This window comes from Coturnix japonica, chromosome 3 (assembly GCF_001577835.2).
Source record: "Coturnix japonica isolate 7356 chromosome 3, Coturnix japonica 2.1, whole genome shotgun sequence".
Taxonomy (NCBI): Eukaryota; Metazoa; Chordata; class Aves; order Galliformes; family Phasianidae; genus Coturnix; species Coturnix japonica.
Genome location: NC_029518.1, coordinates 98,020,957 through 98,126,309, shown reverse-complemented (window position 1 = coordinate 98,126,309; position 105,353 = coordinate 98,020,957). Strand labels below are relative to the sequence as shown.

General features: G+C 48.0%; 9 protein-coding genes and 1 long non-coding RNA gene across 15 annotated transcripts; 5 read left to right on the top strand and 5 right to left on the bottom strand.

Moving 5' to 3' along the window:
- The first annotated feature begins 11,327 nt into the window (after window positions 1-11,327).
- On the top strand, window positions 11,328-13,319 carry LOC107312341 (interleukin-17A-like). Its single transcript, XM_015859651.2, has 3 exons — window positions 11,328-11,545; window positions 12,100-12,344; window positions 12,766-13,319. Exons 1-3 carry the CDS (start codon window positions 11,453-11,455, stop codon window positions 12,995-12,997), a joined length of 570 nt encoding a protein of 189 aa, XP_015715137.2. The 5' UTR covers window positions 11,328-11,452; the 3' UTR covers window positions 12,998-13,319.
- A 5,793-nt stretch (window positions 13,320-19,112) lies between these two features.
- On the bottom strand, window positions 19,113-23,259 carry LOC107312330 (interleukin-17F-like). The gene is made up of 3 exons (XM_015859641.2): window positions 21,176-23,259; window positions 20,452-20,696; window positions 19,113-19,690 (listed from the first exon to the last, which is right to left on the bottom strand). Exons 1-3 carry the CDS (start codon window positions 21,200-21,202, stop codon window positions 19,453-19,455), a joined length of 510 nt encoding a protein of 169 aa, XP_015715127.1. The 5' UTR covers window positions 21,203-23,259; the 3' UTR covers window positions 19,113-19,452.
- A 2,093-nt stretch (window positions 23,260-25,352) lies between these two features.
- On the bottom strand, window positions 25,353-34,272 carry MCM3 (minichromosome maintenance complex component 3). 2 transcript variants are annotated; one of them, XM_015859861.2, is made up of 17 exons: window positions 34,009-34,272; window positions 33,712-33,824; window positions 32,908-33,116; window positions 32,514-32,644; window positions 31,782-32,020; window positions 31,388-31,496; window positions 30,634-30,787; window positions 30,233-30,364; window positions 29,395-29,603; window positions 28,775-28,949; window positions 28,193-28,319; window positions 27,694-27,844; window positions 27,313-27,453; window positions 27,091-27,194; window positions 26,763-26,845; window positions 26,571-26,646; window positions 25,353-26,335 (listed from the first exon to the last, which is right to left on the bottom strand). In XM_015859861.2, exons 1-17 carry the CDS (start codon window positions 34,087-34,089, stop codon window positions 26,137-26,139), a joined length of 2,433 nt encoding a protein of 810 aa, XP_015715347.1. In that variant the 5' UTR covers window positions 34,090-34,272; the 3' UTR covers window positions 25,353-26,136. The 2 variants fall into 2 exon arrangements, with proteins under 2 accessions (XP_015715347.1, XP_032299630.1); XM_032443739.1 differs by lacking the exon at window positions 33,712-33,824 and having other exon boundaries at window positions 34,009-34,061.
- Window positions 34,273-35,809: 1,537 nt separating this feature from the next.
- PAQR8 (progestin and adipoQ receptor family member 8) lies at window positions 35,810-46,681 on the top strand. Its single transcript, XM_015859845.2, has 2 exons — window positions 35,810-35,941; window positions 41,722-46,681. Exon 2 carries the CDS (start codon window positions 41,744-41,746, stop codon window positions 42,803-42,805), a length of 1,062 nt encoding a protein of 353 aa, XP_015715331.1. The 5' UTR covers window positions 35,810-35,941; window positions 41,722-41,743; the 3' UTR covers window positions 42,806-46,681.
- A 3,524-nt stretch (window positions 46,682-50,205) lies between these two features.
- On the top strand, window positions 50,206-66,909 carry EFHC1 (EF-hand domain containing 1). Of its 2 annotated transcripts, none has more exons than XM_015859797.1 (11): window positions 50,206-50,268; window positions 54,721-54,942; window positions 56,416-56,703; window positions 58,526-58,675; window positions 59,910-60,102; window positions 60,393-60,613; window positions 61,856-61,996; window positions 63,169-63,382; window positions 63,604-63,751; window positions 64,565-64,781; window positions 66,284-66,909. In XM_015859797.1, the coding sequence occupies exons 1-11, from the start codon at window positions 50,206-50,208 to the stop codon at window positions 66,353-66,355; spliced, it is 1,929 nt and encodes a 642-aa protein (XP_015715283.1). In that variant the 3' UTR covers window positions 66,356-66,909. The 2 variants fall into 2 exon arrangements, with proteins under 2 accessions (XP_015715283.1, XP_015715284.1); XM_015859798.2 differs by lacking the exon at window positions 50,206-50,268 and adding an exon at window positions 51,370-51,644 and having other exon boundaries at window positions 66,284-66,433.
- Window positions 66,910-68,028: 1,119 nt separating this feature from the next.
- On the bottom strand, window positions 68,029-80,684 carry TRAM2 (translocation associated membrane protein 2). The gene is made up of 11 exons (XM_015859799.2): window positions 80,394-80,684; window positions 76,520-76,583; window positions 75,669-75,778; window positions 75,326-75,442; window positions 74,675-74,733; window positions 74,149-74,233; window positions 73,979-74,049; window positions 73,526-73,630; window positions 73,019-73,177; window positions 72,316-72,479; window positions 68,029-72,089 (listed from the first exon to the last, which is right to left on the bottom strand). The coding sequence occupies exons 1-11, from the start codon at window positions 80,511-80,513 to the stop codon at window positions 72,016-72,018; spliced, it is 1,128 nt and encodes a 375-aa protein (XP_015715285.1). The 5' UTR covers window positions 80,514-80,684; the 3' UTR covers window positions 68,029-72,015.
- Window positions 80,685-81,399: 715 nt separating this feature from the next.
- Window positions 81,400-86,274, bottom strand: XKR5 (XK related 5). 3 transcript variants are annotated; one of them, XM_015859639.2, is made up of 7 exons: window positions 86,019-86,274; window positions 85,421-85,604; window positions 84,659-84,840; window positions 83,992-84,201; window positions 83,722-83,891; window positions 83,368-83,479; window positions 81,400-82,869 (listed from the first exon to the last, which is right to left on the bottom strand). In XM_015859639.2, exons 1-7 carry the CDS (start codon window positions 86,074-86,076, stop codon window positions 81,869-81,871), a joined length of 1,917 nt encoding a protein of 638 aa, XP_015715125.1. In that variant the 5' UTR covers window positions 86,077-86,274; the 3' UTR covers window positions 81,400-81,868. The 3 variants fall into 3 exon arrangements, with proteins under 3 accessions (XP_015715125.1, XP_032299725.1, XP_032299724.1); XM_032443834.1 differs by lacking the exon at window positions 86,019-86,274 and having other exon boundaries at window positions 84,659-84,701; window positions 84,794-84,840; window positions 85,421-85,455; XM_032443833.1 differs by lacking the exons at window positions 84,659-84,840; window positions 86,019-86,274 and having other exon boundaries at window positions 85,421-85,598.
- Window positions 86,275-87,049: 775 nt separating this feature from the next.
- DEFB1 (defensin beta 1) lies at window positions 87,050-88,675 on the top strand. The gene is made up of 2 exons (XM_032443218.1): window positions 87,050-87,894; window positions 88,225-88,675. Exons 1-2 carry the CDS (start codon window positions 87,819-87,821, stop codon window positions 88,362-88,364), a joined length of 216 nt encoding a protein of 71 aa, XP_032299109.1. The 5' UTR covers window positions 87,050-87,818; the 3' UTR covers window positions 88,365-88,675.
- Window positions 88,676-93,887: 5,212 nt separating this feature from the next.
- LOC107312440 lies at window positions 93,888-95,372 on the top strand. Its single transcript, XR_001554496.2, has 3 exons — window positions 93,888-94,229; window positions 94,689-94,815; window positions 95,177-95,372. It is a non-coding gene; the product is annotated as an uncharacterized LOC107312440 (long non-coding RNA).
- A 5,211-nt stretch (window positions 95,373-100,583) lies between these two features.
- LOC107312329 (antimicrobial peptide THP2) lies at window positions 100,584-104,918 on the bottom strand. Of its 2 annotated transcripts, XM_032443924.1 has the most exons (4): window positions 102,248-104,918; window positions 101,417-101,495; window positions 101,081-101,201; window positions 100,584-100,795 (listed from the first exon to the last, which is right to left on the bottom strand). In XM_032443924.1, the coding sequence occupies exons 2-4, from the start codon at window positions 101,472-101,474 to the stop codon at window positions 100,780-100,782; spliced, it is 195 nt and encodes a 64-aa protein (XP_032299815.1). In that variant the 5' UTR covers window positions 101,475-101,495; window positions 102,248-104,918; the 3' UTR covers window positions 100,584-100,779. The 2 variants fall into 2 exon arrangements, with proteins under 2 accessions (XP_032299815.1, XP_015715126.1); XM_015859640.2 differs by lacking the exon at window positions 102,248-104,918 and having other exon boundaries at window positions 101,417-102,155.
- Between the last annotated feature and the right edge of the window lie 435 nt (window positions 104,919-105,353).

Genomic DNA, 105,353 nt, shown 5'->3' with positions numbered 1-105,353 from the left:
TGTTCCTCAGACACCAAGATGCTTTGCAAAATTTCGGTCTGAATCAAAATGAAGGCTTCTGCATCTGACCTAAGCCTTGTGGTCTCCTAGATGTACTTCAGGAAGGACAAACATCATCAGTTATTTCATCGTGCCTTTTTTTCTGCAGGTTTAACTCTTAAGTTATGGAGAATTTTTGAGCAGAGAAACATGATAGCAGACCCTATTTTTTTAGTGTGGGGGTATGATCAGCCTATTGCTCGCATCTCAAACATGATGATTCACTTTGCACCTGAAGGCCTCCTGATCTCTTAAGACTTTGGAGTCTTTAATCTCATGTAGCCATAGGAGCAACCATGCATGGTGAGAAATCAGGAATAAACTATTGTTAGGCACGTTTTGTACAACCCTCAATGCTTATTTCCTCCCTTATGTTAGAAGCTGCGGGGAGAAAATGACCATTAGAGGTGATGCCTACAGTAGATCTCAGTCAAGCTCTTATATGTCCTTCAGATTACTCCTTTCCACTCTAACTTCTGACTCTTATTGTTGTTAAATGGAAGATGAGGCAATGGAGAGGCCCCTCCTCACCTGTCCCATAAAGATGATTCATTTCATGCTCTGGGAAATACAGAACAGAAGGGTTGAGCTTCTCTTGGGAGGTGAGTACAGCCATCCATCTTTGAACCACTTTGATCACCCAAAAGATAAAGACCAGAGCCAAGACTTGATACTCTACTCCACATTACTCTACTCTACCCTACTCTACTCTACTCTATTCTGTTCTATTCTATTCTATTCTATTCTATTCTATTCTATTCTATTCTATTCTATTCTACTCAGAAAACAAGACTTTTTGGGGGAACAAAGCAACACTTAGCAGTAAATTCATACAAAATAGAGCTTTAGAACATTTCAGGGTTCTCCTGATCATCAAACAAAAGAGGCAAAACTTCCCTGTGATCCTGAGTAGGCTGTGGTTGTCTCCCATGTGCAAAAGCAGGACTCAACTTCAGAACCAAAAAGTCCAGCATCTACAGATACAGCTGCACATTTGTTTTGCATTCTGTGGAGATCGGAACTTTGTCTGAAAAGATGTTTCTGATCTCTTTGGAGATATGCTAAGAATATACGACTGCTTTGTCGCTGTTAAACAAGTATCCTATGCCACCCCTTCACATCATGTGTGGGTGTCTCAGGCAGCCCATGGCCCCTCAGATGATGCCAGATGCTTATGAGTTGGCAAATGAAGCAGCCCTCCTGGTTTGTCCATAGTCTGTGTAAATTTGGGTTTTAAGTGTGAGGTTGAGTCCCACCCCTCATTTACTCTCTGCAGCTGTCCCCAGCTTGCGGATCCTGCAAGCAGCACTAACTGGCTGCACAGCGTTAGCCAGGATTAAGTTGCAGGCACACACTTGCAAGGACACATGAGAAGAAATAACTCAGGCTCGTTGTGCAGATATGGGGTTCAGGAAAGATTCCAGCCTGGCTGGGGGTCAAAGCCATGTTTTAACTCTGGTTTAAAAAAAAAAGTCCAACCATAGAATGTTTGCACTCACTCCCTGATTGAATAAAAGCTTTTCAAGGACTGCTCTAATTCTTCCTCCAAGATTGCAGTAGTCTAATGCTGATGAGAGAGAGCATGAAGTGAATTCTGCAGCTGAGTGTTTGCTTGAGATGTCCTTTTGGCAGCAAGGTGGATGTCTCCATAGGAAATATAGAGCTTATGTTGCTGAAGCTGATGAAGCAAAGGGTAAGCCTGAAGAAAAGATAAACCCTGAAGAAGACAGGAAATTCCTAAGGTTACACAGGTTAATATTCCTCCCAGTGCTGAGCACTGAGGGAGGAAGCAGAGTTAAAAAACAAAGAAAGAGAAAAAATCCCCTCCAAATTAAGATATTTTTCAGAGAAGAAAACTGTACCAAGTCCCCTAAGACTCTACATGTAGATGCAAAGGGGGCTGTGCACAGTGTTGACAAAATGCTGCTTTTGTCCTATTTGGAAGCTGCCTTGCACCCCGCTGCTCATGCTCTCCTGCAGCTGTCTCCTTGCCCCAGCTCCCAGGTACAGCTGGGGGGCTCTGAAAAGTGATGCCTGAGTGACAACTGGCAGGTGACTTCTATTCAATAGACAAAGGAGGGAGCCTACCTTACAGCTGCCAGTTTTCTCTTTTGTTTTGTTTCAAAGGGAAAAGAGGAAAAACAGGGAGAAAGAGAGTGGCAGGAAGAAATCAGCGGTGTGGAGAATTCTTTACTATGAGAGTGGTGAGGTGCTGGAACAGCTGCCCAGAGAGGCTGTGGATGCCCCGTCCATCCCTGGAGGTGTTCAAGGCCAGGTTGGATGGGGCCCTGGGCAGCCTGGAATGGTATTCAATGTGGAGGTTGGTGGCCCTGCCTGTGGTGGGGGGTTGGAGCTTCATCATCCTTGAGGTCCCTTCCAACTCAACCATTCTATGACATCAGTGATGAAAAAGAGAAATATCTTGCTGCTTCTCTGGATCTGGAGCAGATACTAGTTAGAATCATAGAACCATAGAGTCACCAAGGTTGGAAAGGACCTCCAAGATCATCCAGTCCAACCAACAGGGTGATGGTGCTGTAGGGATGCTGTCCCCTCAAGTGTCTCACTCAGAAACAAGCCTGGTGTGACAGCTCTATCCACTCAACTCAGCCATATAGTTCTGCCACTCTGGATCTACTCCTTCCCCACCTTGAAGCTGTGGATGGCAACAGTGCTCCTCTCTAACCTCTCTTCTTCCTCCTGCAGGTAAGGCGCAGCGAAGCCAAGCAAGTTACATGCTCAGGAGCTATGCTCTGCTCTGGCTGGTCAAACGGAACCAAGCCCGTCTTCCTCGGAGGTTTGGTCCCCTTCAACCAGCTATAGCAGTGTTGAAAACAGCAGGAAAATGTGCATCCATCTATCTCAGCTCAACCCGGACAGCCTCCCCTCCTGCATGGATTTGCTGGCCCTGAGGAAATGAATCACCACAAAAGATCTGGGGAAGGGTTTTGACTTTACTAAGCTTCTCTGCAAGAGTTTACACAACCCTACCTCCTCAGCATTACCACAGACCCAAAATATCAGGTAGAGGGCTTGCAGAACTCTGCAGCATTCAGCTGGTTTCCAACTCTGGGGAAAAAAAGTAACCAGGATCAAAAGGATCAAAAAATCCAGTTTCATTTCTTGCTAAATTATTTTATGGAAGGAAATAAAGCCATCTTGTTCTGTTTTGAATTTGAGAGTTGTTTCAGTTCCCCTGGATAGCTTTTAGAAATCAAGAAATACAAGGGCTGCTCTGAAAGTAATGCCTCCTATTTGATGATGCTGACCCACAATGCCAGAGGCGGATGTAGGTGGGATGGCAGTAGAGACTGAACCTCCCCACCAGTATTCCATTACAGCATTATTGTGCTCTTCGTATCTATGGTATTTGCCATGGGAATAAACAGGAGGCATTACTTTCAGAGCAACCTATGTAACATTGAACAGTGTGGTTCAGCTTCTTCATCACGCTGTAAACACGGCAGGATGATATCTCACTCTCTGCTGTCCATAACACAAGAGCACCCTACACTCCCTGTGCTCCACAGCATTTGCACATGTATGTCATAGGCATGATATGACTGTCAGCACGTCTCATTTTGCTTCATCCCCATTACTGTGATTTTTTTCCACTGACTTAAGTGAAAACAGATATTCTTCCACTGCATTTTCTTTTTTTCAGCCAAACAATTATCAGATAACTGGGAGCAATAATTCTTAGAAATAAACGGGTTCCTTTCTGTTCAGAAAGTGCAAACGTGACCCACTTCTGTTTACTGCAGACTCTTAGAAGTCCAAATTGTTTTAGAAACAGCCTTCAGCAATTCTGCATGAAGCAAACTTCCTGTTCACAGCACATGAAAACACGCTGCAAATCCGCCTTGAAAACATTTGGCAAAATGTTTACGGATGTAATATAAAACAAAACGTTATCGGGCATTCGTTTTCACAGCCAAACACTATCAGGAGGCACTGAATTCATCCCAAGAGCCCATTTCTAAAGGATGCATATACACATCTATATGCTCACACTGAAAATTTCAGCACATAGGACTTCTGTAAGCCTGTTGTAATCCAGTTCATCACATCATAAAGAATCATAGAATGATGGCTTGGGTTGGATGGATCCTCAAAGACCATCCAGTTCCAACCCCCTGCCATGAGCCAACCCATAGCAGCAGGTCACCCAAAAGCTTCCAAGCACCATTGTCAAGAAGGATGTGACAGTGGGACCCCTCTCAGTGCTTGCTTTCCAGAGAACATCACCATCTTCCCTTTCTGCTCATGGGGAGAAAGACCACAATCCAGCTCTTATCCAACCACCATTGACCTTTTCTTGCCTCAACCATGTTCTGCCAGGATGTGAGGCCACACAATGCAGGTTTAAAATGTCCATTGCTCTTCCTTAAGGGAAGAAAGACAGAACATTTGAAAGAAAAACAAGCCATCACTCTACCATCTAATAAACAATCTGCTTTGCATGGTGCATCTTTGTCATCTTTGTACGGTAATGCCCTGCTTCAGTCCTTTGACTCAAAGGATTGGGATGATGAGACATCTGAGTACTTTGCCTTCTGGTCTCTTTCCGCTTGTCTAGCATCAGCTGCTTATCAGCTATCAGCCTCTGCACGCTGCAGAAGCCTGGTTGCATCTGGCATCTTCTGCACTGCTGCTCTGAGAGCTGGGTTGCATCTCCTAAGCACCAAGAGAGGCAACAAAGAGGTATGCAGTGGGGCTGTTTCTCTGCAGGGATGTGCCATGGGTTCTACTTGTCTTTTGCTAAGAAATGATCTGATGAAACAATTATTTTTTGAGCCCCTTGCACACACATGGTTTGCATCCTAACTTCTGCTCGTGCTGATATGATAAAGACACCAGCTGCCTGAAGCCCATTGCTCCCTTACTGCTTGAGGAAGAATTTGGCCACAGAAAAATTTAAAAAGCCAAAGACCAGACTAAGTTTTTTATTCTTTAGATTACGTGCATTCTGGTGGTCACATCTACGTTGGGCTCGAGTGTATCTGAAGAAAGCCAAGACTCAGGCTCTTGTAGACTGCCAAGTGTTGATACTGGCCCTTCCCATCCCTACACCCTTTTTGATGCCAATTTGTGAACTCATTGCCCGCTCTTTACACAGTAAAATTAAGAGATGAAGGCCTGCAAACCAGCAATGAGAATGGATTACAGCCTCCAGCATCAGAGGAGAAGCTGTTCTAGAAGGAAGAGCATTGCATCTTGCTCAGAATACAGGCTAAGAAAGTCCTGTGGCATATTTGCAAATCACATCAAAACCACTCTGAGTCACTTCTCTAATACTTCTTGAATTAGGACACCTTCTTACACACTAAATGTCATGGGCAGGAGTCATTTCTCTGCAAGAAAACATAAGGAGCCCAAGTTCTTATAATGAGATGATGAATGAGTTTGTTTGGATTTTACCCAGGTGTGTGAGTGCATGAGTGATAAAAGTAGAGGAAAGGTACCACTTTTGGGGGGTTACTATGGTCTGTCTAGTCTTCATCTACAGCACAGTAGGTTAGAGAAGTATCTGTATCTGGAAATAAAAAGCTGACGTATCTGCACCTGGCAATGGGTTCAGAGATAAGGATGAATACAACAATTTCAGTATTCATCCCTCTTCAGATAGATTGAATTACAGTCATCTCAAGAAGGAAAAAGAAAGATTATCCAAAGGGAAGGATGCAGACTACCTGGAAATGGGGACTGCCGAGTAACCTGGAAGCAGTGTTGTGGTCCTCAGTGTCTTGGTTGTGAAGTGGTGTTGTGTACCTCCTCATCGGGACACTAAAGCCCTGCATGGAAAACATGTTGTGGCTTAGAGAACCACACTGACAGAGAGGTGTGGGTCAAGTGGAGATCTTCCCACACAAAGCAGAAAGAAAGATGATCAAAGCTCATGGAAACCTGGCCTGAGAGGAAGTGAAAAAGGCACAACTAGTGCCTGTATGCCCTGGGGATAGGAAATAAACATCAGCACATGCAACATGTGAAATCTGAGGTCGATGTAAAGAGGAGGACAATGAGGACAACAGCACAGGAGCTCTGAGGGGCAGCAGCAGAGACCCCAGTTCCCTTTTCCCCCTGCTTGCTGTGATTTGTTAGGGTCGAGGTGTGGGCGAGACACAGGATGCGAGCAGATAACACAGCAAACTGAGAATTTCACAATGAGTTAATTGCTTGTATAAAGCATTCTGTCAGCTTGAATGTGAGCCAATTTATGGTTCAAGTGCTTCTTTTTCTTTTTCTTTTTTTTTTTTCCACCTATATTTTATAATTGGATGTGAATCACGTTGCCACAGGATGTCTTAGAGACAATGACAATAAAGCTGACAGAGAGGTTACGAATCTATTTATTGCTATCATCACTGATCATCATTGAAACAAATAAATGGAGGACACGATAAAGCATGTGCTCAAGAGAGATCTTCACCTCCTCTGGGGATCTAACATCAGCCTCAATTCGCTCTCATCACAGTCACTGCATTTCTCAGAATTTCTTTTAATGTCTTTTTTTTGTGTCAGTTAAGATTGGAAATGGCTCCCAGATGGACTCCTCAAACTGCCTGACAAAGTCTTTTTCCTTTCTAAATCTATTTTCCCACTTAGCCATAGTTGTACTGTCACTGTACCCTCCCATGGGTCACTCGAGTTGGATATTAGGAAAAATTTCTACTCTAAAAGAGTGGTCATGGACTGGAAGGGGCTGCCCAGGGAGGTGGAGGAGTCACCATCCCCAGAGGTGTTGAGAAACATTGAGATGTAGTACTAGGAGATGTGGTTTAGTGGTAGTAGGTGGATGGTTGGACTGGATGAGGTCTTTTCCAACCTTGGTGATTCTGTGATACTGTCATTAAACATCTGTGCTGGTTTTGCACTTCAAGGTTTGCTCCTCCACAGCACAGTCCTTATATTTTCAGTCCACCCTCTTTGAACTTTTGATCGTTAAGTCCCCACCATTTTTGAAGACTCATTCACAAACATCCCCAAAGGTATTTCCATTGTGTTCTCCTTCAGATCCGCTCTCCAAAATGTAATTCTCAGCTTAGTTTGCCTTTCAGCACATATCCTAATGTTTCTTCTTCTCCCAAAGCCGAGCCTCCTAGGTAAAGAACCACACCTTTCTTCTTTCTCTTTGCTGTAGATCACATACTTCCTTGCCTTCTTCTGCCCAGTCTCATAATGCTTCTTTCAGTCCTATCTTGGCATCTCCTGTGGGAACTTATTATCACTGCTGTTATTTCTCTTTCTTTTCTGTCCTACTAAATAGTCTTATCTCAGCAGACAAGTTCTACTTTTTCTTTTTTCTCATTCTCTCCCCCATCCCACAGTAGGCTGAGTGAGCAAAAGGCTGAGCGCTGTTTATCTGCTTGCTGGGTTAAACCACAACATCTGCTGGCTTTGCTCACTAAGTGACATGCAAGCACGTACCTCATGTTGGCCAAAAGATACCATCCTTTCCATTGGGCGTTAGGTGCTAATTTGGCTCAGCTCTGCAGTGAATCCCAGGACAATAATACTAATAGCAATGCTGCTGCTGATCAGATTGAGACTGCAGGGAGTGATCATAGCTTTTTCCACTTAACCAAACCACATCACAGTCCTGCTTTAATCACCTGTTAATTACTACATTGTAGGCTTAAAAATCCTACATCTCATCAAGTCCAGCTCACAGACCTAGAAGCCCTCTCTTTCCTATCCTCCAAAACAGATCCAAAACCAAAGAGAGCAGCCTACTTTCTTCAAGTGGACTCCTTGATTACTTAGATATTAGATACTAGTCAGGCCACAGATGTGCCAACCACTGACAGCAACCACAACTGATGAATAACTGTGATATCGATTGAGCTGTGTTTGAAGAATTCAGGCATGCCATAGGAAATGATAATCCCTACTGCAGCTGCTGTAGATGTAACCGTTAAACAGAGATAGAAGGTTATTTTATCTTTTATGACAGCTCCCTCTCCAAAGAGATGGAGAAAAGAGCAGGAATTCAATCCCTTTGGAATGGACTGATGGATGTTCCCCAGCAAAATGTCCATTCAGAGCAGGAATTATATTATATTAAACTGAAATATAGCTTCAGTGTTGAATCAAAGTGATCATAGCTTCTCTTTGGGTTCAGAATTTCTCTCAGATACCTCCAGGCCTCAGAAGTACTGCAACCATGGATTTCCCAGAACTCATCTCCATGTTGTGCAGTAGATCATGCAGTGCTTGCACTTAAGTGGAAGTGTTGCCTTAACTTACAGGTATCTGTGAGAATATACACTCAAAAGATGAACCTCTAAATGCATTCTCCAACAAGAAATAAACAAACAGATGTCTGCCTACAGGCAAATAGAAAAAAAAACTCCTCATTCTGCAAAAGAAACACAGTTTAAAGTATTTCAAAGAATCATAGAATACCCCGAGCTGGAAGAGACCCACAGGGATCACTGAGTCCAACCCCTGATCCCACTCAGCACCCCCCAAACCCAAGCCCTATGGCTGAGAGCAGTTCTCCAGCTCTCCCTGAGCTCTGGCAGCTCGGAGCTGTGCTCACTGCCCTGGGGAGCTGTCCCAAATATTCCCCCTACAAAGGCAAACAACATCCCTGTACCTTTCCCATCTCATCTGACTTTGCTTCCAGGAGCTACCCCCTATTTTTCCACCTAAGCTCTAATAGATCCCTGTTGAACCTAACCAGCCAGTTTAAAGATCTATCATCTCTGTTTTAATTTACAGCACATCGGAGCTCTGCCTCTGACTCACACTTTGACTCTGAGTGGAGAAAGTGTTTTACACGGATATAACCAGATTTGAGTGATCTCAACTGGGTAAAGTGCTTCAGTAACAACTTAATCACGAGAAAACTTCCACCAGAGCCCAGCAAAGGGCTAGCTCTGATTCTGAAAGGTTTTAGGTAGCCTTACAGTAAGCTTTTTGAGCATCCTGGTTCTCAGCTCTCCAAGTAGCTATTCAGCATCTACTGAACATGGCACCAATCGTTTCCTGCGCTATTTAGTTCTAACAGGAAGTCTCTGTAACACCACAGCGCCCTCTGTGTCTCCTACCTACGATAATATACACGTGGGTTATAGAAACCATCACTGCATACATCTGTGTGTATGATTGTAAAAGCAGCCGATCAAATTACAAATAGGTACCTATACATACGGCCCTTTTGCGTGTAGAAATGAAACAGGTAGTTAAAAGAGAGCTGAGCATCAGAATTAAGCATGTCCCTTGATGTTCTAATATCACAGGGGGAAAAAGAAACGGGTTCAGTTTTTCTCTTCCAAGCAGAGCAGGAAGAAACATAAAGTTATTTAAGCTTGTAAAAGTTTTTGGGTCAGAAATGTGGGAGTTTCGTTTGTATAATTCGGACTGATGGAAGCACTTCAAGATGCACATTTTTTCCTGAGACCCTCCTATCTTGCCTACGAAAATTGTAGGTGAGTGTGGTGATGGCTCAAGCAAACCATGGAAAGTTTTGGGTTTTTTTTTCACCCTCTCAGTGTTGCTTTACATTAGCAGTGTTTGAATGCCTGACTGTTCACCTTTCACGTGGTGAGGTAACCCAAACCACTGACACATTTAGAGTAGAAGAGCCTGGATTTAGGGTCAGGCTGGTTTAACCTGACCTTCCGCTTCCTTACAGGCTTTTGAAGTTGTTCTTGGTTCTAAAATTGAAAATTTAACTGACCCACTTTGAATGGATATTTCTGTAAATTGCATTAGAGAAAATCCCTCTGAGGGAACCTTTTCCGCTAACCTGTCGGTCTCTAAGTGTAAGAGGGAAACTGAATTGTACATGTAACTTTTCAAGTGTCAGCATCTCCTAAACAAGCTGATGTAGGTCAGGGCTATTGCAGAAACTGCAAGCTAAGTTCTGCCTTTGTTGACATCCTCCTTTGGATGGCAGAAGGTGAGGAAAAATTTGGACTTGGGAGTAAAGATTAGGCACTTCTTTTATGTAACATTTTCATCTGCAGACATCACCAGAACTAGACTTGAGAAGAGGAAAGGGGGCAGACCAACACGTCTTCTACACCAGGCATTGCTTTAGTGTACATATCCATGTAATGACTCCAAAGCTCGCACCAGAGTACCAGGACTTCCCTTTGTGAGTTTCCAAGGCATTCGAAGTGAAAGGAGGGACAGCCTTATAGCATCTCTGAATCTCCAGGCCTGCAACTGCTTTACATTATCCTACTGAAAGATACTAATTCCTCAACAGGAGAAAAGGATCCTGATCATCACCACGTCGAACAGAGCCTGACTCAAACACAAGGATTTAAGCATGTTTAATTACTTTCATGGTAGGGTACGACACAGCTGCAGGATGCTGGTCTTAACAAGGATGGAGGGAAAGCAGCATGTGCTGACAGACCACTTGGGGTCACAGATCACTGTCACCCCAAATTCAGAGCTGGCATACAGACAGCCCTGGGGCTACACAATGAGAAGCAGTTCTGCTCCCAACATTTTAAGTGTTGAATGGTATCACCTATCTTCCATAGTGTCTCATGGAGCAGATGCCTGTAGCTCCTTCCAGTTCTCCTGCCTACAAGAGGAGCCATTTTTCACTGCACTGCCTTCAAGGGGCATTTTTCTTGGATCTCTCTGTCTTCTCCCTTACTTAGAAACTGAAGGTTTAACTACATTCACCACAGCTCCTGGAGTCCTGTCTCATAGTGCAAGATCTGGAAGTGAAATAAAAAAGTTGGCAATCTCAGAATCAAATAAAAGCAGCCTTTGGGGTTTTATTTCCTATATGAAGAGTGACCAAGTTTGGAAACACGCTGTCTGAAAACATTCTAGTCAAAACTGAAATGTAACAGGTGAGGTATACACATATAGTATTAGATATGGATGTTGGCGGCCCTGCCAGTGTCAGAGCCTGATGATCCTTGAGGTCCCTTCCAAGCCAAGCCATTCTATGTTTCCATGATGTGATTCTGTGTATAAAAAAAAATAACCTGCTGTCCAGCAATTTAGAACGAAGAACCATCAGGGTGACCAACAAGTGGGTCCAAGCCATCAGTGATGGCGATGTTGGTGTCTGTGACACCTGCAGCATCTCAAGTTGAGACCACGAGGCACGTTTATTTACATTTGACTAACAGACGACTGCAGCCCCAATTCAAAACCTCATACTTTGCATGTGTTCGCTGAGGTGTGCATGTCAATTTTTCAGTGGTTTTCTAACACCAGCGTGGAGTTTTGTCACTACACAGATAAAGCAATGACATCACCTACGAGTCTAAGAAAGGGAGGGACCTATATCCTGTTTTCCACCTGCGTTAATGGAATATACACATACACTTTTCAATGTAAGACAAGAAACCACTGGTAAGGGTGGGAAAAAAACACCTACTCCCCATTAACTAGGACAGCAGGAAAGCCCTTATAAAAGGACCAGCAGCAAATGCACACAGACACCTTCAGCTCGACAGAGCCCAGCACAAGCATCAGCTGCAGCAAGAAAAGGAAGATGCCTCAGATCCCTTGTTCTCCTCTGGTAAGAACCTGCTTTGTGTTTTATTTTCCCCTAATTGGACAAGGATGTACTTCAGTTCTAATAGACGAGCATCAGGAACGGGGCACCCGTTTTTAAGAAAGCCATTTAAACCTTGAGTTATTGAGAAGAGCTGAAACAGGACTCTGCTGAATAGCACCAGAATGGGACATGTTGTATGGGTTTGTTAGCATACCATATACTGCAACAAGCCAAAACAAGCAATAAATTGAAAACTTATCCCTAGAGTAATTGGTGTTTTTTGTTGTTGCTATACTCTTTTAACACCTCAAATATGATATTATTTAGTATAACCAAGATTTGTACATCACCAAGTGGCAACTGAGTATACATTGGTATCAGTAAGAGTTAACCCATGCAAAGATGAACATGATATACAACAGATTTTGCCATAATTACCCCAACCTACAGTATGAGATTTTACTACCAGCTAGGATGACTGTGAATGAATTTCCCAGGCTCACAGAAGTATTATTAGTTGTGTGATCTTACAGCAGCTGTACTTTCACTGTCCTAAATGTACCATTTCTCTCCAGTTCAGACCATTGCTGTTAGTGTTGCTGGCCATGTTGTCAGCCAGCATTTCTGCCCATGGGAAGGTGATATGGCCGGGACTTGAACCAGAGAGCCTATTCAAGAAAGCAGATGCTGGATGCCCAACCCAAAAAGATGGAAAATTCCCTCAGACTGTGAGAGTCAACATAAGCATCAGCAACATGAACCAGGATACCAAAGTGGCTCCTGATATCAGCAAACGTTCACTGGCTCCATGGGATTACAGGTACTGTGTCTGTCCCTGTGGTCTATAAATGCACTGGGTTAAGAGTAATGCAGAGTCTATGTCTGTGTCGTACTTCAACATCGAGAGATTTTGTCAATATAAGGATAGCCACTGTCCATATAATCCTTTTTGTAAGCTAATTGATGAATAAAGGGGGATAGAGCAGAAGTATGGTATAGGCCAATATACATGGGAAAAAAAAGCAAATTAGCCTTGTAATATCATTAATGTATATACTGGGGCAAGATTTATCTTCAAGTGCATTTGTCACAGAGAGAGTCTTCTGCCCCCTTAAGGCAATCTTCCAGGGTTTATAGGTACCCATCCAGGGAGCTCATAAAGCTCCAGACTAACACAGCCCCAGCGATGCAGCAGCAATTCCACTGCTAATGCTTCCCTATCCTTTCATGTCAATTTACAGGATCGATGAGGACCAAAACCGCTTCCCCCGTCTGGTTGCTGATGCCCAGTGCCGCCAGTGTGTGAACTCAGCAGGGCAGCTGGACCACAGCGTCAACACCGTGGCCATTAAACAGGAGATCCTCGTCCTCCGCCGCGAGCCCAGGGGCTGCAACCACTCATACCGCCTGGAGAAGAAAATGATCACTGTGGGCTGCACGTGTGTCACCCCACTGATCCAGCACCAGGCCTAAGGGGAGCCCACAGCATGAGAATGGGGAGCTGCAGGAGAACAGCCTTGCCTGACAGCAATGAGAATCCACAGAGCTGAACCAGGCCACGATCATAGCGATAATCTCAGTTTTGTGCTTGTTTTGTCTTTAAATCCTTTTCCCCTTTAAAACTCTGGATTCAGAATACAGCCCCCTTCCACGTGCTCCGTGAGAAGTCAAACGTCTTGACTCGACACTTTGAAGAGCCTATTTATTTAATTCTATTTATGCCGATGAACAAGTTTGTAATTATCTATGTTTATTTATCTCTATGCAATAATAATAATAAAAATCAAACAGCAAATCAACTCTCTGGTGTTCTCTCTTTCTGAAGAACCCTTTCCCATACAGCAAGAAATCACTCCATTTCATACCATACAAATATGAAAAACCCAAGTTCTCTTGACAAAACCTAGCTCTGTTGCAGTAGAACACAAAGAGCACAGAACAATTATCACCTGTATCATTAGCATTGTTTTACCCATAGAGAAAGAAAGGCACCTGGGAGGAAATCATTTACTGAACGACACTTCAGCAGAAAATAAAGCCATGGGTGAATGCGCAGTTCACTTCATTATCTGATTGAGAGGGAGCTGTCAAGGAAAGGGTCAACACAACGCTCTAAATGCTTCTTTGGCAGAAAAGAAACTTACTCCCCCAGAATGGAGAATATATTTATACTATGAAGCTTAACTTTGGTTAGTCCTCCATAGGTAGGGAACAGAGCACGAGTGACTCAGATGGATCACTGAAGCAATCAAATGCTGCTCAGTGGAAATGCTCATTGCTAACCGCAGTTAATTTCCTCCACGCTCATGTCCTCCCAATGCATTTGCCACCAGTAGTCCACACTCCAGATATAGAACACACCATAGAGCCACCAACCTCCACATTGATACCAGCCCAGGCTGCCCAGGGCCCCATCCAACCTGGCCTTGAACACCTCCAGGGATGGACGGGGCATCCACAGCCTCTCTGGGCAGCTGTTCCAGCACCTCTTCACTCTCATAGGAAAGAACTTCCCCCTGACATACAACCTAAACCTCCCCTCCTTCAACTTAAAGCCACTTTCCCTTGTTCTGCTATCATCTACCCTTTCAAAGTCAACACATTGTGAGCAGCAGAAACAGTGAAGTTTTGTTCACAGCTTTAATTACCATCAAACACAACCTGATATAACATTGCCCATACAACGGTATTTAGTAGCAAGGTTCTAACTTGCTTCTTTCCTACCTTATCTCCATCAGTTCTTCCTTACGGTCTGCTGCAGGTCTTGAAGTTCACCCAGTTGACTGTACCAAGAATATCAAGCACAGGAGCAGACTACCAAATAAAAACCAAACAGCCAGGAGCATGACGGTGTTCTGTCTTTCAAAGGCAGGCTTCTCTGCCAAGACCCTGACATTTTTATGCTGCTCTCAGGGAGGTATTTATCAAGTTCAATTTCTACCCAGGAAGACTGAAATAAAGCTGGGTGCCCTGTCCATTAAATAACCCCTCAATATCCTACCACTTGCTATAGGGAGGAGCTTTGGCTAATGGTCTACAACAGCCAAAACGAAGGACCTTTTATCATCTGGTAGAGACAAGAAGATTAGCGAGGGCTGGCGCATGAGTATTGCAGATTTATTAGCAATTCTGAGAGAGCATCAATGTGGAAAAAGTCAGAACCAGGTCAGACAGCTGAAATACCAAAATGAGTACAACCTTCTGCCGCAGAGATGCTCCAGTCCCTCTTCCAGCCAGGTCATTATCCCTCGGACCATCTATCAAACCAATGAAATCCATTCCTTAAGGCACAACCATTTTAGTTTACTTGACCTAGTGCCAAATTCATGTTCTCCTCTGTAATGTGCATGGATGTGGTACATGGTTCTACAGAATACAATCATAGAACCATAAGGTTGGAAAAGACCTCTAAGATTGTCTGGTCCAGCTGTCCACCTATCACTAATATTGTTCAATTGGAAGCAGGTAATACTATGGCTAGAATCATAGAATCCTTAGAGTTGTAAGAGACCTCTGAAGGCCATTTAGTCCAGCTCCCTTGGAATGCACAGGGACATCACAGCTAGGTCAGGTTACCCAGCGTCTGGTCCACCTTTGCCTTGAAAGTCTCCAGGAATGGGGCATCAACCACATCTCTGGGCAGCCTTTTTCTGCGCTTCACCACCCTCACTGTAAAGGATCTTTTATTTGTATCTAACCTAAATCTGCCCTCTTTGAGCTTGAAACTTTAACCTATCATCACAGGCCCTACTAAGGAGTCTGTCCCCTTCTTTCATGTAGCTCCCCTCTAGATACTGAAAGGCCGCACTATCAGGTGCCCTCAGAGCCTTCTTTTCTTCTGGCTGCACAGCCCCAGCTCTCTCAGTTTGTCCTTGTAAGGACACCCTTCCACCCCTTGGGGTCATTACCTGGATTCATTTGGGTGGAAGACTATTTACAATGCTGTTGAGTTTCCTTAAGCATCGTGACCTAATACATCTTTCTCCATATTACTAAATCCAATGGATAGGGTGAATTCCAAACCAGAACACCTTGTCATGAGGTCATCTAATCAGTCCCTTTGTTTCTCTATGCGTGTCAGGAGGAATTTTTTCCCCTTAAAGGGCAGTGAGGCCCTGATCCTGCTGCCTGGATTGCTGCACGTGCCCCATCTCTGGAGGTGCTCAAGGCCAGGCTGGATGGGACCCTCTGCAGCTTGATTTAGTGGGTGCCAACCCTGCCGATGGCAGGGGATTGGAACTAAATGGCCATTGAGGTCCCTTCCAACTCATCTGAGTGGCAAATGGTCAGATCTCCGTGCTCATCAGTGCCCATTATCAAATCAAGCTACAGAGATGCCAGATGGCTGTGAAAGAGGAAAGTTTCAACACTGGCAAACCTTACAATGAGAAGAGGGCCAAGATAAGGGGGTAGAATGCAGATTTCAGTGGTCTGAAAGAAGAGGAAAACTGAAAAATATAATAGTGGTGACTGAGATAGAAGAGAAACCATCCGTGCTCATTTACTGGAGCAAGACATCTTGACCTTGATACAAACAAATTGTGCTCAGTAAGAATGGAAATAAACCAGAAACATAACTCTTTGTATGTGACCGTAAAACCATCAAAACTCACTTCTAAAAAGCTACGTCCAGACACAGCTGAGTAGAACCTGCTTGGTACGTGACCCCAAAGAGCATCAGGTGTATTACCAATATTACATTGAAGTGATAAAAAAAAAAATAAATAAATAAAAAAAAAAAAGAAGGATTAGGGTAGATTTCTTGCTAGGAAAATGAAGAAAGGGCCAAAAAAAATAATTGCAATAAGCAGAAATGGAACAGCACTGGAGAATATACCATCTTGGCCCACTCAAAAACATGTCTTCCAAAGCATATGTTTAAAAATAATATCAGAGAGGAAAAACGTAAGAGGAAGAAGGTTAAGGTGTGATATGGTTGAGTAGCTTGAGGCAGCAGTGGTAACAGGAGGACAGTTGGGGCTAGATGATCTTGTAGGTCCTGTCCAACCTGTGATTCTATGATTCTAAGGGACAAGGAGGGGAGATCGAGTCACGTATCTCATATTTTATCCTGTGATGGTGACATGGGTGCAGTTTCTGTTCTGGATCTGTCAGGTCACCTTGCGGTATGGCCAGGACCCACAGCTGGTGTGGAAAGTCATCTCTATTCACTCTGTTGTCACCAAATGCCCAAAGGACTGGTCAGCAAAGCGTTCATCCCCTCAGTACTTTGCCTGTTAGTTCTAATTCCCAATAAACCACAACTGTTTCTGGATTTTTAACTTATTGTTCCTCTGGTTTACTAAACACACAGCTTGCACAGCTCTCTGTCCCCTGAACCATTAAAGCTTCATCACCTGTATTTTTAATATATTTCTTTTGAGTTTTAATAGTAGTAGTTTTGAGCAACAAATGGACTTGGAGGCTTTAAAAAGGGCAACAAGACCAACAACCTCTGCCTGTTGTTAAGGGCCCAGAGAAGCCTGGATCACACCAACAGGAAAATACACCACAGCACAGATTGGGGAAGAGGCTTTTATCTGGGCTTACATCCCTGCTAATACAGGATTCTTTATGCTTCCTTCACCATCCCATGAGAGCTGCTCCCCAGCAAGGCTGCTGCTTGAGCTCCCCAGCTGGGCACAGCCAAGAGTAAGCAAAGGACAGCAAGAGGAGGTTAGAGAGAGGCGAGCAGAAGAGCAGAAAGGAAAAGCTCGGAGGTTCAGACACCAACCTGTTAGTATGGGTTGCTTAGCCCAGCGAGACATGAGGAGTCACTGTGGAGCTGCTTCTACACCTACAGCTGTGCCTCGTCCTCCTGGCACATTAACCAAGTTCCTAAAGGCTGCCCTAAACTCTATTTCAGAGCCAGATCCACAGCTGTGCTGGGAGCAGAGGCAATGGCTGACCCAGCACTGAGATGGGTGCGTTGACTAAAGGAGTGGATTGCTGCCGGGAGGGAAAAATAGGCAGAGCCTTTAGCAAAGGCTGATTCTCAGCTTCAAAGTGTATCTGCACTTGGTGGTGATATGACTGTGCTGCTTACAGGAAGCGTGATCTTGTTTGCCATGTTCTTAGATTGACCTACCTCACCTTAAAAGCTTCAAATCAACTCTCTAAGAACGATGCCATTAGAAGGAAATAACCTTTGCTGCTGGGTTTATTTAGAAGTAATCCCCACAAACGAGTGCCTGCCTTACTGAGAGATGTGTGGTTTGTAGTCAATATTGCTGGAGCCAAAGCCTCATGGCCCAGGGGTGAGGTCCATAATTAACTTCCTTGATTCCTTAGTTAATTGCTTCTGAATTTCCTTAATCAGCTGCTCCACTGTTCCTCCTATTAGAACAAATCTTAGGGTAGAGTGGTTGGCACAGGAGAGTTCACCCATTCAACTACCATGAACCCAATGTCAACCCAATTATGAGTAGAGAAAGAGCATCAGGCTCGTTTTTTCTCCACAAAACAAATGAGGACAACCCCACAGGTTAAGCTTATTGGGAAGGAGAGAAATAGGTCACCAGCAAGAGCTGGGTGTCACAGTGTGTCTTCCTGGTCAGTGGTTACTGGAAGAACAGTGCTGGAGTTCAGCAAGAGCACGAAGAGAAGCCTCCATGGGCTTGGTCCCCACCACATAAAGGGCTTGGTGGTCATAACGAAACAGCTGCTGCCACAAATGAGTACAAGTGCTTGTAATTGAATGAGGTGGTTTCTCCATCGTGCTGCCCATGGCTTGTTTAACTGGAGATAGGCTCCTAGGGCGCTTACGCTGCTTGAAAGTCAGGCATGAAAGGAGATGGTTGGACCTAATGATGATATGAGCTGCTCAGGGGAAGAAACAAAAATGCTTCTCAGAGTCTACTTGCACCAGGTATGTCTAATTTAAAGTGAATTAAATGCAGCTGAAATGAGAAAGCTGATAAACACAAGTTTATCCTAGTTTAAATGCAGGTGAATGGGGAAATAGAGACATCTCAGCTTCAACAGTAGAAACTAAAGCTACTGTCAAATCTTCTCCAGGTCTGCATGAGAGATGAGTAATGCTAATAATAATAATAAAAAAGCTAAAGCAAACCAACAGCAAAGAGCCCTGGAGGTGTTTCTCGTTTATTCTCTTGATATGGAGGGTTCCTCACCCACCGCTTCAAGGCCAGGTTGGATAATGAGCAGCGAGATGAATCCATCTCTTCATGTTTCCCTGAGTTCCTGCTCAACCAACCACTCAGATGGTGAAGGTGAGGGGAATGCTTAAAGATAATATACTGTTTGGAAGACAATAGGACAGATTGTCTGAGCTCATGTGAACCAGACTAGATCCCAACCCAAATTTCAGCTGCCATCCTGCAAGGCAATGTTACATACTGTTCTTCCCACCATCCTGACAGATCAACCCATCAGTTCCATTTCCAGTTCCTCCAGCACTGTCTGTGTAACTCCACTTCACTGATTTCAACCCTTTTTTTCCCCATCCTTCCCTCTGTTTAGATTGCAATTTCTCATTTGCTCTGCTGAAATCTCGCAGTGCCACTGCAGTACAAACCCATTCTACCCTGTGTCTGCTTTCACTCTGAGCTGGCACAAAACAACGTTCTTTTAAATAAAATACAAGTTTTATTAAGCTGATAAATTACTGAATAAATACAGATGAACATTCACCGTTTTTTTGGATATTTTGATTCATATAAATACAATCATAAATAGAAGATATAAATAGAAATACAAATGTTTCCCCTTCCCCCACCCTCCATCAATAGATAATGGTGATTCCCATGCTGAAATCTATAAATGAACTACAGCAAGAATCGGTATCTCTGGAGTTAATTTACCCAGATTCATATAAGTCACACTGGATGCAAGGTAGGGATTTCTCCTAAGAGGTGTTCATAGGAGACAGTTCTTCCTCCCAGCATTGCATCTGCTGCTGATTCCTCCTAGGACTGGTGCTGGATGACTGGAGCAGCACACGTGCAGCCCACAGTGATGAGCTTCTTCTCCAGGCGGTAGGTGGGCTGGCAGCCCCTCTGCTCCCTCCGGAGGACAAGGATCTCCTGTGTGATGGGGACGGAGTTGAGGCTGCGGTCCTCCTGCCCCAGGGGGTTCAGGCAGCCCAAAAGGCGGCACTCGGCATCAGCTATCACCCGGGGGAAGCGGTTGGGGTCCTCATCGAGCCTGCGGATGGGGACACAAAAGGGTTTCATGTGTGTTATGTTCTGGTGCATATGTCGTGGTAGGATCTTCTTTTTTGCCTCCTGAATCATAGAATGGTTGAGTTGGAAGGGACCCCACCTCCACATTGAATACCAGCCCAGGCTGCCCAGGGCCCCATCCAACCTGGCCTTGAACACCTCCAGGGATGGACGGGGCATCCACAGCCTCTCTGGGAAGATGTTCCAGCACCTCACTGCTCTCATAGTAAAGAACATCCCCCTGATATCCAAGCAAAGCACTATATGACACAAAGCCAAAGAACTTCCAAATCCTAAACGTTTCATTAAATGATTTCCTGTAATTGGAATCAATTTTGAGAGGCTAATGCTGCCATGTCATTTTGCAGTAGATGAATGGAGTTGGTTGAAATAAATAACTGATGGCTGATGGACCATTTGTGTTTGCTTGTTTTAATTGTCAGCATTCAAGAATTTGTTTCAGTTAGAACAGTGTAAAACTACAGTGTACTGACGTGTTTCTTTTCCTAAAAGAACTCTTCCTTGACTGATGTGTTCATTAGAAACCAAACAACGATGTCCTTTTGCACTGCAAATACGTTACTAGGAGCAGATTCACCCAACACCAAAATTAATGTGTGCATCAAGAGGAGCTTTCAATATTCACAAGACTCCAGGCATGTCCTGACAGTGAGACACTTTTTCACCCCAAAAGTCAACTGTGCATCATGGCTGTCGTGTTTCAAGTAACATCTATGGAGTTACCTGTAATTCCAAGGAGCAAGAGACCGGTTCCTGATGTCATGGATCATCCTGGCAGCAGGATCAGAGCTGCCAATGCGAATGTCGACTTTCACCATCGTAGGGAAGCCAGGATCCTTTTGGTTCAGGCAATCTTCACTAAGCCTCTCCGAGCCACCATCCTTCCTGGGCCGAGGATGAACTGCCTTCCCACGGGGCAAGCTCCTCACAGCCAGTGCTAAAACCAGCACCAAAAGCAGAGACCTGACCTGGGAGAAGGAAAGGTGTCATTGTCCCTATTCAGCCATGAGAGAGCACAAGGAACTGTGGCTGGACCACCCATCGATGGACCATGGAACCAGCATCCTGCACTCCTTCACTGCTGTGAAGGGGCATTGGGCAGCAGATCTTCACACTTGCATTTGGGTGAGATGCATCAGCAGGAAAAAACAGAGTAAGATTTGAGCAACACTCAGCACAACGGATGCTGGATTCTGATTCAAATTCTGATTCACAGTTGGCACTGCACCAAGTAGGGCATCCCTCCTACGAGCTGCAGAGCATCCTCCTCCTTCACAGTCAAACATCTATACAAGGTCCATAACAGACGCTCCCTTGCCTCCCAAACCAGGCCAGTCACATCTTGAAGATGCTATGGCTTTCTTTGTCCGTTGAGAACCATACCCACTTCCAAATGCTCAGGACACAAAGTCATATTGCAGTCCTTACACCACATCTAAACACTTACCACTGCAGTATAGCTGGCAAAAGCCATTTCAGCCTCTTCTGCTTTAGGTGAGGGCACGCACTGATGGAGCACACAGGTTTCCTTTCTCTCAGACCTGCCTTCAGTCTGTGTCTCTCAAAGCCAGCTGTGGTCTCCTATTTATAGTGAAGTTCAACCACTATCAGCCTTCCCATTGCAGCATAAAGATCACTAACCTGACCCAAGGTTAGGAGCTGATATTTCATTTTCTAGCCCACTTCCTTCCGTCTACCGAAGAAATGGGAGGGCAGATGTGTCATCAGAATCCCAAATCAACCAATATGGTATATTTAGGCAGACAAGTGATACGAGTAGAAAAAGAGGAAAAGAAAAACCTGTTCACACAGCTTTTTTTCCCCCTCTTCCTTCCCTGCTTTCTAATATTAATGTTCTCTCACCACAAACGTGTATGCATGTCACGATGGTTTGAGTTGGAAGAAACCCTTCAAGGCCATCTGTCCCACTCCCTGCACTGAACAGGGACACCCACAGCTCCATCAGTGCTCAGAGCCCATCCAGCCTGACCTTGGCTGTCTGCAGGGATCACTGACAGCCCCCCAGTCCCTCCAGACACCCAATGTTTCTTCCTCACCGATCCATTTTGATCCTTTTCTTTCCCCATCTTTGCTCTTACCCAAGTCATCCCATAGTTAAGTCTTGCCCAGTGCCAAGGCGTTCTTCTCAGGGTATCACAGTGACCCCCATGCCCTGCAGCCCCAATGCCATGCAGGGAAATCCTCCCCCAAATGTCTCTGCTACCGAAGCTCACACCCAGACTTGGGCTGACCGCCCTCCTGTGCCAAATGGAGGAGCTGGGTTTGGGGCCCTGTTGGCACTGCACTGTTGGAGTTTCTCTACCTGACACCACTCCATCATGCTTGTAGAGGATAACAGCTTTTGGATAACAGGATTTGGGAACGGAAGCTATTTTTGTTGCCAAAGGAGTCCATGGACATATCTAATGATGTTCCCCATGCAGGAACAACCTGGGAGAAACCTCTTCTGCAGCCAAGCTGAAAGAAGAGGATGGAAGAACAGGACTCATCACTCAGGTTTGTCTTCAACCATGAAGGTCAATGAGGCTGGTGGCACTGTCAAGCCAGAAGGAGCTAACCCCGCTCCTTGCTCTGCCATCTCTGTTTATGTGACTGGCAGAAACCTTCATTGCCCAACATGTTATGTCATTTCAAGATGTTGTAACCATTTTTTGTGGTCTGATCTGCCGGCGGTTCAGAAACCAGCAACTCATCTCCCAGAAGCTGTTTGTATTTCAGGTTAAGTTCACGTCAGGTAACATCCATTTCATGACACACGTTCCCATTCTGACTGTTCTTACCCATATATTCATAAACACCTCTACTAAGACATGGAGTGTGGAAGACCAAAAGGTGGTAAAGTTACCAAAAACCCATTTATATCGCCCAGAAAGGAATCTTTGCTTTTTCCCCTTGCTGTCAGCTTTGCTGTGGAAGGAAAAGGGCACTGCCATCATGCAGGTATGGGGTGAAGTGGAAATTGCCACACGCAATGAAGCGGTTACATTATCATGCCAACTGGGTTATTAGCCCTGACCACACCACCACTTTCCACTCACATCTCCTGCCTTCAGCAGCTTACACCTTCAGCGAGCATTCCTTCCTTGATCAGAAATTTCCTATGACTAAAGTTACCTTCAGCTGAAGCTCACAGAAATTTGGGTCAAAAAGAGGTCACTTAACATGGATCACTACAAAGGAGGAAAGAAATGACCTCAAAACCACTACCACCAAAAACCTCCTATTTGTTCCTGTGTTTTAAGGGCTTGGGGCAGGGATAGGGATGGAGACTCGGAAATCAGAGATTCGTTTCATTGCACGTCCAATAGATTTTCTACACTTGATATATGCTTAAAAAAAATAAGAGTTTGCACAGTAGGATTAATTACACACTTTGGTGAAGGTTTTACTGGCATTGGTGGGGCTTCAGCCATGCAAATTGGTTGTTTATAGAGCGCATTTGGATCTTAGAATCATAGAATGGCCTGGGTTGAAAAGGACCACAATGACCATCTGGTTCCAACCTCCTGCTGTGTGCAGGGTCACCAACCAGCAGCCCAGGCTGCCCAGAGCCACATCCAGCCCGGCCTTGAATGCCTGCAGGGATGGGGCATCCACAGCCTCCTTGGGCAACCTGTGCCAGTGCGTCGCCATCCTCTGGGTTAAAAACTTCATCCTCAGATCCAACCTAAACTTCCCGTCTCAGTTTAAAACCATTCCTCCTTGGGACTGAAATGGTATCATCTACATGTAGATCCCAGCACTGAATATCTCAGAACTGAGCACTGCAGGGCGGCTGGAGCACAAGCACCTCCAACTCACGCTCCTGCCTTTCTGGCAACCCCAGGTTTTCCCCTTTGCTACGTGCCACACCATAAGTCACCTACCTCCTGCTTTCAAAGCTGATGCTACACACCCATCCTTGCCCTGGTTGGGTTTGCTGACATTGTATGACCAAACTGCCGACCACAGCCTACAGATCTGAACTGGAAAGAGCCAATTTTGAGAGGAAACGTGGTTGGCCGAGCGTGCCGCAGATGCTGGCAGCAAAAACCTCAGAATGGGGCCATTAGACAACATCCTGCTCCAACACGGCAGCAGCCACAGCATTGTGTCATCAGAGCCTCGCAGGGAGCAGCAGAACCTTCACCTTCTGCAAGTGATGGTCAGCCTCACTTTCATGTTACACACTCATCTTGGCTTCACACTTTGGCCAGGGCTGTGGGTTGAGTGAGAGGCAGGGATTCAGTGGTGCTGCTGCTTGGGCACTCACCCATTCCTTCAGCCAACAAACATTTCTAGCAGCAGTAACCCTGTCAGAAGCCAAGTGGGGGCTTGAAACATTAAGGCACAATAAATAAGACATCGGAGCAGAACCTGGTTGCATGACTTGGTAATGCGGTTGATGCCCCATCCATGGAGATTTCCAAGGCCGGGCTGGACCAGGCCCTGGGCAAACTGATGTAGCTGTGGTGTCCCTGTTCATTGCACGCAATGACTAAATTGCCTTCAGATGTCCCTTCCAACTCCAAGGATTCTATGACCAACACCGCATTTGTGTCTGTGAGGCAGGATACAGCCCTGCTGACATCACACATGAGCTGCCTGATGCTAGGAAACCCACGTTCTGCACTGGGTTACAAACCCCAAAGCATGGATCAGGACCAGCACTGAGTCTCCCACCCTCACTCATCTTATCCATTGTGGATGAGAGCAGGAAAAGTGTTCGGTCCAAAGCTCAAGAAGAGGCAATAAGCAGTGGGTGAGACCAGGTGTGCTGGTTGTTCAAGTCGGACTCGCTGGCCCCAAGACCTCATTACTGTTACCTGTGATCCTGAATCGTGTTAGAAGCATGATGCTCCTCTACATACCACATAGTCCCCATTTAAGGGAAGCTGAAAGTGATCCTTTCACCTATTTAGCAGAACTACTCTAAGAAGGTCAGGTGCTGTTCGTGGTCCTGATGACACAATCTGCCTGGTAGCCTGTTTCTCTCCCCCAGAGAGAAGTTCCAATCAGCACATCATCAAGGGCCACCCTGGGGAAAGCCCTGCAACCCTCTCAACTCACATTCAGGCTCTTAGATAATGTAGGTCACTCTGCCTACAAACACACATTGATGCCTTGTAGGTCTTCTGTAAGTCAGACCCCAAAGATAACACGTGGCGTCTTGGAATGACATCACATTGCCAAAGTGCGGGTGATGAGACAAGAGGGTTACAGGAACGTGGTGGACGTGGTTCCCTATGTACTGTAGGAAACTGGGCTGAAAGGGGTCATGAAAATGAGCTCAACCCCAGCACAGCAGCACCTCTACCTGAAGCAGTGCTCATCTGACAGTCCTCAATATCTTCCCCCATGTTGAATGTTGGTTAGAGCCAAGACCTTGACTCGAGTTTCCCTGTAGGCTGTGGGAGAGTCCAATGAAGCGATTTCTCTACCTCGGAGCTCCCCCTGGTGACTTACAATGGGGGTTGCACTATTAGCAGAGAACCAGCAGTAAGGGTGGGAAATAGGGGCTGCCCATCCAACCTGGCCTTGAACACCTCCAGAGACAGGGCATATATATGCTAAGCAGGAACAGCTTAGGTCCAAGTCAGCACTAAGTCACAGGAGCAACAGTATCAAATGGTATCTAGACGCATTTTATTATGTAAGATAATATTGATGGTGTCACTGACACAAATAAGGGTACTTGAGTGGCACAAGGACAACAGAAAGAGCCTGTGCTGCTCAGGGTCTTCTCCAAAGCTTAACCTCATATTCACCAAAATAAAAACCCATAAAATAATGGAATTTTAACATCCCAAGACTTCACCAGCTCTGGCTGCAGGTTAACCCGTGATTTCAGCTTGCTTTGAAAACCCTTCCAGGCCCTGGGAGCATGTTGGTGTCTAGGAAAACAACACCAACTTCCCCCATCTCCTCCTTTTTATCCTCCCTACATTTGCTTCTTACTAGCACTGCTATTGAATGCTTAAACCCATGTTTTTGTTTTAATTAAACATGGGAGAAATTTAAAAATGGGGAGAAAAAGATTTACATGGGCAAAAGCCTGCCATTGGGAGCCCTGCTGTATGAAAACCAACCAGCTTTGAGTACAACCAACCTGAGCCTGCACATAACCCAGGCCAAAGCTAAGAACACGTTAAGCGTATCAGCAACTTGCACATAAATTCTTCCTTTTGGCTACTTGCAGAACCAAACTTCTTCCCAAATACTCCAGTTCAGAGGTGGCAAGTGAAAGAGCTTCCACTTTTCCTGGCTCCCTTGGTGCCAGCAATGCACAGCCAGTAAAGTGCTTCCCAAAGCTCAGCTCAGCCAGATGAAGCATTCAGGAGAGAGGTGATAACAAAGAGTTTACAGACTGAAAGTCCCATGAGAAATTGGGTTCTTCCTCCTGGAGGCTCAGATTAGGAAGATTATGTCATCAGACACCATGATCTGGTTGTCATCTTGCATGTGGGCCAGTGCCACCTTCACTTCAGCGGTCGAGAAGGGCTCAGGGTTGTCGCGGTTGATGGACTCCATCACAGTCTTCAGGCCCACGGATTGAGCATGAGAAGACTTGAAGACTTCCAGCAAGGCAGCCTTGAATGCTTTCAACCTGGATGAGAAGTCACCTCCATCAGTGGCCAAGATCAAGACCTTTCCCTCTCCCTTCTTAGCTAAGGACATCTCAGCCAACCCACCAGCTCCATCTATGCCCCTATCTGCATCCATCTCCAGCACCTCCTGCTGGCTGCAGTCATTACTGGAAACACAGCCTGAGTCCAAGCAGCCCCCACACAGACCCAGGTGAGGACAAACATCCTCCTGCTGCTTCTCCAGCCCTGACTCACCGTGGGTCAGCCAACTCCAGCTTCTTTGCTTCACCAGTGGCTGAGGCTTCAGGTGTCTTGGGAGTGTGTGCCTGGACTGGAAGAGGAAGAAAAGTTGCTTCAGCCTGTTTCCTCAAACAGACAGCGAGCACAAGCAAAAGCAGGTGGACTCTTTGGATGAGGTGAGTGATGCCACTGAAAGCCCTGACTCACCCTCTGGCATCTCCTGCTCGGCATCACTGAAGTCATAGGGGTCGTAGGACTCCTCCTCGCCCTCTGTGCGTGCCTTCTTCCTCCTGGGTGGGAGAAGAGGAGGTCAGCCCTGATTCACCAAAGGACAGACCTCAAGAGATACCCCCAGGGCTCCTGGAAGTGTCTGGCCAGGACAAGACAGGGCAGCTGTAGCTTGTGGGTAAACTCAGACCTCATCCACAAACCCTGAAATTTGGGAGCTTTTCCCAGAGGCTCCAGCATTACAAGTGTCACCCAAAAGACCCACAGGATTTAACACAGCTATCTCCCCAAGGCCTGCCATGACTACCTTTGCTTCCTGCCCTCCTTCTGAGGCTGCGTCTCCTCCTCCTCCTTCTCGGTCTCTGAGTCATCCTCCGCCTGCTTTTTGCGCTTCTTCTCCTTTTCCAGTACCTGCATAAGATATTGCATTTAAGGCCAGGCTGGATGTGGCTCTGGGCAGCCTGGTCTGATGCCTGGCAACCCTGCACATAGCAGGGGGTTGAATGGGACCCCACAACCTTTCTCCCACCTTTTTGAAGTAGGCAAACTGCACCAGCTCCAAAGCTGCCTCCGCATCCTGCAGATCAATTGTCTTGTTCATCCTGGCCTTAGCATGGGCTGTGGAGAGGCGGATCAATGTCTCCAGGGTACGGGCTGTGACAGGGGAAGTCTGGAGGGCAGAAAGATGGTGGTGAGACACTGGAGCTCACGAGACCATGCTGGACCCCCACTGTAGCATTAACACCAGCATCTGGTTCACCCCTGTTTGTAACACTGAGAGCTCACATCCACAGCTCCCCTTCCAACCTCAACCACTCTGTGACTGAGGGAGGAAAACACCTGTAATGCGAAAGAGAAGCATGTGCCTCAGTTTCTCTCCTGGTGTGATCAGAGGGAAGAGGGAGCTCACCCTGGCAATGTCCGAGTTCATCTGGTTCTGGCTGCGCAGGCGTGAGTACTCCTCTGCTATGTAATCTGCTGACTCCTGGGTCAAGACAGGCTTGATCATTTTTGCCACGTGGATGTACTTCCTCATGAACTCCATGCTGACGATCTTCTCCCTGCAGGGGATGCACACATGCCCATGTTCTTGATGGGAACATCAAGGGGATAAGCAGAGGGCACGTACAGGCTGCACCCAGGGAGAGTGCTATTCTTAGGAGCATCCAGTTACAATGCAGAGCTGTGCTCAAGATGTTCTCCCATCTGCCTGGTGTTTGAGAACAGTGCACCCAAAGCAGGCCCCCTTTGCAGCCCACCCACACACCTTGCTGGACAATCTACAGCATCACTGTCCCCAAAAATGAGCCAACACCCTGCTGCTCCAACCAAACCAAGAGTATTTTAACATCAGCTCATCACCATCGAAAACCCCGGAGAGCTTCACGGCACAAGGACAGGAGACTCACTTGCGTCGGTTGGGTCCATGAAGGAGGTCATCGTGTTTCTCATACACTTGGAGCTCCTGTTCCTCCTCCTGTGCGAAATCAGGGTCATCCGTAGCCAGCATCTCCACGGCGCTGCCCAGGGGCATGGCTGGAGAGGGAAGGGTTGCCAAGAACAGGATTTTAGCTTCTCACAGCCACCTACTGGCAGCACTCAGCAAAGCCACGGACAACTGAACCCAAACAGCTGCTAACAAGCGACAACCTGGAAGCCTGGGGTTGTGTCACAGTGTCACCGTGTAAGAAGCCCACCCCCATCTACTACCCCATCACCTCAACCACAGCTATCCAGGACAGATGGGCACCAGCTACAAAGGAGAGATGGACACTCTGCTTCAAGGTCACAGCTCAGCAGTGAGGACAAGGGAATTACAGAATCACAGAACGGCCTCGGTTAAAAAGGACCATAATGATCACCTTGTTTCAACCCCACCTGCCATAGGGTCCAGGCCAAGGACTTTACCATTGCTTGAAGGGAAAGGGAAGCAACAACAGCCAAAGAAAACCTGTAACTCCTGGGCTTTATATACAGCAAGAACAGCTCACCATCCCCATCCTGCTCATTGGGGTTGCGGTAGCGGTGCATTCGCAGGACGTGATCTGAGATCTCCCTGTCCTGCTCAGCATCCATCTGGTCCAGCATGATGAAGAGCAGGTCGAAGCGGGAGAGCAAGGAGTCCTGCAGGCCAATGTTCTCCATGGGAGTCTTGTACTGGTCATACTACAAGAGGTTGAAGAAAGGGATTACAAGAGAATCTCATGGGTCACTGCTGGCTGCTAGGGAGGGTGGAAAGACCCTCTCAAGCCAGGCCTTCAAGGTAGATGCACAGACAGCTGAACACCAAAGACACCATGCTAAACACAGCCTGCTCAAGGAGTAAAGCCTCTTTACTCCACTCAGGAAGATGAGTGTAGCTCTCATTTGCAAGTATGCAATTTTATCTTATTTTATGCCCCATCCTTGGGGGTGTTCAAGGCCATGTTGGACAGGGCCCCCACAACCTTCATGATACCCATGAGAAGCAGCAGTAGCCAAGCAAAACAAGTCTTCCAGCACCTCAGTTCCACTAAGAAGCAAGTCTGGGAGATCATTTGGATTTTATCTTCATCAAGGACAGCTCCTAGCAGCCCCCATATGGGGGGAAGCAGCAGAAACCAGCACTCACCCGGCCATAGACGGGGTTGGCAGCTGCCAGGACGCTGCAGCGAGAGTTGAGGCGAGCGTGGATGCCAGCCTTGGCGATGGTGACACGGCCCTGCTCCATCACCTCATGGATGGCCGTGCGGTCAATGTCAGACATCTTGTCGAACTCATCGATGCACACCACACCCCTGTCAGCCAACACCATGGCCCCTGCTTCCAGATGCCGTTCACCTGGGATGGGAGGGCAGAGAAAAGAAGGTCAGTGTTGTTCTGCAGCCCTGAGTGTCTCCTACTGTCTCATTCCACTGCAGCAGCATCCCTGTGAGGAGGATCATCAGCCTCAGGGACAACCACTTTAGGAGGAGGTTTTTCACCCAGAGGGTGGTGACGCACTGAACAGGTTGCCCAAGGAGGCTGTGGATGCCCCATCCCTGCAGGCATTCAAGGCCAGGCTGGATGTGGCTCTGGGCAGCCTGGGCTGCTGGTTGGTGACCCTGCACACAGCAGGGGGTTGGAACTGGATGAGCACTGTGGGCCTTTGCAACCCAGGCCATTCTATGATTCATTCTATGATTATATGATCTCTCACCCAATGTAATGGCAGGAGAACACTGAAGAAGAAGAAATGACATGGGCTCCTGACTGCCCACCAACCCCATATGGGGTACACCCAGTAGAACTAAAGACCACCAAAGATAGAGAAAACACCCCCACCATCATTGCTTCAAAGCTTGTAACAAAGCAGGTCCTGTAATTGCCTCTACAAGAAGGACAAACAGGCCCGGACCTTGCAGAGTCCATCCCAAGGATTAACTACCATCCGTCCACCAGCTCCCACTGGGAACCAGAACATTCCTTACCGGTTTCTTGGTCAGTGGTGACAGCAGCAGTCAGACCAACACCAGAGGAGCCCCTGCCAGTAGTGCCAATGGCACGGGGAGCAGTGCTCAGCACATAGCGCAGCAGCTGGGATTTGGCAACGGAAGGGTCACCTGGAAGAGAGAAGAATGTGTTTAGCAAACACAGTGTTAGCAGGGAAATGAATACACGTGACAACGAATTGGGTCGTTCATTCTTCAGAGCAGAAGGTGAGTGGATCACGTTCTCCATCATCCTGATGGGGAGAAGATGGAGCCAGGGTTTTAAGATACGTATAGTGATGGGAGAAGAGGTGACATGGATCATGGGAAGTTCTGTTTGAACAGCCTCATCTCACTCCCACAGCATCAGCCTCAGCTGCCTCTGCTCTGCCTCTCCACACCTATCAGCAAGATGTTGATGTCTCCTCGGATGCGGCTCCCATTCTCCAGGACCTTCTCCACCCCTCCAAGAAGCATGCACAGAATGGCCTTCTTGATGAACTCGTGCCCGTGGATGCTGGGTGCCAGGGACCTCGCCAGCTGGTTAAAGATATCCTAAGGCAGAAGAGGCAAAGCACAGCCTGTAAGTGGACCGAAGAACAAGTTCACAAGCCCATTACAGCACCAGAAAAGGAACTTATTCCTATCACAGAACTACACTGACAGAGGTTATTTAGATGGGAGAATACTGTTGGAATATTCTTTCCATGGGGGCTCTGAAGTCCTAGACCACCTCGCAAGCACTGGAAGCAGCAACCCCCACAAGAACAAAGATCTGAACACAGGACCAGACTGGGGGGCAGGCCCCCATTCCCTCCCCCAACCAAAAGAACTGGCATTTTGCTTTGTTTCCTTTCAGAAATCCAGGCTGTCATCTAATTCCGTTCTTAGGTTTGAGGAGGAAAAGTAGAACGTTGCAGAGGAGCTTCTCTAACAACCAGCGAGCAGTCAGGGCACACACAGCCCAGACAGAGCTCCATTTCAACAGCTACGCACAACAGAGCAGAGCCATCAGAAACTCTGCTACAGCTACATGTAATACATATGTATACATACATATATCACAGAAATTGACAAAAAGCTACGTAGAAAATGCAGGGAAAGCAAGAGGAAAATCATGGAAGGCGAGCTTAGAAATAAGACCTACATAAATACCTTGGAGCGATTCTTACTGAACCTCTTGATCTTGGCCACGTCAGTCGCAGAGTAGAGAGGCCGAGAATCTTTGCTCATCTGCTTGATATGGCAGGCAATGAGGATAGTCCTGGAATAGCGACACAGCTACAATGATGTTTGTGAAGCTCATAGAGCTTTCAGGGTCATCATAACAACAGCAGAAGTTTCATAGAACCATAGAATGGTTTGTGTTGGAAGGGATCTTTAAGATCACCCAGTTTCAACCTCCTGCTATATGCAGGGGCACCTCCCTCGAGACCAGGTTGCTCACAGCCCCATCCAACCTGCCCTATGTTTCATCTTAGAGGGATGGGACCCTGCTAAAAAGGGGTGTCAAGGCTGATGTTGTCCTTGAAGCCAGCAGAAGGCTCACCTGAACGTCCCTGATGTGTAACCTCCTTTCTTTCCTGGCAGGCAACGATAAGTCCCAACCACTTGAATGCGATCTCCAGGCTTCACTTTGTCCACCAGATCATCATCCAGAATGACATCCACCGAGCGTGGCAGCTGCCCTGCTGGTGCCTTCTCAGGCATCTCCTGGATGGAGATGGTCTGATGGTCCTTGTAGACTGAGAGGCCAAACTCTGTCTCCAGGGGGTTATTCTCCTCATCCTTAAGGAAGAAGGCACAGCAATAAAGAGATTAGCAGCACTGGGAAGAGAGCATCACCCAACACACACATGAGCACTGCAAAGGGCTGCTTTACCTGGACTACCAGATCCTGCAGTTCACCAGCAATACAGCTCCCCCTGATCTAATGCTGCCAGCATCAAGCACTGCCACATTAGAACCCTCCAAGCACTGCTCCCAATGCAGGCAGGCCATGCAAAAGAATGCACGTTCAACAGACATAGCTTAGGTCAAGCTTCCTCCATTCCCAAGCACAGGGCAATCCCTGCACACAATGGTCCACATACCCTCCAGACAGCAACCATGGGATGCTGGAATGGTTTGCATTGGAAGAAACCCTAAAGACAATCTAGTTTCAATCCCCTTGCCACATACAAGCATGCCAACCAACAGCTGATCATGTTGCCTGCTGAGCCAGCATATTCTCCCCAGAGGAACATGCAGATATTCCCCATATGAGGCCGCTTCACCTCACCTTTGTAGGGTAAACAGAGCTGGAAGGGAAAGCATCCAGGGATGTCAGGTCTGTGTATCGGCGCTCAATGGTCTTCTTGGTAGCTGGGCAATAATGGACGCTCCGGACAACCTTGGGACGAATCAGAGAGCCTGGGTTTGGAAGAAAGAAGAGTTAGGGGCAGAAAAGTCCCACTTGTTTGTCACCATGAAACCCCAAAAAGATATCCACTATATGCACAGGACAAAAGTGCTGATAACCAGAGTGCCAAGGACTGCAGCTCCCAACATTCAAGTCCACTGTTACCATCACTCCACTTGTCCTCCCATTGGTTCTGGAGGACTCCTGCTGTACCAAACACCCCGACCCTCTGCTCCTCACACCACCCAGCATCCCAACCTGCCCCCAGGCTCACACTTTGTCACGATGCCCTCCACACAAACAATGCAGCTCAGGAAGCAGGCGGTCAGCGTCCGTGGTGAGACGTGCTTGGAACCAAAGCTGCCCTCCAGCCCAATGTAGAAGTCCTCATACTGCTTGGCATAGGTGGCATCAACAGAGGCAACAAAGTCCTTCAGAGCACGCTGGAAGGCGATGAGCTCCTCAAAGGCATTGCTCAAAAGCCTGCAACAGAGGGAGGTGATGGCTGAGAGCTGCATCTTGTTGGCAACCCTGTTTGGCAGCTCTAAGAAATCCCTTCCAGATGCCTCGGTGTGCTCTGAAAGAACACTGAGAATCCCACAGCTCATGGAGACCAAGAGCCTGAAGGTGAACAAACCCAATTACATCTGAAACACCTAACAGGGGATCATTAAGGTTGGAAATACCTCTACAGTCACCCAGCCCAACCCCCCTGTGCCCACTGTGTCCTTCAGTGCCACATCCCCATGGTGGGGTCACCATCCATGGGGGTGCTCCATAACCACCTCCCTGGGCAGCTGTGCCACTGCATCACTGCTCCTCATGACAAGAGATTGTTCCTAATATCCAACCCAGACCTCCAACTCGCAGCTGTCACATCTCAACTTGTACTTAAACCATTTGCAAGTCTCTTGCAAAAAGACCCCAGAACCCTAAAGCTGAGACGCCTCACACCATGCAAACACCCGAATTTTACTGTAAGGATTCAAACAAACAGGATTTGCTCTATCAATGGGCTGCAAGCTCGTAAGGGCTGGCTGGCTGGCACAACAGCACCCCCCCCCCCCCCCCCCCGTACCGGCTGGCTCTTTTCTCGTTCCTCCTCCGCAGGTCGTTGATGTTGACCAGGAGGCGGTACTGGTTGTCGCTGATCATGTCGCGCACTTTGCCGTGGTAAACTCCTTGATCTTCCTGCACACATAGGTAACAACACAACCCTCAGTTTCACATGAGCCGTGTAAAGCCATTTCCATTTATTCCCTGGGGAATAAGCAGCCCCAGCGCCATGGCTCCTGTTGGGGGGTTTGGGGGGGAAGCGATGACCACCCCCGGTTATAAGGGGAGGCTGCATCCCGCAATACACGCCGCTGCTCACCTCATCGTCCAGGAAATCCAGGTAATCGCGCTGCGCTTCCCGCAGCTCCGCATCGTCCAGCCCGTCCGCTGGGGCTGCCATGCTGCAGGGAGGGGGTAGTAAACAGGTAAGGACCGGGTTGCTCTTTAAAGGGTCCTATAGATCCTATAGATCCCCAGCAGACCCCAAACGCCGGCCCGGATCACAGCAACCTCCACGCTTCTCTTTGGCGCCAAAACCGAGCGCTTTCCCGCCACGGCGGGGGGAGTTCCGCTCCTCATTGGGCGGCGCCGCCGGGCGTCAGCCAATGGGAGGCAAAGGGGAAGTGGCGGGAGTTGACGCGCAGCAGCGGCAGCCAATGGGAGCGGAGGAGGCGGGGCGGGGGCGGGAATGGGGCGTTTGGGGTCTGGGGTCCCGGCTGAGCTTTGGGTGTCAGCAGCGGGATGAGGATCTAAATTAGTGTATTTATTGCTGATTCCTTATTATCACTGGGGTAACACCCCGTTCCAGGTTCAAGCATCTCCCCTGCCCTCCCCCCCCCCACCTTGTAGCTGCAGATAGCAAAGCGGAGACTCCCTATGGGGTAACGGATGTCTTTTCTAAGGGGATCTTAGCAAGGAGAACGTAGGTGGCCATATATGCCATCCCATAAACTGGGAAGGAAGTGCTGTGTGTAAATCCAAAGGGAGCCCCAGCCCATAGCGGCGTTGCGGGGTTCGTCCCGCTGAAGGTATGGCTGTGAACCAAGGGCAGCAGCACGGTAACGAGTTAGGGCTAAAAATAAGCGCCTGTTGTTATTCATGAGCCTGCCCTATAGCAACAGCCTCGGCACGGAGAACGCCGAGTGAATAATTCATTGCTACAGGTCGGGGAAGGCCGAGGATGGAGGCAGCTCTTCCTATGGGGACCTTACAGGGGTAACATTAAACAGGAATCAGGCACCTGAATGCATGTAGAGCAAGGGCTGCAGTGTCTTCCTATGGTCCTGCACCCGATGCTCAGCTCCCCCAGTGCCAACATGATGCTGAGTCGCTCCCTTCTCCTGTCATGCGAAAGCAAAATAAAGCAATGAATAATACTGTGTTTCCAAGGAGGTCTGAATAGCCCAAATATAGATGGCTGGAGGTTTCGCGTTGCTATTTCTGTCTGCTCATCTGTTATCGTGAATTCTGGTTGTTACTAAAGGCAGTGACAGCTGGCTCCTTTTATTCCTGGTTTTCTCCCCTGCTACGAGCCTGGCTATCACCCATCTGCATACAAAGCACTGCTGATCTGCACCCATTAGGGATGGGATCCCACTTACCATGAGTGACCCCTCAGTCACAGGACCCAGCCATACGATGGCCTGGGTTGGAAAGGACCACAATCACCATCTGGTTTTAACCCAATGCTGTGTGTAGGGTCACCAACCAGCAGCCCAGGGGTGGTGCCCCATCCCTGCACACAGCCAAGGTCAGGCTGGATGGGCTGTGAGCACTGCTGGAGCTGTGGGTGTCCCTGTGCAGTGGGACTGATGGCCTTAAAGGGGCCCTTCCAACACATCCCCCCTACCCCTATAATAGGCAATTCTCATCCATTTTACCCCTGTTTTTGGGGTGGGGGACAGGCAGGGAGAGCCCAACCCTGCCCAGCTGAGTCGGAACCTGTTGGGATCAATCTCCGGAGCAAACACAACCACACCTGGGAGGGAATAAAGCGGGTGATTCATTTCAGGGTGTAAAGTACCCCGAGCTTAACAGATCAGAGCATCTGGGGAGGCACGTAGCAGGTCAGGGGGCGAGCAAACAAAGCGATGCCCACAAAGCTTCGGTTGCAAAGCATTTGTAAGACCAGAAGGAGACGGAACAGCCGCTGATCAACCCGAGATCCGGCCGGTGGGGCAGCCCGGGGCGGGGCTGAGCGCATGCGCTCGGTGCCTGGAGGCGGTGGCTGCGGGACACGGCGGTGCGGTGCGGTGAGTGCGGGCGGCTGCGGGGACAGGGAGAGGGGACAGCGAGGAGAACCGCTCCGGGTTCAGTTTGTGTGTCCATGGTGATGGTTTGGGGGTTTTGCTCCCCTGGGGCTGTTTGCTGTGGGTGGGTGTTGGGTTTTTCCTACGTGAGCATCTCGCTTTGCATGGAGGCTGCAGGTGGTTTTATTGTGCGCTGTAGGGTGGAGGTGTAGCTCGGTTGGTGGGTGCTGTGGGATGGTTGGAGATGGGAAAGGAGAGAAGCGAAGTGCAGGTTGCACAGTGAGGTGGTGGTGCTCCGTCCCTGCAGGCAGCCAAGGTCAGGCTGGATGGGCTCTTCCCTTAGCTCTGCTCAAGGGTGCAGTCTCTCTTTGTGCAATCCGGGCTATGTCCAAGTGGTTTTTCAGTTTCTGATGTCCTGGTGTCAGCATAAGTGTTTGTCTGTCTCCTCCGTCATTTGGGGAACTCTGGGAGCCCTGCATTTTGTCCTCATGAGCCCCAGCACTGCTTTTGGTACCCATGCACCTTCCTGGAGGGTTTTGCAGCATTGTGCTGGGATCAGTTGAGGTGAAGATATAAGGAAGAAGCTGTCAATAATAAGGATGGTGAGGCACTGGCACAGGTTGCACAGAGAGGTGGTGGTGCCTCATCCCTGCAGACAGCCAGGGTCAGGCTGGATGGGATCTGAGCACTGATGGAGCTGTGGGTGTCCCTGCTCAGTGCAGACAGTGGCCTTGAAGGGTCCCTTTAACTCAAGCCATTCTATAACGTTCCCTTCCATGCTGGAGGGGCACTTAACTGAGAGATCACTGCAACCTGAAGGGCTGAGGATGGGGACGTGGGTGACTGTGATGCTGCAGTCATGGAAAGGTCATGAGAAAGGACATTTGGATGCCCTGCGGGAGAGGAATGCGGGCTGCGGGGCTGTTTGTGCTCGCTGCTGGGGCAGGGAGGGGACGGCGAGCTGCCAAGTGCACCGCTCAGCTCAGCTCAGCTCCGAGGGGTGCAATGTAGCACAAACAGTTCCTAGAAGCACGGCCCTGCTGAGCCCAACCGCCTTTGCACACTTCCTCCCACCAAGGTGTTGTTTAACGGCCCCTGGCTTGTGGGATTGCTGATTGTATGTATTTACATTGAAGCTGTGCCTGAAGCCGTTGTGTCATTCCATGCACGAAAGGCTGAGCAGCAAACCCAAAGCACAGAAAGAGCGTGTTGTCCTGGAAGCTGTAATTTATGGGTCTGCGTAAGAGATTTGCAAGCTGGTGGCCGTACCTCGTGTCCTTCAGGCGTATGTGCTTTAATCTTCCCCCCAGCAAATCCTCAGCATCCCATATTTGCAGGGGGGGATTGGCCATCTACTCTAGGAGCTTTGCGTGCAGCTCTGCTCACCTCAGAGGCTGGGGATATGGACTTGCAGTGCATGGAGGACAGCAGCTCACAGCTCCAGGGCTGGCACACAGCTGCATGCTCTGCCTGCTGCCTCTCTCCCTGCTCCCTGTGCCGCACGTGATGGATGGGCATATTTTTCTGATGACCCAAGCCTGAAAATCTGCTGCCTTCAAAATGTTTTTGGGCATCGGGCTTTTTGTGGGTGATGGTTTGTTTGTAGGAAAGCTGAACAGTTTCAGTCTGAGATATCTTCCAGCAATGCTTTTGGTGCAATGAGGGCCCAGGGATGCTGCGTGCACACTGATGGAAGGATGCTGCACAGACATCATGGGAGGAGATGTGGGTTGTGAAAGCAAGACGCGGTTGAAACAAATCCAAATTGCCTTTTCAGCTTGTGAGGAGGGGAAAAAAAAATGGGCATTTCTGTGGCACCATTCAGCTCAATCCAGTGCTGGCATGTGAAGCGGGTCAGGTCAGCCACCCCACTCCATCACTGCGTGGCTGAATGACAGCTTGCTGGCAGGGGATGGCTGCCTGCATGCCTCAACCCCGTTTGCTCCATAGCAAGGTGGAGTTACTCGAATTGCGTGTGGGTGGCTGCAACAAAACTGTGCTAGGAGTGTGCAAACAACCTGGCAGACACAGGTCATTGATAGGGAGTAGGCTTTGCTCTTGTTTCTATACTGGTGAGCCCAAAGCAAGTCAGGTCAGGGTGCTCCACCTGGTGGGTGCAGGCTGCTCACTGGTATCACACACCTACCTGAAAGCTTTTGGGTGTGTGTGGGGAGGGGAGGGGGTAGAAACTGGTGAGCAAATCTAGAAAGGGCAAAGAGCAAAGGTATAGTGAGGTCAGAAGGAAAACCTGTGGGTCTGGTCTCATTCAGCATCTTCATCAATGACCTGGCTGGAGGAATAGAATGCAACCTCAGCAGGTTTGCTGATGATACAGAAGTGGGAGGAGTGGCTGACACAGCAGAAGGCCGTGCTGCCATTCAGAGATGTGGGCACTTTACTGTGTTGTGTGACCAAGCACTGGCATAGGCTGCCCAGAGACGTGGGGGGGAGTCTCCAGTGAATCATAGAATCATTAAGGTTGATGATCCCTAAGTCAACTGTCAGCCCATCCCCACCACGCCTGATGACTACATCCTTCAGTGCCACATCTCCACCGTTCCTCAACACCTCCAGGGATGGTGACTCCACCATCACATCATGAAGGGACCTGGTTTAGTGATCGGACTCAGTAGGTCAGGCTGGTGGTTGGACTTGGTGGTGGGGCCTTGTGAGATCCAAGCTGGAGCACTGCATACAGCTCCGGACATCAGCAAAGGACAAGGAGCTGTTGGAGCATATCTAGAGGAGGCCATGAAGGTGCCCAGAGAGTAAAGCATCTGTGATTCTGTGATCTTTCCTATGGAGACAGACTAAGAACTGGGTATATTCAGTCTGGAGAAGTCTTTGGGGAGTTCTCATTGTGTCCTTCCAATACCTAAAGGGGGAAGGTGGAAAGGACTCTGTCAGAAAGTGTAGTGATAGACCCAGGGGGAATGGCCTTAAACTAAAGGCGGGGTGACTTAGATTGGATGTAAGGAAGTAATGCTTCACAATGAGGGAGGTAAGGCAGTGGCAGTGCTGCCCAGAGAGCTGTGGGTGCCCCATCCCTACAGTGCCCAAGGTTATAGATGGTTCTATGGGCAGCCTGGGCTGTGGGAGGTGTCCCTGCCCATGGCAGGAGCTGGATGGGCTTTAATGTCACTGCAACCCCAGCCGTTCTAGGACCTCCATTTCCCATCTATGGTGGGACCTTTCCAAAACAGCAACCTGTGATGCACCTGATGGGCTTTTGCACAGCTCACAGAAGAGTGGAATTCAGGAATTAGTTGTTACTTCCACGCCATACACAACCACTTTCCTTTATAAATGCAGTGCATTTGTTAAAGTCTTCCCCAGGGTTCAAGTTCTGCAGTGCCTTCTGCTTTGTTTCCCAGGCATTGCTGCCCGTCTGGAAGCAGATGTGCATGTGTAAAGCCCAGTGTCTGCACAGCACCCTGCGAGCCAATACATGGAGCTGCTACAGGCTGACTTACAGAGTTAACGCTGAGTCTGGGCTGGTGGGAAAATCAGCAATACCCTGCAGGAAATCTTCTCATTCAAACCCTTCCATTAGACTGTGACCAAAAGCAAAAGAGCTGGGGAAAAAGCTCGGGTTTCCAATTACTTCTGAAGAAAGGGAGAGGAGAAATTGGAACGGGATCGTTCCTCCTCTGGGCCACGGTTTGCATTGTGACTGCCATGATCCCGCCTGGCCACTGTCCACCCCTCCTGGCAGCTCCATCCCTGAACAAACGATACTTGGTTGCCGTTAATTGGGAGCAGCCAAAAGAAGTGAATCCCCCGGAGATGGGGGTGAGGAGGGGATGGCAGCGAGGTGCCCTGCTGATGAATGTGGCTTTCAGCTGCTCCAACACCCCCGCGGGAGGGAAAGAATAGGGGCTCTGTGAACGCAAAACAGCCAGTGCTGACCTTGGGGTTTCTCTCTCTTTTTGTTATTATTCCCCTTCTCGCTCCCTTTTCTCTAATTGCTCGTTGCTTTGTCCATCACATGATCACTGGAAATCGCCAACTTGTTCTCGCTCCTCGGTGTCACAAGTTTGGTTTAAAATAAGCCTGCCCGGATTCCTGATTTACTCACTGTTTGTCTGAGCACCGCATGCGTTTCTTGTGATTTCCGACTGTTAGCTTGAAAATGTCTGCCCCCCTTTCCTTCTGCATGTTAAAACCTGGTGTTTCCCAGCTGGGAAGAATCTCTGCTCTCAGTTCAGTGCCCAGTCTATCCTTAGCTCTGCTCAAGGGTGATGCTTGTTGTATCCGAGATGAGACTGTGGCAAAATCCTGGTGTGCAAGTTAGAGCCAGCCTGTGCCTGGTACAGATGCTGCTGTTCCTCTCATATGCTCATCAGAATGCAAAGCAGGCATGCCAGGGGTGGTGGAAAACACAGCATGCCCCTTGAATCCATCTGCATCCTTGCATCCTGCTCTTTGTGCAATCCGGGCTATGTCCAAGTGGTTTTTCAGTTTCTGATGTCCCGGTGTCAGCATGAGTGTTTGTCTGTCTCCTCCGTCATTTGAGGAACTCTGGGAGCCCTGCACCTTGTCCTCATGAGCCCCAGCACTGCTTTTGGTACCCATGCACCTTCCTGGAGGGTTTTGCAGCATTGTGCTGGGATCAGTTGAGGTGAAGATATATAGATTATATATATATATATCAAATCTGCCTTCCTAAATTTTGGCACTTATCCCCTGGGAATGCACAGGCCTCTGAATGAAGCACGTGTCCTGTCATAGCTCTGCCCCCTTAGGAGAGAAATAAAGAGAATCTGCCAACGTCAGACCCTCAGTGAGGGCCCTGCATTCAGCCTTGTACATCTCTGACACTAAATCACCCCATTTTAGGAACCACCTTCCCTTCCAGCTCTTGTAGGGCAGCTCCAGCGGACGCAGCAGCCACATTCTCTGTGGCAAAGGAAATAAAACCAACAGCCCTGAGAGATGCTAATGAAGAAAGCCTGGAAAGCACAAGGAAAAAGAACTGGCTGGAAAATGCAGTAATGTCAGTTATGACAGCCCCCATCCGCCAAGAACAAGGAAGTAAAGTGAAAATTCTTTGTCTGTTATCAGAGTTGTGAGGGGAAGTGGGACATGCAAGCCAGTGCAGAGTCTGCTCAGACTTGGCTCTTTGTGCTATCTCACCCTGGGACTGTTTGTCAGCTCCCATCTCTGCTTTCACTTCCTCTTGATTGTTAACATCATACGGTGACACCAGCTTGCTGAGGGCCTCCTGGTGTGTATCCGCTCAGACTGGTCCTCTGCCTCTCTCAGCAGATGCTACAAAAGAAAAATAAAGCATTTCCCACACTGATGCAAAATACTCATTACCATTTACTTATTTTCTGGTCACGTCTACGCACTTGGGTGTATATGAGCTTAGTAGTCCAGCCCCAGTCCTGCAAATATGCATGTGCTGGGTGGACAGGAGTACAGAGTCTGGTTCATCAGCACTGAGTTCAGTCTAAGCACAGTCATGTGTGATGAGTTCTTTTTTCTTCTTCTTCTGGTATCTCTCCTAACTGCTTCTTGCACCCCCTTACTGGCAACTAGCCCTAAACGTGCCCCATGAGATTGCCAAGGAGGCGGGCAGGATGTAATGTTTCTGTGTCTATCTAATCTAGGCTGAACCACAGAGACATCTTCCTCTATGCTGTATTCAGGTCTGCCAAGTCAAGAAAAGCCCTTCGCCTCTACAGGCAGGGTCTGCATCTCAATATCACCACAGAATCAAGAAGGTTCTTCTCACAGTGCATTCCCATTAACGTTTCCTCCCTCTCCCCTCCCTGCAGGGCACGAGGACGACGTTCCCCCATGATGACGGCCATCCTGGAGCGCCTCAGCACACTGTCCCTCAGTGGGCCACAGCTCAGCCGCCTGCCTCGCCTGCTAGAAGATGGCTTCCCCAAGATGCCGTGCACCGTCCCAGAGGGAGAGGTGCCACAGCTCTTCCGTGAGCCGTACATCCACGCCGGGTACCGTCCCACTGGGCAGGACTGGCGGTACTACTTCCTCAGCCTCTTCCAGAAGCACAACGAGGTGGTCAACGTCTGGACTCATCTCCTGGCGGCGCTGGCAGTGCTGCTGAGGTTCAAGGCGTTTGTGGAGGGCGAGCAGCTGGCCCTGGATGCTTGGTCTCTGCCTTTGCTCATCTTCGTCCTCTCCTCTGTCACCTACCTGACCTGCAGCCTCCTGGCCCACCTGCTGCAGTCCAAGTCAGAGCTGTACCACTACACTTTCTACTTTGTGGACTATGTCGGGGTCAGCACCTACCAGTACGGCAGTGCCCTGGCCCACTTCTACTACAGCTCCGACCAAGCGTGGTATGACAAATTCTGGCTTTTCTTCCTCCCGGCAGCTGCTTTCTGTGGCTGGCTGTCGTGTGCTGGCTGCTGCTACGCCAAATACCGCTACCGACGGCCTTACCCCATCATGAGGAAGATGTGCCAGGTGATCCCAGCCGGGCTGGCCTTCATCTTGGATATCAGTCCTGTCGCTCACAGGGTGGTCGTGTGTCACCTGGGGGGCTGTGAGGAAGATGCTGCTTGGTACCACACGTACCAGATACTGTTTTTCCTTATCAGTGCTTATTTCTTCTCCTGCCCAGTTCCTGAGAAGTATTTCCCTGGCTCTTGTGATATTGTCGGCCATGCCCACCAGATCTTCCACGCCTTCCTGGCTATCTGCACCCTATCGCAGCTGGAGGCCATTTGTTTGGATTACAAGAACAGGCAGGAGATTTTCCTGAAAAGACACAGGCCTTTCTCCATCTATCTCTCCTGCGTCTCTTTTTTTGGCTTGGTGGCCTGCAGTGCCATCACAGCTTACATCCTGCGATGCAGGATCAAGGCCATCCTGGCTAAAAAGGACTCCTGAGAATGGTGAAGGTGATGGGCATGACACCACACGGAAGGAAAAAAGTAATAATCAAGAAAAGGGGCATAGCATGTTAGAGGCATAACTGGCTTATTTGCCTAACACACCGTGACTAACCTGGACCTTGGACTGGGGTGGAGGGCTGGACACTTCATGCTGGATGCATTCTCACAGCAGGAGCTGCCTTCTGCCATGCAGGGGGACATGGGGTGTTTTAAGCCACAAAAGTCACTTAACCAAGGATACTGGAATAGGCAGAGGTTCCTTGTTCTTTCTAGTAAACCTGTGGGAGATACCTCGCTGAATGTGAAGGATGGTAGCCTGAGGGTTGTGCGACTGCAGAAGGGTTTTCTAGGGCACACAGCACAGTAGAGAGCCCACCACGAGGCCTCTGGGTGGACATGATGACACCTTTGGGTTTTGCCATTTCTTCTGGCTGAGTAGAGACTTGCTAACATCAAAGGCAGTTGTAAGGTTTCATTTCTACGGTTCACTTGCAAGGGTGTGTGTTACAGCGGCTGAACTAATCCTTTTCCAGCTCCAGCTCGGCTAAACCAGATTTTATCTATGATCCCCTGAAGTATCTCAACAGCAGGTTGCTGAGCTGACATCAGCAAAGCATGCTCACAGACCAAGACTTGACCTGGAGTCCTCTAGAATCAACTGGAACTGAACCATGTCTGCCAGGCACTGCTGTGGTCCAGCCACCCCTGACGTAGTTGGGGATGTTAGGTCATCTGTATCTTTTCTTTCTGCACAATTGCACCATCTGTGGTGGAACTGCTTAGCAAAGCTAAGCAGGCTGTCCCAGCTCTTCAAAGGCTCCTGCCTTCCATTTTAAATGCTTACTTGCCTTTGAAGACTTGGCCCTGTTACAGATTTGAGCTGATTTCCATAGCTTTTCTCAGGAGTGGTAGTAGAGGTTGAGGACCCCTGCAACCATCAGCATTCAAGATGCTGGCACTGGGAGGGGAAATATATTTGTTGAGAGAAGTGCCTCTTTTTCTGCCTGTGTGACATGTTCATACATCCGATCCCAAATCACCTGCCATGGGAGTCTGACTGGCCTCCAATTCTGACCATGCAGTGCAGAACTAACTTGGATGTGACCTCTCTGGTATGGGAAAGCCAGTGGGCCCTGGCCCTCCTAGGGCTCCAGGGGTGGTCATGGCCAAAAGATGATGAAAGTGAAGTGGATGTGAAGTCTTTATTCCCTTCTTAATGGTTCTTTACAGGATGCCAAGAAATCCTTGGTGGGCCTTGTGGGAAAGATGGCCATGAATCTGGAGGGTTGCTTTCTCTGACCTATGGGGCTTTGAATCTGGCATGTTTATATCGGCATTAGATGAAGGTAGAATGGCAAAAGGCAGGAGCAGGTTGACAGAATTAAGGTCTTTTCTAACCTTGGAATGGGTTTGTCCTTGGAACTTGGAGATTCTTGTGTGGAGTGGCAAATACAGTGGTCAGGGACACTTGGTGTCTGTGGGTCACTCCTGTCCAGAGAGGAGGAAGTGTTGTTTTACAGCTAGATGAATCTCTTCTGTAATTGCTGGAGGGATATTTGAGGTGTGGAGCCATGCTGTGGCACTGAAGTTGGTAGCACTTAGAGGACTGGATGCTCTGTGCCCATACAGATAGATTCCATTCAGACTACGTGCCTTCTGTTGAACGTACTGCTCTCTTTTCATAGTTAACTCTGAGTCCTTCCAACTGTGTTCTTAAGAAGACCTGAAGCCTCAAATGCCACGACACCTATACCACAATATATAAATCTTCTCTGAAAGCAAGAAAGGTGTGGGATCTATTCCAGCCAGAGATCTGTCTTGCAGAATCCAAGGGCAGGCAAATGAATGGTGGTTGCTGGTACCGAGCAGGAAGACTTTAAGGTTGGGGATATGATTTGTCAGGACAAGCACTGATTTCTGCACTTGAACTGGTTTTTAATATTGAGATGTGTTTGAGTATGTGCATGCATGCCTGATTTAATATCCAGAAGGGTTTTGCCTTTGGCTTTTTTATCTACAGAACCTCTTAGCTGGGTCGAGATTAGCTTGAAGGAAGTAATGCCATGCTGCTGGAGGAGCATGGGGGCCAGACAACAACATCTCTGAAAACTCATCATTTAATAGGTACCTTGCAGCAAGGAAAAAAAAGAGGTTTTGTGCACAAACCTGAAACTGGCCTAACTGATAAATTAAGTGCAAAGGATGAGGAGAGCAATCTTTGATTACAAGAGAAGAAATCACGGGAGAAATTTGGAGAAGTCATCTAGTCCCCCCTTTCCCATCACCGTAGGCTTCCTTGTTCACATCTAGCCCAGCTTAAGAGCACTTAGAAATTGTTAATGACTTCATTTCCTACGCTGCTTATTGACTTACACCTCCTCACACTGCGTCTTTTGCACAGAGGTTTATCTGACTATGGAGCAGTTACAGGCTGGTCCACAGTTTTGTTCTGAACTAAAATGGAAGGAGTGAGCATCACTGCTAACAGCATACTGTGCTGTTATCACTTAGTAATACTGGTATCAAAAGACAGGGGACACCCAGGTGTTGGCTTCTCTAAGGCTGTGAAAATATGTGACGTCCTGCCCTTGGCTAAAGAAGGATGGTTACAGTAATGCTGTCCGGTTCACAGCAGAGTACGAGGTGCTTCATGAATTTTCAGAAGTATTTCTGGTCAAATGTCATCTCCGTGCTACAGCAGAAATGGAACTTCTCCTTCTGAGTCAACTGTTGTGTGACGGCAGTGGTGTTTTTGCATGTGCTCAAATGAAGCCACTCACGTGCCCGCATGGCCCTGCACTCAGACCTGGAGCTGACTTCCTCATTACTATGATGGGTCAATTTTGCAGGCAGCTGCCACCCAGATTGCTGCTGCTGTGAGGGTGCACCCTCGGTGTCCGAAGGGACTTGTCTACACTGGAGCTTCCTCTGTCTCTGCCTCCATCCTCCTCCTCTTCCTCCAGCAAAGAGTTTCCTTCACCCAAGGACTTATGCCTTACGCACCTGGCTGCCTACCTGAGCAAACTCAACATGCTGAGCACTCTGCTCCACCTCGAGAGGGAAGGGACTGGGAAGTTGCTGCCAATGCCCTCCTGAGAACCGCGCTGTTGATCTAGAGGAGACCAGAGCTGCTGAGACAGTAGAAGTGCAGCTGTGCTAAACTGAGAGCCTGACAGGATCTTCTCCTCTGGGCCTGCTGCTTGGATCATGGCTTCATCCATCCTGGTGCTCCTTTGAGGAGGCATGGCTGGGCTGGTTGTCCTGGTGGCTGGGAGTTGAGCACTTTTTGGATCCTGAAGGCCCTCACTCTCAAGATTATCTCCAGTCCTACAGTAGTACTGTAGCAGATCTCACAACCTGGATCTGCACAGGTCAGCTGAGAAGTCATCCCAATGTGCCTTATGCTGTTACCTCCTGGGATTTACACTGAAGGAACCAGGGGCAGCCTCTGTTATCTGCTGGTCCGTGGTTGTTTTTAATGGGACAGGATTTCCCCGGTGTATGGAACAGAAGGGGGGAGGATGGAGAGAGTTACCTTAAACTTGCCTTAAACTTGGATTTTTGCCTAGTGATTTGTGTAGCAGGGCAAGGACGGGTTCCTCATGTGCCTTGCAATTGACATTTTTTACTGACAAGATTATTTTTAAGCACTGTTTGTTACTAAACAGAACAAAAGAGTTTGTATTTTTTTTTTCTTCCCCTGGGAAGTAGAGAAGGGTACGGGTGTTAGATATTAACCATCCCCTTCCCACCTCCCACCTGCTGACTTTGTATTGTTGAAAATCATTGGTAATATTTTAAGCTTTGTACTGTACTGATCATTATTTAAAAACCTTTAGTGAAAAAAACAACAAGAAACAATGAAAGTAAAGTGATTGGTGTGGTGTGAAGTTCCCAAATGCACAAATACAGAAGGTTATGAATCATTAGGAAGGAAGCTTGGCCTTACAGTAGGAGTAGACAATAATCAACAATCGGATGTGGTTTTAGCTGTGTATCTCAAGGCACCTTCCAGGTTTCATAGTAACTGTGATAGTCAACTATGTTATCATGCACCTTCTTTTAGTTTCCCCTTGTCATGTCACTTCAAATCCCTTGCAAAGAGTCCATATCCATCTTAACATTTAGGGTTGGTTTTTTCCCAGTATCTAAAGGCTGCTATACATCCTCCTCTCCTCTCCTCTCCTCTCCTCTCCTCTCCTCTCCTCTCCTCTTCCTCTCCTCTCGCTGCTCTCTCTCTCCTACTCTCTCCTCCTCTCCTCTCCTCAATCACTCTCTCTCTCTACTCCTCTCCTCTCCTCTCCTCTCACTCTCCTCTCCTCTCCTCCTCTCCTCTCCTCTCCTCTCCTCTCCTCTCCTCTCCTCCTCTTTTCCCCTCTCTTCCCTTCTCTTCTCCAGGCTGAACACTGCCAGCTCTCAGCCAGTCTCTGTAGCAGAGCGATCCCACTCTCTGAGCATCCTCATGGCTCCAACAGCTCCAGGCCCTTTGCTTGTCAGCTGTGTCCATTATTCCCTCACTGGGTTGTTGGTATCTCTCTCACTCCCATAATTCCTGATATAAAGCCCAGTGGCATCACACATAATCACATACATACCCCACCTCTAGGATATACATCGGCGTGAATTTCAGTCACTAAAGAAGTCTGCGGTTTTTTTTCTTCTGTTAGCACTATGCTACTCATTTCAATCATTATTTCCTAACGTCATATGCAAAGCAAGGCCTCTGTACTATTGTGCTTCCACCCAGCAGAGGGCGAGATGCCTTCACCTCCGTGGCTGCAGAGGCCCCAGTGCCACGAAAGCACAGCCTCCAGGCTCTGCTGGAGCTCTGCAAGACAGGCTTAGGAAAAAATGCTCCCACTCAAACGGGCGTGCAGCCAGCCCTGCAAAGAGATGCATTTCCGAGCCAGGGATGTGCTTTGCAAACGTCTCGCCCTCTGCGTAAGTGACAGGGATTTTGCCAGACGAGTTAGGCCAAGGTTTTCTGTTTCTATGAAGTAAAAACTGAAGAAGAACAGGACAAAAATACCAAAACAAGGCTGTAAACCTTTTTAACAAGAAATAAAAATAGAGGCTTGTGGTATGCTGCTTGGCAATACTGCTTTAGGGAACACACTTCCTACATGCCATTTACTATTTGATTTTACACAAACGATTACTCGATGCCTAGAAAGCTAGAGACAGTTATTAGCAAGAGAGGGAACGGGCTTATCCCAAGCAGATGAAGTCAAATGCAAATGATTCCATGTCAGAGGAACAAAGCATTTTGATCTGCTCCCTTCACATGTCACAGAGCAGAGAATGAGAGAGAAGGTGTGATCCCAAGCACCTGATATTGCTGCAAATATTATATATAATGAAGTAACTCATTAGATATATGAGTTACTTCAGAAGAGGTTCTTTTACCCCAAGGCAATCTTTGCCTGGTTTTATCCTTGCAGATCTCTGGGAACATGAGGCAGAGCCTTAGCAAGCAGCTCCAAATGAGATATTTCCTTCTTTCTTTTGTTAAGCAGCTGTTGATGCTGGGCTCTGCAAGTAGGTCAGGGAAAGAATGCTTCCCCATGTTGCCTGCTGCTCCTGCTGACTCCAGAGAGAGAACTGGAGCCCCAGTGTGAAAATGAGGATTGAACGTACCTGAAATATAAGGGATTAAGCCACCTGCTGGGTCTTAAGCTCTGCAGCTGTCCCCAGTGATAGCTTATTTATCCCGACGTTGTTTGCTTTGTTCAGGTTGAAGGTAAGATCTACTCTCAGTCAAAAGCAGTTCCTCTAGCTGTGAAGAGCACTAAGCTTGTTCTCAAGCAGCACCCTAACATACCTTTATCAAATATTTATCCACTGGAGCTGGAGGGGTGGATGGTGTGTGGAAGAAGGGAGAAATCCAAGCGTGCAATGGTACGAATGCTGGATATGACAACAAAGCAGTGTAGAAAGCACTGTGGGAGAGCAGTCTGATTTATGAATCCCTGATTTTACCAGGCTCAAGAGTATCACGTTTCAGCCTACTATCAGCAAGCCTGGGCTTCAAAGTGTTCTTTAACAAACCCTTTGTAATTAGTCCTTGGATCCCTCGGAGCACAGATAGGGCATACTGAAACATCAACTATTCCTGTAGCACGGGGATTCACAGGTTGGGCTTATTTATTGCTATGCATTACAGTGGTGTAAATACACATAACAGCACAGCCTTTCCTCCAAAATACATGAGGTTTAAGCAGAGGAGAGCTAGATCTTGATACAGAAAACACCAATCCTTTTGCTTTTCAGGAGTTGTAGAGATGCAAGCCTTGTCTTAGCCTTGCCAAGACTGATTTGCACGTACAGAATTTGCTGTCAAAGATGCCCCTTTCTTCCATGGTCTTCCTAAATCATACATCCCCATCTGCCTTCAAACACTCAGAGGAAGTGAAGTGTTCCGATCCAGTCCCTGCTCATATCTGGAGCCAAAAAGGCAAGTTTCCTTCCCTTAGGAAGGTACTGGCCCTTGTGCTCAGGATACCTGCTGAATGATGGCTGGATCCCACACCAGGAGCAATCAGACAGACTGCTTAAGCCCCAACAACACCCACATCCAAGCCAGTTCCTCACTGTCTGCTTGCTGCCTTTCAACCCTGCTTGGCCTTCAAGTTATTATTTCCCTTTCTGAGCCCATCAGACACCTTTATCTCTCCCTGCTGCTTTTAGTCTCTCTGTGTTCCTGCTTGACTTCTGCTTACAGACTCAGATCCTGCTGCCTGCCCATGAATCACAGCCTGCTCTGTCTTACACACCAACATAAAGGCACTAAAGGGAAGAAGAAACACAAAACCCTCTTTTCTCCTTGGTGATCGACGTGACTCTCCTTATCTGTTACATTTAAGAGCAACTTTCCCACAGGATCTTTACATTTAAAGGCTTTCCTCCTTCCTATACGTGAAATCTCACACTGTGGGGGATCTGTGTCAGTGTTATAACTGGCTATTCCACAGCTAATGTGTATATATATATATATATATATATATATATAACATGGTTAATAAGCACAACCTCTTCTCCTGTGGGGTATTTTGAGAACTTGGGTAGAGTCTCACAGCTACTTTTCTCTATGAGGAGGGCAGGCCGCCCACAGCCTGGACATGTTTTCAGTCTCACATACACAGGCCCAGCTGTGAGAGCAGCACAACTACATCCTGCAACAGGGAAAGAAATACGAGGAGGAACACTTTCCACAGCCTCAAGGCAGCTGCTTTTACACACAACGGGGGTGGTGACAGCCGAGGCCCAGCCCCTCAGGGCCCTTAGCCGGGACAAGGCCGCAGCCGCCGTTAGTCTATTGAACGTGCGTATTAGGCGGGGCCTGGTGATTGCCATAGAGACAGCGTCGCTGGGAGCTGGGAGGTGAAAGCAGCCGCCATGAGCTCGGAGCCGAGGCCGGGTCTGCCCTTCCTCCCGGGCTGCTCCTTCAGGGACCCCACGGTGAGCGCAGCCCCTGCTCAGCCCAGCTCTCGGGACCCCTCAGCATCGGTACCCCCAGCCCCCGCCTGGTCTTGAAGGTAGCCCTTGCTGGAGGAGCCCTGTGAGGCTTCTGCACAGCCCAGATGCTATGGGGGACTTTCACTGACCCGTGGTTCCTTGGGGATCCTGGTGTCCTTGTTCACGCTCCCAGGGAACCTGGTACTGTCTCAGACCCTCCTCTAACTCCCCAGTGGACCTGGTATCTCCACATTCACCTTATATCTTCTCAGAGGCCTACCCTAGTCAGCTTGTGGTTTGCCCAGATCACCTCCTAATCCCCACAAGAGGTTGGGTACTTCCTCAATTAATCTGAAATCCCTGGGGGAGCTGGTATCCTGTGGATAACCTGACACCCCAGCTCACCTGATGCCCCTCAGGATATCCACCAAACTGACTCTCAAAGGGCTTGAGATCCTTATAAACTCACCCAAGGGAGCTGAAAACCACTGAACTCTTTGCCCAGGGAAGCTGGTTTTTCTCTAAGCCAACAGCTGCCTGCTGAGCTCACTCACTCCTGGGGGGGGGAATGAACTCTCTGAATCCACTTGCTTCCCCTAACCTCATCCACAGGAGCTCCCTGAGCTGTCCCAAGGCAATTTCAAGTCAAGACAAGTTCCCAGAGCAACAGATATGGCTGAGCCCAGCCTCCTTGGTGCTTTTAAATCCATCCCCAAGATGCCATTGCATCTTGCACCCATCTGATGTCCCCTTAAACTGCCCCAAAACAGAACCACTATCTGCAGACTTAACCCTGGGGATCTAGTACTCATGAATCCATTTTTTAGTTGCCCTGCCAATTCATATGGTACCAAAAGGGGAGCAGCACTCTAAAACTGACTTTATAAACAGGCAGACCACTTCTGAACCACCTCAGTTATGTGTTCTGTTTCCTTTGTGGCTCTGGACAGCCTGGTCTAGTGGCTGGCAATCCTGCACATAGCAGCGGGGTTGGAACTAGGTGGTCATTGTGATCCTTTTCAACCCAGGCCATTCTATGATTCTATGAACTTACTTCTCATTCTGGTACTGCCCTGAACCAGGACCCATACAGTCACCTGATTCTTCCATAGATGCCTTCCTTGTATTGCCTGGAGAATTTAATGCTTGATAGACCATATGAAACTGATGCTCTGGAACCTGAGAACTGAGAGTCTGGTCAGAGAACTGGTATCCCTCCACTGAGCTGATACCATTGCAGCCTCCAGAATTCTCAAGGAAGTGAAACTTCTCAGCTGTACTCACACTCCTTGGAAGAAGTAGACTCATCCTCTGCATTTGAATAGATACCTAAATAAGGAAGCAAGCTTTCCTTTTCCCCACTCACAATGGTCAACAAGGTGAGGATCTGGTAACCTCAAATCCTCCCAATATCCTCTTGCAAAAGCAAGATGAAAAGCAATACACCCTGAGTTCCTTCTAGTGCTGTTTTAGAGCAGCTGACAATTTGCATTTCCTTCTCCATGGGAAGTTAATATCTCAGATCTTGATACTGTTACTCATCTTCAACTCAGTGCTACTATAATTGCAGTTTTAGAAGCCAAAGTCTTTGAATTTTCCTGACTGCTTTGCTCAGAAGCTCACAAACTTCGGTAGGAAATGGATACAGCAGGGCATGCCTGATGTCTCTGTGGAACCTAATAGCTTTAAGAATGGGCTCCCAGTACCTAGAAAGGCCTCACTATGCTCCGGTATTGCAGGATAAGGAACATCATGCGCTTGCATCTGATCCTTGTTATGTGGGGCATGCTCCATTGCAAAACAAACAGACAAAAATCTTGGGGCATGTCTTTGATATTCCTGTTGAAAACTAACCCTTCCAGGGCAAGACCTTCTATGTCATCCTGATACCTCTTGTAGATCCTTCTCCACAAAAGAAAGACCATTGTACTAACACAGCCCTCGCTTTGGGATAAAGGATAAACCTTCTCAAGGGATGGTGAGCCCCACTGCAGGTCAGTCAAAGTTCTATCCATATCACAGAGCCTCTTAACTTCCACTGTACCAACCCCAGCGGTGCCTTCCAGCACAAACAGTCACACTGTTTTCTAAGTCAGTGACGACTGAGTTTTCAACAGTAAATGGAGTCATTCACTCATAACAAATACTCTCAATCGTGCAGTTATAAAGGTTATCTCAGCATTATTCTCAGTAACCACTTGGAAATTTACAATGCAAATCTCTGCCCCTAGCAAAATATTATTTCTTCTATCAGCAAAACCCCACCTGCTTTAGTCATGTGCGTGCTTCTACTGACATCAGTGGCGCTGTGTGCAGAAGAAACACCCAGAGGATTTAGCAGATCAGATTGTTATTTCAGAGTAACTGGAAGTATTGCCCTACTGGTGATGTTTAAGTCGATCTGCACTCCAGAAATGTCTTTGCAATGTTGCTCAGTGAGTGTTATCACCTCACTTTGCCTCTATGTTCCAGCCTATAAAATGATCAGCAAGATACTTGTTTTCTATGTGAATTTGGAGACATGCTGTAAAAAAACCTCTGCATTCAGATAAGATAACGTAGTTAGTTACTGGTTATTCAGATGCACTCTAACGAACTGAGACCCTGGGAGGAGAAGCAGTGTTTATATGAAGCTCTACAGACATGGCAAGAAATACTTAATTCAGTAGCATTTCTCCAATATGGGCTGGCAGCAACTGAGATTAGGAGTTTACATTCTGGGTTTTCCCTTTCAGTTTTGCATTACTCACCTGATATTGTGAGATGTAGCCTGGCGTTCATGCCCTTAAAAGCCTGTGTGCTTCTGACAAGCGCTGATATTGCCAATCTAAGGACAAACTCCTTGGTTTTCATTGAATGTTTCCCTTGGTATTTATTGAACAGAAAGGAATGGCAATCCTGTGGCAGGGCTGCTGTTTATGAAACATTCTGTTAACGTGTCTCCAGTAAACTATCTTGTTTTCACCTGAATGTGTTTTCCTAACTGCACTGTGAGATGCGTAGTACCAGCTCAGAGAGAAAACAGGCAATTATGTGAAATTCAAGTGAGGCCTTGAAGGTATAAATAAGATTAGAAGCTTAACCATGGGGGGTGAGGGAGGGGGAGGAGGAGAAGTGGTTCACATGCCTGAGGCTGGGCTGATTGTGAGTCTGGCAAAGGAGCTGAAGCCTTTTCCTTTGGCGCTAGAAATGCCTACAATTCTGTTTGATTTGGCAAAACTGAAGGTAAAAGCAGATACTTTATCATAGAATTATAGAATGGTTTGGGTTGGAAGGGACCTTTAAGATCATCCAGTTCCAATCCCCCTACTCTAAGCAGAGACATCTCCTTTTAGACCACTTTGCTCACAGCCCCATCCAGCCTGGTCTGAAATGCTTCCAGGGAGGGGGCAATGCTTCCATGGAGGGGTCATGCTCATGGACTCACAGTTTCTCCTGCTTTCCTTGTTACAAGTGCCGAAAGCCTAGTGGGACCAGCCAGCCACGTGTTGTTCCAAATGCTTTCAGCAGCAGATGTGGGCTGTACTGCAAGCTGAGTAGCCTCCTGCCTGCCAAGTCCAATCCTCCTCTTCAGTGGAGAAGAACGCAACTGGGCAAACAGAGCTGACATCCTATTCACAGCTCAGATGCTTTCTTCTGTGCCCTTAAGCAAAGTGGGGACCTTCCTGTGGCATGTGGATAATTATTTCACTTGAAGAACGGTTTGATAGCTGACACGAAGCAGATAGCAAAGGCAGGAAAGGCCTCTAAGAAGGTCAAAACTAAGAATAAACCAACAAAGCTAAAAATAACAGGAGAATCCTATCGCCAACGTTATACAGTGCTCACATAAACAGAATTGTTTGTCATAATGGGTTCCCCATAGATCTGCTATAGGACTTTACTCTGTGTCTGTGGTTTTTTACATGCAGACCCTTACATAAGTTGTGGGGAGAGGTGGTGAAACAAATGATATGCTTTGATGTGTTTCCTAATTCCAGTTCTAAAGACGTGACACATCTTGACCAGCAAGGGGAATCCTCTGAAATTGCAAGGAATATATAACAAAGAAGTAACAGAAAGAAGGTGCACATGCAATAGTCAAGGGAGCACCATAGGGCATAAGGGAGTGAGGTCCCTTGGAGCTTTGCACTGCTGTAGCACAGAGTAGGGAAGAAAAGGTCTGTGAGATAAATACTAGGGCAGATCAAGTGCAGTTGCCCCATTCTGGATGCTGAGGCTCGTGGTAAGTCTGTGCCAGTGCAAGGATTTGAGCTGACTCTGATGCTTTGTTCCTCCAATCACTCACTGTTTATTCAGCCTTCTTGATCTAAGCGTAAGTAACGGCTGCAGTAGGTTATAATAAATCACTGTGGAGGCATTCTGGCTATCAAACTGTCACTGGTTTTCTGTGCTTTTAGTAGCAATATCTACTAAGTGCATGTAGGATTTTAACAGCTGGATTTTCTTCCACAGAAAACATCCTTTCATCGCTCGCAGACGCTGGGCTACAAAAATGGGTTTGCCTTTTCTCGGCTGCCAACAGTGGGGTTCGGCGGGGAGCGACTGTACGTGAATCAGCCTACTCAAGCTGAATTAGATGAATTATGCTACACAGGACCCACACTGACCTACGGGGAAGCCAAGAAGATTACTCCTTCAGGCTTCGTTCCAGCACACGTGGCTTTTGACAAAAAGGTATAAAGAAGTTTATTCCAGGAATATTGGCTGGCCAAGTTCGGAGACATAAACAGTCAGCTCCAGGGTTCATGGGACAGCGTACAGCAGTTTTCAGATGCCATAGCCCTTAGTCAGAGACAGCTGAACCCCAGTCTGAAAGAGGCTTTCTTTGCTCAGGAGGAGGATTATAATACATAAACGATGTAAGACATTCCCTGCGAGTTACGCCGGAGCAATTCCAGCAGGAGTTTGAAAAGAAATTTGATTAATTCTGAAAAGCTTCAGTTTATAACCACTGCCCTGTAAAACACAGCCTGCCCTCCTGCATTTCCAAAAGGTTATTGAGGTTGTAACTGAGCTTGAACAGTTAAGTCTCTCTGCATTTGAGTCCCTGATAGACTGTCTAGCTTTGGTCTATCTATATATGCTCATGCTTGTCACCACAGCATGTTAGAGCCTGCTGCTCCAGCTGTACTTCCTGCATTACATCTTGGTGATCCTGTCAGACTAGGAGGTGGCTCTAGGTCTGCAATCCTGAGCTGACCCTCACTTTTAAACGTGCTGGTTGCACAGACTGCAGCTGCAGCCAGAGCAGTCCCTGCAGAGCATGAAAGGCTCGGCAGTCCTGAGCACATGCAGAGGTTGCACCCTGTCTGGCAGGTCTGGAAAGGCAGCCCTCCTGGGAGACAGCATGAGGGACAAATATCCTGTGTTAATTACTGCTTCAGGGGCCATTCTTTCAGAGTAACGTAGATGGTGCTGTTTTAATGTCAGATACTTCCCTGTCCCTTCATTCAAACTATAGTAGTAGCTACTTGATTACGTAGGTCAGTGGGCTGGGTATGCAAGGCTTGATTACCCACCTACATCCTCTTAGGAGCAATGAATGCTCTTGGAGGCAATATTCCTTGTGCTTCTATCATTCACGGGACTGAGACTGACTGGCTTTTGGCAGGGTATGCAGCGTGAGTTTCCTCTGTGTCCTGATTTCTCTCTTTATTCCTTCAGAACAAATTGCCTCTTCCTGCCTGTGCTGGATAGATATGAGTTCAGATGAATGAGGCAGGTCCTAAAAACCACAAATGTCATCAAACTGTTAACTAAAATCACCAGATCATTTTTCAGACCCTTGTTCAGGGGGTCTGATTATTAAAGAAAGTCAGATGTGTCTGTAAATTAGATTACTGACAGTAACCAAGCACTCGGTTAGTAGGTAGAATAACAGATGATCATGGAGAAAAGAAAGTGCTGTATTTATTACAAGTATCTTGTGTAACCAAACTTAGAAAAGCCCTATTGAAGCCTCCACCATCAGTCACAGATTGGGCTAACAGTTGGCCTTGATGATTTTATAGATTAGAATCCAGTCATTTTTCACTGTCAAAGCCCATTGCAAGTACAATTCTTTGTATTAACTTTGTATTAACAGACTAACTGTGGTGGTCAAATTGTTTCTTTCCCTCTCTCTTTGGTATCTTGTCCCTCTGGCAGGTTTTGAAGTTTGATGCCTATTTCCAGGAAGATGTTCCTCTCTCTACAGAAGAGCATTACCGTATTCGCCAAGTGGGTATCTATTACTATTTGGAAGATGACACCATATCTGTCATGGAGCCTGTTGTGAAGAACTGCGGTTTTCGTCAAGGCACATTTATCAGACGTCATCGCGTGCCCAAGAATGCCCTTGGGGATCCTTACCACTGGAAGGATCTGAATCGAGGTATCAACATCACCATGTATGGCAGGACATACCGCATTGTTGACTGTGACCCATTCACGCAGGTGAGTTCCTTATATGGAGAAACTGACATGAGGAATCCCAGGAGTTACAAGGTGGAAAGATTTGTTACAGTCCAGTCTGGTATTCTATACCTGTAGCTTTCACACTGAGATTGCTTGTGATCTTTCATTCTGTGTTTTGTGGAGACTTCTTTCCTCATATAACAATAGGTATTTCAAGGTACAATATTTGCAGTGAGCACAGCTACTGTTTAGTACTTTAGACCATTCTCTTTCCTGAAGACTACACCCTACAAAACAAATTCTAAGGTTGTTATTAGGTTAAGAGAATTGGTCTAAGCTAACTTCTGTCTGTGTGTAGCAGGTTAGCTGCTGAGAGTCATGATGAACCATTGTGCATATATGAAAGGGAAATTACTGAACTATTTTCCAGCTTAGTGCTCCTCTGATAAGAAGGGGGGATGAGAATGCTGTTAGTAACTCAGCACTCGTCTGCAACAAACCAGACATAGTCAGTGGATTTAGAATCATAATATAAACTGACCTAAGACTGCTTATTCATTGCCTGTTTTTTATTCCTAGCTATTTCTGTACCGGTTGAATTAAATCACAACAACACACTGTAACTAATAGTAACATATACCAATATATCGGTATTCTTTTAGATTGTCCCCAGTGCATCCTGGGCCCTGGCCAATCACTGTTCTTTCAAGCAGTTCCCAGGATCAGTTCAAGACTTTGAGCACTCCAGGGACCATTCCCAATAGATGAGTTCTATGCAGCCAACTTGTTCTGGAGGCTGTGTGAGTTTAGATGCAGGCTGATTCTTGCCAGTTGGCCTCAGTGCCCAGGAATGTTCCCAATCATGTAATATGTTAGTACATACGTATTTGCTGAGTGCATGTGGGATCTGCTCTGCTAGAACTAGACGACCGTTAAAGTCAGTTGACATCAGATGGAGATCTGGTTCTCCTGCTAATGTTGGTTATTTGATGGAAAACATGGCATGAGCTATGTGGGTCTAATTCTCAAGGCCACAGGTCTATTTATCATCAACTGACATGCTCTAGAACAGAGTCTGAAAGTGTAAACCTGCCCTGTGAGTCTTCAGGCTGATCTCACATGCCCATTGGAGATGTTTGCACAGGTGCTTCCTGGGCTGAGTATTTTCACAGGCCAAATAGGGAAGAAGTCCATTGACTTCTGAGGTTGTTTTGAATGACTGAGGTGAATGCACAAGTAATGCCCTAGAGTTTGTTTATGCATCTAAGGTAAGTAAAAAATCCCTTTATAAGCAAACAGATTGTCCTCTTTCTGTGAGAAATGTGCTCCTCCTGGCAGATGAACTAAAGGTGCTAATCTGGACACATATCCTCCTGGTCAGAGGGGCTTTGAAGGGCCTCGTGTGAGTCACACAAACTTGCAGTGTCTGACAGAATGGAGAACACTGAAGCTCTTGCAAATTCAGACTGCTTACATCCCTGGTTGTGTACTAACATAATCTTTTCAATTTACATAGAAGAGACCAACCTGATTATTATCCTCCATTTAATGCCCCAAAGGCAAGGAAAACTGTACTCAAGTAGAATAGGACTTAGGATGTTGGGGGCAGGACTGTCCTGCATACTGGAAGGGCAGATAAAGCTAAAAAACAGCTTAAAAAGGAACATCTTAGTTGTTCCCTGTTGTACTTGCTTTTGCAAAGAACTAAAACCCCTGCAACCTGATGAGCTATGCAGAATGAATCTACAGTGTTCTGGCAACACTCAGCCCATTTGTAATCTCTTATCTTCAGATATCTTCAGCCCGTCTCTTATCTTCAGAACTCATATCAGCAATTAATACCTCAGAATGACTTTCCTAGGTATTCCTGGAGAGCCAAGGAATTGAACTGAACCCTCCAGAGAAGATGGTTTCTGATCCTTACATGGAACGGCGTCAGATGCCCCTGCGAATGTACATCACACCATCAGATTTTGACCAACTCAAACAGTTCCTGACTTATGACAAGCAGGTGAGTGATCTGTCAATGGTCACCTATATGTGTCATAGAAACCTGGATCTTGTGAGTGCCTGCAACTTTACTCATTCTAAAAGATCTCAGTCCACTAGACAGACTCCAGATTTACTCCTTTTTTCTTTTTTTTGGCATTTGTGAGAAACAAAATATATCATCTTATTGTTCAAGTTTGTGCCTTGCAAGCAGTTTCTCCTTGGATTGCCTATTCTAAAGATCCTCCCTTTCTTTCTTGCTCTCTGTTGCAATGACATAGGATACCTGCCTTGGGAAGTTAGCAGACCAGTCCAGATGTTGTTCTACTACAGATGGGGATGTTACATTCACACATATTTTCCCCCAGAATATTGAAGCCAGGTGTTAGAGGGTGGTGACGCACTGGAACAGGTTGCCCAAGGAGGTTGTGGATGCCCCATCCCTGGAGGCATCCAAGGCCAGGCTGGATGTGGCTCTGGGCAGCCTGGGCTGCTGGTTGGTGGCCCTGCACACAGCAGGGGGTTGGAACTGAATGAGCACTGTGGTTCTTTTCAACCCAGGCCATTCTATGATTCCTGACTATCAATCAAACAGTTATTGGACATCAGCTGGGTATTAGCATAGACCAGGATTGTATCCATTTACTGTTTTGGATATGGTTGCCTTGTTTTGAGGAAGGCAAGCAGTTTTACTGTTTGGATGTAAGCTGGGCTGTGCCTGCTGTATTACTGATAGTTCAGCCTCAATCACTCAGATCTGAGCCAACTCCTTGACAACTGTTGGATGGTCTGATTAGGAGCTGTACCTTGCAGAACTTTTGAGCTTTTCCACTATTGCAGCAATCCCAAAACAGTAGGTGATGGACTTGGAAGCATTGCAGTGCGAGATGTTTGATTTCTGTGCCATTAAAACAAGGCATTTTCTGTAGACAGAAGTGAGGTGGGGTCTAGAGTGAATGCAGTATCCTCAGAACAACTACAGACATATCCATCTGCCTTTGGTAGAGAATTGGCCGTGAAACCTCAGTATTTGCCATGAAACATTCAAAATTAGATTCTGCCTCGCTTTACTAAGTTTCAATATAAAAATCCCTATGCTCACAATACAAGAGCTTGGTTCTTCTGTAGTTGGCAGAGAAGACTGCTGAGTTACTTCCAGTCACCCAACCTATTTTAGCCAAAATCATTTGGACAAAGCACTTAGTAATTATAACCCATGTTTGTTTTTTTCTGCCTGTTTTTTTTACCCGCCTCAGGTCCTTCGCTTCTACGCCATGTGGGATAACACAAACAGCATGTTTGGTGAGAATCGGCCTTTCATCATCCATTACTACTTGGCAGATGACACGGTGGAGGTTCGGGAAGTCCACGAGCCCAATGATGGCAGAGACCCATTCCCAGTATTCATAAGACGCCAACGCTTGCCAAAAACCTTTGTGGACAAGAAAAGTAAGTTTAGAGCAGGCAGCACATCTGTGCTAAAGCACCATGGTGGGTGGGTGTAGATGTGGAAACCGTGTTAGAGGTGCATCAGTTCAAGAGCTGCAGGTGTCATCAGTTTTTGGCCAAAGGAGTATTCTTTCAGTGATCACTAAATGCCTTTGTATTCTGGGAAGCAGAGCACTACCAACAGCTCTCTGGAGATTTTTATACAGCTTCCTTTTGTATACCTTTTCACTGAGAAATATTAACATTTACCTGATTGCTTAGCTTTTTTCCTTTTGCTCTCTTGTCCTTAGAGACCTTCCCAAGCTGTGTGATGGAAATCTCTGATCAGGAGGTACTTGAGTGGTTCACAGCTAAAGATTTTGCTGTTGGCAAACCTACCACCCTCTATGGACGCACGTTCTTCATCTACGATTGCGATGAATTCACACGTAACTTCTACCGTGACAAATTCGGCATCACAGACTTCCAGCCAGTGGAGATAAAGAAGAAACCACCTGAGGAAGTACCACAGGTACTGTAAGCAGTTTTGAAAAGGGAGAGAGGGAAATCTGCAGTCCATGTATGCTTTGGTAGTAAAGTATAGGTTCAGCTTAGTGAGAGTTTCATCTTAAAGAGCAAGTCAAAGAGTAAGTCAAAGCAAGCTAAAGGTTAAAGAAAAGAGTGACTTGAGGAATCAGAGAATCATAGATCCATTTGAGTTGGAAGGGACCCTTAAAGGCCATGTTTCTCATTCCCTGCTCTGAACAGGGATACCCACAGCTCCATCAGTGCTCAGAGCCCCGTCCAGTCTAACCTTGGCTCTCTGCAGGGACGGGGAACCACCACCTCTCTGGAGAGTGTGCTCCAGTGCTTCACCACTCTCGTCATTAGAAACTTCTTCCTTATATCCAGTCTGAATGTTCCCTCTGTTAGTTTGAAACCATTTCCCCTTGTCCTATCACAATAGACCCTGCTAAAGAGATGATCCTCTTCTTTCTCACTGCCCCCCTTGAGATAGTGAAGGCCTCTCTCAGCTCTCCCCACAGCCTTCCCTTCACCAGGGTGCACAGCTCCAGCTATATCAACCTGTGCTCATAGAAGAGCTGCTCCATCCCTGGGGTCATTTTTGGGGATCTCTCTCCAACAGATCCACATCTCTCAAGAACTGAGGATTCTACAATGAGATGTAGTACTCAGGGAAGGCGAGCCAAGGATGGATGGTCAAATTAATATGAAATTTAAGTCAAAATGCCAATTTTTAGTAATGTAAAGGGCAGAACCAACACCCTGACTATGCCTATACTAGAAAATTACATGTCAGGGTTTGTTTTCTGGCTGCAAAGTGAACTGGAATGGTCTGTCTGCAGCCATACCACTGAACTTTATCTCACTTCTCCAAAAAGAATTGCTGAGTCCCACATGCCTATTGGAGATGGTCACTGCCCATGTCACCTCCCATGGAATGAAATGGAGTATTATATAGTGTAACTACACAGATGATTGAGTTCCTGTACACAGGAAGGGTTAGTTATTGATCTCTTTATTCAGAAAAACTACCTGGCTTTCTGACAGTGAGATTTTCTTAGCTCTTATATAAAATTTCTATAAATGAGGGCTCCAGCACATGGCTGGTCTAGGGCATCTCTGCTGGGCAGGATGTCACAACTGTTGCCACCTGGTCTTTCCAAACAGATGTTTTCTTATAAGCTGTCTTGCGAACATTTTCTTGTTCTTTGTTTCAGTTCTTTCTACTTGCTCTCCCCTCTGGCTGCAGGTAATTCCTCCATATAATGGTTATGGCTTCCTTGAAGACTCCCTTCAGAACTGCTATTCTCTATTTCCAAAGCCTCCCCGGAAAGATATCATTAAAATGCTAGAGAATGACCACAAAGTGCTGCGGTACCAGGTGGCCCTGGTAAGTCCTTTTCTTGACACTGTGCATGTATCAGTTCATGTTGTAGAGGTAGAAGAATGGAGGGAACACGCTGCTCAGACAAGGCTGGTAGCAAATGTTCTTCTGTGCTGGTGGGGCAAGAAATGAAAAGCGTATGATCCTTAGGAGAACCCACTGGGTTATTGTGTGCTTGCTGCGACAATTAGTGACACACAAAGGTAGGAGGAAAAAAAAAACAACCAACAAAACCCAGCAAGGCCAGGCAGTGCAAAATAGATGTGCTACAAAACCACAGCCATTTATGGAAAAACTCCCACTGACATCAGCACGTGACAGATGGCCCTAATTGAAACAGCATTGCAGCTGGGCTCTGTGCCTCTGCCTGCCTCCAGCTGCTGCCACAAGCGTGAGCTTGCTGTCTTTCTGCTTCTGGCTCCCAGCACCTGTCCTTCTCCAGGCTAGTCCCAGCTGCAGCAGCCAGCAAGGGGCTGTGCTGGCAGAGCAGCCAAGTGTCAGTGTGGAAGCAGGGGAGTCCAGAGGGACGGTGCTTTCCACCCACAGCAACAGTGTTTGGGCTTTGGCCTTTGTGTCAGCTTTGCAGCTGGTTTATGCAAGGAACCTCTGGCACGTCTAGCAACAGCGATGGCATTTCCTGTGCTGCCTGGTGCCTGCCCTCTCCAAACACTCAGGGTGAATAAGGGCTGATTTCTTTTCCCTATTGTGCAGCAGTTCCTAAAGGGCACAGCTGATGAGTTCAAACCAACTTTATTTTAAACTAAGTAAGTAAACCCACTGGTGTGTCAGGGGAGTGTCTTCCTGTGAGTAAGAGCTGAAAGCAGCACCAACCCCTCTCAGGCAATCATTAAAATGAAATATATAACTTTAATACTAAACTTTACAGCCAGCCTTCCTTTGCATGATGAATCATTCCATATAGGATATTCCTTTCTCTTGGATTACTCAGTCTGGAAATACTGAATGCTCTTAGTCACTGCAGCCCAAATTCTGCTTCTGTTACCCTGACTAGAGCAAGCAAGCTTTGAAATCCAGGTGTTTCATGCTGTTACCCTATGACAATGTATTTGCAATGTTTGCCTAATCATCTGCTTAGTTTTACTCAGCTAGAAATGAAAAGTTATGAACTCTGGGCATGGTTCAAATGTTCTTTTCCAAAGCTGTTACCTTTCTTCTAGGAATCTCCAAACCCAGTGGATGAAAAGCGTCGCTTCATCCTCTCTTATTTCCTCTCCAATGATATGATCAGCATCTATGAACCACCAGTCCGTAACTCTGGCATCATTGGAGGCAAATACTTAGGAAAGACCAGAGTTGCCAAACCAGGCTCTACTACAGACAATCCTGTGTACTATGGGCCCTCTGACCTCACCATCGGTTCTACCATTGAAGGTAAGAGCCAGTCTGGCTTGGTGATACTCTCTGAGCATTGGCTTAAACTGCCTGATCCGTCATTTATTGTATCATTTGAAAGACCTGTACCTTCTGGATTTCACTGTTGGTCGGTTTCCAGATCACCTGCTGGTGTGAATTGATTAAACTCTGTTATGTGTGTGGACCTTAGACGTAATTAGGAGAACAGATACATTCTTCCTTTGATACCTCTCCCACAGTGTTCGGCCACAGGTTTATTATCACTGATGCTGATGAACATGTGCTCAATTATATGGAAAGTAACGCAGAGAGTTTTCCTGCATCAACACTACAGTCCATGAGGGATCATTTTCGCTCACGGCAGGTGGTGGAGGAGACTGCCAAAAGGTAGGCTTCCAAGGATGGCATATGGAGCTAAGTGAGACTCAGGGCTGACAACTAAGGGCATTTCCAGCAGCTCTCATGGGCTCCAGTTTGCTGTCTAGTGGCTGCTCAGCTGATTATTCAGCTCCAAAGATGTGTCTGAACAGGTATAGCAGGGGATCAAGAGTGTACGATGTCATGGGTATCGCTGACCCCAAAACCTTGTGGGCCAGCTCTGGCTCAGTGGCAGAGACAACTAGAGGTGAATGAATGCAGTCATCTTTTCCCAAAAGGGAGCAGTAAACTGTGATAGGTGCTGCTAACAGTATCTTCATGAGTCTTCATTTGGTTGCAGACTCAGAGAAAGGATGGTGGGTTTGTTTTCACATTTGCTCTGGCTCTCAGCCTGCCAGAGCCTGGACATCATCCCCCGTTTTAGCTGTCTGTCTGGACCCGTTTTAGGCCACCCAGTAACAGCCCTGTAACCACAGGATGCCCTTTAGAGTCAGCTTGTGGAAATTCAGAGGCTCTGGTTGAAACTTGAGCTGCATGCAGTTCCTGGGACCATATGAAACACACAAGCAAACCCTCATTGGCCCAAAGTATTTGGTGCACAAGGCAAATGTCATGCAGACAGAAAGCAATTTCCCTAATGTCCAATATCAGGACTTAGCTCCACCTGCAAGTTCAATCTGAGATGAGCTTGCCATAAAAAACAAACACCCCAGAAGCCTGCTGTGTATTCAGAAATACAGCCCAGACAGCCACACAAGCATCACAGTAGGACTGTAAGAAGTAACTTCTACATTAAATTCTATTTTCTCTTCCCTTCTACAGTAATGTTCCTGCTCCAGGAACCAGCATACAGGAACTGGATGAACTAATTGAACGGGTTCAGGACGAGCTGAAGCTCCATAACTACTTGAACTTCAGCAGCATTCGGGAGGCATTACTTCGTTGTGATAAGGATCAGTCTGGTTTCCTCAACAAAGCCAAATTTTTATCCATTTGTGACAGCCTCAAGGTGCCAACCAGTGCCGCTCTGGTTAACAAGGTCAGAAGGAAGGGGTGCTGTGCATATTAAAATTCACTCCCCCCATAGGTGTTCTGAAAGATCTCTTTTACAAACTAACCCAAACCAAGCTCAATCAACAGCTATTCTGTCCTACAAAGGGGAACAGCTCCACGAAAAGGGTGAAAGAATCCCAGTTCAGAAAGGCTTCTGTGCTGTTGGACCGAACCTTTCTCTTAAAGGAGGAAGTAACAATTCCTGTCCTTTATGTAATGCGTGTTGACCCCAGCATATTATAAAATTCTAAGTGGCTGCTTGGTCAGGACTTAGAGATGAGCAGAAGAGGGGGTTGTAAATCATGGAGATGAGGCATAGGCTCCTGTGGAGCTACTGAGTGTCTGTTGTGTCTTAGGCACACCTGGGCATGAGTAGAGATGACACTGAGATGCTTAGAGGATCGTCCTTATGAAAGCCTAGACACACTGTGAATTTAACAGCAGCTGAATTGAAGAGTTGAGAACTAAGTGTTTTACAAAGAAAAAAGTAATCATAACCATTACAAACTCGTTCCACGTTTATCTGGCAGTCTGATCATGCTGTGGGAAGTCAGCCTACGATCCACCTTTCTGCAGGTTATAGCATTTGTGTTCAGCAAGTCTGTAGCTCACAAGGCAACATAGCTTCCTCTGCTGCCATATTTCAGGCCCTCTATGGCCATCAGGTTAACCCAATTGAAGCAGAGCCTCCATCTATGACCTTAGCACTAAACGCATCTCTCTTGAAATCTTAATAAGAACGTGCTCAGAGCCCATACGAGCATGACAGCACTGTAAATGAAACATACAGCAGATGGTTAACTACTGTGTGGCCTGGAGAGGAGCACAGCTGTCAGTCACTCACGAGCAAACCAAGTAAATCTGTCTCCAGGCGACAAGGGGAAGAAGAATCCTTTCAAGGAGCTCTGATATTAGACCTTTTCCATCTCCCTGGGTGTCAGAAGGAGATTAGTTATGCAATTAAGGAAACAAAAGCCTTCTTTCTTCCCCTTAAGCATACGAAGGCTATAGCTCTGTAACGCAATGCAGGGTGAGGCATGGATACCAGAACTGGTTCATTAGCAGGGCTGTCACTGAGCTCAATTATCTGTGTCTCCACTTGATGCCATTTGCACATACCGAAGAGACGCCACCAAACAGTGCCTGTTGAGATGCGGGGCCTCCATCCTGCTTTGGTCAGGGACTTGTGTGAGGTTTCTGAAAGATGTGCTGTGGCCTTTGCCAGTCTTTGGCCACCAGTTTTTTGTGGCTCTGTTGTCACTGTGGTGACACTTAGAGGGCAGACCCTAACCCTAACACTTTAACTCTTGTCCTTGCATAGGTTGGTGTCATCTATAGGCATTCAAAGTTACCTGTGATTCAGTACTATGGAGCCAGTCTGCTCCTCTGCTCTGTCACGTAGAGAATACCTGTGGGCACGTTTCCCTATAAAAACATGTTTGCAGGTTCCTTCAACTCTTTCTGACGTTGCTTCTTTTTTCCCCCCAGCTGATTGACCTGTGCACCTATGGAGGTGACCAGATAAACTACCGTGACTTCCTTAGAGCCTTGCCCTTGTGATCCTCGCCTAGAAGCTGAAGCACAAGACCAGCAATGATTTCCTTAGCTGAGCTGACTGTAAGACCTCACACTTTAAAAAGGATGCTCTGGTTTTTACCTTTGAGTCTTTTCCTCTCTCTCTTCCTTCCTAATTGCACCCTTGCTTGGATAACTTTTTACCTTCCCAACCTGCCCCTGCTGTTTTTGCTGCCACCAAAATCAATCTCATAACTGCTGAATACTGAAATGAAACCCACAAGGAAAGCAAAAAATGGTTTGGAGAACCACAGCCAGGTTCTTCTATTGATCTCTCAACTTTTTAGTGCAGTACGGCAAGGCTTGCTAGAGCTAAAGCCTGGAGTGATAAGCATCTCAATTTCATACAGAGTTGAAAGGGGCCTGCAGTGAGAAGACTGCCAGTTTAAATTTTCATTTGCATTGCAAGAAAACCTAAGAGTTCTGTCAGAAACCACAATAAATGCATGCTAGCTAGTCTGACTATAAGCAACTGATGCATGGCTTCTATAAAAGTGTTAAAAAGTATGCTTTAAATAAATGTACCTCAATGCCAGGAATTGCTAAGGGTTAAAGTAAGGAAAAAAAACACACCACCACCACCACCACAAAGCCAACTCTGACTCTGGCTTTACTTGAATAGTAGCTTAGCTCTCACATATCTCATGGAAATTGTAGGGTCTGCACACAGCTGTGCTGACAGCAGCTTTGCATTATTTTAACAAAGGGTTGGGAGAAAGGTTTTAGAACTGAGATTGCATCTAAACCCATCTCATGCAACCTGTCATCTTACAGGATAGGTCTAATGAAAAGGAAAAACTAACCGTTGGCATAGCAATAGGGCTGTGACATTTCTGCTCTGATTTCTCATCTCTCCATGAAGAGAAACAAGGCAGGAACCTTCTCATCCCAGCTGACACCTGCCAGGTATTGCCACTGAGCGCAGACGAAGGGCAGCTATCATGCACACAGAGAACAAAGCCCTTCGGAACAAAATGCTTATTTAACTCAGCTTTTTGTGCTGTGGGATCCCACTCCCCCTGCCTCCCCTTGTTCAGGAAAGGTCACTGCTCTTCCCTTCTGAGCCCATTTTATACTGGGCTCAGTATTCTCTCTGACTGAGAGTTTTTGAAGCAATCTCAGGTCCATCTCAGATTTCAAAGCATGGCTTGACGTTGTATGAGGTACCTTCCAAGCAGCAGCTGCAAAAGACTAACCTCTAACAGCCACCCTGAACGGCTTTTCCAGAGGCCCAAGATCTTGCAGATGAAATTACGGGAGCTACAGGCTGTAGAAAAGAAAGTAAGAATTTGTTTTCTGCACATGCTATGAAGCTGTAACCTAATACTTAACCAAACCATGCAGCATGCCCAGGGCCAGCTGCAGAAAGCATACAATTGAGCTCACCAGAAACTATGCACCTAAGCCACATCAAATGAATCATATCCTACAAATGCCCATATTCTCCACTCCCAGCAAGCGAGGCAGTCACTGATAACTCAGAAGCAGCTGCCTGTGCTGCAGACATGGGAAATTCAAGAATATGAGCCCCAGCTGTGGGGAATATGAGGACCAAAGGTACAGATACATCTAGTATGGCAGGAAGGAGAGGAGCACGACCCATCCCAGCCTGCTCTGTAAACTTAGCAGCATGGTAAAGTGTCAGCAAGCAGCAGCAATGGAAGAATCTATGCCTTTTATTTATTTATTTCAGAAAATACTTCTGTTGAGTTTATCACAAGAGTCATTGAACAATAAATGACCACGAACGTAAACCGTACAAAAAAATATTCACGTGACAGGAAGAACGAAACAAACAAGATATGGATAAAATATTGGAGACTGACACTTCCCCACCACCCCTCTCCAAAGCTCAAAACTATGCAATATGGAAAAACAAACGTTTTCCTCGAGTTCCTTTTGCTGAAGTTTTGGTCCATGGAGCTCAACATACCTGAAGGAAAGCTACGTGCCTCTGCCTGGCTTTCATAACAGCCACCCTTACCTCTCTGCCAGCAAAACCCCCACCCACAGCCCCGAGGCTACGTAACAAACTTCACAGCTTGAGTACAAAGCCTGCCAAACAAACCTTTTACTACACGCTCACAAAGCTTCCAGGAAGGCTGTAAATCAGACCCCAAAATCTCCACCTACTGTTGGCGCATGTCACGGTCCATCTACCAAGACTTCATCCAAGGCAAGAAGCAGCTGTTGCTGCAAATCCCCATGCACTGCAGCAATGCTGGGGTGCCCACAGGCCTTGGGAATAACTTGGGGGTCAGAGGAAGATCCTTCTCCCCTCCAACAGGGAAGCATATCAGAAATACATCTTAAAACAATGAGATAAGGGTAAGGGGTCCTACAGGGTAACTGGAACTTGTCGTTACCACTAACTCAAACATGAGTAAGAAGAATCCTAAACAAAAACAAACAAACAAACAAAAAACATAACTGTAATGCCCCACAAAGTAAGAGTCACTCAAAAATTATATGTGAAATGCTACATCTGTTCTTCTTCAACCCTCTTCCCAAGCCCGTCCCTCAACCCTCAGCGACAAAAAGAGAGAACTACTGCCAGTATTTCAAAGGTTTCTAGGCCGGGACAGGAGAACACTACGCTGCACACTAAAAATCACAGACTACTCAGTCCCAACCTTACGCTGGTAACAGACGTTGATGACAGAATCAGCCTCAAGCCCACAGGAAGGGCATGGAGCAAGCAATAATTACACAAAGTAGGAACGTGCATAGTCTCTACCAGTTTCTGCACTGTGGCAGACAAGAGCTCCTGCTTCGGGTTGAGTTTGTTGGTGTGGTTGTGGTTTGGTTTTTTTGCAGAAGACACGGGGCTTGATAAGATGGGATGCAAGAAGAGCATCCACTCGATGACAGAGGGCTCTCAGCATCTTTGAACACAAAGCAGTCAAGGGGAGACTGACCACTAACTGTTTGCAGTGAAAGTTCTTTGGGCTAAAATGAAGGCTTGGTCTGCTGAGAAATGCTGTGGACATGAAAGCAGTTACTGCAGAGATGGTGTTTGTTCTAATAACCAGAGACAGAAGCAGCTTGGGGCAGCCCCTACAATGGGCGGCAGATTGGGAACCTCGGGGATGAGAGTTCTCATTGCCTTATAGCAAATGCTCAGCACTAAATAACCAACAGAAGTCATGCCACGCTTGGGCATAACAGGAGAAGGATGGGGATTTCAGAGGATTAAAGACAGAGGAGGGCAAAAAAAGAACATCATCTCTGGGCTTAAGAAAAGAAACAACAACAAACAGAAAGAAATATTTCCAAAACAAACTGTCCCTTTTACTGGTAGCTCTATCAAAATACAAAAAAAAAATAAAATCTAAACAACAAAAAAATACATAAAAGTAGCATATGTTGTACATATGTCATAAGGAGGAAGGGTGTTCAGCTGCTGCTATAGTACACAGATCAAGCATACGAGATGCTACATGGCAACACAAGGCACTTGGGATACAACGCATAATTAGCTACTCTATGAAGACACAGGATTGTGCAAGTGGAAAAGCTGCCTGAAGCGAAGCAGGCAGGAAGAGGAATTATTCAGCAGCCAGTTTCTGAGGGGACTGCATGTGTCATCTGTTAACAGAGCCAATCCTCAGCTGTTGTGAGGCGCCGGCTTCAAAATCTCCTCCCTCAGTTCCCCTCAAAATGAGGGGATCCTTCTCCCAGACTCTTGCTGCCATTTTGTTTGACACTCAGAGATCACGGGGACGGAGGAACAAGTGGAATCTGACCAACTGTACTCATATCCCTACACATTTTCTCCCTCCTGTGCCCAGCATTAGCTGAGGCTTTGCAAGGAAAGGAGGAAGGAAGAAAAGACTTTGACAAAAAGAGGGGTGGGAAAGCAACTCCATTCAAAGAGTGGCAGATAAACAACTGTCTCTCGTTCTCCAGAAGATAAAAGATACAAAAGACAACTATGCCAGCCTCACTGCAAAAAGCCCAAGCTAGAATCATGCCTGGAGGGGCTGAGCAAGTGACATGCCATGAGACCACACATCCCGTCACCCATGAGGAAGGTGGGCTTCCATCCCGCCTTGCACATCAAAGAGTGGCCAGGCTCTCCTCAACCCCACACACTGGGCGTTACAGCTGACTTTGCTGCACAAAAGGCACCAACAGCAAAGCCTGCCTATAGAAACCACCCCAGAGAAGAGCTATGGGTTGAGAAGCAAATCCAAATCCAGACTGGTGCACAGACCCCAAGCAAGCCCACTGACCTGTGAAACCCTTGGGCAGGAGGTGCTGCCCACCAGGGGAGTGAGCCAAGGGGGCTTCCCCCAAACCTCAGGTCAGGGAGCTGCAAGAGGGAGAGTGGTCTGTAGCAAAAGACGGCCTCTGAGGTAGATTTAAGACAACTCTATCTGCCAACAGCTATGCCTCACAGGCCTTTCCTAATGTACAAGCTACTCCTCACAGCCCTTGGCTTCCTTCCCCTTCCCTGTCATCTCATTCACAGCTCAGAAAGGGATGAAGGGGCTAGGGTTTTTGGAAGAAACCCTACATTTGATAGCACCTTGGGTGGATACAAGCTATGTATCCTATGGAAAGAAAGAAGCTGGTGGCTGCAGATGGCACAGCTGGACTGGCATGGTAGGAATGAGGATGGCTATGCACAAGGGGCACAGTCCCATTAATGCAAAACCCTTTGCAGCAGCCACTTTGCTCATCTGGAGGTGGTGATGAGCCATGAACACACCAGGTCTCAGGCACACGAGGCTGACAGGAGCCAGGGCAGGGCTCAGAGAGAGGCAGGACTCAAGAATTCACCTGGACCTGAGGATGCCACTGCCCCATGACAAGGCACTATGAGCTGCAGAGCCCCAAGCTCAGCTCTCAGTGCTGGGGGGTCCAGAGGATAAAGGGGACCCAGCTGTACCAGAAAAGCTGGGGCAAGCAAAAGCTAGGATGTGGGTCCTATAGGAAGAGGGAACTCCTCTCTTTTCTCTGCTTCCTAGATCACCAAAATTAGCTGGAAGCAAGGAGCTGGGGGAACCCCAATCAACCAGAGGGAGGTAAGAAACAGCAGAGGTTCCTCCCTCAGATACCAGTCCCTATTTACAGCATCAACATCATGCAACACATGCCGAGTGCTGGCTGGAGTGCCCCAGGAGGGGAAACCATCAGCCATGAGCACCACACGGTATCTCAGAGTCCCCATGCTTTTCCCCTGGAGCCTGTTCCCATAGCTGACACATGGAGCCTTCAAACTGCCACGGCCCTGACCCAGGGGCAATCAACACAGAGGGAGGGGAGAAACGTGCTGTAGGAGCAAAAAAATATTACGGAACCATCTACAATGCATTTGTAACAGAAGTCCAAAATAACCAAACACTTATATAGAAAAAAAAAAATAATACAATTGCACGCTGATTTACGGTGAAACAGAGGAAGGCAAAACCAGGAGGCTTGGAAAAGGCTCCTACAGGGGGAAAGGAGCAGGGGAAAGGGACCTTTTTGGTTTTATTGCAAAAGGTTCAAGAGAGTAAGAAAGAAAGGGAGGAGAGTGAGACACCTCAGGCACACGACCTGCTCCCAAGCTGCTCAAGACAACCTTGTGAGGAGCGGGAGGAAGGGCTGCCCTCAGTCCTGGCACCTCACCCTCCTCCCCAGGAGCCCAGGCCTTGCTTCTAGGGTGATTTCAGCTTCTTGGTTCGTGGTGAGGTGCCGTTCTCTGCTTTTACCACTCCGTTTTCATGGTAACCTGGGGATGGAGAGAGAAAAACCTCACCCACATCATCCTGCATGGGCCAGAATCACAGAATTATAGAATGATTTGGATTGGAAGGGATCTTAAAGCCCGTCCATGGGCAGGGTCACCTCCCACAGCCCAGGCTGCTCACAGCCCCATCCAGCCTGCCTTCAGGCTCAGCAGGGATGGGGCACCCACAGCTCTCTGGGCAGCTTGTTTCACAGTGTTCCCTGCTCACCTGAATCTCTCTTGAGCGGCTTGGCCGGCTGCTTGGCGCAGGCTGCAGCCCGCTTCCGACTGCTCTGCTCATGCCAGTACTCCCGCCAGCGCCGCAGCTGGAAGTGGATGAAGCGCCACATCACCGAGGCCTGGAAGAGGCACACCAACAGCAGCACACTCATTCTGGCAGGGGTGGAGAAGAGGCAAGGCTGAGAAGAGAGGAGCCAGGCCACCATTGGCCCGGCCTTCCCCCCGCACCGTTGGCCTGGGCTCCCCTGGACAGATGGATGTTCCCTAACATCCATCCTGAACCTCCCTGCACAACTTGAAGCCATCACCTCCCATCCCATCATTGGGAGAAGACACCAACCCCCACCTCACCACAGCCTCCTTTCAGGGAGTTGTGGACAGCAATAGGGATCATCTCAATCAGCACTGCCCAAAACACCTCAGCCAGGGAACCCATCCCATCCCCTGCTTCCCATGTTAACAGACATCCAAACACATACAAGCAGATGGAAAAACTCCTTTTTCATTCACCACATCAATACACAGTTATGGGTCCACAAGGGAGAATACGTAAGTCTTTCCCTAAGGTGTCTGCTTCAGCTCATCCTTTGTAACTGGTTACTTCCTTCAACAAATATGAGGGAAAGATTTTCACAAGATATTCATGGGAAAGGATTCAAAGAGGGAACAGAAATGGTGCAGGACATTCCTACCTGAAGAGGATATGGTTGAAGAGAAAGCTGAAGAGATTCCCTTTCTCTGGCTCCAGAGCCTGGTTCTCCACACGTGGCAGCCCAAAGCCGATGACCAAGATGTAGAGGGTTAGTGTGAAGAGCTTGGTGACCACAAAGACAACAGCCCAGACGTTAAACCTGATGGAAGGCAAGTAGAGATGTGGACAAGAGCAGCCTCTGTGCCCCACGGCCGTATGAAGTGCCCCATCCTCAGCAGAATGTCACACTGCCAGCATGTACCATGGTGCAGAAGCACCTTGAAGGCATCTCCCTTAGCACATCCCCCCTTCCTGACCTGGAGATGCTCCAATGCTTAGCACAATGCAGCTCAATAACCTCTTTGCTCCCAATTCTACCCACATCATCCCAACTTCTGGAGATACACTGTGTGCTGTACTCTCAGTGTCCCCTAGTGCTGAGCTGCAAGGTGATAGTAAAAGCCCAAACGGCACTGGAGATGAAATGCCATGGCCATGGCCCACTTACAGCTTCTCATTGTTCTCATCTGTGAAGTAGACCAGCCGGGCCATGTGGAAGAAGAATTCGGCTAAATACTGCAGCAGCAAGAGGATCAGCCCCAACCGGGTTAAACTAGGAGGGAAAAGAAGAAACAAGCATCACCAGGCTGGTCAGCTTCGGTCCTTCTTCACATCCAGAATGTTTCATCCCTAAGCTGCAGTAAGCACCAGCCCAAAGCTGGACAGCTCCACAGCAGCAGACCATCAGATCGCAATGGTGAAACCCATGATCCCAAAACATCAAAGCAACAAACTGGTAGTTTATCACTCACAAAGACAGCTCTTCTACCATCCTACAGCTAGGAGTTCAACTTTCAGGCTGTTAACTTTATCCCCTCTGTCTCTCAGCCCCAGTCAAATAATTTGGGAATGAAATACCCTGCAAAAGCCCCAGCTCAACACACAGAGGTAGACGACTCACTTGAGGAGGTATGCGCCGGCGATGTGCACCAGGTAGAGCGCAATGCACTGCAGCTGGCGTGGGATGTCCTCCTGGCAAGGCAGAAAGTGGTGTTAATCCCCTCACCCTGTCCTCTCCTCCCCCCAAACCCCAAAGCCCCAAGGAGCCCGGAGCCCTTGGGCAGCTCTCACCTTGCGAACTTTTTGGAAGTAGAGCTCTGGCAATGCGTGCAGCCAGTAGGCCAGCTGGCACAGGTAGAAGAACTTCACCTGGAAGCTGAAGGCAGGGATGAGCTGTGGAACAAGTCTTGGGCACTGTGGACTCCTGTGGCCCCAAGCAATCCCCTCACTGCTCAGATGCCACTGGATTTAGGGGGCTACATTTAGCCGAGTCTGGCCTTTATCCAGATGTTTGTGCTGTGGTCTCCATGTCCCCAACAAACCTCACTCTTTCAAAACCCCAAGAAGGGAGAATTATCCCCTCTTCTTTGTTTATACCATGGAAAACAAAGAGCAAAGCAACCTACCCAACACGATGAACAACTAAACCGTGAGGAAGCCCTTCAAGAACACCCTCCCCAAAGCCCCAGAGGAGATGCCCACCCCTGACCAGGATCTCGCAGCATACTCTGTGCAGCCAGCAGCCAGCTCCCAGCCACATGGAAAACAGTATGGGGGAAGGAAGTGGTCAGCCCAAGAACAAAATGTGAGTGCTTACGGAAGATAAACATGCGGGTAGTTTTCCCACAAACTCTGGGGGTTTGATATGTATCCTTCCTGAAAAAGAGAGGCAAGCCTTCAGATAGAGGAACAAGGCAGCACGTGGTTACAAGAGGCAAGGTTAAGTCCCCTGCATGAGCCAGGACTGAGCTATCCAAGTTCAGACATGTTACCAAGTCTCTGGTTTCATGACATCCTCATGTTTGGGTAACAAAAGCTGCTTTTGAGGTTGCACAAAAGGCCCTGAGATAAGGGATAGGATTCTTTGGGGTTTGGGCAACACAAGGAGGATGCCCTGGAAACACTGGGGTGAGAGATCAGTAGTGCAGCTGCAAGAAACCATGTGCATGGTGACCTGTGGAATCATGGTCTGGGGGACTTTTCCCCACTGGCATTTCCAGCCCAACTACTATTTAGCAAAAAGGAATGCTTCTGAGGAGAAAGAGGAACAGAAAACACCTACAAAATCAACTAAATATGCATCGCATAGTTTAATTTTCCATCTGCCTGCATTCCCCTGCACTCACATTTGCACAGCTCCTGCCATAGGGGTCTGCACTGGGTTTTACAAAGAGATTTTGTTGTGGAAAATGCAGAAACCCAAAATTTCCCCCAGGAAACCCAAAGTCCAGCCATCCTCATGCCTTACCGTCACCACAACGTACAAGCACCAAATCAAGGAGGTGAAGTGGAAGGCGACCAGTTGCCCTGACTCATTGAACTTGCTGTGTTTGACTTTGGAGAGATGGAGACGCCTGTTGATTTTCTGGGATGAAGCAGAAGGAAAGGAGAAAGGAAAACGTGAGCCACCAGGTCAGCAACTCTCTTTTCTCCTGTCCTCCCTGTCTTAAGCATCACCCAAAGATGACAGCTCACACATGGCCACTCCAGCCTCTGGACCACACCACAGCCACATTTAATTGCAGCAGGACTGCATCCCATCCATGGTACTTGAAACACTCCATCTACTCAAGACACCAAATTGCACTCACATCCAGGGCGTACTCCTGCACCACTGCGTGCAAGATGATGGCAATGAAGATGTAGAAGAGGATGGTGACCAGATCCTTCAGACCGTAGTGATACTGGACCAGCTCCCCATCTGCAAAAAGACCAAACTGTGGGTAAGACCTCTCAATGCCAATGATTTCCAAGGGCTTATGGATCACTTGAAGCCTTGAGGTGGCTACAACCAACATAGCTTGTATGGGAACATGCATTTTGGAGGCAGAGAGAGGTCAAGACTATGCCAGTGGCTGCAGGGTCCCTATAGCCAGGCTCTGTACAAAAACAGACATTGAGCTAATACCTGTACCAGGGTTTATAACCACAGTATGTGATAAAATGGCAAGGCTAAAAACGAGTAAATCACTTCAGACACAGGAGAGGAAGTTGTCTGGACTCTGCTGTAGAGGAACTCAGACCACAAATCAATTTAGGAGCAGGGCGAGTCCTTCAGCCATGACTCTGAGGGCAGCCCTTCCATTTTCCCTGTGTCTGCTCCATCCTATTCTCACTGCACCGTTCTCTTCAGCTGAAGGATTACTCAGCTCCTCTCAATGAGTCACAGCATCCTGCTGCCAGGCCAGGTTTTATATTCCCCAAGTGTCTGCCCTATGCCGAGCCTCATTCTTTACCCAAACCACTTCTTATTGCCTCCAAACTGTGCTAACAGCCCTGACAGGCTGGGAGGTATGAATGAGAAGCCAAAACACAAGTAGTGTGCAGACCCTTTTTACCCCACATTTCTTACATCTGAAGACCCATCACTGGGAGGTGAGACCATGGTAGCCAGCAATAAGGATTTGGGATGTTTCCTCCCTGGGGCAGCAGCATCTCTTACCTGTTGTAGGCACACTGATGTTATACTGAGGTAAGATGAAGAGGAAGGCAGTCTTGGCTGTAACCTGTCAAAGACACACAAAGGGGGCATAAAGCAAATTTAATTGCTGAATTCATTCCTCTGCCAGCTTTTACTGTGCTGGGAAAGGGGATGTGAGGAGGACAGATGGGAAACGTGTAGGCATTGATACGGGAAGGAGACCTCCCAATGGGACCAGGTATTTGGGAAGGGGGAGGAGAAAAGAATTTGGGGTGGTTATGGAAAAAATGCATTGCCTGGCTGGCTTATGGAGATGCTCCTGGCTCTTGTAAGCCCTGCTGGTTGAACTTAATGATCTTACTGGCCTTTCCAACCTTAAAGACCCTACGAAGGCAGAAGCAAGGGTTCCTTAGCTCAGCAAACAGACACTTCTAAGCTCCCATTGAGCAGCTCGTGGATAGGCCACAGGAAGCAGAAGCTGGTGAGTGAGGCGAGGATTATTCAGAGGCACAAGACCTGCAGCTGGAAGACACTCACTGTGCTTACACTGAAATAAGACCTTCACACTAGAATTTCACAAGGGGAGTGGGATTTGCCTGCAAGGGATGAGATATCATATAGGAAGTGCTTTATGCTCAACCACATCCACCTGGCTTTGGGAAATACCCATTGAGGAGCCCCTGCTGCTCTCTGCTCCAAGACTCCAGCACCCACCCAGCACCACACCACTGCTGATGGCAACCCCTGGGCTCCAGGCTGTGCCCTGGGCACCATAGAGCAGAGCTCCATCCCCTTGCATCTCCTATAGGGATTTATGGCCACAGTGGGACTCCCTGAGACCCCCCAGCTTTGCACTGAACAGCCCCATCTCTCACAGCCTCTGATCACTGCAGAGCTGGCGGGGGAGGCTGGGGGAGCTGCAGCAGCCTTAGCTGGGAAAATATTTCCAGTGCTTGAAAAACAACTGGTAATTACAGATAAAATGCTGTCAGAAGGCTTTTTCTCCCTTGTTTTTCTTTCTTTTTTCCCCTCCCCTTTCCACCAGCCACAGTGTTTGCTGTAAAGAAAGCCATGTTGATCCACGGTAGGGATTGACACAGGCTCTATATGTAAACTGAAGGCCAAACTTTGGACCAGAGCTTCAGAAAGTAAATACCAAAAGCCCTCCTCCAAGAGCAGCCCCTCTGCTCACCTCACAGCAGGGCACCACAGCAGCATGGAAAAGTCAGCTCTGCACAAAGCCCTGCTCATGGGTAACCTTTCCAGCTCATGTATTAAATAAGCCCTTAAAATGGCATCATCTCCCCCAAATTTAATTTGCACATCCTGACTCCATCCCGTGCTCCCCAGTGTGGGCACAAGGAAGGTGGGCAGCTGCAGGCTGCTTCTGCTATCAATCCATTGAGGTGGGGTGAGGCTGTGAACTGAAGGGATGCTCAAGAAGGATTTAATGCCATTAAATCACTGTGGTTGGAAATGACCCATCAGCCATGGAAGCAGCCATCCCAGGCTGGATGTGGCTCTGGGCAGCCTGGTCCGGGGGTTGGCGACCCTGCACACAACAGGGGGGTTGAAACCAGATGATCATTGTGGTCTTTTTCAACCCAGGCCATTCTATGATCCTACAACCACCAAGTTCCCCAAGACCAACCCAAGCCACCCCCACCCTGCCCACATCCCTCAGTGCCACATCCATTGGGACACCCATATGCTCTGAAGCTGGAGATGCTCGGTGGCCTTTGAGCATCACCTTCATTGCTTGTGTTGCCTGGAATGGGGCTGCCTGGGAAAAGGTTAAAAATCCCATCCACAGAGCCCTCCCCTGCAGGAAACAGCCCTATTGTGAGCAGCACTGGGCTGCTTCCGCATGGGGAAGGTGGGAGCCTGGTGAGGAGGAGGTGGAGGAGGATGGGGAGGACATCCAGGCGTTGAAAAGGCATCCAAAGGCAGAAATGTCCAAGCTGATGCCTAAAAAAGCACAGTGGGATGGAACCAACGGGCACAGGAGCCCAGAGGGGAGACTGAAGATGAGTTAGATAAAGAAGTGAGGACCAAAAGAACCCTCTACTATGGGGAGGATGGCGATGGATGCTGCCCAACGCAGCCACCTTGGAGGAGGACACTGCAGGCAACCGGCACCAGCAGGAGACTGAAATGAAAGCTATGGGATGAAGAGACCCTTCCTCTGCTCCTAAGCCTCGTGGGGGGCTCAGCTCCTTTATAGCACTGCGGCCACCCAAACCTTACCCATGCCTGATGAACACAGCTGCAGATGGGAACCAACACAGATGGGAACCAACACAGCAACCTCACCGGGTTGCTTTGCTTTTAAAGCAAGGCAACGAAACTCGTATTGTTTGCATGAGGTTTCGGGACGGAGCGCTGCACACAGAGAGCAGCTGTGCCTTAAACCCACGTCATACAACCCATATGGGTTCCGTGCCCCCCACCAGCCGCTCGCTCCATCGGTGTGGAAAAAAAGAAGGGATTAAAAGGCCAAAAAAAAAGGCAAAAAAGAAAGAAAGCAAAGCAAAAAGGGGAGGGTAAGGGGGGGGGGGGGGTTGTGCTGCCATCGGGAGGGTATGAAGGAAATGGATTTCCTCCGGCTGCGATTTGCTGCAGAAGGAGCCTTTCCTCCTCCGCCAGGCCCCCCGGCCACCCCTTTCCCGGCTGGATTTGCTTTGAAACGTGGCACTGGGCAGAAGGGGAGGGTTTGGGTATGGGCGGGGATGGGGAGGGGGGAAGGGGGGTCCTTTTAGGTTGCAAAGAAGCGGCCCCGCATCGGCCACCCACCCGATGTGGTTCCACGTCGGGGAGGATTGGAGAGGGAGAAGGAGCTCAGTGAGGCCTCCAGCCCTGCTCACATCTCCTCCCTAAAGAGGAAATGCAGAAAGCAATTCCAATTCAAAAAGCAAGAAAGGAAGAAGTGAAGCTGGGAGGGAACAGGAGAGGCAGCACTGAGAGCCAGCATCTCAACCCCAACTGAGATTCCCATAGAAGAGTTAGGGAGAGGGGATGCTTTGCTATTAGTGGGAACCCTGGTGCTCATCCCATAGAGAAAACAGCTGGAAAGGGGGCTGGTGTTGAGAAAAAGCCCTCAAAACAGACTTCCAATGGGGGAAAATATGAACCGGGGCTTGGTTCTTTTTGCCTTCCCTCTGCATGTGGGGTGGGTGAGCGATGTGTCCCCATCCCATCCCCAGCTGTGGTGGGCACCAAGGTATGCAAGCACTGCTCCAGATTGAGACCCTTTGGCAGCCGGTGAACCCCAGTTGGGTTGGGGGAGGCCAAGGGATGGCTTGTCCCAAAAGCCAGCACATAAGTTGGGATCTTTATAGGGATTTTAGAGTAGGGGGGACCCCACTGCTGAGAGAGATGGCAAATGAATGTGGTGGCACTTGGCACCTCAAGGATGGAGGGTGTTGGTACCCCAAGGTCTAAAGGGATTGGTACCCCAAGAACAGGGGGTGCCCCAGGAATGGAGGGACATCATCCCAAAGGATGTAGAGCTCTGGTATCCCAAGAATGGACAGACCCCACCCCAATAGATGGAGGGGATTGGTACCCCAAGGACGGAGGGTACCCCAGGAATGGAGGGGCCTCATTCCAAAGGATGGAGGGGCTCTGGTGCAACAGGATGGAGGGGGTGTGCCCCACAGCTCCCCCAACCCAGAGCTGCTCATCTATAGGGGGGCCAATGGGACACCCCGTCCACTAGGGGTGCACAGAAGGGCCCCACACGGTGGGGGGGGGACAGGGGGTCGTGGGCAGGCGGTGGTGGCGGGGCTGCCCTCGGTGGGCGGAGCCAACGGGGCAGGGCACGAGTGGGTCGGACACGCGTGGGGAAGGGAAAAGGGGGGGGAGGATAGGAGGAAAAGGGGGGGGGGGTCCTCACCTCGAACATGAGCGCGATGAGCACGCTGAGCACCAGGCAGAAACCGATGTCGGCGTGGTTATGGATGAGGAACTCCTGGCTAAAGAGCGGGTGGCTCTTGGTCCGCCGCCGGAAAGCCATGGCCGCTCCCGGCAGCGCTGCTTTGGGGGACCGGGAGCCCCAACCGGAGCCGCCTCCGCCCCGCTCCAAACTTCTCCGGGCCCCGCAACAACTTCGCGGAGCTCCGCGGCCGCCCCGCGCAGGCGCCGCCCCTCCCCGAGCCTCCCCGGCACCACCCCCGGGACTCACGGCCCCACGCGTGGCCGATGAGCTGCCCCGGCACCGCGAGTGGGTGCGGGGAGACTGTAAGGGGAAAGGGGTAAGCAATGACCATCTGGATCCAACCCCCTGCTGTGTGCAGGGTCACCAACCTGCAGCCCAGGCTGCCCAGAGCCACATCCAGCCTGGCCTTGAATGCCTGCAGGGATGGGGGACATCCAAACGGTGCCAGCCGCACCTGTGTGTCCACCCGGGCTTTGTTAGAGGCAGGAGATGGAGGTTCCATTCCTGCTCCTCCTCCCAGACCAGCAGTGAGTGGCACAGCCTGTTCTGGGCAGCTCCAGTCACTCCCTGCATTGTCCAGCCCGGCCCTGGGCTCACGCTCCTTGTTCCTGCTATAGCTCAGCACGGCTCAGGTCCCTTCTGTCTCTCTGCAGAGCTGCAGGGGGGTTAATTGGTAGCAATGCAAACCAAAAGGGCTCATCGGAGGCAAATGAGCTGAAATCCTTTATTCCAGGCCAGACGGGAGCATAGGAGAACCATAGCCTGAGTGTGGTGGGATGGAGTCACAGAATCACAGGACCATGGGATGGTCTGGGTTGAAAAGGCCCACAGTGCTCATCCAGCTCCAACCCCCTGCTGTGTGCAGGGTCACCAACCAGCAGCCCAGGCTGCCCAGAGCCACATCCAGCCTGGCCTTGAATGCCTGCAGGGATGGGGCATCCACAGCCTCCTTGGGCAACCTGTTCCAGTGCGTCACCACCCTCTGGGGGAAAAACTTCCTCCTAAGATCCAACCTGAACCTCCCCTGTCTCAGTTTCAAACCATTCCCCCTTGTCCCGTCGCTATCCACCCAGGCACTCGCTGTGCACAGCATCAGCCACCTCCAGCATCCCAGAGCCCCCCATTCCTCCCTCACTCATTCCCACTGGGGGGTTGCAGCTGTTAGCAGCCCCACAACCCCAGCCCCGTCCCACGGTCAGTGTGTGGGGTGTGGGATGTGTCACGGCCCCTGGAAGGAGCGAGCTCCGGCAGCATTGAGCACCACCTCCCTCTGGTGGCGGAGGAGCGGGGAGAAACTGCTTGTGAAAGCTGTGGTTGTGCGCCAGGTTAATGGTTGCCCAAGGAGGCTGTGGATGCCCCATCCCTGCAGTCATTCGAGGCCAGGCTGGATGTGGCTCTGGGCAGCCTGGGCTGCTGGTTGGTGACCCGGTTTGTCATGACACATCCTTCCCCTCTCCCACGTCCCTCAGTCCTCGCTGGGAACATTTGGAATCAGCTTTAGGGGTGGAGGTAAAGCGCGGTGGCCTCAGCTTGCTCCTCAGGCCGACAACTCCCTGCGTGCCACAGGGATGGGTGTCCTGCAGGTGATGCCACCCCACAGGGGCTCCCTCTGTCCCCATACACACATCACTCTGAAGGTGCCTGTGGGTATGAGAAGCCAGGATGGGGCTGATGCTCGCTGTCTCAAGGGAGAAATCTTCTCTTCTTCCCCTTCCTCCTGCCAGACATCCTGGGGAAGAGTGGGCTTCACTGTCCCCTTGCAGCGGGGCCGTGGAGGTGGCTGTCACCATCACTGAACCAGGAGAGGTGATGCCGCCTGTGCTGGCACTGAAATACACCGAGGATCCCTCAGGTAGGGATGCAGAGGAGCAGTGGGGTGGGGGGGTGGCAGGGTGACCAGCAGCCTCTTGCCCTCCTCTGTTCCTTCCAGCCCCAACTTCATGTTTGCTGCCTCCTCCGTTCCTCACCACCATTGACTTCTCCTCTAATAGACCCAACTCAAGGCCCAGAGGAGCAATTTCCACTGTGGGGAGGGAAGGCTCTGCTCCATGTTGGGGTGTTCCCATCTCCCTCCCGTCAATGTAAAGCTCTCCCACACCAGCATTCCCAAAAGCTGCGTTGATCTTTGATACATTTCCAGTCTTCAAGGCCAGCTTCACCAGCAGCCAATGGTGGTGATTTGTCCATCCATCCTCTGAACTCGCCCTGAGCTGGAGGGGCGATGGGCTGTTCTCAGTTTGGGGAGTTATTGTGGTCCTTTCTGCAGCCAAGGATTCTCCATCTATTGAAGTTCCCCAGCTCTGCCCCATGCAGGAGCTATTCCCAGCAGCCTGGTCATTGCTACCAGCACAGCTGGAGGTTTCCAGGATGCCCTGCCTGATCTTGGAGGATTTGGGATGGAACAGGCTGTAATAAAGCACCATGGCTGCAACACCTGCAAAAAGAACAGGAAAACATCAAGGGATGAATTCAATGCATTCAATGAGGTGTGCAGGAGAGAACACGTTCCTCCTTGCAAAGATACTGCTGCAATACAGCAATACCTTGCAGCGTCCTGGCCCTCCAACCACATCCACATCTCACTTCCAGGCACCTTCTGTTCCTCCTGCATAGCAGCCTCCCATTCCCACTGGACATCAGCTCCAAGAACACCTTTATATCCAGTTCAGGAGCCTGTGTGTGTGTGTTTGAGATGGGACGGGTCCTTCTCACATCCCAAACCCCCACCATCATCACTTCTAAGGACCTCATCAGACACCTTTGCTGCTGGGAGGCCATTCCCAACCTCACCGCTCTGATATCACAACACTTCTTTACTTATGCCCACGAATAACCAATAAACTCTTGAAGAAATAAAGCAAAACAAGACAGAGATTTGCCAAAGCTGCTCTCCAAACATGCAGCCCACACTGCAGCCTGCAGCGGCTCTCACCGAGGGCAGCCCCCGCCATGGCAGCCCCGCTCACACGCAGGCTGTGCCCCATCTCTGCCTGCAGGAACTCAGTGGCCAGCAGCAGCAGGAGCGTGTTCTCCATCAGCATTACCTATGGGACAGAGAGCCATGGTTACGTCCTCTGATATGATTCTGATGATGCAAACCACCCTGTTTCCAGCCCCTGATGATGTATCTTGCAATATAGATATTCATTATAATGAATTTATCAGAATTATAAAATGGCATGGGTTGGAAAGGACCATGATGCTTATCTTGTTTCAACCCCCCTGCTATGTGCAGGGTTACCAACCAGCAGACCGGGCTGCCCAGAGCCACATTGTGGGTACTCACCACGTAGAACACAGCCATGCGGTGCTTGGAAGGACCAGGCTGGACATTGATGTAGCAGAAGATGTACACAGCTCCCATTAGGACGTTGAACAGCCTCCAGCGACAGGGCTGGGCCACAATGTCACTCTGCAGGGCCACCAGCCAGAAGGACATCAGCAACCAGTGGGTGCCTGCAAGGGAATGGCACCGAAAAGATACAAGCAATTTGGGGTCAGTGGGAGCATCCCCATGGCTGGCAATGGGCATAGGGACAATGAATGCTGCTCTTACCTGCTACAGCCAGAACCCAGCAGGAATAGAGCCTGGCAAAGAGCAGCAGGGCCAGGACCCTGCTTGTCAGCATCCCCATCCTCCAGAGCAGCAGGCAGAGCAGGGCTGCAGCCGGCAGACACACGTGGCCAGGTCTCAGCAGGCAGCAGGAGCGGCTGTAGGAAACCAAAGCCCAGCAGAGGGACAGCAGGGACAGCCCAGCGCTGACAGCTGTATGGGGACAGGGGAAACTGAGGGCTCAAAGGAGCTACCTGTAGCACAGCACCCATGCAAGATAGACAGCAGGTCCTGCCAGACTGAGTCTCCTTTGCACACTTGCACTGTCAGAGAATCATAGAGTTGCTCAGGTTGGAAAAGACCTTCAAGATCATCAAGTCCAACCACAACCTAACCATGCTACCCCATTCCACTCCCAGTCCCACCACAGCCTAACACCAACCAATATGACCTTGTTCACATCCCAACCTCTCCCTTTAGAAATCCAAGCTGAAAATTCACCTTGTCCATGAAGCAGCCCCAAACCCCTAACAGCACATTTTGGGATGAACCTAGAGAACGTATGTTGGGTTCAAACCCAACCAAGGCATTGTGTGCCATAGAGATGCATTGTACACTGGAAGGCATGACTGTGCTGACTGGGAAATCCATGCATAGCCCAAAGACTCACCAGGGATGAGGCTGGCTGGCTCACTGACCACGACAACATACAACTGCAACAGGAGGTGAGGCAGACTTTGCAGCAGGGCTTCCAGGAGCCGCAGCACACACACATCTGCATGTTGCATCAGCATCTCCCCAGTACCTGCATTGCTGTTTGCCTTCACCTCCATCCACAAAATATCCCAGTACCTGCAAGAATCAGCAGGATGGGTTGGAATGGGATGGGATGGGATGAAATGGGATGGGATGGCATGGAATGATGAGATGGGATGGGATTGAATGAGATGAGATGATGAGATGATGGGATGGCATGGGATGAGATGGGATGAGTTGGCATGGGATGGGATGGGATGGGATGGGATGGGATGGGATGGGATGGCATGGCATGGCATGGCATGGCATGGCATGGCATGGGATGGCATGGCATGGCATGGCATGGGATGAAATGATATGAAATGGGATGGGATGGGATAGGATGAGATGAAATGGGATGGGATGGGATAGGATGAGATGGCAAGAGGTGGCATGCAATAGAATGGCGTACGATGTGAAGGGACAGAATGGGATGGCATTGCATGGCATGGGATTGGACAAGATGGCAAGGCATGAGTTGGGATAGCATGGGATGAGATGTCATGACATGGCATGGGACCAGATGGCATTGCATTTGTTGGGATGGCATGGGATAGGATGACATGGAATGGGATGTCCACACCATTTTGGGTAGGTTTACAGGGAGGCTGGATGGACTGCAGGGTAAATCTCTCACCGTTTCCAGAGGCCAAACTGTAGGATGTGGAGGACCAGGACCCTGCAGCCCGGTGGGTGTCCATCTGCCTTCAACCAGAGGACGCTGAGGAGCTGAGCCACGTAGCCAGGTACCAGACAGGTGATGGTCCCACAAAACCAGCCCAGCTGCCCTTGGGAAAGGTAATGGATGATGGTGCAAAGCCCTGGAAAATAAGAGAGAGGAGCTGCTGGGGATGCCACACACACCTAAAAGATGCAATACACAGCTTCCCCATGAGTTCACAGCCTGTGTCCCACCCTTATCTTGGGCTGCCGGCTCCTCAGGGCTTGTCAGCAGCAGCACAACCAGCACCACCCAGGGACACAACTAAAGACGGGTTCAGATAAAACGTGCCCAGCTTCAAACTTAAGACAAATATTCAAAAATTGCAGTGTTTTCTCTCTTTTTTACCCCCTTTAATAAAGAATAGAGGCTGCGCGGATCCCGAAACACCTCGTTTAGGGAGGAAAGGAGGGATAAGCAGAGGGGTCCAGGCTGGGGGTGGTGCGAACATGGAGGCGCAGCCCTCTCTCCCTTCTCCCCGCGCAAATCCCGCGCACGCTGCGCGTTCACTCACTCGCTCCGCGCTCCGCCGCCAACAGCGCCAGACAGAGCGCCGGGAAGACCCCGCGCATCCTGCGCGCATCAGGAGGAGGAGGAGGAAAAGGAGGAGGAAGAGGAGGAGGAAACACTTGAGCACCTCCCCAGATGCCTCCCCCCGCCCCGCCGCGGGGTTCTTACGTCACGATCTTTGATTCTCGGCGGCTTTTTGGGGCCCCGCGTGGACCATAGGGGGTGGTTGGCGCATCCCGATGTCCCCTGCTGTCCCCGCGGGACTGAGCACTAGGTGGCAGCCGGAGCACGGTGTGTGGTGCTGCCATAGATGAATTGCGTTGTTTTTCCTCCTCTCCATTGGAAGAGACGGCTGCTATTGAAGTCCAAATGGTGTCCAAGGATTTGTGAGTGGTTTTGGAAAGTCATGCAGGATGCTCCCGAAGCTCAGCGGGTCCACTGGGATGTCAGGAGTTATCCCGTCCTATGCCATCCCATCCCATCCCATCCCATCCCATCCCATCCCATCCCATCCCATCCCATCCCATCCCATCCCATCCCATGTCATGACACCCCATTCCATCTCATTCCATATCGTGCAATCCCATCCCATGTCAGGGCATCCCATCTCATCCCATACCAACCCATGCCATTGCATCCTATCCTATCCCATCCCTTGCCTTGCCATCTTGTCTAATCCCATGCAATGCAATCCCATCCTATTCTATCCCTTCCTGTCTTATGTCATTCTATTTCATGCCACCTCATGCCACCTCATCCCATCCATTGCCATCCACCTCATCCCATCCATTGCCATCCACCTCATCCCATCCCATCCCATCCCATCCCATCCCATCCCATCCCATCCCATGCTAAGTTATACCATTGCATCCCATCTTATCTTATCATTCCATGCCATCCCATCCCATGCCATTCTATCTCATTCTATACCATCCAATGCCATGCTATGCCATTGCATCCTATCCCATCCCTTGCCATACTATCCAATTGCATCCTGTCCCATTCCATCCCATCCCATCCCATTCCATTCCATCCCATCCCATCCCATCCCATCCCATCCCATATGAGCACGTTTGGGGTCTTTAACTCATTTTTCTGCTGTTTTTTTTTTAAAAGCTTTAGCAAGTTTCTTGGCAACCCTTGGAACTAACCCTGGACTCTGCTGGTTTAAGCAGCAGTCTGTCATCCAACTCAGTCTCCAGAGATCTCTATAGATGCCCAGTATGTGATGCCTGTCTCTCCCTGCCCTATGCTTCCCTCTTGATACTTGCATATGAACAGTGACCCAAACCTGTGTGCTCAGGGATATGCTGCTGGCTGGGGAGCTGAGCTACTCTCTCTGATTTTAGGAGTGCAACCAGGATCTCTGTTTTCAGTGCTGATTATTTACCAACCATGGAAGAACTTTGCATCCTCCAGGGCTTGCATTTAAGCAACCACCGAATGAAACATGTGGTGCATGGCCTACAGCCTATTTTTCCTCTTGCTATGCTAAAAAGCCACTCACATCTCCAAGGAGGCTAAATACAGACAGTGGTGAAATCACCTCTGCACATGGCATGGCATGGCATGGTATGGAATGAGATGGAATGGCATGGGATGCCTGCCCTATTTTTGCAGGCTTATTGGGGTGGGGAATCTTGTGCTATGCATCCACACAGGAATTGTAATTAGAGGTTACAACACACATCATCTTTCCAACCTGTTATTTATAAGATTGCTAAATCCCTGGTGATCACATTGAACAAAGCTTTATAAAGTGAGGTTCGTTCCTTCCTCTTGGCCTCGGCAGCTTCAGGGCAACATGACAATGTCAGCTAAAGCCACAGGTATATTCCTCCTGCTTCTTGTTCTCCTGGCAGTACCGCAGGCTGCTCCAGGTAAGTGTAAATACAATCAAGGGTCATTTTTATGTTTGGGGAGCAGGAAACTGTCCTGTAAATGAGGAATGAACTCATGACACATTGACATGATGCTTGGAGATGGGTCTGGTGAATGAGTGTTGAGTAGGCAAACTCCAGTTGGCACTTTCAGGGTTGAGGGGAGAACCTCACAATCTGTAACTCATGGATGTCTTCAGACATCACAGCAAAACTCAACAGTGGGTTCACATCCCTCTTGCTGAACTGACTTGGTAGCATGGGGACCAGCTTTCATTGCACTTAGAAATCCAATGGAAGAGTCTCACAGGTTCTTTTCCTCCATTACAGAGTCAGACACTGTCACGTGTCGGAAGATGAAGGGCGAGTGTTCATTCTTGCTGTGTCCTCTCTTCAAGAGATCCAGAGGTACCTGCTACAATGGACTGGCAAAGTGCTGCAGACCCTTTTGGATCCATGGTCGGCATTGAGCTGGTAGCCTTGGTAGTATCATTAGCAGCGACAGCAGTACTGTAGCATCATCTTTCCCTACGTTGCCATTCTGTTGTTTGGGGTGCTGCTGGACGCTGAAATCTTCTGTTCTCTTGCAGGCTCTGAACAATTGCTCAGCCCTACAAAGCAGAAGTGATTTGTGCTCTTTTTTCTCTTCTGTAACATGTATTCAAAGAGCCAACTCTGCAAATTCTTTGATTGGTGTCAATATCTAATAAAGCACGGGTAATAACACAAGACTTTTTAAACCATTAATCAGCGAGGTGCGTTTTGATCCCTCTGGTTTCTGAGGTCTATGGCTGTATGTTCTCCACAGCCCTGCCCATGTTGGCTGTGGAGCTGTGGGGAATGATTATAGAATCATAGAACATTTGGGTTGGAAGGGACCTCAAGGATCATGGAGCTCCAACCCCTCTGCTGCATGCAGGGCCACCAACCTCCACATTTAATACCAGGCTGCCCAGGGCCCCATCCAACCTGGCCTTGAACACCTCCAGGGATGGACGGGGCATGTGGTTCACTCTGCATTTGGGGAGTTTAGATCTATTCAGCCTGGAGTAAACACGCACTGCACTTGGTGTTATTGTATAACACATTGCCACAACCAATGAAACAATCATTAATAATAATCAGGTTCTCTGAGCCCAGAGGTGCTATTTGAGCCTTAATCACTCCTTCCATCTAGGGGCTGGAAAGTCCTTTGTGCTCATGAGCTGGGCCTTGCACGGCCCATAGGAGGCAGCTAAGCAAACACAAAGTTCCTGTTCTGATTAAGCTACGCTCTTCCACCCAGGATTAAGGTTAACTCCTTTCATTCAGGAAGAAGAAATAATTATAGCCAAAAAGCAGGAATTTGGTGGGATGCCAAAAAGCTGTGGTGACTCTCACGGGGCTGGTTTGCTGGAATAGCTGTGAATGAGACTCCACAGTGATTGTATAACAATTGCAATGAGGAAATCAAGGGCATTAAAGGGAATGCAGGGATCTCAGCTTGTCATGAACAGATGAAGAGCCTGAGGAACGAAGTGGGGAAGTGTCAGCAAGGTCGTTGTATCCTGGTCTCGTGCCAGGAGGAGGAGAAAGATCTTGAGTCTCCTGCAATATCCAGTCTCAAGAAGAAGCAAAAATGAGCGCAAAAGAGCACCAAAAGGGGCAGCCCAGAGGAGCAAGAAGCCTGCAGGCAGCCTGAAAGCTGTTAAAAAAAGGCTGTGCTAGAGACCTCGGTAAAATATTTGCTTTCACTCAAAAAAGAGAACAAAGAGGTCTAAGAAAAATCCCCACTGGGCATGAAAGGCAGCTGGGGGGGCTCACAGAGGGGAGGGCTCAGCTGTGAGCGAAGGGCTGACAGAGAACAGAAACTCCCATAGAATGTGGCAGGTCGGCTTCAGATAGAAGTGAAAGAAGCCTGAAAAGGAGGGTGAGGATCCTCTTACAACAGATCCCTGGAGAAAAAGCAGGAATTTCTGTAAGCACACGGAAAGTGTGAGGGGGGTTGTGATGGGGAAGGTGTAGGAGGATGTTCAGGGTTACGTGCTTCTGTCCCTTCCAAGGTAATGCTTGAGGCCAGGCTCTGGGCATCCATAAAGCTGTGGGTGTCTCTGTTCACTGCAGGGAGCTGGAACCAAATGGCCTTCAAGGATCCCTTCCAACTCAAACCGTTCTATGACAATAAAATAGCGGGTATGGGTGGTGAAGCTGTGGCTCAGAAAGCTCTCCCGTCTACAGACAACATGATTATAACTGGCAGTTCTAACCTGAGGGGCCCAATGGGAAATCTTACCCCATGTATGGAGACAGGGACTGGATTATTGCATTTCATTTTACGGTGACCTATTTCTTACCTTTGTAAAGAATTCAAAGGAAAGCAATGAAAATAGATGGAGACGGTGCTTCCTCATTACAAAGTTGTGGGGAAATATTGGTGGTAGGCGGATGGTTGGACTGGATGATCTTGGAGGTATTTTCCAGCCTTGGTGCACATCCTTCTACGTTAAACAAGCAGTTAAATTGAGTAATAGTAATTCCTGCTAACCACAAAGCCCACCTGAACTGAGCAGTTGCCATGACAGAAACCTTGAGCAAGTCTCTGCGGTCTAACGTTGCACCAACAGAGGTCCCAAAGCTGTTTTGCAGGCAGCTCGGTGCATTTCTTGAGGCGATGCTGCAATATTTAGAGAGCAATACCTTGGTCCCTCACAGGGGGACACTAACAGAGTGGATCTGTTGAACGGTGCCTTGACTCTCCCCAAAACTGCAGACACCCCCTGACTGGCCCCAAGAAGGTTGTGAAGAGCAATCATCCTTCCCAGTCTCCAGAAGCCACGTAGAGCCACGCTCTGCTCCTCCATCTTAATGCATTTGGGTGGCTGACGCTGATCCGCAGGACTACTCCAACCCAGAGCCTCCTCTTTCGTGGTAATGACCCAAACGTTCTCGTTATTCAGCCTCTCTTTTACAGCTCTGTCTTTCTGAAAATGGATGGAGATTTCAGATCTTCCATGGATAGCTGCTTTACTCCATCATAACCGTAACCATGCAGTGACTCAGTCCATCAAGCATTAGTTTAGGTAAATACTGATTAGAAAAAAGAACGTTTGCAGGCTGCAGAAGGAGATGTAAGAGGAAATTTGTCTTGGAAATAGTTCTGGAAGTGAGCATAAAAGCGGTCACAGGCATTGGTTGATGGTTGGACTGGACTGGATGACCTTCGTGGTCTTTCCAACCTTAGTGATTCCTTCTCTATTCTTGCTTTAGAAAGACTTGAAAATGTGCTTTGTGTTGCCTTGTGTGAATATAGTAAGAACTGTCATGTTTTGGTTTCTAAATTAACAATTTCCACAAAGCAGATTGAGTTTATGGCAATGCATTGCAACATGTCAAGCAACTTAGTATAAACCTACTTAATTGACATGGTAATTAAAAGGTGGATTTGAAGTTGTATTGTATTGTTCTTCCTGTGCCATGATCCTATCCATGGTCCAGGGAAACTTTAAGACAAAGTACGTGATTATAAATAAACTGTATCCTATATGATTTTCAATGATAATTTCTGTCCTTCACTCCTCAGCTCACTGTGTCTGTAGGTGGACAACACTTATTAACATCTCAGTGTCATTTCTCTGCAGTGACAGGATTTCCCAGTCTGCTTTCTGCCATGAGAATCCTTTGCTTTTTCGTTGTGCTCCTCTTTGTGGCGGTTCATGGAGCTGCGGGTAAGGAATAAATGAAAGTGTGAGGCTATCTACGAGCTGTATGATCCTCTCCTCTCCTCTCCTCTCCTCTCCTCTCCTCTCCTCTCCTCTCTTTTTTTTCCTTAATTTTTCTTTTGTTTTCTTTGTTAATTGTGCAGGCTTTTCCCGCTCTCCAAGACATCACATTAAATGTGGATACCGTGGGACCTTCTGCACCCCTGGGAAATGCCCTAATGGGAACGCTTACCTGGGGCCGTGCCGTACTGGGTATTCTTGCTGTAGATGGTAAGACTTGACTATGGCTAAACTGACTTCCCAGATTTCAAGCTCTATATGTTGGGATTTTCCCCTTCAATTTAGGTGTGAAAACCCTGTACTGTTCTTTCCTTTACATAGGTTATAGTGTGAGTAATTGCACAGGATCTCCAGAAGCCTGGGAATGAACTCTTCTTGCATTGTTGGAGCCAGGGAACCATTGTACCAGTCATTCTTTAAGCAAACATTTGCCATTCCTTTAATAAAAGCAATATCTGGGGAGATTGTATGGCAGCCATGTGTGGTTTTGTTATTAATTTTGTTAGAAATAGTATTAATCTTCAGAAGCTCAAACAAGATAAGGATTCTGAAATCAGATTCAGGAACATTTAGCTTGCCAAAATGTTTTCCCCTTTCATGCTGCTGGTTGAATGGGTACAAGCATGTGTTCCACCCAGACCTGATAGGAGCCACCGTCCTGATCACAGCTGGAGTCAGTCATCACTTCCACAGGGAGCATGAAAGTCTTTTCCAGTGTAATTCTTTGTTCTGAACCATTTGGGTCCAGAGATTTCAGACCTGGCAAAACAGTCATTATGGGATCTAAGAAGAACAAAAGTGGGCAGGTGATCTCAGTTTAAGATTCAAAGCCTGGTTTTACTCTCAATTACTTTAGGCTATATAAATTTGCAGTATGTCTGCAACATTCACATCAGCTGCAGGAGAGAGTAGTGCAGTAGAGTAGATTAGACTGTAGTAGAGTAGGGTAAAGTGGAGTAGAAAAGAATGGAATGGAATGGAATGGAATGGAATGGAATAGAATAGAATAGAATAGAATAGAATAGAATAGAATAGAATAGAATAGAATAGAATAGAATAGAATAGAATAGAATAGAATAGAATAGAATAGAATAGCCTCAGAGGCTTAGCTGAGACCAAAGACCTTTTTGAAACATCTCCCTGGATGGAACCAGTCTTTCCTATGACACAAGGAGTTAATAAAGGATATGGTCAGGCTTTGCTAGCTGCTCTGAGGTCATATATCTGGTAGTAAGGGGAACATCTGTACCTTTGTGGCTCATTCTCCTACTGCCTGTGTGAAGCTCAGTGCTCATGTATGCTCAGCCAAAGGTGGCAGCGATGATGGTTGGCTTTTAAGGGAAACAACCCAAGGGCTTACACACAGAAAGCTGACCTGAAGCCCAGAGCCTGATGTTTGTCACAGAGCACTGGGCCTCCCTGCCAAGGGATATTTCTGCAAGTGACTCAGAGAAACCACAGCATGCAAAGGGCAGGAAACCAGGCCAACGGCCACCTCGCAGGGATTCCCCTGGATAGAGACCTCAGGAAGCTGTCAAGTGGAACCAAAGCAGCAATTTGCAGTTTATGTCCTAAGCTGTTTTGCACAACTCACGGCACGGTGAGTGTTTCTTTCACTAACCAGAATGGCACAAGATGTTTTGCACAAAGTCTGAGGGCTTTGCGCAAAAGAAGATGAAAACAGAGAAGATTCAACCCTGGGTATTTCAGGTTCAGCCCTGGAGCCATTCCAACATCTATAGGCAGCAATATGGAGAATGTTATAGCATCAGACTCTTCTCTCTCGACCACAAATAGCCACATTTATAGCTGGAGAACAGCTTGTAGAGCCAGCTTACATTGAAACAGAGTCTGTGATTCTCCCCCCTCCTCCCTGCTGGGCTGTAAGGTTTATTTCTGTAACTACCCAGTGAACATGCATTATAATTGAGCATGTCATGGCATACGTACATATATGCATAAACATGCATTACACACACGGATAAGATGAGCCTGAATCTTGATTTAAAAAGCATACCGTCAACATTTTGCGAAGCCACATCAAATTCTTATGCAAAATGGTGATGAAAGCTTGTCATTCATGGGGCTGAATGGAGATGTCATCCCGTGTGGCGTCTTCCCAGCAACTCTCAAGTGAAGCATAGAGAACATGCTTGGCTGGAGGAGAGCAACACAGAGCTCCTTTGTGTTGGGAGGGCGGGTTGAGTGCCAAGGCTAACAGATGGGGATGAAGTCTGTCCCAAGAAGCGTCCAGCAAACCACAGCGCCGTGTTTCTCTTTCACAAGGCAGGATGACACAAGACCCGGAGCTGAAGGCCTTGGAGGAAAGTGATTCCGTGTCATCTCTGACAGGGGAAGAAACAGGAAAAGGTGCTTTGGGAACAATTGGTGGTGTAAGGGATACTGCCTGTGTGGCAGGAGAACTCCAGCTGGGATCGAAGTGCTGCTGCCAGCAAGAAAGGAACCTGCTCTGCTTTTTCTTCTCCCCACAGCTGTGACCCTTTGGGCATCTCCCAGCCATGCAGATCCTGCCTCTCCTCTTTGCTGTCCTCCTCCTGATGCTCCAGGGAGAACCAGGTGAGATATACGTACGTTGTAGGGATGTGGTGGGTGTTGATATTTTGTAGGGGATAATGGAGAGTTTGATGATGAAATAGAATAGAATCATAGAATCATAGAATGGCCTGGCTTGAAAAGGACCAAAAATGGTCATCTAGTTTCAATCTCCCTGCTATATGCAGGGTTGACAGCCACCAGAGCAGGCTGCCCAGAGCCACATCCATCCTGGCCTTGAATGCTTTCAGGGATCCACAGCCTCCTTGGGTTACTGTGCTACCCAATGGATTTCCATTGGAAAGTTTGCCTTGGCTGGTGGAAAAAGGGAAGAATAGGCAGCCCAGGGGCATGGGGAGAGCTTTCCACTTGTGTTCAGGAAGGAGACAGACAGGGTGCACCAATGTTGGTTGTACAGGGGCAGAAGGCTGTGCTCACAGCTGGGCAGAACTGTGCTGAGGTGTCTCTTTCTGCTCTCTGCAGGGCTGTCCCTTGCTCGGGCATCACCCCAGGACTGTGAGCGCCGTGGGGGCTTCTGCTCCCATAGCTCATGCCCTCCAGGGATTGGTCGCATTGGTCTCTGCTCCGAGCAAGTCTTCTGCTGTCGGAGGTAGGCTCAGCTCTGCCAGGTGTGGGATGGCTGCTTCCTCTTGGGGTTGGAACTGAGGTCCCTGGAGAAAGAGAATAACGCACAGCCCAATGGCATGTGGGCATCCCTGGGTCCCTGCTGCTGTATTATCCAAACTGGGAGATGCTGTTGGGGATGCAGCAGTCTGGTGTCCTCCAGCACCTTCCACCACTATTGCTGGCAGGTCAGCCACCCCCTATAGAGAGCATGGGGACTCTTCCCAGGCTTCCACCAGCCCTGGGGCTGTAGTTCAGAAACAGTCCCAAAGGGAAATGGGTATTTTAACTGAGGGCTCTGTGTTCATAGAGTTGGGATGAGCACTGCCACACCTTTCCTCCCACAGCCGATGGTATTCCTGATGGCCTCTGATGTCCCCTCACGTTGATCTCCGTGCAGAACACTGAAGCCACCATGTACCTTTGTAGTGCACCAGAGGCAACAGTCATCACTGGGAGCGGTGGTGACCCTGGAAAACAAGACCTCAGCCCTGTGAGAACCCCTCTTTGCACAATACAAGGTGGCAGCTTGCATTAACATTATGGAGATGTCTTTCTGTCCTTATGGTGTGTGTGCTTGTGTCTCCTTTCTCTGTCTCATTCCTCCCTTGGGATGCAACACCACTGTTTTGAAACTGGTCATTTCCAGGGTGCCTGTAGCCCAAGAAAGAAAGAGAAAAAGGGATAGACAGGGACCTGGCCCTCATCCTTGTGACTGTTTCATAGGTGGACCTTAGTAAAGGTGGGGGCTTGAATCTGGTGGATAATGCTACTGGGGTCTTCCCTCCCTGCACTGGGTCAATGGGGAACACCATCTCCTTCCCTGCCCAAGACAGTGAAAAGATCATGAATTCTAGAGAGACACAGACCCACAAATACAAGTGCAAACACCACCCTCACCTTCCCTCCTTCAAGTTGTCCCCAGGCCCCAGCACCAGCCCCACAAGGCAGGGAGATCTGCAAGGACCCTGGCTCAAGCTGTGCCTGGCAGAAAGGGCAGATTCAGCACAAGAGATTCAGCTTAAAGCAGGTCCTTTGAGCATGGCCATGATCTCCATGCAGTGTATGCTGGGAGCCCTCTCCCCTTTATCATAAGCAAGCTGGGGCAACTCTTGATTATGCTGAGCCTGGTATAAAATCTGCAAGAGAGGGAGCACTCTTAGCATCCCTACAGGCACAGAAACCAAGATGGGCATCCAGTTCTCCTTTTACAGACTGTTGCTGTTGGAAGAATCCTGCCATGGGTCTGTCTGGTACATGGCACTTGGAAGTCTCTTTCAAATCAAGTAGCCTGAGTTGAAGCATACAAGGAGGCTGAAAAACGTTTGTAATTTTTGCTCCAAAAACAACTGGTGTGGGCTGTACACAAGGGATTCCCTTTGGATGTCTTCATGTTTGAACACCAGGTAGGTACTTGCAGGGTTGCCTCCTCCACAGTCTCCCATGTTGTAATTGTGACAGTAGAAGCTGGAGGCATCCTGCTGGAATAAAAATCACACATTCTCACTTATAAGTTAGTTTGTCTGACCAGGTTTGGTTCCCATCCCTAGAAATACGCCTCTGCTGTTTAGACCAGTGTTATCCTGGACCAGGTTTGACAAAGTATTGCCTACACATCAAGGGAGGAGGCTCAGTACCTGGAGTGCCGGGTCCAGTTCTGAGCCCCCAGTACAGGAGAGACCTGAACACACTGCATAGAGCCCTACATGGGGATCCCAAGGTGCTGCAGGGCCTGGAGCAGCACTGTTGGGAGGAGAGGCTGGGACTGCTTAGCCTGGAGCAGGAGGGGGGATCCAACTGCGGTCATAAAGGCCTGCAGGAGATGCCAGGGGATGGAGCTGCGCTACACAGTGCCTGGGGCAGCACAGGGGCACAGGGCACAGCCTGGAGCCCAGGAGCTGCCATCAGCAGCACCGCTGTGCTGGGTGGGTACCAGAGCCCTGGCACGAGAAGCAGAGAGAGGTAGGGGCTGCTCCCTGGGGAACCTCAAGGGTAACCTGGATGTGGTGCTGAGCACTCTGCTCTGGGTGTCTCTGCTTGAGCAATTTGAGACTGGATAGTTTCCAGAGGTTCCTTCCAACATTAAACAAGATGCTTCCCTTTTTCATTATCCCTTGTTGCATTGGAAAAGGCCCCAGGCCAAGTGCCTGTAGAAGGTCTGACGCTCTCCCTCTATGTACTTTTACTGCTGCATTTACCACTGTGACTTGAATGGATTGGGAGAGGATGCAGATGGGTTGGGTTGGCTGGTTTTCTGACCTTAAAACTTATCTCCATTTGACTAGACAGAAGCTGTAATGCTTCTCACCTTTAGCATGTCAGCCACGTGACTATCTTGTCCCAGGTGAAGGTGTTCTTGCAGTGTCTAAAGGTGAGAGGACTTTCAGTGTCCTGCATGTTACTACATACCTCTTCTAAACCGACTGTTTAATCAGACAGGAGGAGGCAAGCAAATATTCTCTTTTATTTAGGGACCGGGCTGCTGTTTGCTGTCCACACCAACCAAATGCATTGCATACCCCCCAAACTTTCCAGCACACCACCACAGCTATTGTGCTTGCTGTGAGCCAGTGTCACAAGATGTGTTGCATGAGGGGAACTGCGACTATTGCAACAGCACCAGTGAGCACCTCAGCCTCTCCCACCACATCCAACAGCAATGAGGAGCAGCTGCTCCATCCCTATGCACATGGGTCACTTTCTCATTGGCCAGCAGGAGAGGTGGCAGCCAGAATAAGCCCATGTCCCAGGCAATATAAAACTAGGGGATGTGGGGCAATACAGTATTCCCTGATCCTAACCCACCTGGATGCACGCTGTTCTTGGTGGGGTTCTTACTGCCTTGCTGTACTCTGAGAAACCATCGTCAGGTGAGTAACTTGGTGCTCTCTTCCAGGAAAGCTGCCCATTCCTGTACAAACCTATTATCCTGCAGCCAACTGCATTGCTCACTATTGGATGTGTCTGTGAATAGAAACAAGAACTAGAGGAGGTTGAGAACACCCATGTTAGTGTTGGAGCCCAGAACATGTGGAAGCCACAGACAGGGTTTCCAGTTTGCAGGAGAGACTGAAAGATACCTCAGTGCTTGAGACTCCTAATCATAGAATCATAGAATGGCCTGAGTTGTAAAGGACCACAATGACCATCAGGTTTCAACCCCCTGCTATGTGCAGGGTCACCAAACAGCAGCCCAGGCTGCCCAGAGCCACATCCAGCCTGGCCTTGAATGCCTGCAGGGATGGGGCATCCACGGCCTCTTTAGGCAACCTGCTCCAGCCTAAGATCTTCTGTCCTGAGGTCCTCTTTTCAGGCAGCAGAATATTATTGACACTCATATAACTGCTGGAATTGCACTGTCTGATTACACAAGCATCTCCTGATGTGTAAACTCTGCTCTGACATTTGATTAAGTAGAGACAGAGGAGAGACAACAAGTAATACACCGGTGTTACTGCTGATATGCTGTCTGTGCTAGAAGGCGGATCTTGTGTTGCCTTGGTTTCTCCCCTCTGCAGCCCTGTGACAACCCAGGACAGAAGCAAACCATGAGGATCGTGTACCTGCTCTTCCCCTTCATCCTCCTCCTGGCTCACGGTGCTGCAGGTGAGGTGTGAGCTCTGTGGGGTTCTCCATATCCCAGGAAGTGGCTTGTCAGGGATGGGTAATGATTAGGAGGGCTCTGATTAGTTGTTTCAGGAGGGAGGGAAGATTTAGGTTGGATGTCAGGGGGAAGTCCTTTACTCTGAGAGTGGTGAGGTGCTGGAACAGCTGCCCAGAGAGGCTGTGGATGCCCCGTCCATCCCTGGAGGTGTTCAAGGCCAGGTTGGATGGGGCCCTGGGCAGCCTGGGCTGGTATTCAATGTGGAGGTTGGTGGCCCTGCCTGTGGGAGGGGGTTTGGAGCTTCATGATCCTTGAGGTCCATTCCAACCTGAGCTATTCTATGATTCTGTGGCTCAGATGAGTGGCTGGGCTTTTGATTTTGATGCTTTGTTCACATGTTAGGCTGAGATCCGTGGGTCAGCCACTCTAGAAGCACAAGCAGTTTTTACAGGTATCTCAGACTCATTTTCTTCTGCTCTGTGCAGGATCCTCCCGAGATCTAGGAAAAAGGGAACAGTGTTACCGACAGAAAGGCTTCTGTGCATTTCTGAAGTGCCCTTCCCTCACTATCATCAGTGGGAAATGCTCAAGATTTCACGTTTGCTGCAAAAAGTAAGCTTGGGGATTAGGGATGAAATCAGACCTGCACAGGTTGGTTAATACCTGCATTGCGTTTAGTGTCAATGTGTCGTTATCCGGGATGAGTGATACACACTGAGAGACAGAAAAAGAAGGAAAAGAAAAGCAGGTGACTTCACAGAGTGTTTTCTTTCTGCAGCATATGGGGATGAAGAGCCGGACATCCCAAGCAGGACATCACCCTGGCTTCTCGCTCATGGAAATATCCCCTGCTGACCTCTCCCCTTCCCACTACAGTCTCCCATGTATAGACTGTGATAATAGAAGCTGGAGACATCCCAATGTGGGCCTGCAGTTGTTTGGCCAGATGCTACTTTTCCTTGCTGAATAAAGGCGTGCAGTTTGTCATTGCAGCTGGTGGGAAGTGTGAGTGTGTCCTTGTGCCAGTGGGTGCCCAGGGATGCTCTTCCCTATCAGCCCTGGGGCAGCAAGGCCAGAGCTGCCCACGTGCTCCATCCTGGTGGTACCACCACACAGTGTGATGGGCCTTTCATCTCCCTCGTCAACTGCCAGACCCACAGAACCCACCCTTCTCCCAGCCTCGCATGCCTGATGGAGGGGCCTGATCCCTTAGGCAGCCCACAAGGAGACCTGTGTAGTTCTTGGAAAGGAATTGTTCCACCAGTTTGCCTTTCCAGATCCTTTTTAAGGTGAAATCTCCAATGAGACCATGTATCTTGACCCAGAAACATGCAGGAATTAAAGCAGTATGTCTTTATCTCTCTTCCTGACTAGACTAATTGGGATTGCACTTCTGGGATTCCCCATCATTAAGCAATGACTTCAACCTTTCAGCAAAGGCAGCCCTCAGCCCTATGCATGTGTGTGCATCCATTTGTGCAAGTATCTCAGCAATCTGTTATTGAAACCTTCCCTTTCCTATTAAATAAGTCACTGTTGGTCTTCTTTCTCCATCTTCCCCTCCTCTGACTTCCCAGTTGGGTGTGCAGCCCTTCCCATGGTTGGGAAGGATGGCAGCTCCCCTAGGTCCTCAGCCTGGGTCACCCCTATGTCCAGCAGGTCCAAGCTGTACCAATTACTGCTCTAACACTGGACAGCCCCAGTACTGCCACCAGGATCCCCGTGAGAAATAATGGGAAAATAAAACAAAAAACAGGAAGTGATTTTTTTGGATAGGAAATCATGTCACAGAAGACTGGAAGTAGGATGGGACACCTGAGGATAAGTTTGTTCCCAGAGAAGAAGTGCAAACAAACAGACTTAGGATATAAAAACGTTGTGATTTTCTACCCAGATGGAGCTGTTACCCTCAATCCATGCATATCATCATAGAATTGTTCAGATTGGAATAGACCTCTAAGATCCCCAAGCCCAGCCCCAGCCCACCCCACCATGCCCACTGACCACCTCCCTTAGAGCTCCACATCTCCACCTCGAACCCCTCCAAGGATGGTGATCCCGCCACCTCCCTGGGCAGCTGTGCCACTGCATCACTGCTCTTTATGAGAATAAACACTTCCTAATACCCTAATATACAACTGACACCAGTATAGATGATATGCAGTGACAATTTATTCAAGAGGATGAAAGGCAGTGCAGAAGATATTTGTATTTACGACACAAAACATACTGCATTAAACACGAGAGGGTTCTTCTTGCTGCTGAGGCTTTGCTGTAGAATGAAGGGGATCCAAAGCAGGTTCCTGGATGAAATCATCAAAGCTCTTGGATGGACTCTTGAAGTTTTTATACATCCCATGGCCTGCACAAAGAGAAAAAAACCCAACTGATTATTTTTGTATTTACATTCCTTCTCTACTCACTCTTAACCCATGCATGTCTTCCTCTTGGTTTATATACATCTCAAAATACCTAATGCCACGTGCTCTGGCAGAGGAGCTACAAGGGGTCAAAGAGCTGGGACTGCACATGGTTGGCATCCTTGGCGGTACCCTTCATAAATCCAGACTGAACATTCAGCAGCATCTGGGCAAAATGCATTTGTCTACTCACGCGATGGATGAACATCAGGGAATGTCAAACTCACCATTTGCAGCAGGAACGGAATCCAAAGCAGTTTCCAACTCTGATTTTATTGCTGGGACAATTTCCAAAGTGGCAGGTCCCTCTTCTACAGAACAACATGTCCCTCCGGGGCGAAGACAACCCTGCAACAACAGCAACAGAGTTCCCTCTGATTCTGTAAGTCAAGGTGAGTGCCTTAAGGACTGCTCTGCTGGTTTAGCCATGTTGAAAGGTGAGCTCACGAAGCAGGTTTGCAAACCCTTCCCCATAACCCACCTGTTATCCTCCCCACACATATCCAGGGGGATAAGCATTCTGATGGTAGCACTGGCACCCTTTAATTCCTCTTTCATCTTACCTGGAGAAACGTGGAGTGCCAGGAAGAGGAGAGAGAAAAGCAGGTAAAGAATCCTCATGGCTTCAGATCTGCTGAGATGCTGCTGGGAAAAGGAAGAAGAAATGTGTGTGGCAGTCAGTCCATGGAATCTACAGTCTTCTGAGTCATAAAGATAAAATGGCATTTATATTACATCTTCTTCAAATTCACAAATACCTCCTTGACCTCATGGATGCTCTGTGGGCATTTCTGGGGAAAAGAAAGCAAGGAGCAGCATGGGATATAAACACGTATCTCAGGATTTGTGTTTATTAAACTGTTTTAATTCAGATATCCTGCCGTGCTTTGCAAATACTCCTTGGCCAAAACGCAGGCATCACTTTGTGCCTGGTTGAATGTTTTATCTAATTGATAAACCCTGCTGAGCATGATGAGGCGGTTCTACATCCAGGCTTATAAATGACAGAAATACGCCTTTATTTTGCAATGCTGAAACTTAGTAAAAGCAATTTGCTCATAATCTTCAGCTTTAATCTGCAGATGATCACTCAGGAATGGGAACTCCAGATTCCAAAAAAACCCAAATCTGTTCCCAGCTGAAAAGAGACATTTGAAAAGCAATCCTGTAATGAAGCCATAGAAAGAGTCAGCGACTGACCCAACTAAAGTAAGTAGAGTGGGATAAGATGTCCCAGCTGGGCTTATGGATAGAAGGGAGATGGTTATATATATTATGTGTATGTATATATATATATATATACACACACATATGCATATATATGTATATATATGAATTATTTTCAAAGACACAGAAGACATTAAAAGAAAGACTGAAAAGAACTGAGAAGTTACCGGATATCAGATGAGCCCAAAAGCCAAACGTGAACACTTCTTGGTCCCTTCCCTCCAGACAGCTTTGGCTGTGGGACTGAGACCCTCTTTTATAACATACTTGTTTTCCCTTTCCAGTAAGCCCACATCAAGCCAATCAAAAAGTGACCCATCTTTTTGGTGACTTCTAACCCAACCAGAATGAAGTTTCTTCTCACTTCCCAGTCAAAAAGCAGTGTTGGTCTCTGAACCTACAAAGACTTTCTACTGGAGAATCCCAGGTTCTTCATGCAATACCTCTTGTGACACACCAGTTTGTGTAAGGTACGTTAAGCCGCTGTGGTCTGGGCCACATATTGGGACAGAAGTTAAACTGTTCCTGGGTAGGAGCAATTTAATCCATTGCAATATATACATTGCATTTTGTGCCTCTTTGCTCTCCCAATCCATTTATTTTCTGTTCAATAAATAGAAGAACACAGAGTGGACACAGGAAATTAAAATAAAAGGCCATTAGATTCATAGAATCAGAGAATTATTAAGGTTGGAAAAGGCCACTAAGATCATCTAGACCAACCACCAGACCACTGCCTAAGTGCCCAGTCCATCAGCTTAGCATCCAGTATGGATGCTTAGAGAAAAGACTCTTGAAAGGGAGTTTTATTGCTGTTCATAAATATCTAATGGTCATGGTAAAGAAGATGGAGGCACACTCATCTGTGGTTCACAGAGGAAGTATGAGAGGTATCAGACACAAAATATAACTGAGGTTCCAATTTGGTATAAGGTAAAAACCTCTTACAGTCATGGCTGTCAAATACTTGAATGGGTTCTCAGTGCATTTATAGGATCTTGTTGTAGACAATTCAAACTCAAAATCCATAAGCCATCCAGAACATCTTGGAAACTGGCTCTACTTTCAGGGCACAGCTGCACTTGCAAACAACCATTCAAACTCACTTTGTTTTATGGCACTATTTGGAATCCAAATCCAATCCAAACTCAATCTGCAAAAGTGAAAATCTGAGGAACGTAGGCACATTTGTGAGTCCCCTCTAATCTACCAATCTTCCCTTGCACCAAGTCCCTTGCTGACTTTGGCATGTCCAGTATCTACCCAAAGACACCAAGTATTTTTTCATATCCTATTTTACATTATCACAGAATCACCAAGGTTGGATAAGACCAACAGGATCATACAGCCCAACCACTCACCCATCACCAATAGCTCTCACTAAACCGTGTCCTTCATCAAAATGTCCAAATGTTCCTTGAACTCCTCCAGGGTGAGTGACTCCACCACCTCCCTGGGCAGCCCATTCCACTGCCTGACCACCCTTTCAGAGAAGTATTTTTCAGTATAAAAGAAGTGATAGATAGATTTCTGGCTAATCCATGAACTTCTGACCACAATTTAGAAAAATGGAGGGAAACAAAGTGACATAAGATGCAGTTGCCTCACAGTTTGCCAAGAGTTTGTGGTTAGCTTGCCAACTGTTATTATTACTCAACCCGATTCCTCAAGGAAGCACAGATGCGCTGTTGACTTTCACCATGTCCAAGGTCCTACATCCAGCTAACGCCAAGGAACTGGCTTTAATGCTGGGCAGTCTTGACACTGATAATTACAGATTCTACATGGTCATCCCCACTGTCACAACTGAAATTCCTCTTCCAGAAGGATGGAGAAGGAGAAGAGATATCTAATGGGTTCTTTTTGGGGTGAAAAAAAATGGCCAGTATTAAAAACGACCTGTGCAATGTAACTCCTGTTCAAAATGTTACTATAGGGAATACCTGTCTCTGTCACCTCCAGAAGACAGTTTGCCCATTGCAATGAACAGCAGTGATGGTTGGTGGCCCAGAAAACCATAGATTGCTTCTCAGTTGTGTGATAATGTAATCCCTTAACCCCTTTCATGTGTATTGGACTAAATTTGAGCCATAAGACATAACCAATGAGGTGTTTTGAAGCTGCCATGGACAGAAATTCTGCCAGTAGAGAAATTCAGATTGCTCTAGATAAGTTACAAAAGTTGTTACCAGCTGTTGTATTGTCAAAGTAGATCCACCAAATGGAGGATAGTCTGTGCGCAGATCTCATTCCATATTAGTAAGTTCATCATTAAGGGATATACTGCATTTTAGCTAACAGATAGAGCCTTGAGCTGACTACCAACCATCTCAGTCAGTACTAAACACATACATGGTCATATACTTTGAATGGTACACAGAAACTACCTAACCAAGCTGGTGACTTTATCACACACTTTTCTTGAATAACCAGAGAGGAATCATAACATGAGTTTAAAACTCCCATGGGCAGATCACCTTCCTTCTTGTCTTTGATTTCAGACTTAAATGGATCAGACTAGAAGAACTAAGTCCATCCCTTTGGTGTTACTGGGCAGCAGTAATGACCGCGCTGGGAGAATGTGTTTACTGGTCTCCTCTTTCCCTCCTTGAGCCTTTTTTCTAGTTTTGGCCAATATCAGGGCTCTAAATTCATGTAAAATGCTGCTGGTTTTCATTCACATGAGGTTGCCTAAGGTGTGAAATGTCTTGAATGCTTTCAGGGTTATTAAAGGAAGGATGTGGAGTTCACATTCAGCATTTTCTGTGCTTCTAGGCAATGATGATGGGACAAAAGAGACATAAAGTATGGAATCTGTCTGACATCTCATTACAAAAAATACCATAGTATGAAAATACCTTCAAAAATCAGCCTAGAAACTAGCAGAATATGTGCTTGTTTGACATTCTCACCCATCATTGAGAGAACCCTGACAAAGATACCATGGTCACTGCACGAGTATCACAACAAAGGAGCCACTGTGGAGCAGGGGGAAAATGACCTCCCTGTTTCCATGGAGTGTGGCAGGGCACGAGTGGTGAGATCATAGAACCAAAGAACAAGCTTTTAAGTTGTAATTAACATCATCTACTGACTTGCGGAATCAAACTCTATAATCCAGAGATGGGTTATAAAGCAGGTATGTTTATTCCAGCGTTGCGCAGTGCTGGGTGCAAGGGGGATAGCTCCTCCAAACTTGCACACCGTAAGGAGAAAAGTGTGTTACAGTTATAGGTCAAGCTAATACATAATCAATAGTCTCCTCCTCAGTTT

What these genes read in the sequence shown, in the direction of transcription:
- LOC107312341 (XM_015859651.2), top strand. Translation starts at nt 11,453, where the DNA reads ATGCACACAGACACCTTCAGCTCGACAGAGCCCAGCACAAGCATCAGC. An exon ending in AGATCCCTTGTTCTCCTCTG is followed by an intron (nt 11,546 to 12,099) that starts GTAAGAACCTGC and finishes ATTTCTCTCCAG; the next exon opens with TTCAGACCATTGCTGTTAGT. An exon ending in CTGGCTCCATGGGATTACAG is followed by an intron (nt 12,345 to 12,765) that starts GTACTGTGTCTG and finishes GTCAATTTACAG; the next exon opens with GATCGATGAGGACCAAAACC.
- LOC107312330 (XM_015859641.2), bottom strand. Translation starts at nt 21,202, where the DNA reads ATGGCTTTTGCCAGCTATACTGCAGTG. An exon ending in TTGCCAGCTATACTGCAGTG is followed by an intron (nt 20,697 to 21,175) that starts GTAAGTGTTTAG and finishes TCCTTCTCCCAG; the next exon opens with GTCAGGTCTCTGCTTTTGGT. An exon ending in CTTGCTCCTTGGAATTACAG is followed by an intron (nt 19,691 to 20,451) that starts GTAACTCCATAG and finishes CCCCATCCGCAG; the next exon opens with GCTCGATGAGGACCCCAACC.
- MCM3 (XM_015859861.2), bottom strand. Translation starts at nt 34,089, where the DNA reads ATGGCAGCCCCAGCGGACGGGCTGGACGATGCGGAGCTGCGGGAAGCG. An exon ending in TCAGTAAGAATCGCTCCAAG is followed by an intron (nt 30,788 to 31,387) that starts GTATTTATGTAG and finishes CTTCTGCCTTAG; the next exon opens with GATATCTTTAACCAGCTGGC. An exon ending in CATCAACATCTTGCTGATAG is followed by an intron (nt 30,365 to 30,633) that starts GTGTGGAGAGGC and finishes TCTCTCTTCCAG; the next exon opens with GTGACCCTTCCGTTGCCAAA.
- PAQR8 (XM_015859845.2), top strand. Translation starts at nt 41,744, where the DNA reads ATGATGACGGCCATCCTGGAGCGCCTCAGCACACTGTCCCTCAGTGGG.
- EFHC1 (XM_015859797.1), top strand. Translation starts at nt 50,206, where the DNA reads ATGAGCTCGGAGCCGAGGCCGGGTCTGCCCTTCCTCCCGGGCTGCTCC. An exon ending in GCTCCTTCAGGGACCCCACG is followed by an intron (nt 50,269 to 54,720) that starts GTGAGCGCAGCC and finishes TTTCTTCCACAG; the next exon opens with AAAACATCCTTTCATCGCTC. An exon ending in AACCTTTGTGGACAAGAAAA is followed by an intron (nt 60,103 to 60,392) that starts GTAAGTTTAGAG and finishes TCTTGTCCTTAG; the next exon opens with AGACCTTCCCAAGCTGTGTG.
- TRAM2 (XM_015859799.2), bottom strand. Translation starts at nt 80,513, where the DNA reads ATGGCTTTCCGGCGGCGGACCAAGAGCCACCCGCTCTTTAGCCAGGAG. An exon ending in TGCAGGAGTACGCCCTGGAT is followed by an intron (nt 75,443 to 75,668) that starts GTGAGTGCAATT and finishes GCTTCATCCCAG; the next exon opens with AAAATCAACAGGCGTCTCCA. An exon ending in TTCAACCATATCCTCTTCAG is followed by an intron (nt 72,480 to 73,018) that starts GTAGGAATGTCC and finishes CACCCCTGCCAG; the next exon opens with AATGAGTGTGCTGCTGTTGG.
- XKR5 (XM_015859639.2), bottom strand. Translation starts at nt 86,076, where the DNA reads ATGCGCGGGGTCTTCCCGGCGCTCTGTCTGGCGCTGTTGGCGGCGGAG. An exon ending in CAGTTTGGCCTCTGGAAACG is followed by an intron (nt 84,841 to 85,420) that starts GTGAGAGATTTA and finishes TGATTCTTGCAG; the next exon opens with GTACTGGGATATTTTGTGGA. An exon ending in CATGGCGGGGGCTGCCCTCG is followed by an intron (nt 82,870 to 83,367) that starts GTGAGAGCCGCT and finishes TTCTTTTTGCAG; the next exon opens with GTGTTGCAGCCATGGTGCTT.
- DEFB1 (XM_032443218.1), top strand. Translation starts at nt 87,819, where the DNA reads ATGACAATGTCAGCTAAAGCCACAGGTATATTCCTCCTGCTTCTTGTT. An exon ending in AGTACCGCAGGCTGCTCCAG is followed by an intron (nt 87,895 to 88,224) that starts GTAAGTGTAAAT and finishes CCTCCATTACAG; the next exon opens with AGTCAGACACTGTCACGTGT.
- LOC107312329 (XM_015859640.2), bottom strand. Translation starts at nt 101,579, where the DNA reads ATGCCATTTTATCTTTATGACTCAGAAGACTGTAGATTCCATGGACTG. An exon ending in GGCACTCCACGTTTCTCCAG is followed by an intron (nt 101,202 to 101,416) that starts GTAAGATGAAAG and finishes CTGTTGTTGCAG; the next exon opens with GGTTGTCTTCGCCCCGGAGG.